The sequence below is a fragment of the Heloderma suspectum genome, chromosome 1 (assembly GCF_057233095.1).
Source record: "Heloderma suspectum isolate Gila_16-S chromosome 1, 16-S_ref, whole genome shotgun sequence".
NCBI classification, from domain to species: Eukaryota; Metazoa; Chordata; class Lepidosauria; order Squamata; family Helodermatidae; genus Heloderma; species Heloderma suspectum.
Window position 1 is genome coordinate 362,771,897 of NC_139458.1, and position 144,179 is coordinate 362,916,075.

The 144,179-nt window shown below is 43.4% G+C and overlaps 4 protein-coding genes across 12 annotated transcripts; 3 read left to right on the forward strand and 1 right to left on the reverse strand.

Annotated features, from left to right (window-relative positions):
* Positions 1–4,740: 4,740 nt before the first annotated feature.
* Positions 4,741–13,246, forward strand: FAM89A (family with sequence similarity 89 member A). The gene is made up of 2 exons (XM_084828087.1): positions 4,741–5,138; positions 12,070–13,246. The coding sequence occupies exons 1-2, from the start codon at positions 4,854–4,856 to the stop codon at positions 12,226–12,228; spliced, it is 444 nt and encodes a 147-aa protein (XP_084684213.1). The 5' UTR covers positions 4,741–4,853; the 3' UTR covers positions 12,229–13,246.
* Positions 13,247–25,396: 12,150 nt separating this feature from the next.
* On the reverse strand, positions 25,397–46,725 carry ARV1 (ARV1 fatty acid homeostasis modulator). 2 transcript variants are annotated; one of them, XM_084828086.1, is made up of 6 exons: positions 46,520–46,725; positions 39,260–39,384; positions 32,454–32,573; positions 31,048–31,201; positions 28,449–28,673; positions 25,403–26,445 (listed from the first exon to the last, which is right to left on the reverse strand). In XM_084828086.1, the coding sequence occupies exons 2-6, from the start codon at positions 39,311–39,313 to the stop codon at positions 26,339–26,341; spliced, it is 660 nt and encodes a 219-aa protein (XP_084684212.1). In that variant the 5' UTR covers positions 39,314–39,384; positions 46,520–46,725; the 3' UTR covers positions 25,403–26,338. The 2 variants fall into 2 exon arrangements, with proteins under 2 accessions (XP_084684211.1, XP_084684212.1); XM_084828085.1 differs by lacking the exon at positions 39,260–39,384 and having other exon boundaries at positions 25,397–26,445.
* A 172-nt stretch (positions 46,726–46,897) lies between these two features.
* Positions 46,898–94,844, forward strand: TTC13 (tetratricopeptide repeat domain 13). 8 transcript variants are annotated; one of them, XR_014786763.1, is made up of 24 exons: positions 46,898–47,196; positions 53,035–53,129; positions 55,606–55,681; positions 57,821–57,891; positions 59,786–59,851; positions 61,855–61,947; positions 63,761–63,877; positions 65,114–65,224; positions 66,108–66,190; positions 69,090–69,231; positions 69,941–70,115; positions 71,647–71,803; positions 74,524–74,654; positions 76,389–76,521; positions 77,914–78,006; positions 81,542–81,625; positions 83,411–83,495; positions 85,865–85,924; positions 87,069–87,175; positions 88,400–88,535; positions 90,932–91,011; positions 92,451–92,524; positions 93,863–93,942; positions 94,693–94,844. XR_014786763.1 is itself a non-coding variant. In XM_084828077.1 (24 exons), the coding sequence occupies exons 1-24, from the start codon at positions 46,935–46,937 to the stop codon at positions 94,802–94,804; spliced, it is 2,628 nt and encodes an 875-aa protein (XP_084684203.1). In that variant the 5' UTR covers positions 46,898–46,934; the 3' UTR covers positions 94,805–94,844. The 8 variants fall into 8 exon arrangements, 6 of the variants coding, with proteins under 6 accessions (XP_084684203.1, XP_084684204.1, XP_084684205.1 ...); XM_084828077.1 differs by having other exon boundaries at positions 92,446–92,524; XR_014786764.1 differs by lacking the exon at positions 85,865–85,924.
* Positions 94,845–107,142: 12,298 nt separating this feature from the next.
* Positions 107,143–136,925, forward strand: C1H1orf198 (chromosome 1 C1orf198 homolog). Its single transcript, XM_084828088.1, has 4 exons — positions 107,143–107,659; positions 124,018–124,068; positions 133,845–134,378; positions 136,340–136,925. Exons 1-4 carry the CDS (start codon positions 107,309–107,311, stop codon positions 136,394–136,396), a joined length of 993 nt encoding a protein of 330 aa, XP_084684214.1. The 5' UTR covers positions 107,143–107,308; the 3' UTR covers positions 136,397–136,925.
* The last annotated feature ends 7,254 nt before the right edge of the window (positions 136,926–144,179 follow it).

The window sequence follows — 144,179 nt, forward strand, 5'->3', positions numbered from 1 at the left end:
ATTAAATAAAATAAATAATTTTAAATAAATAAGTGCCAAATCAGACCCATGCAGCACTGGATCACGATGCATACCATACATCCTACCATTCCTTGGAGTGGCAGGACCCACTTGGCCATGGAAGCTCACTGGGTGACTTTGGGCCAGTCACAGACTCTCAGCCCAACCTACCTCACAGGGTTGTTGTTGTGAGGATACAACGGTGAGGAGGAGGATAATGTAAGCCGCCTTGGGTTCCTTGCAAGAGGAAAAAAGGCGGGATATAAATGCAATAATAAATAATAAATAAATAAATACATACAACTACATTCAAATCACAAAACTGTTCTCTGTGTATCAGTACCATTCTTAAGGCAGAACTGCACACTAGAAGAAGCAGGGGGCTGCTGATAAGATGACAGCCCTTTGATGAGTCCTTCCTCTCCCACTCTGTAAACAACTTATTCCATTTCCTGATGCCATTATCTTGATAATTTCCCTGCATCTGCCAGTGACTGCCACTGATGTGGAGCAGGAATGGGAAAATGCACAATGGAATGATGCCTGGACATGAGGTAAACTGTACTACATTTTATGGGGAGAGGAGGGAGAACTCAACTGCTCTGCAGGCAGAACTGTATTTTTTTCTCTCCAGGTGTTCATAACGACTATGTTTGATTTGTAGGAATGAACACCACTCAGAGTAACACCAGAAACAACAAAGATGCCACAAACCACGGGTGGCCAACCTGCAGCTTAGATGCTACAAATAGTGCAAGCAGCAGGAGTTTGTAGCACACTCAGATAGGAGCAGGAGGACCTGTAGTCCTGGCTATGATATACTTATCCAGAGACAGCTCTATATTTGGGGCAAAAAGTCACAGAGTGTCAAAACCGAGCTTACAGTGGAGACTTTGCTGATTTCCTGGCTGTGACATCTGAAGCAAAAAACCTATATCTGTAACCTAGACATGCGTTTGTGATCTTCCTGTCTATATTTTATATTTCATATTTTATTATGCTCTATATTTTTTATTGTAATGCGATGTGAATGTGCCATATGATAGATAGAAAGATAGATAGATAGATAGATAGATAGATAGATAGATGGGTCAGTGAACCTACACATACCTGTTTACTCAGTTTCTGAGTAAACATGCATAGGATTCTCCAAGTCTCACAAAAAGCAAGGTAAACCATAAAGTGACCATAAGTAAAATTTCAAAACCCATATTAGTGTAGTATCTTTATTAGGCCAACCAAAAGGGCAGATGTTTTATTATCTCTGGTTTGGCCTAATAAAGGTAGTAAACTAATATGGGTTGTGGATTGTACAATATACAGGATTGTACTCGTATCATGCAGGTTGAGTTGAAAATATGGTTGTGATGAAACTGTCACGCAATTCCTTTACCATGTGCCAGGTTACCCCAAGGAACATCTCCACCTATACTAACTTCCCAGGTTACTATGATCTTCAGGGGAGCTCCTGTTGTCCATTCTGTGGCCTGTGGATTTCCGTTTTGTGGTGACACAGAGATGGGCCTTCTCTGCAGTGACGCCCACCCTGTGGAATGATGTCCCCTCTGAGGTACGTCAGGACCTAGATGCTGGCAGGTTTTAGGCATTTATTGAAAACTTAACTGTTTGCTTTGGCTTTCTCCCAACCATGAGTGATCTTTGTACCAACCTCACAATACCATTGTGTGTATGTCTGTGTGAGTTTTGTTTGTTTTTATTCTTTTGTAAACCACTTCAGGATTTGTTTCAAATGAGAACCAGTATGTAAATATTGCTGATAAATAAAATTAGTCCATATTGACCTTGCCAATGCTCAGTCCATAGTTGTCAGCTTTCCAGTGGCATGCTATATGTATGTTGAAATGAGTTGATGAACAAATCACATGAACACTTCAACCATGTGAAATTATGTATGGATCTACTCACATCCTCAACATAACAATTAGATTGTATCAATTGTTCCTTCCAAATCAATATGTTTAAGATGAGAGTACATGTTTTTTGAACCTGGTGACATGGCAGAGAAAAGAGTCAATAGTAAAGTTACTATTCATAATGGTAAAAATGTGTCCTTTAAGGCTGCATTTCAGCGGACAGCAATACCTACTCTGGATGCCCATCATGGCTGCTTAACTCTGCATTGGAAGATGGGATTATAAAAAACAACCCACCTGCTCCCATCATCTCATATGTCCTTAAACTATGACCAGTGAGGTACCATGGGGCAGGGGTGGGGGGAGAGCACAGAGATGGCCAAAGACATTTTTATGCCTGAGGCACAAAATCTAATTGATCTTCCATGATGGTAAACAAATATAATAATACACAATATAATTGATAATTATTGTTGCCTTTTAAAGGTGCCCTAACATTTGCCGCTTGAGGCAGACTTACCTCATAGTTGGGATAAATTTAAGAGAGGTAGATTTGGGGTCATGCCTTTATCCTGGGGCTCTCTATATCTCTGCTCCCACCCACCACCAGTTCTGGGAAACTCTAGTAGTGCTGATCATCTCTTAAGCAATGCCCACACAATACAGAAACATTACATGCCTGCTGAAGGGCATCCTCTGTCCTGTATCTCCCTTTGTGCAGGTGGGGAAGGCAAGGAAGTGAGCCCTGTTTCTGCACACATATCACCCTTGGTAGGCCAGCTGATTCATTTATGGATCCATAAAAATAAATCATGAGTTCATATTTCTTTGCTTACATCCCTTCTTTCATCAAATTCACACCAGTATCACTCACTCTTTTCTAGAGTTTTACATATTCTTTCCATTGTTTTCACAATGAGGGTGAAATCTAGCTGCTCACTTAGGTGCACTGAAATGCCCGTTTCTGAGAGACCTATGTAGCGGCATATGTATTTTTCTTCAGCCTAGGAAATAAGTTTCCTGAACTTTTATCTATTTCCTGCTATAAGACATCCGGGTCTCTTATGTGTCACTGAAGTCCTGTTTCCTTTATTTCCTGTGACTGAACATTGACACTGCTGTCTCTGAGATGCCTTTTGGTGACTCAATCCAAAATTATTTCTTGTAAAATAAAGTAAAACATAATTTTGAATTAAATCAGGCTATTTTCGTTTTACTATAGATTGACTGCACTATCAATAAGAACAGGTGAAAACAATCCTCAATAAAACAATAATTAGTAAACAGCAGATTTAAAAGTAGAACAGCAGATAGAAATAATTTCTGCTAATGTTTTTAAAAGGTCTTTTCAGTGATGCTGCCAAAACTGAGGAAAGCCCTTACAGAGATTTATCAGGCTCCCTTTTTGTTTTTAGACAATTACTTGAGACCTTTTTATTTCAGCAAGCTTTTATATATTTAATAATCTTTTAATGGATTTAATGGTCTGCTGTTTTTAACCTGTTGTGGTTTTTAGTGCTGCGATTTTACATTTGTGTGCTGTTTCTAACAGTATTTTGATTTTATATATAATTTTAGATAGAGTTTTACATAGAGGATGGGAGTTTTAGTTTTGTACAAGCAAAATAAGGACAGCAGATGCAGGAGACTTTCTTCTAGTATCTTCAAGATCACAGATCACCAGAAGAAGGCAAGTAGGAATTTAGAAGCAATGAAGGCCCTGTCTGCTCCTCTCATAAAGATGGCAGCACCATGCAGAAATGCATCTTAGATTTAAGTGTTGTATACATTTACATGTATATATTCCTGTGTACACAAGAATTATCATTATCTAATGCTGTAGATTGTCTTACATGTTTACAAAGTATTCATCTTACCCAGTTTGAATAAGCAAACCCTTATCTTAAAAAGCATTTCACTCATTCCAAAAGAGAAAATATTTCACAGGCATTTTTTTTCAGTGATCACCAACATTTCCTATTTTTCTGTTGGAAAAGAAGTCCTTCGGAAGAAAAAGCAGGAGGTGAAAGCCTCCCCCCCCCCCCCAATTTCCCTCCTGGGCCTTCGCTACTCTACCTTTAGGTACACTTGATTTTTTTAAAAATAAACCAAATAAATATAAATATTTCACTTTTAAAAAAAACCCCTAAACAAAGATAGCCATGGTGGTCCATGAGGGGAAAAAAAATCCAAATTCCACAGTTGGGCAATACTTTTATTAGGACCAAGCAAAACTCCACAAAAGTGTGCATGATTTGGAGTTCTCCAGAACCTGAGGAAGGGTTTTGGAGAACTTGGAAGTTTGCACATTTTGCACATTTTGTGGGGTTTTGCTTGGTCCTAACAGACATATTTCAAATTCCCCTTCACTTCTCCTCCTCTTTTACCTCAAGCCCCTTTAGCTGAAGAAAAGGAACTCCCTTTCTCTCCCAAGAAGGAAGAGCCTCGTGTAACTCAAGGCTGTCCACCCAGGCACCATTCGACGGGTATCCCATTGCTGCCTTTCAGCCCCGACCCGCTGGTTTTACCTCAGCTCGCCCGAGCCCCTCCTCAGTGGAGGCTGGTGGCTCCGATTTCGGTGGGGCTGTGCATCCATTCTGGGTTTCCGTCAGATCCAGCCAGAACGCTAAAGGAACTGTCCGAGGTGATGAATCCTACCCCCAACATAGCGTCAGCACCTTGGACAGCTCCTTAGAGCTCTGGCTGGTTCTGGCTGAAACCCAGAATGGACACACAGCCCCACCGAAATCGGAGCCACCAGCCTCCCCTCTCGGGGCCGGTTCCCGCGGTGGGCGGGGCCAGGCCGGCTGAGCGGGGCGGGGCGGGCCGCGAGCGGAGCCGGACAGTCTTTTTCTGGGCGGGCCGCGAGGAGGAGGCGGCGCTGCCGCCGCGGCGGCGGCGACGACGACGACGACTCCTATTTTCTCGCCCCAGATTCGCCCAGCCGCGCCGAGGCGAGCGGCTGGCCGCCTGAGCAGCATGAGCGCGTCAGGGCTGCCCGGGAGCAGCGGCGGGTCGGGCTTGCCGCCGCTGCCCAAGAGCCTGAGCGGCTTGCTGAATTCTTCCTCCAGCGGAGGCGGCCCGGGCGGAGGCGGGGGGCGCTGGCGGGACCTGGAGCGGCTCTACGCGCAGAAATCTCGCATCCAGGACGAACTGAGCCGGAGCAGCGGCGGCGGCGGCGGCGGCGGGGGCCGAGGAGGATCCCCTCGGCCGCCGAAGCCTCCCAACCTAGACGCCGCCTTGGCCCTGCTCCGAAAAGAGATGGTGAGTGAGCAGCAGGAGCAGCCAGCCGGGAGCCGCTCAGGCGCGGCCAGAAGGGGCGACTTCCTTGGCTGGGAGACCCGTGCATGCGTATAGCTGCCTAATAAGTTTTGTTCGTTCGTTTTAGTCCTCTCTTTTTTCTTTGTGCCGTCTGTGTGCCGCGATTTTGTTAAGCTGCTTAATTGGAGCCGGAACTTAAGCCTCAGGCCCTGATTGCAAGTCCAGCACTGGCTTCGAGGAAGTGGGACGAAATGCCTCTGAACATGTGAAAAGTGCAGTTCCTTTACTCTTCACAATTTCCAGAGGGTACGTGCAGCAAAAACCAGGAAGAGCCACCTTAAAAGATGAACAGATTTATTCCGGCATAGATGTTCGTGGATTACATGGCCCACTTTGCATCTGATGAAGTGGGCTAATGTCCACAAAACTTATGCCTGAATAAATTTCTTCCTCCATAAGGTGTTTTTACTGTAGACGTTTTGGCAGCCAGGCAACTCTTGGCAATTTTGGCTTTGTACTATGCATGCCAGGATGATGCACGTACGATTGAAAACCCTTGTTTGTTGTATGCCTGGATATTTCATTTTTAAAATGTATTCATGAAATGAACACCTGATAGTAAAAAGTGTCAAGCGGTCTCAAGTAAGCATAATGAAAGGGTGCCTAGCTAAAGAGGTACGTTATATCCAGGCCAGATGGTAGTTGCTCCTAGTGTGGGGGACTGGGAAATTTTTGGCATTTACAGGCAACAAATTCCCTGAATATGATATGTTTGGGCACTTTTTGGCCAGACACTGAAAACTAGGCCCTAACTGTTGTTCTTGTGCCATCTTCATGTACAGAAGTCTCAGGTTCAAATCTCACATTGGTCACAAACTCAATAGGTGGCCATAGGCAAGCTGCTGCCGTTCTCTCTGCTTCAAGCCCACGTTTGCCCTATGGGGATAGTTCTGCTGTGCTACATTACAGGGCTGTTTTTGATTTTGACAAAGTAGTAGGCAAAGTGCTTTGGATACTTGAAATGTGCTACATAAATGCTAAGCTGGATTCAGGAAATATAAGAAAATGCTAGTTTGCCACATTGTCATGCCCCTGAAGCTCCTATTTTCTATTGAGCCAGTAATACTGTAATAAGAGGTGGCAGCCTGATTGCTGAATTCCCTCCCAAGCAAGGTTAGATTACCATCTTCTTTGTTGACTTTTAGATAGGTGACTAAACAGTTCTGTTCTACGAAGCTTTTTCTGTATTTTAATATTGCCTGTTGTGCACTGTTCTGTAGCTGTTTTTATATTGTCTTGTTTGAATGCTCTGTTTTTTAAATATAAGATTTTAAATTGTAAATTGCTGTGGGATTCTTTCTTAGGACCGAAAGGTGATATATAAATGTTTTTATAAATAAATGAAAACAAAAAGAGGAACCTGGAAGCGATTTTGCTTAGCTCAGTGCGTTTTTTTTTTTTTTTTACTTTGAACAGCAGACACCAATGCCACATCACAACTGTTTTAAAAACTCCTGGCAATTTCAAAAAGAGGTTTGCAGAGGTGGGGGTGTGTGTGTGCTGCCATTCTAGAAACACAAGCCCAAAGTCTCCTTGGGTATGTGGAACTAGTTGTGCTGTTCTCTGGACCTAGGCCTATGGTGGTTTCCTAAGTAGCTATTATGGGATTTAAGACCAATCTAGGGATTGTGACTGCAACATTCCTCATGTGGGAGAAAGAGAAAATGGAACTACAATGAAAGGAGCTCAGGAAGCCAGAAAATCTTAGATTCCTGATAACATCTGAAGTACTTTTTGAAAAGGCCCTCTTAAGTCTCTTCCGTCTCTTCCCAGTTAAACTTCTCATTCTCTGCCCTTCTCCCTTTATTTCCTGCTAAAAACCTTCAGTTAAAGCTATTTTCCTCCTAAAATGAAGGGATGTAGTTTAATCTTTCAGTTCTATAAAAATTCTGTTCTAGCTAGAACACATTTTTCATCCTGTCTTCCTTTAATAGTGTTAGTTGCATATTGTGCATGCATACAATGTATCTTCAGCATTTGGATTAGAAGTGTTTTGTTCAGTTTCAGAAAGTGGAATGTCAGTTGTATCAGACATTGCTTCTTTCCCACCTTTGATTTAACTTCTCCTTCTTCTGAAATGTGGGTCAATTGGCTTAATAGGCTTTTGCATCGCACAGGATTGCTTCTTGGGTTGCTGGACTGCTTACAGTAGTGGATTGACATCAGTTTGTAAACTTGACTGAGAACAGAACTACTAGAAATACTGCCACACATGGAAACCATGTAAGCAAATAAAGAGTAGGCTAAACTCATTTTGAATATCCAGCATGACTTTTCATTTGTCTTAATGTACATCTAGTTGACAAAGAGTTCTCTCATTGTCAAACAAAAGCTTTTTAAAATTCCACAGTCTAAAAGGTTTGAACGTGTGTCTTTAACAAGAGAGGAGCTTCAAGGTAAACAAGCTGTTTTGTCCACAGTGAAGCAAGGTTTAATTATTAGGTATATAAAACTTTTTGCCTTGGATAAAAGAGCTATTCTTGCATGGGAAATTGGGGGTGGGGGGAGAGACAGCAGAACAATGAAGCCACAACTACATTTTCACAGGGCACAAAAAGAGACAGGGAGTGGGGAGAGGATACAGGGCTAGAACTCATGCGTCACATTCCACAGAGTGGCTCTGTGACACAGACCCAGATCAAAGAAAGACAAATCATGGGACATTTCTAATCCCTTGGGGCCCAGGCTACAGAGCCAGCCATTTACCCAGGGCTGAGGGTGGGCTGTAGATGAAGTTGTAACTCTATGGAATAGCACAGTGTAGCACACATGAGGTCCCAGGTTCACACCCTGGGTACGCTGTGGTAGGTATGGCTTCACCGATCACATACATGTCTTGTCAAGTAGCTTACAGAATACAACAGCCCTCCTAGAACAAAAGGCAGCACTCTCATAGAGGAATAGCTGGATTTACTCCGATCACTGTTGCTGTTGTTCTGGCTATAGGCTCTTTTGTAGTTGATGGTGCCCTGGGAGTGGCAAGCATCCAATGCCTGGAAAGAGCAAAGAGTCATGGGGACAGTACAATGTAGGGATGGGGAACCTCTGGATGTTCAGGTGTTGTTGAACTACAACTCCCATCCTTCCTGACCATGCTGACTGAGGTGAATGGAAGGTTGAGTCCAACATCATCTGGAGGGCCAGAGGTTCTCCATCCCTGGTATAATGAATACTGGTCAGCAGCTGCCACAGAGTGCCTGTGCTAATTGTCAGCCACTTTGGGTGTTGCAACCTGAAACAGGTGGGATATATGCTATTAAAGTGATTCAAGATTTGCTGCTGGGTGTGTTCTTTTGTTAATCATACTCTGGAACTGCAAAAAGGCTAGTCATTTTTGTTACAGTTTTTACCTTGCACCTAAGGATCACCTGAGTAGGTGCCAGATGAATGGATATAGGGAGGGAGTTCCACAGATAGGGTGCTACCTCTGAGATTCCTGTTAGCCACCCACCTTGCCTCCAGAGGTGGGAGATTTATTTAGGTAGCCCCCCTGATATCCATGTTTGGAGATTCATCTGCTGGGGAAGCTACTCTCATCACTGAAACAATACTCGCCCATTCCCTGCTGGGAGTTGCAGTGAAACTCTGTGCTGTTTCATGTGGTTTTGATTCCACAAGGCAAACAAGATCATGGCCAGCCAGTAGTTTGAACAGAATTCTTCAGGTTCACCAACAGAGGGGTGTGTGTGTGTATGTCTGTGCATACTCCCTGTTGCCTTCGTCAGTGTATGGTGGGAACTTACTTACAAGGGGATGTATGTGTCCATGGTCAACAAGCCCCCCCCTCTATATAGTGCATACATGCCCTATACCCTTTGTATAGGACACTTCTAAAAGACATCTGCAGCAGTCTTCACCCCTTGTGAGGTGGCATGAAAGACATCTGCCGCAATCCTACTTTGAGGCATAGAATTCCCCTCCTCCCCCTGCTTACCTGCATGACATGTCCTGCCCTTGTTTTCCTGGGTAAAGAGTGGAGTTGAGGTCCTGTTAGATGTTTGTTTCTGGAGTCCTAAGGCAAAGTATCTCTAAGGTAGCACCCCCCCAAACCCCAGCACCTTCCAGACGTGTTGGATTACACCTTCCACTATCCCCAGCAAGCACAGCCATAGTGGCTGAGGATGATGGGAGGTGTAGTTGAACACATCTGGAGAGCACCAGGTTCGGAGAGGCTGTTGTAGGGGTGTTAGCAATGTGTCGTTCCAACACTTGCTGGTCTGGACTGTTCATTGGGCAGAATGCCTTTTTTTTTGCACCAAGTGTCCTTTCACAGGAGTACTCACCACCTAAATTCTGTAGATGTACGTATAAATAGATGTAGGATGTCTCAGAATGATACAGCTCCGTGCCACCCACTTAAGAGATCAGTCTCCTGACCAGGTTTAGATACTGCTGGTAGGGTTGCCTTGACTGGCTGCAGAGTTAGAGCCAAACTATACAGTATATTAAATGTGTACATGTGTTTGGGGGTTGTTGTTTTTTTAAAGCAGCAACAGGGATCACCAAAATGGCTATTTACCCTGGAGGGACTATGCTCCCAGCATAAATAGTGTGTGGGATGGGAAGACTTTTATGGGGAGGAAGAGTTCACCTTCCCTCCACTCGTACAACTATCCACATTTGGGGAGCAGGGGTGGGGGGGCACTCCATGGCTGCCATTTTAAAATGCATGCACACACACAAATGCAAATACACTTAACGTAACTTATCACTCCACCCTTTGTCAGAATCCTTTGCTCCAGGGTCAATATGTAGACAGAGTGAGAGGAAGCGTAGCTAGTCTAGACTTCAACAACACTGTTCCTAATCATAAAGGTAGTGAAGATGTATGTATGGGGGCTGGAGCCTAGTTGTGTGGTTTCTGTTTAATCTTGAGATTATATCTCAGTGGTAAGAAATTAGACAGGGTTACACCCTATGCCTTCAATCTTCCTTGTATCTTTCAGATAGAAAATGAAGTTATATATTTTCCTGAGATTTGCTAACCTTATTGTCGAGTTTGCTTGCCTAATATCTAGCCTATATATTTGACTTGCTTGTCCTGCACCCACCTCTTGTTCTAATCCTTGAGTTTGCCACCCCCTCAGCTACCTGTATTTGTTGTTCTCCTCTGACACAACGCTTCCTATCTGCCTTATCTTACGTATACCTAGATGTTCTAGCTGTACTATGACAAGGCAAGCCACCTTTGAAAGTTTGTTTTGCCCATTAGCTGGAAGTGAGTGATTGGTTTTGATGGGCAAATGAGGTCATCATCACTAGATTTAATGGGGGGGGGAGTAGACTTAATGTCTGGTGGTAATTTATCACCTTTTGCAAAGCAGAATAAAATAACGTGCTGTGACCTTGGATGCTGCAGTATATAGGGATTTAACTTTCAGGAGAAGTGGCTTCAGCCCTTTGCAGAGAGGATGCTCTGGAAAAGCATGGTTTTGTAAGAGTTGCATAAGAGATGGGAGAAAATGTGATGGTGTGCTTGATCATCTTCGTACTCCAATTCATTCCAGTCCCATCTTCATATTGTTTCTTGTACATATTCTGGACAATCTGGTGCTCTCCAGAAGTTTTGGGCTTCAGGTCCCATAATCCCTGACAATTGGCCATGCTGGCTGGAGCTGATGGGAATTGTGGTCTAGAACATCTAGAGGTCACCAGGTTGCCTTCCCTTGCCTTAAATAAAAGTGCCCGTGTGAGGTGAAGGTTGTTGCATATGGCTAAGAAATGGAGTTCAGCAGAAGACCCACTGACAACTAGCTTATAAGATCTGTGGAACAATAGGTTACTGGAGGCAAAAAGAAAATTCAAGCCATAGTACAACCCATCCAAGATACACCCCTACCCTCCATATGCATACAACCCTTCATGGAAGGATCTCTGTGCAGGAAGAAAGGAACCATGTAACAAGTGAAACAGTATCATAAAATACTGATAGGCTTTAGTTATACCTGGGGCCGTTCTGTGTTTAATTTGCTTCAAGAATAGCAGTGTTTAGAACATCTTTGATTTACTTCCTACCAGCCTTTTTTTTAAGCTAACCACATTCAGACACAGCAGAACGCTTTCCCTTAAAACGCCTATGGGGAAAGGTGGAATGACTAGGACAAACTTGCTGTGATAGCTGGCTGGCATCCAGAGACAATATGGGAAGTAAGTGTATCGATCGGAGTGCTCTTTAGGGGACAAACTAGATGTGATGGGCATGCCAGTTTGCCAGTATCAAGTTGTGCTGATTTCTTATAATGAGGTGGGGTGGAATTTAAAACACAGCACGGGTGGGAAGAGAGCGCTGAATGCTTTCTCTGCTCATGCTTTCCCTCCCATGAAGCTGTTTTTCTCTCCAGCTGCATCTCTCCAAGTAGGGCTCTGTGATTGGGACCCACAGCAGGAGAAAAATGGCTAGGGAGTAAAAGCAACCAACCAGGTTCAGTGCCTCCTCTCCTGGCACCCCTCCTTGCACATTAAATTGTACCCACGTGCTGGCTTTATAGGGAAATGGGCAGCGACCCAATTCTGACACAGCTCTGTTTTGATCACACCTAGTTTCCCATTATCGCAGTATATCTGCCTAAGATTATATGGATCTTCTGTTATTAAAGAGGGCCTGGTACCATGACTTAAGCATCAGGAATGCTTTGCCACACTGCACCCTGTGTTCTGCAGCATATTCCCCACAGCTGTTTCTTCATGTCATGTTCAGTGGGGTGGAATCTCCTAAGTAATTTAATCATCCTACTATATTGTGTAATTGTCAGGTACAACACTGATCTTTTGGGTTAAGTCACTGTGGGTAGAAAAAATGTGCAAGGGTCAGCATTTTAGAAGTAAAATTAAGCCATAAATACTAACATGTGTGTGTATGTTTTCTCTCCTAAAGGTTGGCCTCCGGCAGCTAGATATGTCATTATTGTGTCAACTCTACTCCCTTTATGAGTCAATTCAAGAATATAAAGGTGCCTGCCAAGCTGTATCAAGCGCAGACTGTGCGTATGCTTTGGAAAATGGCTTTTTTGATGAAGAAGAGGAATATTTCTAAGAACATGGAGCTGTTCCAGAGAGTTTAGCTTGGATGTGGCTGGCAGTTGTGAGATCATCAGTATGTAATTGGAACTCTAAGTGCATTTCTGCCTTGTGCTGAAGAAAAAGAGGCTCTACTACTTTGCAGCCCATTTATTTCTGGCATGCTGTCAACCCAAGTTACAGACCGTGTGAATCCTGCTTTAGGAAAGCAATGTGTGACAAATTTTGAAGCATCCTCAAGCACGTTTGACAGGCCATGTCAGTATAATTTGAGCACTGGGTGTTTTTACCTTGTACATGTTGGCAAATAACTTTCTATAAGCTGTAGCTTTGGATGGCACAAAAAAGCAATGACATCTGGAGTGTTCTGACATGTAAAGCAGTAGCTATAACTATATGGAATTCATGTATTTGTAAACATTATCATCACCTTTTAACCGGTGTTATGGCTTTAAAAAAAAAAAGACTTGTTAAAAACCCAGATCAGTTGGACCAATGTGTATCTGCTCCGGTACCATATTGGATGGACTTTGCAGTGTCAAATATTCTAAAAGCCCATATCGCTTTTTTGTGTCCCAAAGTTTATACATCGATGAGCTTAGCCTTTCCCTCCAGTGATCCACTCCATTTCCCCTTTTGCTACCATGTGTCAGTATGCATTTTAGCTATTTAAACCAATATAATCGAAGTTTGTTTTGTTAACATTTTGTATATTTTTACTCAAATACAGTAAAAGCAAATCAGTCTGCCTCATTGTGTGGCTTTGCACTATCACAAACTTACACAAGTATACTTTAGGTGCTTGTTGTTCAACTGATAGTCACATGAGGAAATTTTATATGAACTGAGAACAGTAGTATATATTTTATACTACTAAAATGCTTGGAAGGCAAGCTGTGAGCTTGGTTTTTCACAAATTACAAGGACCTGCGGAAATAATGTGTAGGCTAATATATGCAGCTTTGTTTTTATAAGTGACTATGATTGAAAATTCAAGCTTAAATTGTAATTTATTAAACTTTTTAACAAACTGTATGTGTGTTTGTGCATGTTTGTAAGTAAATTAGTGCTTCAAAGGACATTAGCCTGCCTTGCAGACTGAAGTGAAGATACCAACCCACAATCCACCTTAAAAGGTAAAGGTGTCCCCAACCAGTCGTGTCTGACTCTAGGGTGTGGTGCTCATCTCCATTTCTAAGCCGAAGAGCCAGCGCTGTCCGAAGACGCTTCCATGGCCATGTGGCCGGCATGACTGAACACCAAGGTGCACGGAACACTGTTACCTTTCCCGCCGAAGCGATACCTATTTATCTACTTTTTCTTGCTTTTGAACTGCTAGGTTGGCAGGAGCTGGGACTGAAGACGGGAGCTCACTCTGTCACGTGGCACTCTGGTCTCGAACTGCTGTCCTGCTGACCTTCCGGTCTGCAGTTCAGCGTCTTAACCACTAAGACCAAATTTCTACAAATTTCCATTTAGAAATTGAGATAAAAACTGTACCCAGGATGTGTTACCAGGTAACCTGTGAGATGATCTTTCTATGTGTAGTTGTGGGATGCTTCTCTCTCTGAACATGCTCCCAACATGCAGTAGGGGTTGTAGGGTGGGTACGAAGCCCATGCCAGGTTTAGACAACATGCCAACTCACGCTGCAGTGCAGGTAATTATGTAAACAACTGGCTTAGGCGCGGTGGCAGGGGGGAAGCCACAATAGCTTTTTTTTACCCCCACGACCATGCAAACCCAGTCAAAGTTTATGTGCGGCAAGAATGTGTTTTTCCACGTAGGAATATGATAAGGTGTGAATAACTAGTGTAATATGAACTAGAAGAACATTTGTTTTGGAATCTGGAGGCAAGTTCTGTTCTTGTAAAACCTGGACAGTTTTAGCAGATAAGGCTGCTTTCTAACTAACAGAAACAATCCAAACAAGATTTAACAAAGCAATCCTATATACACCAATTATGCTGGGGAAGTTAATGACAGCAGAATGGCCACCATATCCTATATGTGTTCAGGCTGGAAGAGGAAGAGAGAAAAAACACTGGTTTGGGATTTTCTGTATAAGAAAGCATCCCTGGAAACACCGCCAAAGCGACACCCACATACGGAGGGAAACCAATGAGCTCAAATTATGATTGACTTGGGTTAGGAGAAGAATGCTGGGGATGATTTCAACTGTTCAGATAACATGGAAGACAATAGATTCTTTGGGAGTTTCTTAGTCATCTCCTTAAAAAATATGTGCAATTGAAGCTTTAGAGGAGATGGGAATATTTTATATTGCATGGTTTAGAACTGGCAACGTAGCAATATTCTCTAGTAACTGCTTGTTCTGTCATGACCAAGCTCAAACTGACAATTACATCAAGCTGTAACTATTACAAACTGTGGGGGAGAACCATACCATCTTAAGTCATTGATGCATGCCCATAATACAGTCACGAAAGTTGACCTTGTTCTAGTGCTATTCAATCCAGAAGTTGTTAATCTCTAACCGCACTATGGTATGTCTGTGTATAAAATCCATGTTGCTGTAATATCTTTACTAGGCCAACCAAATATAATGCAGTTGAAGTCTTCTGGCCTCTTCCCAATCTGAAGTTTCATTCTAATAAATGAAGACATCAGACACAGAACTTCAAAGGATTGTGGAAAAGTTATAAGGTTATTGTAACCTGTGGACTTAAAGGCAAAGGAGAAAAAGACCATTCCTGAACTCTTTTCTGTTAGCATGATTCTCTAAAAATATTGATGTAGGACGCTGACACAGGGGATTTAAATCCAGACCTCATTCTTTGAACTTTGTGGAAAGTTCATTGTATGTCAGATGCAAGCCTTGGCAGCCCACTTGCATTTAACTCTTCAAGTGTCCACATCTCTCACGCACAAAGGCAGCTGCAGCTTTTCTACAGACGCCAGCTGCAATACATAACTACCCTACAGCTCAATGATGTAGGGGATACTGAGAGTTAATCCAGCACATCTGGAGGGCACCAGGTTGAGGAAGGCAGGCCTAGGCCACAGGCTTTGCAAATATTTCACAAGTTAGCCTGCACTGTGGCTTTTACCTTGTCAGCTACACCTTTAAAACAGTGATGCCCAGGCCCATTTTTATTTAATGTTATGTCTTTCAAATTATTTTTAAGCTGCCTTTAAGGGTGGAACACTCCCAAGGTGGCATATATAATAAAACAATACAATAAAACAGTAAAGAAAAAACCCACCTCACAGGGTTGTTGTTGTGAGGATAAAATGGAGAGGATGATGATAATGTAAGCCGCCTTGGGTTTCTTGCAAGAGGAAAAAAGGCGGGGTATAAATGCAATAAATAAATAAATAAAAATAAAAACAAGAAATGCCAACAATAAAACCAAATTACAACCCAGGCATAAAAATGGACAACTAAAGCAATCAGTCCAAAAATCCAACTCAAGGGGAAGCCCAGGAAAACGTGGATGATCAGCGTTTTCCTGTAGGTCTGCAAAGAAGTGGCCTGAGGACAACCTCCCAATGGAAGCTCATTCCAGTAGTAGGTTGGCTGGTTCATTTTATTGCATGTTGGGGGAAAAAGAATTAAGGGCTATATAGGAAAGGATGATCAGGCTTGACCTCGACTATTCCAGTTGCGCAGTCAGCATCGTGAACAGAACATCTCTAGTAATCACGTGTAGTTCCCAAATAAACTATACCAAATTTACACCAAATCATAAGCGACTACAACCAACTCTTGACAGTGACCTTACTCCTGGGGCGGGGGGAGAATCTCCAGCCAGTAGGCCTAATCCAGCCTATGGAGGGTTGAACACCTTCCATGGATCCTGCCCTGACTTTCCCAAACCCCACCCCCTGGGGAAGAGGAATCTCCATGCTACCTCTGATCAGAGATTGGAGATATGCTGGGGATTCCCCCACACCACTGAGAAGCTGAGTCACTTTCCACCCTGATCGCATCCAGTTTGGAATGCAAGTGGGGTGGCAGGGAGGCACTCGGCCACTGCTTGCAGGAACCAGCTCCTGCAAGTGCTGGCTGAGTTGTTTTCTGCGCAGAGAGAGGCACGGAGCTCCCTGTCTCTCTCTGCATGGGGAAAAAAAGTGGGTGATGTGGCGCTGATGATGTCGGTGGAGCCCCCCTCCCCCCGGGATGTCATCTTAAGTTTCGTCTGGGAGGCAATCTGGCAGATTGCCAACATTTGGCAATCCTGGACCAAAAGAGGTTGCCCCTACCTGCTTGAAGGATGCCATTGGAAGGAAACCTATGTTTGCATATAGGCAACTCCATGACCTTAACAACTACTCCTTATGGAACAAGACCCCCACTTGATTCATAGTTGATTCAGAGACCTTGCAACAGACCCAAATGTGAACAGTGCCCCTTAATCAACAGCAACCATGTAAATCAGAGAAAGACCAAAAACATTCAGAAGCCTGTTGGTAAACATTTTAACTTCCCTGGACACAAAGTCACAGACCTTAGCGTAACTGTTCTAAAGAAAATCAGTTGAGGGGAAGAATGGAACTCATATTAAAATGTGTTGTTTCAGTGTCACTTTGAACAGAGATTACAGGTTTTATGCGTGCTATAGAGACACTCAGTTTGTAGTTATCCTCCATTTTTGCAGGATGTGTTTAACACCACTCATATTTTGTAAAGGTATCTTTAAACCTATGGAATCCTGGTAAATTTGTTTAGCTTTTATTTTTTACTGTTTGAGTTTTTATGCTGCATTGTTTTATTGTTTTACAGCAGGGGTGTAGCCCGCCAGATGTTTTGGCTTACAACTCCCATCATCCCTCACCATTGGCTATGCTGGCTAAGGCTGATGGGAGTTGTAGACCAAAGCATCTGGAGGAGGAGAAGTTGTTCACCTGTATTACAGCAATGGTTGTTATAGTTTTATCTTTTTATTTTTTATGTTTTCAGTCACCCAGAGAACGTTTTTTAATGGTGCAGTGTAAATAAGTAACATCACTGCATGGCAGGAGTTTGGAGCCAATCTGGCTAAGCTTTCTGGATGTTCAAATGACATCTGGGTAGTTAAATTATATTTACAGGAATTTATACCCCAGATGTGCGGATTCAACAAACCTACAGGGAGATATAAGCAGGATAGTCTTCTTACCCAGATCAAGGGTGCAATCCTATGCATGTTTAAACAGAAAAAAGTCCTGTAACTTCCAGCATTCTCCAGCCAGCCATTCCTCCATGGCTGGGGAATACAGGAAGCTATAGGACTTTTTCCTGTCTAAACATGCATAGGATTGCATTCCAAATGTTTTAGGGCTAAGTTACACACTTGTTTACTCAGTAAAGTCTTGAACTACCCAGTAGCTTATGTATTGCCAAAGAAAGCAAGAGAATTATTCTCCTTAATGACACACCATCTTATCTGTAAAATGTAAATCCTGCTGCTGAGACACATTCCTATGAAACTACACAAGGTTCAGATTGCTCAACTCATTTTGGGCCATTTCCACACTCATCTGGCATTCTTTGGAGATTCACCAGGACAGCAGGAACTCAGGGAAGCAAAGGAAATGGCTTCCTGCTGTGGATTTCCCTCTGTTGTTCAAAAACGTCAATATCTCTTATGTCAATATTTAAAGAGACAAGTCTCCATTTCTTTTGGTCAAGCTACAGCGAATTGGGGGTAAGCTACATTTTATTGTGTTCTGCAGCAAATTTAAACAGTTTGAAAGATTAAGATGTTTTCAGTTTAAACATAAGCAAGGAAAATGTTCAGTTTCCCACATGAAAGCAAAAATACTGCAGGGAAAAGTGTATCATTCAGTGCCAGTTTAATTTTCAAGATCAGCCAGGGGTCTACCCCTCCCACCCAAAAAATGCTTTAGGCTGGGATCCTATGCACAGTTTCCTGGGAGTAAGCACCCCTTAAATACAGTGGGGCTTACTTCTGAGTAACATGCACAGGATTGCACTGTTAAACGAGTAGCAGAGCAGCAAGAGAGGAAGAATCAGTCATGGCTGGTGTCAAAGGGCAGACAAATGTCAGGGCCTGAAGGCCAGTGGACAGCCCACTGAGCTGGCTGGACTGCCATTTTAATTTTGCATAGGACTCCTGGTAAAGTCTTACTGCCCTGATTTTCTCAGGAGCCTGGTTCAGAGAGAAAGACCTGACCTCTCTCATTTCTATTTCTGCAGTGCATACAGGAGTCAAAGGAGGAGGTGGGATCTCTCATGTCAAGTTAGGCTCATGGGAATGAGATGGTGAATGTGGACTGGAGAGGCTATCTGACTAGGACATGCATACAAGCATGTCATTGGTTCACATGCCTTGCTCATTAGGAGAACTCACTGACTGGTTTTGCCAGCAGGCTCCCAAGATTCTGCAGCTGGCCCCCCAAATAGGTCCTGTATGGTAGCTTCTTAATGGTTTGGCCAGAGACAAGGAATCTCCCAAAAGACAGGTTGCTTACCTGTAACTGTACTTCTTTGAGTGGTCATCTGTGTATTCATACAGGCATGCAGAGCTGATGTGTGTGATGCACAGAGAACATGAAGAAGTGTATCTTTTCTAACACTTAGATTACACTTGCAAAACAGTTTACAAGCAGACACCATGCTTCATCGACAATGAGGTTTCTTAATGTTTCTGAAGGTTGTATTTCTAATACTTATATCCCACACCTTCGCTACTTTAAATACTCCCAGGGCAGTAGTTACAGCATAGTGCAAACAGTAATAACAACCATCTTCAAAGGCACTCCAGTAGTAAAGCCTGGATATAACTAGTGCACAAGTAACTGAAGTTAGGTCCAACTGTTATCCACTGGGGCATAGCTGCCGAATCAACCTAAGTTGGTAAAAAAGTATTCCTATTACTCTCATCATTCCTCACCATTGGCTATGCTGACTAGGGCTGATGGGAGTTGTAGGCCAAAACATTCTGAGGGCCACAGGTTGTCCACCCCTGTTGTAGATGTTATATAGCACTGGGGACAAGATGGAACTCTGAGACACCTCACAAGCCAAAGGCCACAGAAGGGAACAGAATTCCCGCTGCCCTTTTCTGGGACTGACCCTCCAACAAGGACTGGAAACACTACAACACAGTGCCTCCTAAGCCCCAACCAGCCAGTCAGTCCAGAAGAAAGCCACTAAGAAATCCAGTAGAATCAATAAAGTTTCATTCCCCTCACTTGTTCCCTTGCATAAGTTGCCCCACCAGGACGACCAAGTCCGTTTCTACCTCAAACCAGGTCAAAATCTGGATTGGAATGGATCCAAATAATCAGTTTCCAGCATATGCACCTGAAGTTGAGATGCCACTATCTTCTCCAGAACTTTGCCCCAAAAGAGGAAGTTAGAGACTGGACAGTAGTTCCCTCAGATCATCAGATCTAGGCTTGGTTTCTCTAGCAGCGGCCTCCCTCCCTCAGGAAAGCATTCACTACCTCAGAGATCCAAGTCCTCAGACCCACCTTGGCAGCATTTAATATCCATGATGGGCAAGTGTCCAAATAAGTAGCTGGCCTCAAACCTCCAAGCAGCCTGTCCACAGCCTAAGGTTGCACAAGCTGAAAAGTGTCCATTAAAACATGATTACACAGGGGTTTCACTAAATCCATTGCGGACTGTGTTAAAACAGTGGCATCCAATTTGGTAAAAATACCAGCAATTTTATTTGCAATTTGCTGTGCGCTTTGCAAATTGGTCACAGTGTGGTTTCAAGGGCTTCACTGCCTGCACCCTGGGCCTCTATGGAAGAGGCCTTTCACCAGCACAAAGCTCTGCTGGATGACATTATACAGATGCATTGGTGGTAGAGAAATTATTTTTTAGCTGCAGTCCCTGCCACAAAGTATTGTACTTGGTTATACTCACAGCAAGTCTTCCGCCATCTAGGCTCTAGTCATCAGCCCAGTCTTTTAATCACCCTCAGCTCCTCAGAGTACCAAGAAGCTGATACAGCTCTACAATCTGGTCGATATTTGGAAGCGTTTGTGCTGATGTCCTGACTCATTGCCCCATTCCGGACAGAGACCAGGATCTTGACAGGACCGCTGATTAAGTCTTAAGAAAAATCTCTCAAAGACGTTGTTAAACCTTCTGGATTCATTAGATTCTGGGCACGGACCATTCAAGTTGGCCCTCCACCCTTGTGGAGGCTACAGGTAACCTGCAGGTTCAGCTTGATTGGATAATGAGCCATCCATGAAAATAGCACCATTTCTGATTCCCCTAGCCACAGATCCTCCTCCTCTAAATCCAGGCAGAACACCAGATCTAGACATGTGTTGGACTTGTTATTAGTAGAGACAAGCCCATCGTTGTCATCGTCAGCAATGAAATCATGAGCCACTACAGACAAGGCAGCCCTGGCACGGATTTTGAAATCCCCAAGAGTATCAGCCTTGGGGTTCTCAATGCCACCCTTGCAGCTACCTCCATCAACCTGGGCAGCCAGACTGTTGAGCAGTGGGGTGAATGGTACACCAACAGAAACCCAATCTGTCTTGAGTTCCCAATATTAGGTATAGACACTCAAACTAGCAGACTGGAACAGGGTACCTGAGCAGAGAGGTGGACTTTTTATAGATCAAGACTACTCTCCACCCTCAAGTTGTAGTTAATGTTGTACTGATAACCTGGTGGACACATCTGGGAGAGATTAACAGCCCTGTCCAACCAGGTCTTGGTCACACAAGCCAGGTTGGCGTTTTCTTGCAGGATGTCATCGTTGATGGTAAAAGCTCTTCCCATTAACTGACTTAGCATTCATTAACGGCACCTTCAGACTCAAGGGGACAGCAGCCAACTTACTAGCGTTATCAAGGTTGGAAGGCAGGCTGGAAGGGCAGGAGATACGTAGACTCGATGCTTTTATAGGCCCCTTACAACCCTACTATTCTATGATTCTATGTCTAACTTAGGTTATCTGAAGGATAACCAGTTATCTGAAGGGCCAGGTTGTCTGAAGGATCACCTCCTCCCATGTGCCTGCCCAGACCTTAAGACCATCCTCAGCAGTCCTTCTCCATGAGCCCCTGCCAAAGGAAGTGAGGCGGGTGGCTACTAGGAGGGCCTTTTCTGCTGTGGCACCCTGGCTGTGGAATGAGCTCCCTAGTGAGGTTCACCTGGCACCTACATTGTATTCCTCCCAGCGCCAGGTGAAGACCTTTTTATTCTCCTAGGCATTTTAGCATTTTAACTTCCTGGTCTTTTAGCTTTGCTATTTTAAATCTGTATATTAAATCTCTGCATTGCTGCTAGGTTTTATTTTGGTTGTATTGTTATATAGTGGTTTTAATGCTTTTATAGTTTATTTTGTTTTACTGTGTGCTTTTTGGTTTTAATTTTTGTGAACCACCCAGAGGGCTTCGGCTATTGGGCAATATAGAAATGAAATAAATAAATAAAACAAAACTTGCCTTCTCCTAACTTGGTACCTCAGCCCTCCACCACCACAATATCTCTGCCCTCTATCACTCTTATGACTGTCATACCTCTCTCCTGGGCCTCTGTTTCTCCCTTCCACATCCCCAAGTACATATGGGTCTCTCCAAGCTTTCTTAGGCCTAAATCAATGTTGCCCTTAAACCGAAAGGTCTGCAGCTTTTAAATAGTTGAACTCACACACAGTAACATTAACTCTAATCTCTCATGTTCCACCTGAGGGCAGAAACAGGAACAAATTCTATTCCTCAACCCCACCCAACCCCTGATCAACAAACACAACCCACATCACCAGTACAGGTCCTGACTCCACCTCATGAACTATCCTCTTCACAATAACTGGGCCCTTGGCCCTTGGTTCTCCCCAAAAGCAATACCCGCAAAGGGATGATTCCCTTAATATAATTCAGTTAAAATGGCATCATGCATAAAAATGTTTGTTCTTAAGTCTGTGAGGTTTTATTTAGGTTAAGAATTCATTTTCCCCTCACAAAAATGTTTACTTTATCCCATCAGCCCAGCCACAGAAGTGTTATTCTTCAAGGGTCAAAGACACCATTTATTGGAGTTGGGAGAGTTGGCCCCTGTGTGATATTCCAAGATTTCATTTTAGACTTTCAGAGCCAGACTCTGTCACAAACAATAATTATGCCTGTCTGAATTGTGCCAGCTGCTGCTTAAACTGTTTCGACTGGTTAAACAGAAGCACCGTTTGAACCATTTAGAACTAGGCAAAAGCACAGCGGCAGTATACAGCAGTACAAGAAGATTCCAAGAGTAGCAAAAAATAAGAATTACAAATTCCCTGTCCTTTTTTGTTCAGGTTCATTTCATCTTGCTCACCTATTGCACTTTTGATTTAGGATTTGCTCAATGGAAATTCAGCTTAAGATTTAAAACTCATCCTCCACATTTTAAGACTGCTAATTAGAATTAGCACATTTTAAGATATATTAAAGAATGTATGCTGAATACATTTGAAATTCTAGAACGGTACTGAAAGCTACCCTATTAAAAATCTGAAATACAAAACAAATGATACAGTGCCTTAAATTGGACGAGCTAGTCTATAAAGAAACTGGAAGCGAATGCTTGAGCTCCATATTTTAAAGAAGGCTTAGGTGTCCAAAGAAAGGGGAAGTTAATATGCTATTTTATGCCAATTATGATGTTCTGTCCTTACTGGAGATTAGGTCATACAAATCACCCCCAAGCTGAAGCAGTAAAAAAATGTCAGCAACAAACTCTAGATTGTTAACCATTGTTCTACCTCCTACACAATTTGGTTTAGTCTTCAATCTGTGCACACTTGCTTGAAAGTGAGCAACTGAACTCAGCGTGACTTCTGAGTAAACATAGATTGGGTTGGGATGTAGGGGCCCAGACTATTTATAATTCACTTAGCACACAGATTCGGTAGCAATCCAAACAGCAGGTTGGGCTTACATGACCACATCTCCTGTAAACAAAAATATTTCCTGCGTGTAGAAAATGAGTATGTCAGAGAGAAGGCTACATTACAACCCTTCTCATCACCATCTGCTTTGCTATGTAGAGAGAATTTTTCAAGAATGGGGCTTTCAGTTTGCTTTCCCCAAATAGCGCCCCCTCCCATGCTATTCAGAAACAGCTTTTGAAATGGAATAGAACTTCAGAACAGTTTGTGATATGGTATGACAATGTGCTGTTCCAAGTAAAGAATTAAACTGGGTCATCACAAGCTCCTTGGGCAAGACTGAAACAGCTCTTAAATACTAGCCAAAGTTTCCACAGGTAACTGTTGAGGACGGCCCCATCTGGTTTTTATCCTTCTGTTGGGTAGTATCCAACTGCGTCCCAGTGCTAGCGCTACTGATGCTGCACTAGCATTAAGCAACACTTGTGCAATGTAACTAGCACTTGAAATTCAACAGCAAATGGCTGATTTTCCGCATTGCCCGAGCAAGCGCTAGTTACGTTACACAAGTATTGGTTTGCACTAGCACAATATCATTAGTGCTAGAGCTGGGCACAGCTGAATACTACCCAGTGTTTTCTTTTATGTAGGTTTATTGCTTTGTTTAATTTGTGTATTTTTAAAATTTTAGTTCTCTGCACTATTTTATGTATTTTTTTTAGTTGAAAAGCAGTATAGAAATGGTACAAATAAGTATCAGTAAGTAAGGATGAATACTAGTCCTCAGCATAGATGCTGAACAAATTCCTATCATATTTGGCAACCCAATTCAAATTATCTCAATTGCTTAATCAGTCATCAGGTGCAATTCTATATTAAACAAAGATATGAGAAGGCATTTGGATGATTGGCTAGTTATTAATTACTAAGGTTCATCTTGACCACCTTTATATCCTGCATCTAAACCATCTCTGATGAAACCTTGCAAAACCACACTTACTATTATCTAAGTATTAGTAAAAGGTCCTTTGATTCAACTGTTTATACCACTATAACGAAGTATAAAAATCGAGATGCCTTAATGTCTATGAACACTTCCTGGAATACAATTGCAAACCCCAAAGTGCCTTTTATTCTGGGCTCCAAGTAGCATCCTACCCAATGTGCATGGTTTAGGGAGAAAATAAAAAAAAATATGGCTTTCTAAGTAGCAGCTAAGTTACCCAAAGTTAGTTGTAATCATCTCTGTTCCAGCCACCTTCTTTCCTATTGCCCTAGCAAGTATGATATTGGCCAAAAGGAGAGGAAGAATGGATCTGGCAATGGTCCTGCACATCAAAATATGCTTAACTTTAATTTTCATTAGGAATCAGAGAGTTAATACAGCCCCTGATTCTCCCAGTTCGGCTAATTTGATGCCCGTTTTGAGATATATGAAAGTATCTATAGCTCAAATTTGTAATAAGTCTCTTCTGCAGCCACTTTGCTAGTTTTCTGTAATCTTAAGTTCAACAGCGTCATAAGACTGAAAACAATCATCAAGATGATCAGATGACCATCAAGTTCCTCACTTTGGCCTGGAGAGCATTCTCCACACACTAGCTGCCTCAGTTATTTTGGAATGCAATACCTAAAGCAACACAGACCAGCTACCCTATATCCCAAGTTGTAATGGTTTCGACAAACTGGAAGGGCTGAAAGATTTCATCATGAATGGTTCTTTAAATGATGCTGCTTTGATCTTGGGCTTATCTTCCTAACTTAACATGGAAGCAGAAACGAAAGAAAAGAGATGGTTTTAGACTACAATGTGTTCAATACTTGAAGCTCCATAGAGAATCTTTGTTCTATACATGAGGCTGGATCTAGTTTAAAACTTCAGTTGAACATTAGATGGCTTGCAAAAAAGTTAGTTACCCAAGTGAAGCTCTGAATGAAATTGCACTTGGGCCACAATCTTATACCTACTTACCTGGGAGAAAGCTGAACAGAGTGGGACTTATTTCTGAGTAAATATGTATAGGATTGTGCTGCCAAGTTCACTTTCAGTGAAACACACACAGCCCTAATAGTGCCATCTTCTACATGTCTATTCAGAAGTAAATTCCACTGAGCACAATGGGGCTTACTCCCAAGTAAGTGGGTATAGGATTAGAGCCTAAGGGTTGGATTCAGACTTAGCCGTACTTAGAGGAGACACACTGAAATCAATGGAACTTAAGTCAGTCATGACTAACTTGACTAATTTAAGTCCCATTAATTTCAATGGGTCTAATCCCAAGTATGACCAAATCTGGACCCAACTCTTTTAAAAACAGAACATTAAATTTGACTTTTATATCAAGAACATGCTTTAAACACTGCAAAAGTAGAGATTTAAAACAAGCCCCCAAAGCATCTTTATTATTTGGAGTATCTGTAAATATCAAATTAAAAACACTATTACCCCTTAGGTAAAAAGTGGCACGGTTCCCAGCAATATCAAAATGATATCCCTGTAATGCAGGCTTATATGCAAACCCGGCAAGGGTGGGTGGCTGGGGTGATTAACAAACCACCCAGTGACCACAGAACAGGCCATTGGTTCTGGGTGGTTTATTAACCACTGCAGCCACCCATCCTCATTGGGTTTGCATGTAATGACAAGCTGTGCCCAGTGAGAGTAATTAGGGAAATGGGACAGCACGTACCTTGCACATGCGGGGAGGGTTAATAAGCCACTTATTATTAATCACCCATGTGCATGTGAACCTGGTCATTGTGTGTTATGCTGTTGCAGTCTGTATGTCCCATCCTAAGCATTGGTTTGCTGCCAGAACAAGGCTTAGAATTACATTTCTCCTCTTCTTTCTCCTGTTTTGTTTTAGCTTTAAAAGGTAGTCTAATTGACACTTCTTCATGGGACACCATTTTGTCTTCCTTTCTCAGTATGCTCATATCTTTTTCTTCATAATAAAACAAGCCGTTCTTTCTTTCTTTCTTTCTTTCTTTCTTTCTTTCTTTCTTTTTAAATACAAAATACAAAGTGGTGCAGTAAGAAATACGCAACTGCATCCTTTTTGAGAAACCAAAAGTATCAAAGCATGTTATAAAAATTAAATATCAGTGCATCATACCTAAATTTCCTGGTTTGATTTCAGAATCTGTTCACATTACTGTCTTCAGTACATAAAATTTTATTTACATTCAGCATTTCTTTACCACTGTATTTATAACAGGTAGTAAACTGTGGCTAAGTGAATGACTCCAAAGGCAGTCTTTTCTTTATGTCTTCAAATATTTCCACTGTTAACATAATGAAACAAGATTGTCTCAAATGTTCCATCCTATCTGCTGGAACAAATAGATGATTCCATTTTCCAAAATTAATCCATTCAAAATGGCCACCAGACAAAGCTTTCGGCTTGTGTTCAAAGTAACTGCAAAAGAAAGGAAATATGGGATGGGCGGTGTTCCTAGCAGGTTTCCTACAGTGATAGTAAATGAATTAGTTTAGACAAGTCATATTTTGCTTAATAAATGATGGCTATGAATAAAGTCTACAGGACTGGGAAAAAGGTGTGATGTTAAAACAGAGCTGCTAACTTAAATCACTATATTAATCAATTAAAGCATTGTTTAATTGGTGTGGCCCTAATCCTAATCAGCAAGGCAAAACATTATGGGCATCATGTTTATTTTTCAAAGTTATTTTGCTTCTGGTCCGTTACTGTGACAGAAAACTACAATGTTCAAGATTCTTTCTTTCTAACCATTAGGAGTGTTTGTTTATTAAATTAATTTACGGAGCAACCCTACACTCCTTCAGATGGAGACCGAGGAGGCACTGGAAGTGCTGCTCCACTGGTGGAGGGGGAGGCCCACCAGTGGGACAGCACATCCACCAGTGGAGGTTCCCCCAGAGTGGTGGTGGAAAGCTCCGCTCCTAGTATTCTGCCAGTGGGTGGGTGAGGGCAAAATGCAGAGTTCTGGGGGAGGCTGCGGATCTGCAGGCTCCTAAGCCTGTTAAACAGGCTCCAAAAATATACCAGCCCTGAAGCTGGCATAGTTAATTCCCTCCTATTGTGGTTAATGAGGGTGGGGGGTGGGAGAGAAACATGGAACTGCGGGGAAAAAGTAGAAAACGCTGCTGCTGCCCTGCTCCCACTGTGACTGGGCAAAGCTTTGGATGTTTCGGTTGCTCTGCCCTAGAATCTCCTACCACCACCACAAGATTGGCTGTTAAATTTTCTTGTTTTCCCAAAAAGGCACCCATATTAAGTTTTGTCTTACAAAAAGTTGCATTTAACCAATTCATCAATGAAAAGATAAGATCAGCTTCAAATCCTATAACTGGTTGACAGCCCTAATAATAAAATCAGAGGAGTGCTGTGTAATAAACCTTTCTTCATTCCGCACAGCATAAATTGTTCATTAGTATTCTTATTTGTTCAGGTTGGGGATGGTTGTGGTTTGTTATACCTTTTTAAGACAATGTTTTAATAAAAGTAGCGATTCACCTATATTCAAATAAATATTACATTGGGACATGTGCAAAAAATATTAACAAGTTCTTATTAGAAAGGAAGAAGGTGAAAAAACTTGAAATTGGAAAAGGGGTCTGAATTTAATAACTTTCTACTAATGAAGAATGATCAGTTGCAGGACACAGCATAACTCTCAGTGTTGAATGTAAATACCTTCTTTAAAATATGGCATCAGTGGTACACCACCTCTCTATGCTTGCTAGAGCAAGGCTACATACAAATCATTATTTTCTGAATGTATGCTGGTTATGCAATGCAAACCTCACAAACATGCGAAAAGGTATTAGGAACAAATAATTGAAAATATACAGCAAATAAGTGGATACAGAATCCCTCTTGAACCTGAAGTGATTTTGCTTGAACCTTCTTAAAGACTCACTAAATAGAGAACATCAAGAACAGATCTGGAATGTATTAACATTCCACTGGCAAAGAACCGGAAAAATAAACAGGGTAGAGTGGTTCATAGAAGTATGGAACACAACCTATATGAATAAACTGCCTTATTAATTTTGCCTTGGTGTGTCAACAAAATTCTAGAAGGAGAAACTGGTATTCCTTTGGGCCAATGTATAACTGTTGTTATAATATCAGCACTTCTAGAGCCAAAGATTACATTTTCAGACTTGCTATCTTTTGTATACTGTATAAATTTCACTTCCCAGGTCTGCTGTCAGGTATTTCAATCTCTCTCCATTAGAGTTTCCACTCTCTGAATAAAGTTGCCTTCTCTAATTTTTTATACCTTAATGTTGGAAGTCAGTTTTGGTTTCATGCAGCTGAAACCCTGAAACTTGAGTTGGCAGCTGTATACCTGGACTGAACAAATGTGCCCAATCCTGACCTACTTTACATATTTATTTTACAAGTAGAGTGAAATTAAAAGAAAAGAATACCTCTAATTGCTTGAGAGTTTGATGTCAAGACAAACACTTTAATGAGCTTGACGCACAAATGAGTATAGTCATGTTCCCAAATAACAGCTGGAATCAGTAGTAGTTTTCCATAGCTGGATAGTAGCAACGCTTTCAGAAGAAAGGTGAAATCTGCTTTGGTTTTCAGGACTACAGGTTTTGCTAACCACAGAGCAGTGAAGATGCCAATCAAGAAAGCAGTTTGTTCTGAATGAAAGATAGGGATAAGAGAAAACAAGTCATTCTGAGAAATGACTAAGATTATAAAGTGTTCCTTAAACAATCAGTCATAAACAAGATGTCTGTACAGCATGGCTAGATAGCATCACCGATGCAATGAATATGAACTTGAGCACGCTCCGGGAGACAGCAGAGGACAGGAAGGCCTGGCATGCTATGGTCCATGGGGTCACGAAGAGTCGGACGCGACTGAACGACTGAACAACAACAACAACAATAACATCAACAACAAGGTGTCTTTAAGTAGTACATCTTCGATTGGATTAAATGTGGAAATTAGTATTTATTACCTCAGACAGCGAATTAGTTTATATAGGCGGGAGGCATTTTAGGGATCATGGTTCTAAGCCATTTAAGAATTTAAAAGGCACCAGCACCCTGAACTGTACCTGAAAATGGACTGGCATACATGACCATGGCGAGGTCTGACCTCTCCAGAAACAGGCACAGCTGGTACACCAGCCAAAGCTGAGCAAAATCACTCCCAGACAGAGTTGCCACCTAAACATGCAGGAACAAAGCCGGGTTGAGGAGCACACCCAAACTGCCGCCTTGAGCTTTCAAAGAAAGTGCACCCCATCCAGGGCAGGCTGGTTCTTAGGTTGGCCTTCTGATGACTAGCAGTTCTGTTTTGTCTGGATGCTATATCTCCCTCTGCCCAAAAGATTGGCAAGAACGTCTTTGATTTGCAATCGTTTAACAAGAGCAGCAAGTAAATGATCTGCCATAGCTTGCCCTGTGCTAACTGCTTATTTCTCAGTGTAACTCCTGTAAAATATCAGTTGGTTGTCTTTGTGCAGCTCTGCTGGCTTGTGTGAGAGTTTTATGTTAATCTGTACTAACTCAGATAACTTTTGTACTTTTATGTGCAGATCTTCCCAGTTTACTGGACACAGTATGTAATTTGCTCCGCCAAAATGGTGAGCCACCATTGTATCTGGCTCTGGTTGGTAGGTCTCAGGGTTAAAGATAAGAGTAAAACCCACAAACTTGAGGTCTGCTCACCTCTTATGTAGGTCATTATTTTCCAATTTTAAGGAGTCTAAGAGTGCAATCCTATGCATGTTTAGTAGGGATGTACAAAAGTCACTTACCTTATGACGAAATTGATTCGCGGTGGGGGGAGGCGCTCCGTCCCTCCCCCCGAAATTCTGGCCGGGGGGGAGGCGCTCCATCCCACCCCCGCCAAATTCTGGCCGGGGGGGAGGCGCCCCGTCCCTCCCGCCGCGAATCCTGGCCGGCTGGGTCTGCAAATGGCGGTAGCCATAGCCGCCGTCGCTTGCGTCCCTGCAGTCAGCCGAGATAGGCTACGTAAATGTTTACGTAGCCTATCACGGCTGAGTAAAAAAACAACAACAACCGCGCGTATGCAAATGGCGGCACCCATGGGCGCAGCCATTCACGTTCCTTATTTTGGCACGTCTAGTCTACGTAAACATTTACGTAGACTACGGCGAAAATAAGGGGAACGCAAATAGCGTAGCGTCTACGCTATTTGCATTCCCCTTATTTTCGCCGTAGTCTATGTAAACGTTTACGTAGACTAGACATGCCAAAATAAGGAACGCAAATGGCTGCGCCCATGGGCGCCGCCATTTGCGTACGCGCGGTTGTTGTTGTTTTTTTACTCAGCCGTGATAGGCTACGTAAACATTTACGTAGCCTATCACGGTATTTTTTTAAAATCATTTTTTTTTTTTTTACTGGAAATGGCGGTGGCAGCAGCCGGTCAGAAGTCTGGCCGCCACCGCTGCCGAACCACCGCCGGAGCCACCACCACCAGGGAGATTCGCCCAAGGTAAGTCCCATCCCGGGGGGGGGCAGGGGGCAGACCGTCTCGCCACTGATTTCGGGGGGCCGTATGCGCTGGCATTCGGCCTCCCCGAGATTCGTGGCGAAATTCTCTGACATCCCTAATGTTTAGACAGAAAAAAAGTCCTGAAATTTCCATCACACCCCAGCCAGCTCACTGGGAGTTGTCTAAACAGGATTGCACCCTAAGAAATTAGTAATTTTTGCTAGGCCGATCATGGGGTTCATGGTAGAGCGGGGATTTGGACTTGAGTCTCCCAGGCTCAAGTTCAACATGGGAAAGTTTTGCTCTCAGAATTGTCCTACAATACTATTTTCATACACGACTGCCCATTCAGATTGATGGAATGCTGTGATCTTTTGATTATTGGGCATCCTCCAAGCAAGTTCAGTGAAGTCATGAGAGAAATAATGGACAAATGAGTTAAGAACACAATGCATCTATTCTGCACTGATAATTATAATGCATTCAAAACAGTTAAAATGTTTAATGCTTTTAAAAGGACTAAAAAAGAATATTTGCTCTCACCCAGAGATGCTATTCCAAACATTCGATAAAAATCCCATTCTTTGGCATATCTAATGAAATCATCAGGATCAGGACTTTGGCTTGAATCCTGTAGCTGCAACCACCTGAGATAAGCTTCACAAAGCAAACAGAATATGCAGAGCTTCCCATGAATCTACAATATGAAAGAACTTCAGCATCAGAAACGGGCACCATTCAAAACCTTTTATCAGCTGTAGGCCTACGTGCATCATAACCTTATCACTGTTGTTTACAAGTACAATCCATACTGAAACCCAAATAGGGTGAAGGATGGGATATACATTTTAAAAAATAAACAAACAAACAAATTTTGGTTTGGCTAATTTTTTATCAAATTTTATAGATGCATATCTCATCAGTTCTCTCATGCTGGGAGATGAAAATGGACAGAAATGAGATCTGAAGGTGAGAGCATGATTCTGTGTGCACAATACACAGATCTACCTACTTTTCCCTGCTGCAAGTGGAGAAGAGCTGTTCCAATAAGGCAGCTGTGTTTGCTAAGCAATTGTGTTTGGGTTCCAATATATTACAGAAATGGAACTGTAAGGCCCAGTTAAGATGTAAGAAACAATAGTTAATTGCTATGAGCATGAGCTTTAGGTCTGCATGTTTCCCCTCCCCTTCGCCTCTTCTATGCATGTGGAGAAGCAAAAGAATTTTGTATTTATTTAAAACTTTTATATCCCACTATTCCTCCAGAGAGCTCAAAATGATGTACAACAAAGATAAAGCCAACAGTTAAAAAAAGCCTCTCTCAATTTAACCCTACAACACTGAAAGAGCAGCAGGGAATAACTAAAAGCTTCCACTTGTGAATAAACCAGTTTGCCATTACATCCAAACTTAGGGTAACTCTAGTTAGTTAACAAATCAGGATAACAAACTGTGGTTTGCCATTTTGTCTGAACCAGGCCTGAGGGCTGCTCTATCACTAGTTTTTGCAGAGATACAATGGTGCATACCTCTCTTCCTAATCTGTGTACATGCAGCATATACACAGAAATGCTTTGCTTGCAGTAACAATCAATGTTACTAGCTCCTTGTCAGACCTTTTAAATAACAGAAGTTATTTAAATAGTTAGATAACAGAACTATTTCCATAGCACTGCTGCTCATTGTCCTGTCCAAGGGCTCAACTAAGATTCATTCAGTTAATACGTTATATGGGCACTAGAATGACTTTTAATACTCATACATTTTTGGAAACATACAACAAGACACAACCTTAAGATCAGGAAGCCAACTGAAGTTAATATTGTTACTACATGGAAAGGAAGAAGAAAAATCTATTCCAGACCAAATCTTTCCATCATGTCTCTCATCAACTTGCGACAAGATCTGCATATCTTATATTAAATTAAGGAAAAAAACAGGGAACTTACATTTATCTTTGTATTGAACAGAATATGTCTGTAAGCTTGTGCTTTGCATAAGATAGCATTAATTAAGATGATAACAGGATCATATTCTATATATTTGTCTACTGGTTTCTGACAGGATTTCTGAAAGTAAGAGAGCAAAAGCACATTAAAGAAACTCACATTAATATTACAATGATAAAAATGCTTATTAATGTTCTTGAGAATTCTATAAAGCTACATTATATATATATTATATATAAAGCTATATATTCTATATATAAAGCTATATATTCTATATTTTGAATAGAAGATGATCCAAAGTGTTGTTCTACATCTTCACAATGCTGTTTTCATTTGAAATTTTTGCATCAGTAGCAAAAGATAATTAGTTTTACATTCATCCAACATTAAAATTCAGCCACAGTGAGAGTTTAAACTGTTTGTGCACACCACAATGCACAACTTATGTAACGAACTGCCAGGCATAAAGGAATGCACCAGAAGCTCATAAAGACTTATAGCTATGATTGTAATTTTTTTATCCACATGAAGAACTGGAATTTAAGTTTCAATGTTTTATTATACACTAACCAGAGATAGTTATTTTAGGATTAACTCTATACTTCTTATTAAATAAAAACAGAGCCATGTGGTTTACGAGATAATCTTTGAGGACCATAAAACTCTGTGCTCAACCACTGAGCTATGGTCCCTCCATAGGTTATTTCTCTGGCTTGCTGGGGGAAGAGACAAGCCAGAGATCTGGGTTCGGATGCAACACAGAACAACCCAGGCATGGAGTGACCCTTGGCAATTGGGCAGCATGCAGCAACACACTGCCTCATTCACAACAATCCACATTTTTTAAAAAATACGATGGGTTCCCATGACATGTGAACTGTGCTACCATATTCCTTGGCCCAGATCTTAAGCTATATTCAGCAGTCTCCAAAATAGAGGCAGAATTGGTCATGTCTTCTAAGTTGACAATGAAAACTGCATGAACATGAATCAAAGAGAAGAACGAGCAGTCATATCCTGGCATACATGCTTATGCAAAATGTATTCAAACTGCCAAATATTTTTGACGTAACTAAATATTAACTGGAGAAGACTCTTACGAGTCCCCTGGACTGCAAGGAGGTCAAATCAGTCAATCCTAAAGGAAACCAACCCTGACTGCTCATTGGAAGGACAGATACTGAAGCTGAAGCTCAAATATTTTGGCCACCTAATGCGAAGAGAAAACTCTCTGGAAAAGACCCTGATGCTAGGAAAGACTGAAGGCAAAAGGAGATGGGGACGACAGAGGATGAGATGGCTAGATAGCATCACCGATGCAATGAATATAAACTTGAGCACACTCCAGGAGAGAGCGCAGGACAGGAAGGCCTGGCGTGCTATGGTCCATGGGGTCATGAAGAGTCGGACACGACTGAACGACAACAACAACAACAAATATTAACTGCAGTGTCTGAGTGCATTCTTGCTGAAGGAATTACTTTCGTCCAGATGACAGATAATATATAGTGAAGACCATAAAAATTCAACTCCATTTTAGTTTTTATACTAAAGAAGCTTTAGTGGCTAGAAGTTAATAAACTGCTGCTGAAGGGCAGTTTGACATTGGAGAGATATGACGGTAGTTAAAACTCATTTTATTCCCTCTGCTCACTGCAGCTCCTGGCTAGTTCTCTCATCAACTACCCCGGCTGCAACTTACCATCCATAAAAAAGCTACCTTTTCCTCATGTTTTAAGAGAGCAATCCTACAGCCCCTCAACAGCATCTGGAATGCCATAGGATGCTGTGGATCACCTCCTCCATGCCCACAGACAGAGCTGTGAGCATGCAGGAGATCTAATTGTGGATTTCTCCTCCCCCTGCCCCCTCCCAGCTGCCATGGAAAGCTACTCTAGCTGTGACCTTGTAAGAAAAGTTGGAGAGGGAGGAAAGGGGGCATGCTTGTGGGCAGGCATGGGAGGGGAGAAAAGAGGCTGGGATAAGCACTATCCTATGGCCTCTACAGTCCCCTCCCCACCCACTAAAAGTTAAGTCAGCTACACGGGATCAGAGGTCCATCTAGCTGCTTTCTACATTTTAAGTGGAAGAACGGAGTTGAAACTGCCTCTGTCCTCCTCTTGCCTTGCCTGGCTCTTGCTTGCAGGGCAAAGGATAGGTGGAGGAATCTGAACTCAGACCCTCTGACTGTCAGGAGGACAACTCATATAATTGCTCCCTAAGAGCATTTGAGGTTATATCCAATGGCTGTGCAAGCAGAAGGCAGCTCGTGCCACTGGCTGTTTTCTCCTCCACCTTCACTGTGCACCCCCTCCAAACTGCACAGAAGGTCAGGGTTGTGCAGCACAAGAAGGGAAATGCCTGAATTTGGGCAGCAGGATTTTGTGCCTGGAGGAGCTCCACAAGCACAAGATGCATCTGGCTGATTTCAGGGATTCCCCTGCCCCCCCCCACCCCGCCCTGCCCTGCCCTAGCCCACACTGTTCAGGAGGACCTTCTAGAGTGGTATTTTTTTTCCGGGGGGGGGGGTGTTACAGGGAGCTACAGCAGGAGGAGAAGGGAAGAGAAAGATTGGTGGTGTGAGCTGCTTTCCCCACACACAAACCCTATACAACTGTATTACAGTATGTACTGGATAGGAAACACATCCACAAAGACCACAGCCAGCCAGCTTCCTTCTCATCCAATCTGTGCATAGAGGTATCTACTTGGTTCTGCAGAGTCTCCATCTTCCAGCTCAGCATGACTGGATGGGTGCTGGGTGACAATTAAAATCAGTGGTGTTCAAACTGTGCTCTGGGGAAACTTCAACGGACTGAGCAGCAATGGCAATTAGCTGCTCCATCATTGCACACACATAATTGCAGAGAAGTAATGAAGTAGAACAAGTGGAGATTCAGTCAATAGGAGGTCACGTGAAAAAAAGGGAGAGTCAAGGGAAAGAAACATATGTTGCAATCTTACGCATACCTACTTGAGAGTAAGCCCCCCCGCAACTCAGTAAGTGTGACTTCTGAGTAAACATGGACAGGTATGCTGTTAATGAATCCACTGACACCAAGTAATGATGCACTAAATTATGCTGGGAAGCAAATGCATAAGTGCAACATTACATTTCAACAAATACACCTCCTCTACCTTAAGAACATAAGAAGAGCCATGCTGGATCAGACCGAGGGTCCAACTAGTTCAGCATTCTGTTCACAAAGTGGCCAACCAGCCGTCGACCAGGAACCCACAAGCAGGACATGAGCGCAACAGCACCCTCCCACCCATGTTCCCCAGCAACTGGTGTATATAGGCTCATTGCCTCTGATACTGGAGGTAGCACATAGCCATCAAGACTTGTAGCTATTGATTGCCTTTTCCTCCAGGAATTTATCTAACCCCCTTTTAAAGCCATCCAAATTGGTGGCCATCACTACATCCTGTGGTAGCGAATTCCATAGTTTAACTAGGCACTGTGTGAAGAAGTACTTCCTTTTATCTGTCCTGAATCTCCCACCAATCAGCTTCATAGGATGACCCCGGGGTTCTAATATTTTGAGAGAGGGAGAAAAATGTCTCCCTATCCACATTCTCCACACCATGCATAATTTTGTAGACCTCATGTCTCCCCTTACCCTCCTTTTTTCCAAGCTAAACAATCCCAGCTATTGTAACCTTCTCTCATAAGGGAGATGCTCCAGCCCCTTCATCGTTCTAGTTGTCCTTTTTGCACTTTTTCCAGCTCTCTGATATCATTTTTAGGTGTGGTGACCAAAACTGTACACAGCATTCCAAGTGTGGTCGCACCATAGATTTGTATAAGGCCAGTATGATATTGGCAGTTTTACTGTCAATTCCATTTCTAATTATGCCTAACATGGAATTTGCTTTTTTTACAGGAGCCGCATACTGGGTTGACATCGTCATTGAACTGGCCACCAGAGTCCCAAGATCTCTTTCCTGGTCAGTCACCACTAGCTCAGATCCCATCAGGTTATACTTGAAGTTGGGATTTTTTGCCCCAACGTGCATCACTTTACACTATTTACACTGAACCATTTGCCATTTAAAAGCCCGTTCTCCCAATTTGGGGAGATCCTTTTGGAGCTCTTCATAATTCCTTTTTGTTTTAACCATCCTAAATCATTTGGTGTCATCAGCAAACTTGGCCACTTCACTGCTCACTCCTGATTCCAGATCATTTATGAACAGGTTGAGAAGCATTGAACGTATCTGCATTGTACTGGCAACAGATATACAACAGTGAACTACATATATAAAAATGTAAATACAATGTACTAGAACCTTTATTTCAGATAACTAAACATTACCTAAACATCAGTTATCAAAATTAATTATCACTTTCTCTCTGCTTCTACTAAGCCACATGTCAGCTTAATCTTATGCAAATAGAACTCCCGTTACCGAAATGGTTTAGGAATAGCCAGGCCATATTTATAAAGCTGACCCAAATAAATACATATACTTTGACAAGGGTTCCCCCCCTCCCAATAAATTGAAGCAACCCACCCCCACCCCAGCCTTTAAACACACAATGAAACATCTAGGTTATCAATCAGACTGAGAACATGTTAAAGTATATTCCACATGATATTCAAAGATAGAAAAATTGACACTTGAGTCCCAGTTTAGCATGTGGAATCATCAAAGCAAAATTCATGCTGGCAGAGATATACTGTCAGCATGACACCTGAATGTTGAGAAAGGACTGCTTGCAAATAATTGTGCAAATAATGTCATGAGCAACCAACACTCCAATTTCTTTCATTAAAACTGCAACTGTGCGGATTAAACACAGCTTAAGTACTGATTCTATCAGTAAGGGATTTCCTAGAAGATACAGGACAAAAAGATTCTATTATTTCGTTAAAATAGCACCAGCCAATCCAGTGCTAGTGGATCCAATCCAGTCCTTACCTCAGCATAGTGGAAGGTCAGAGCTAGCCTTGTTGCCAGTGAATTATCTTTATATTTCTAGAGTGCTTAACTTGTACTGAGAACTTCACACTATATAAAGATCCCAAACAGTTCCTGCTCACAGGTTTACAATCTAATAAGGTAAAAAAGAATACAGAGCAAGAGAGGAAATACATAGTAATATATGGTTGTTCTTTTTTCTATATATTGCAAAGTAAGGTTCAGGTGTCCAAAAATCCATTTTTCAATTCATTTGGCAACTGTCCGTGGCACAGTGGCAAGCAGGATTTCCAACAATTCACAGTTCTCCTCCCTGCAGCTCTGATTCGTGCTGCAAAGAAACAGCAGGAGTCTCTTTCAAGCTGTACCCCAGAGCAAATGAGAGAAGATCCCAGAGATCTGAGGGAAGGACAGGAAGTTGGTAGTGACCACTAAGTATGTCTAGTAAGCCAATCCAACCACTATTATCACAAAGATTCACCACATGGGCATCTTTACATAATGTTGAAGTCACTCAGTCACCATCTCACTGATATGCTGCAAATGTTAAGGATCTTAGCTTTTAAAAAACACAAATAATATCCAATAGCACGGTGCAAAGTAAACTACTGAGGGAATGTCAATATAGGCAGAACATGAGATGTGGAAGGCAATGGGAAACCTTCCTTGACTAAGCAGAGAGAAAAGAGAAGGGGATTGGGTAAGTGTTCACAGACCTCCAATTCCCTGTAACAGCCTGATGTACTGACTGAATACAATGGATGCCAAAGTAAGGAACAATAACAACAAAAGGGCTCTGTTATGCCTTCTGGGGATGGTCCTGTTCTCACACAGGGAAGGATCATGCCCAATGTATACAAAAACCTGGAAGCTATCAGTAGAATAAAGTTACTGAACAAAGAACCAGAATTTGTGGAGGGGCCTGTCATTGTCCCCATTGTTTAATATGTTTAGAGAGGATGCAGTCAGTAAAACAAAACAAGGAGTGGAGTTGATCATTAAATAGGAAGAAAATAAATACATTTGCTACACTTTCCTGATGATTTTACTGTAAATGCATATATAGAAGGAAAGCTGTAGATCATATTAAACACAATGAATCCATTCAGAAATATGGCATAAAAATAAGTGAGAATAAAATGAAACTATTAGTGGCAAGCAAACCCAACCCCCCTCGTTACAAACCCTAGAAGTAAGGGGATAGAAGATCTGAATCAAAAAATTAAAATTTGAATAGGCATGGTGATACAGAAATGTCATATGAACGAACACCTAATTGACCCAAACAGCAAGTTTATCTTTGAAAAAGAAATGTATAAGAAGATACATATGGAGTACGGCTCTATATAGATGCGAAGGATAGAAAAGAGGTAAAATGGAAGAAAAAATGGAAGCATTTGAAGGTGCTGCTAGAGAAAACGGTTTGTTGTTTATTCGCTCAGTTGCTTCTAACTCTTCGTGACTTCATGGACCAGCCCACGCCAGAGATTCCTGTCAGCCGTCGCCACCCCCAGCTCCCCCAAGGTCGAGTCAGTCACTTCCAGAATATCATCCATCCATCTTGCCCTTGGTCGGCCCCTCTTCCTTTTGCCTTCCACTTTCCCTAGCATCAGCATCTTCTCCAGGGTATCCTGCCTTCTCATTATGTGGCCAGAGGACTTCAGTTTTGCCTTTAATATCCTTCCCTCAAGTGAGCAGTCTGGCTTTATTTCCCGGAGGATGGACTGGTGTGATCATCTTGCAGTCCAAGGCACTCTCAGAATTTTCCTCCAGCACCATAGTTCAAAAGCATCTATCTTCCTTCGCTCAGCCTTCCTTATGGTCCAGCTCTCGCAGCCATAGGTTATTACGGGGAATACCATTGCTTGAACTATGCGGACCTTTGTTGTCAGTGTGATGTCTCTGCTCTTCACTATTTGATCAAGATTTGTCATTGCTGTCCTCCCAAGAAGTAAACGTCTTCTGATTTCCTGGCTGCAGTCAGTGTCTGCAGCAATCTTTGCGCCTAGAAAGACAAAGTCTGTCACTGCCTCCACGTTTTCTCCCTCTATTTGCCAGTTATCAGTCAAGCTAGTTGCCATAACCTTGGTTTTGAGGAAAAAAATGAATCAAGAAATATTAAATAGGACTGGAGAAGGACAAGGACTGATGCAAACTATGAAGAGGTGGCATTAAGTATGAAGCTAGCCCAAACTACTTACTACTATGCTGTGAGGGCAGAAGTGAAGAGGCTCAGGCCAGGGAACTTCTGCCATCAGTTCCTGAAGGGACTGAACTGGTTTGGACAACACAACAACCTACTGTGGGTTAATTATCTCTCGAGGTGCCATGGCATGTGCCATGCATATGCAAGCTTCTGCTGGGGAGGTGGGTGTCCCGTGGCTTATTGTGTCATCCGAAACCACTTAGTGGGGGTATTTGAGGGTTAAATAACCCTTGCATAACCCACAGTCTGTTTTAGGGTTATATGAGGGTTATTTAACCCTCAAAGAACCCCTACTGCCCAGGTTTGGATGACACAAGCCACAACAACCCCAAGCCAGGCCTCGCATATTCATAATGGCAGCTGACACACACTGCAGTGCCTCGTGGGTAAATTAACTCACAATGGGCTGCCGTGTCATATGAACTGATCCAATGATTATTGGATTATTAGCCTGAGAGAACTCTATTGGTCTATATTTTGTAGCATTTGGTTACATAGCTTAAAACTGAAAACCACGTTGGGTGCTGTGGCAGAAAGGCACTGTATATACATGCATTAAATAAAGAAATAAGCTACTTACGACTTTTTGTGTTCACCATCAACTCTCTCCTCCCCCCAAAGCCCCTGGCATATGCACAGGGCTGAAGGGAGAGGCAAAGATTTCTCTCATTTGCACTGGGGTCTGGAGAACATAAGAGACAACAGAGAGACTATCTTACCTTCTCCAAACTGCAGTGCACTGCAAACTGCAAGTGAGAACCTGGAGGAGAGATGTATGCTGCTGGACATCCTGCTCTCAGAGGGACAGGGACACTCAGCCCATAAGCAGATTTGTTTATTTGTGGTCCAAGTTATGCAAAGTAGAAGGAGGAAGAGCAAAAGGAAGAACTAGATTCAATTAAATAAAGCAAATTAAAGAAGAAAAATTATGGAAACACATTTGTGGCCCCTCCCTCTTCACACGGGTCCCACAGCAACTTCATGAAGGACAGACCAAAAGGTGCAGCCCGCTCCACCAGCTTCAGTAACAAGCAACTGTCTAAAAGAGGACTGTAAAGCCGGCAATTATAATGGTGAAACCAGGGGTCCCCAACCTTTTCGGACCTCTGAGCACATTTGGATTTTTGAGAAAGTGTTGTGGGCACAACCACAAAATGACTGCCATGGGGCAGGGGCCAGTCACAAAATGTACTGTAAACTATGAGTGGATTGGGCCCTCCACCTAACCTACAATGAGGGTGCAATTGTATGCATGTTTAGATAGAAAAAAGTCCTACAGCACCCAGCATTCTCCAGCCAGCAATGCTAGCTGGGGAATGCTAGAAATTGCGGGACTTTTTCTGTCTAAATATGCATAGGATCTCAGCCTAAATGTATTAGTCTTTAAGGTGCCATATGCTTCCTGGGCTCCTTTTTAGTTTCATAAGGGCCCTCCTGGCACATTCCCCTCATCTCTTTTCCAGGAGTAGTTGCCAAAGTCTGTGCTGTTAGGGGTGGAATGCAGTCTTTCCACAACTTGGAATTGGAAGAATACAAAAACCTTCTTGTTTACAAAAACCTGGCACCACATCCACTATCTCTCTAAGCATGTGCAAAGTGCATTTTCTTGTCAGAATAAAACAGAAACACATATAGCTAAAGTAGTTCCCCTTTAATTACCTCCCAAATCACATGTTATACTTGAGTTCTTGGTTCTAAAGGAAGCAAAAGCTGAGTGTAGCATACCCTGGATTTTAGGAAAGCCAGTTTTAATAAACTCAGAACAACGATCAGTAAGGTCCCATGGCAAGCAACTCTAATGATTAAAGGAGTCCAAGATGGGTGGGAGCTTTTAAAAAAGGAAATTCTCAAGGCACAATCACAAACAATTCCAACAAGAAGAAAAGGTGGAAGACAACAGAAGAAGCCAATGTGGCTTCACAAAAAGCTTAGAGATGACCTGAAAACAAAAAAGGACACATATAGGAAGTGGAAAGAAGGCCAAGCAACAAAGGAAGAGTACAGGCAGGTAGCACAGAATTGTAGGGATGGCTTCAGGAAGGCTAAAGCTGAGAACGAGCTGAGGTTAGCGAGGGATGCTAAAAGCAACAAAAAGGCTTTCTTCAGCTACGTGCATAGTAAAAGACAGAGGAAAGAAATGGTGGTTCAGCTATTAAATAAGGATGGCAAAATGATAACAGCTGACAAAGAAAAGGCAGAGGTGTTCAATTCCTACTTTGGCTCAGTCTTCTCCCAAAAGAGGGTCTATGACCCCCCTGGCAAAGGCGAAGTACAGGCTGAAGGGGCAGGATTGCAGCTTGAGATCGATAGGCATATGGTCAAGGAACACCTCATTACTTTGAATGAGTTCAAATCTCCAGGGCCAGATGAACTGCACCCTAGAGTAATAAAGGAACTGGCAGAAGAACTCTCAGAACAGCTGTCTATTCTCTTTGAGAAATCATGGAGGACGGGTGAAGTGCCAGCTGACTGGAGGAGGGCTAAAGTGGTCCCTATCTTCAAAAAGGGTAAAAAGGAGGAACCTGGGAACTACAGGCCAGTCAGTCCAACATCAATCCCTGGGAAAATTCTGGAGAAGATGATAAAGCAATCAGTCTGTAAGCACCTTGAAAACAATGCAGTGATTCCTCAAAGCCAACATGGATTTGTCAAGAACAAATCCTGCTAGATGAATCTGATCTCCTTTTTTGATCAGGTAACCTCCCTTGTGGACTGTGGGAATGCTGTGGACATAAAATACCTCGACTTCAGCAAAGCTTTCAACAAAGTGCCCCATGATATACTGATGAGCAAACTAGCTCAAAGTGGGCTAGATGAAACAATGATCAGGTGGGTCCACAGTTGGCTACAGAATCAGACTCAAAGAGTGCTTATCAATGGGACCTTCTCAAACTGGGGAGAGGTAATCTGCGGGGTACCGCAGGGCTCGCAATGAATATGAACTTGAGCACACTCCGGGAGAGAGCGCAGGACAGGAAGGCCTGGCGTGCTATGGTCCATGGGGTCACGAAGAGTCGGACACGACTGAACAACTGAACAACAACAACGACCGCAGGGCTCAGTCCTGGGCCCAGTGCTCTTCAACATTTGTATTAATGACTTGGAGGAGGAGATGCAGGGAACGCTGATCAAATTTGCAGATGACACAAAATTGGGCGGGACAGCGAATACTTTGGAAGACAGAAACAGAATTCAAAGTGATCTTGACAGACTGGAGCGCTGGGCAGAAAACAACAGAACGACATTTAATAGGGATAGATGACAAGTTCTGCACCTAGGAAAAAGAAACCAAATGCACAGTTACAAGATGGGCGATACTTGGCTCAACAACACTACAAGCGAGAAGGATCTTGGAATTGTTGTAGATCACAAGCTGAATATGAGCCAACAATGTGATGTGGCTGCAAAAAAGGCCAATGCTCTTTTGGGCTGCATTCATAGAAGCATAGCTTCCAAATCCCGGGAAGTACTAGTTCCCCTCTACTCAGCACTGGTTAGGCCTCACCTGGAGCACTGTGTCCAGTTCTGGGCACCGCACTTTAAGAAGGATGCAGACAAGCTAGAGAGGGTTCAGAGGAGGGCAACAAAGCACTCTTCAAGTACTTCAAAGGCTGTCATAGGGAAGAAGGCCAGGATCTCTTCTTGATCATCCCAGAATGCAGGACACAGAATAATGGGCTCAAGTTACAGGAAGCCAGATTCTGGATGGACATCAGGAAAAACTTCCTGACTGTTAGAGCAATACGACAATGGAACCAATTCCCTAGGGAGGTGGTGGGCTCTCCCATGCTGGAGGCATTCAAGATGAGGCTGGACAGCCATCTGTCAGGGATGGTCTGACTTGGATTCCTGCATCGAGCAGGTGGTTGGACTCGATGGTCTTATAGGCCCCTTCCAACCCTACTATTCTATGATTCAATGAAATTCCTTTTAAATTAATTTCTCCCCCATATTAATAGTCTGTCTATGGTCTGACCCCCTTTCTTTTTAGTCACTTTAAAACCCAGCCTCTGTGCCGTTCCCATTACTTACAACATGCACAGCCTTAGAGCTTGCAATCCTAATTGCCCTTACTAGGGAATAACCTTCATTGAACTCTGCCACATTTTCTCTTGAGTAAGCATGCATGGGATCAGAGTGCAAATCCCCTGCAAAAGCAAAACAAAGAACAGAGAAGCCCAGCAACAGAGGCTGGGGGAAAAGGTAGGATGGCTAACAACCTACATCAAACACAATACAACACATACCACCATTAAAGTCATAACTCTAAAATCACAAATATATAATAAGAGACAATAAAACCAAAAACAAATAAGAATATTTGCCTATACCCACAAAGCTTATACAAATAAATTTGTCTTTAACTGGCACCTAAATGACAGCACTATAAACATGGCATAAGGGTGACAGCCCTCATGGCTGTGGAGAAAACGTTCGAAAAGCATAAGGTATATGTGTTGAAATCTCACAGAATGATTCTTATGGCTACTTCACACATTCATATTGAAAATATGGGTTCAGTGGATCCATACAGATTTTGTTGCCAGAATATCACCCTGCAAATTTCTCAAGTTACCTAGGTCAATCTTAACAAGTATGATGACCACCTCTAATAAGCAACTCAACTACAGTTGTTTCAAGTGGACCAGGAGGGCACAATTTGGTGAAAACGTGCAAGGAATCATGAAGACATACTGCAGAGAACTCTGAGTTATCATGTAATGACTTCACAAAACTTGATTCTCATTCTGAGGGAAAAGTAAAACATTCCTGCTTTTTAAAAGCTCACAAATAAGTTTCCTACAGAAATACTCAGCATTGGTCATTGTTACTCACGTTAGGGCAATGCAGCTTCAGCTATGCCTAGGGTTCCCAAGCACCCCTTATTTTAAAGAAACTGCTGTCTTTTCAGAACATCAAAGATGACTTCAAAAATGGAGACCTGACTAAATAATTCTTCAAATCCTCAACCTGCATAACAAGACCTCAGTCAGTTGATTGTTTAGGAACACAGGAAGCTGCTTTATACTGAGTAAAACCATTGGCCCATTTAGCCAAGTATTGTCAATACCGGCACTGACAACTGTTCTCCAGTGTTTCAGTCAGGAATTTGTCCAGCCCTGCCTGGAGAACCTGGGGATTGAACCCAGGACCTTCTACATACAAAGCAGGTGTGCTACCGCTGACCTACAGTCCTTATTATTTAATAAGTGAAGCTGGCGACATTACCAACCTGGAGTCCTAGGGTAATATATAACTACATCTTTAAAATTGTTACTGAGACTTTAGAAGTGTGTATGGCAGGGCTTCAGAACCTCAGTCCTGGGAACCAAATCCAGTCTGCCTATGATCTCAATCCAGCCCTCCAAGGTTCCCCAGATAACCATATGCCTTTTCTTCAGCCATTGATTGTTTTCCAGTTTTTGTGCAGTTTTCCCCCATTCTAAAAGTTTGAAATGCCTCTCCTAAAGCTTAGTTACTAGCACTTAGAGCTTTAAGCTACAACATGCTAGTATTTTCATCCCAACTTTTTCACATTCTTCCCTGCTCATCACTGGAATGTGGCCCCCAAGAGCTTGTCTGAAAAGGAATTTGGCCTTTGGGCTGAAAGAGGTTCAACACGCCTGGTGTATAGGGATGCATTTAGACTTCAGCGCAGCCCAGCTTAGATGTCAACAGTTTAAATTACATGCCAATTAGAGCTGTCACCCATACAGATCTGGAACAATTTAGGAATTATGCATGGTTGTTCAGAAAACATTGGAACTTCAAATGCCCAATGGCCAGGATGTATATCACAGGTCCAGGAAATATGTTTTTGCCTTTATTATAAAAGAAGATCATGACAGGATAATCTTTGGGAAACAACAACTATCAATGGCTACTAATCACAAAGTCTATATATTAACTGCAGTATCAGAGGAAATATGCCTCTCAATAGGAACACCAGCAGGAGGGGGCTACCACACTCAAGTCCTACTTGTGGGCTTCCTATAGGCATTTGGTTGACCACTATGCGAACAGCATGCTGGACTAGACAGGCCTTTGGTCTGATCTAGCAGGTCTCCTCTTGTATTCTTATGTTGTCTCTTCAACAACTGGAAAACACAGTCTGGAAGGGCATAGGGCAAGCCACCAGGTGAGATTAAACAGTCAAGAGTACAGAGGGACGAGACGAAGGGGAAACCTCGCCACCCCAAGCTTGCACGACCCATTATATGAATAGAAAACCATTTTGTGATAGCAGCGTCCTCTAGGAGCAAAGCAACCTACCTAAGTACTTTCTATGGCGTAAGGCCCCCCCCCCCCCGAACTCAATTAATCTTACTTCAGGGAAAACAAGCACAGAACTGTAGCACATAACACGAAGCCAGGGAGGCCTTATCCCATTTTAATCTCACCTGGGGGCTTGCTCTCTGCCCTTACAGATTTAAGCGAGCACTTCAGGTTGCACACCAGTGGCATGTACACCAAGAACCAACCTGGCACGACCCCCACTGCTTTTATTTTTCAGTCCAGGATTTTTTACTTGCAGCATTGGCAATCTAATACCAAGCAAAATAAAAAAATAAAAGATAGAGATAGGTGGCCCATAATCAAGCGGGGAAATGTATTTTCATATTCTTGTTCTCATTTATTCTAGGGTTTGAGATGATATTTGTATACATCGGGGTGGGGTAACTCCCATCATTCCTCATTTCATCAGCTATACCTGATGGGAGTTGTTGCTTTCCAGATGTTTTGGCCCACAACTCCCTTGTATGCAATAGCTGGCATACAAGGCAGGTTAACTCCCTCTCTTCCATGGGCAATTCTTCCTCGCCCTCACTCATCCCTTTGGTGAGCCCGCCTGTTCCCTCGCTCGATTCCCCACCCTCCATAATTCTTGCCTGACCCACCCCGGCCGAGATTCCTTTCTCCTCACACAACTCACGCAGATAGAGATGCGCAACACGCCACGCTGGTAGTCCTTGTACAGCTCCGTAGCCTTCCGATTGCACTCAATGCACCTATAAACGCCGGGCTCTTCCATTTCCTGCAATGGAACCGACCCGCCAAACTCCGTTACCACAGAAACCGCCGTCTCCTCTTTTGGAGAGAGGTTTTTGTTTTTTGCCTCGTTCGCTTCCGGGTTCCTCTAGCAGAGCGGGGAGGGGGGGAATGAAGGAGAAACCGCAGAGCATCTTGGGCTTCGTAGTTTTACGCGCCCCACATTGCTCAGCAGAGGCCCAGGGATGGGAACTACCGTTCCCAGGAAACAACCCGTTCACCCACTCCCCGCCGGGGCCTAGCGGGAGGGAAACGCTAGAAAAAAAAAAGGGGGGGGTATTATTCTGCGCAGGCGCGCTATGAAGATGGCGCCTGCCGAAGGCTCGTGGCGCCTTTGGCCGAATATCGCTGCGCCGCCGGGGCCGCTTTTGACGCTGCTGCTGTGGTTGGTGGCGGCAGCAAGGCCGCCGCCGGTGCGCGCCCTGACAGAGCAGTACCCGCCGTTCTCCCTGCTCAGGCAGGAGCTGCACCAGCAGCAGCAGGGCCAGGGGAGCAGAGGCTGCCCGGAGCTCCTGGCGGCTGACTGGGGCGGGGAGCAGTATGCGGCCGCTGGCGAGTGTGGTGAGTGATGGGCGGAAGGAAGGAGGCCGGCGGATCAGCTTCTGGCGGGAAAGCCGCGCCGCTTCCTTCCCCGAGTCCTGGCTGCGGAGGGAGCGGTGCTGAGGAGGTGGAATCCTGAGGTGGAGGTGGAATGGGCGGTGCCGTTCTGGACGGCAGGTGAGGCAGCCGCATTTCCGAATATGCTCCCTCAGCGTAAGAAGCTCCCTGCGAGTTAGACGAACCTAGCACAGCACACAGAGGGATGGACTAGCCCAGCCGTTCTCCAACTTGGTGGCCCTCCAGATGTATTGGATGCTCCAGATCTGTTGGCCCTTCCAGATGTTTTGGATTCCCAGACAGCATGCTGGCTGGGAGTGATGGGAGATCATAGAATCATAGAATAGTAGGGTTGGAAGGGGTCTACAAGGCCATCGAGTCCAACCCCCTGCTCAATGCAGGAGTTGCAGTCGAGCACATCTGGAAGGCACCAGGTTGGTGAAGACTGGACTAATCACTAGACTCAGTTCATCCTCTTTGCTATTTTTTCCTTGGGCAGGGAGCTTTTAACACAGAAGTGGTTTTCCTCACCTGCAGTCTGAAGTGGTACAGTCAGTATTGTAGTGGAGCCAGGGCTCGCAGGGTCAAAGCACTGGGACTTTTTGATTAGCAGGGATAATGATGTCACCTGCCACCCTCCTCAGGCTTCCCTGTTCCCTCTGAGCTTAGCTGCAATCCACAAAGTAGCTGGGCAGAAATCATTTTTCCCAGCAATAATATATTATTCCTTGTTGTAATGCAAAGTATTTGGGGATGGCTTGGTCTTGAATGGGCAATCAAAATCCTTAGCTTTACAAATGATCTGCTCCTGGTGGAGATGAAAGCTGCTAGATCTGGGTTGTTGACTTGGATGTACAATGTTTCTCGCTGGTGCTGGGAAAATAAAGTCATGGTTGATCTAGGGCTGATAGTCTTCTGCTGCTTGGGAACATGTTTTGTCCCTCTCTGTCCCTTTCTCATGCAATTTCCAGTCTCTCCAGCCAAAGCCCATCATGCTAACCACTACACTGCCCTTCACTAGTTCACTATATTATGACTGTCACCTGATCCTTATAAATTGGATAGTGTGTGTGTATACACACACACGCACATATATAATACACGCAAACATGTATAGATATGGATCAACACAGCTACTTGCTTCTTTGAATCTCCTTGGGGGCATGGTTATAGGGACTGTCATGATGAACGCTTGTACTTCAGAATTTACTACTACACCACTGGGTACCATTCCCTTTGCCTCCTGAGGACTTGACACAGGTTTGATGTGGTATAATGTGTGAAATAACCTCTGAGGCAACCTTCTCCAACCTGGTGCCTTCCAGGTGTGTTGGACTACAACTCCCAGCATGCTTCCCAAGAGGTTATTTATTTATTTATAGCATTTTTACCCCACTCTTCAGCTGAAAAGCCTCCCAGATGAATATGACCAATAAAAACAAGAACAAGCCTACAGGCTAACGATTTACATGATGACTGTGGCTCATTGTGGTTTATTTAATCCGGAGTGGGTTGTAGTGCATGCTGGTGGCCATTTTGAATATTCAAGCTGTGACCACAGCTTGTCATGTCATCAGAACTCAGTGGGGCTGGGTTGTACATCGGTTAAACAACGCTCGCAGAACCCATGGCCTGTTTCAGGGTTATGCAACGGTTGTTTGACCCTTGCACAACCTACATCTAAACCAGGTTTAGATGATGCAACAGTTGTGGCTTTAATTTTCAGTTAGTGCCACCGCTCATTGTGGAATTCAGAAATCATACAGTTCTCCATTATCCCATTACAAAAGATCACAACTCTGTTGCCAGTGTTACCAACTTGCATTGCCATCCTAGTCTCTCAGGTTTTGATTAGTCACAACACTCTTGATCATACACTCTTGTTTATACACTCTTCTATAAATGATATATACAGTTTAATATATAGCATATCTCAGGTATTCAGAATGTTTCACTTACATCCTTGGTAATCAAACTCAAGTCCTTGGTACTGTAGGAAACAGAAGATAGTTAGAAATAAAGAGAAATTAGTTAGAAATTAGAGGTCTTGATAGTGTTCCTTAAAGAAGAGGAACTCCAGCAGCACCAGATAGGCCGCTTAACAAGATCAGCCTCGGATAGCCTTCTCTCTGTCCCATCAGCCAGGACAGCTAGACTGATGGGGACAAGGGACAAGGCCTTTTCTGTGGTGGCCCCCACTCTGTGGAACTCCCTCCCTAGGGAACTCCGTCATGCCCCCTCTTTAATGAGCTTCCGTCGTGCATTAAAAACGTGGTTGTTCAGGCAGGCATTTGGGGTGGGTTAGGGTATTTTAGAAAATGTTTTTATTGTAGAATTTTATTGTTTTAAACTGTTTTATTGTATGTTGTACATCGCCCAGAGTGGCTGGGTGACCAGCCAGATGGGCGATTAATAAATTTAATAATAAATAAATAAATAAAGAGTGGGCTGGTATTCTAATCATGTGGGTAAAGAGCATGTGATTCTTTGTCATAATTGTGTCTGCTCAATATCATCCAGTTGAGCGCTTTTGAGTAGTTAAAAGTTTCCTTGCTGTAAGCTCTGGGTTACAACAGCTTGAACCCTTGAAGGCCCGCTGACCAATTTTGGGGACATTTTGCAGACTGGTCTCTTGTATTTGTGCTGATCTGGATGCTGTTGTTTATGAATGGGACTAATGTACCAATCTAGTTGCTTTGTTATGGATATCTTTCAGCATGTGCATGCTGTGGATAAACTGCTTGGAGGACTGCGTCCTTTTACTTGAGAACTGTTGCCCATCCTGGCTAATGAAATTATCCAGGACTGGGCTGAGTATTTAGACCTTGAAAGTGGTTAAGCCTTCCTTGAGGGATGGTGTAGTCCCTGCTGCTTTGAAGGAAGCAGTAGTGAGGCCCTTGTTAAAGAAAAAAGTTTAGATCCTATGGTTTGGGATAGCTACAGTCTAGTGTCTAATCTGCCATTCTTGGGCAAGGTGGTGGGTGATGGCTTCTCAGCTCCAGGCAGTGTTGGGTGATACCGATGACTTCAATCCCTTCCTATATGGTTTCAGATCTGGTTATGGGACAGACGCAGCTTTCATCGCCCCAGTGGTGTCTTACTCTGGGAATGCCTGGTGGAGGGCATGGACGGGGAGTGCAAATCTGTTAATTTTCCTGGACCCTCAGTGGACCATCTGTCTGGGTTGGGCTTAGGAGGCATGGTGTTACGGTGGTTCTGGTCATTTCTGGAGGACTGGTCTCAGAAGATGGTTTTATGGGACTTTTGCTTCCCCCTATGGCCAATGACCTAAGATATGTAGGGATGGACAAAAGGGACTTACCTGGTCCCGCAGCTTGCTTCACGGTGGGGGGGGAGGCGCTTCAGTTCTCCCCCCCGAAGTTCAGGTGAGGGGGGGGAGGTGCCCCGCCTCACCCGGCCAAAATTCAGGCCGGGGGGGAGGCGCCCCATCCCTCGCCGCCGAAATTCAGGCCAGGGAGGAACGCCCCGTCTACCCGGCCGCGAAAAAAAAGAAGTAAAGTAAAAAAACACACACATACCCCCGTGATAGGCTACGTAATGATTTACGTAGCCTATTACGGCTAGATTTCCAAAGTCAGCCGTGATAGGCTATGTAAATCGTCACATAGCCTATCACGGGTGACTTTGGGGAAAAAAAAGTGCGTATGCAAATGGCAGCGCCCATGGGGCGACGCCATTTGCGTTCCTTAGTTTGGCACGTCTAGTCTACGTAAAGATTTACGTAGACTACGGCGAAAATAAGGGAACGCTATTTGCGTTGCCCTTATTTTCGCCGTAGTCTACGTAAATCTTTACTTAGACTAGATGTGTCAAACTAAGGAACTAAGTGCGTACGCACTTTTTTTTTTTTAAAGTCACCCGTGATAGGCTACGTGACGATTTACATAGCCTATTACGGCTGACCTTGGAAATCTAGCCGTGAAAGGCTATGTAAATCGTTACGTAGCCTATCACGGGTGTGGTGTTTTTTTTTTACTTTCTTTTTTTATTTTGCAATGGCAGCGGCGGCAGCTGGTCAGAAGACCGGCCGCCGCCCCCACCGAAACGCCGCCGGGACCCGCTGCCGAGAGGGACATTTGCACGAGGTAAGTCCCATCCCGGGGGGGGGGCGGGGGGCCAGCGGAGAATTTCACCAACAATTTCGGGGGGCCGAATGCGTTGGCATTCGGCCTCCCGGAGATTCGTGGAGAAATTCTCCGCCATCCCTATTGCTACAAAGTTCTGCCTTGTCCTCCGTTCTTTTTAATATCTACATGAAATCACTGGGGGGAAGTCATCTGGAGGTTTGTGCTGAAGTGTCACCACCAGTGTGTGGATGATATTGAGCTCTACCTCTTGTTTCCAGCTATCTCTCCCAAGGAGGCTGTGGAACTCATGAACCAGTGTCTCAAGGTGGTTTGGGGGTGAATGAGGGCTAACAAGCTGAAAACCTAGACAAGACAAAGGTGCTGTGTGTAGGGAAACGGACTACTGTGGATAAAGGTTTACAGCTAGTCTCAGATGGGATGGAACTTCCCCTGAAGGGCCAAGTATGTAGTTTGGGAGTTCTGGACTCTGTCACCTGGATGCCAGCTTTCTGTTCACATTTAAAATTTTGACTGCGGAATCCAAAACTCATAGCCAGACTGCAACAGCAACCCAGAAATAACACATCTCTGTACTTCCCCACTTACTTAAAAGTAAAATGTTGATGACTGTAATGATAGTGTTCAAGCTTTTATAGCCTGGAACATATTGTTAAAATGAGAAACTGATCAAGATCCCACAAATATTAATCCCTGTGTATTCATTATGATGGGGGCCGCGGTGGCTTAGTGGTTAAGGCACTGAATTGCAGACCGGAAAGGTCAGCAGGACAGCAGTTCGAGACCCGAGTGCTGCATGACGGAGTGAGCTCCCGTCTTCAGTCCCAGCTCCTGCCAACCTAGCAGTTCGAAAGCAAGAAATTGCAAGTAGATAAATAGGTACCGCCTCGGCGGGAAAGGTAACAGCGTTCCGTGCACCTCGGTGTTCAGTCATGCCGGCCACATGACCACGGAAGCGTCATCGGACAGCGCTGGCTCTTCGGCTTAGAAACAGGGATGAGCACCGCACCCTAGAGTCGGACACGACTGGTTGGGGACACCTTTACCTTTACCTTTCTTATTCATTATGATACATTTTCAGTATATAAACTTTCAGACTACTTCTACCACTTGGTTTCTAATTTATGGCTTTTCAGTGCCAGACTAAGACCTTTTTAATTATCCCACAGGCTCTGAAAAATCTGTTACTTTTAGCACTGCGTTATGTTTTAATATGGATGTTTTACATTCTGGTATTTTTAGGTTTCTGTTATCTGCTATGGTATGATCCTTTAGCTTCCCTCTGTTTTATAATAATTATTTTAGTCCTGCTTTATGGAATTATCTTTTGTTGATTTTGTGATTTTATGTTTTTATATTTTGTAAAAACACCCAGAGAACAACAGTTATTGAGTGAATGATAGTAATTAATGTTGATGTACAAACTGTGTGCTAGGCACTATACAGAACAAAAGTACACACTCTCCATTCCCAGCAGGTATATGGTCTTCAAAAATACAACACCTTTAGTGCTAGTTTCCACTTGGAACCAATCCACTCTTGTAATGTTGTTTTTAAGGAGGTGATAAATGTTTGAACAATTTCCATGTAATCTGTTGTATAACTGGCACTGTTTTCTTCTGCATTTAAATTCTGCTTGATTGTAGCTATTTTAAGATGAGCATGCCAATTAACAATGAAAATCTTTCCATTTCAGACTCTTCTTTTTTGCATTTTCGTGAGTCAGACTGTGAACTACGAGGGTCTCCATCTTGTGAATCCCTGCTTTCTCTCAATACAGAAAAACTTCTGGTATGTCTATCTGTCCACTGTGTATGGAAAGAAGAATGCTGAAGGGTCTTTGTTAAAATAGCTATTTTGCTATTTCACTTGGGATATTATTTATTTATTTAGGGCGCAATCCTAGTGGCCATAGGATTGCTCCCTTATTTATTTAAAACATTTGTATCCCACCCTATATCATTAAGATCTCAGGGTAGCATACAGATAAAATCAATTTAAACGGTATAAAAGAATAAATTAAACACTTAAAAACATATTAAACCATTAAACAAGCTAATACCAATTAAAATCTAAAACAATAAAACAGTTAAAACAGTGCGCTGCTTGAGGGAATGCATTTAGCCCTCAAAGGCTTTGGTAAAAAGCCATGTTTTTACTTGGCACCAGAATTAAACCAATGTCTGCGCCAATTCGGTCTCCAAGGGGAGGGCATTCCACAACCAGGGTGCCACAGCAGAGAAGGCCTTCTTCCACGTTCCACCATAGTGTATGTCTCGCACTGGCGCGATGCAGAGGAGGGCCCCTCCAACACATTTCAGTCCTTGGGCAGGCATATATAGGGAGAGGCGCTCCCTCAAATACTAAGGTCCCAAGCCGCTTAAGGCTTTAAATGTCATCACCACACCCCTGAATTCTGACCGGAAGTGTATTGGCAGCCAGTGCAATTCCTTTAAGACCGGTGTTATGTGATCTTTGTGAGATGTTCCAGTCAGCAGTCTAGCTGCTGCATTTTGCACTAGCTGCAACTTCCAACTCGTCTTCAAGGGCAGCCCCATGTAAAGTACATTGCAGTAGTCTAATCAGGAAGTTACCAGCCCATGTACTACTGTGGCTGGTTACCCCTGTCCAGGAAAGGCCATAGCTGGCAGATCAGCTGAAGCTGGCCCCAAGTACTCTGGGCCACGGAGTCCACCTTGGGCTCCAGTGACAGGGATGGATCTAGGAGTATTCCCACGCTATGCACCTGCTCCTTCAGAGGGAGTGCAACCCCATCCAGGACAAGTCGCTTACCCAATTCCTGGACTCGGGAACCACCAATCCACAGAGCTTCCATCTTGTCAGGATTTAGCTTCAGTTTATTGGCCCTCATCCAGCCCATTATAGCTGGATGCTATAGCCCATCCAGGCACTGTTCCAGCACCGTCACCACCTAAGTCGATGACAAGGAGAAATAGAGCTGAGTATCATCAGCATACTGGTGACACCCCACCCCAAAACTCCTAATGTCCGCACCCAACGGCTTCATATAGATGTTGAACAGCATAGATGGAATAGAGCCCTGTGGTACCCCACAGCTTAATAGTCATGAGGTAGAACAGGAATACCCCAATACCACTGTCTGGAATTGGCCCTGCAGGTAGGAGTGGAAGCACTGTAGCACAGTGCCCCCAACTCCCATCCTGCAGAGCCGATCCAGTAAGACACCATGTTCAATGGTGTCAAAAGCTGCTGAGAGATCCAGGAAGATCAACACGGTAGCACTGGAGTAGGTCGTCAGTTGGAGCAACCAAGGCTGTTTCAGTGCCGGATCCTGGCCTGAAACCAGACTGAAATGGGTCCAGATAATCAATTTCCTCCAAGAACGACTGAAGCTGCCCAGCCGCCACACACTCAAGCACCTTGCCCCAAAAGGGGATATTAGCAATGGGGTGATAATTCTCACATACCTCTGGGTCCAGGGAGGTCCTCTTCAGGAGAGGGTGCGCTACAGTGTCTTTCAAGGCGGCAGGCACCATCCCCTGACAGAGTGAGGCATTTACCACCCCCTGGACCCACCCAATCAATCCACCCCTGGATCGTATTAACCAAGATGTGCAAGGGTCAAGCTTACATATGGTGGGACAGACTGATTCAAGTGTCTTGTCCATGTCATCAGGCTGCAACAACAAACTGATCCCAGGAAACACAACCAGGTGGAAGACTGGACACTTCCCCAGACTCTGCAATAACTGTGGTGTCAGGTTCTGAGTGAATACAAGCGACTTCCTCCACAAAGTGCCTAGCAATTTTATTACACCAAATGACTGAGGGTCATTAGTTTTATTGACGATGATGAAATTTGTCTAATTACATTGTTTATACCTAAATCTTGATTCTTGACATATGTATTATCGATGGAAAGGAAATCTAAATTATTTGATTACTTGCACTGTTTGTATTTAGCACTATGGATGTCATTGAAACTATATAAACAATGTTTTAACTGATTTTCTAAAAATACGCATTATTTTACAGATACTTTAGAATCCAAATATCCTGAGGATTCAAGCTTTAGATTGTCTGATTCTAAACAGCGATAGTAAAAAAAAAAATGGACACAATCCTGCCAAAGTTAAACTTTAAGTCACATTGATTTCAGTGGTACAGTTAAGCCCATTGTTAACTTGCTTGCATTGATATCAGCAGTTTAACTTTTGATCACCCCTTAATTTTTATCAGTTTTATGTCAGTGTTGTCAGTTTGATGTATTAAATGTTTTTCGCAGAGCCAAGCAAAATCACTGGCAGGACAGAAACGGTTTCCATTTGCCACAGATGATGATAATGCAAATGAGGAATTAGGTAAGTTATGTTACGTGTGATCTGTGTCTCTGTGTAGAGTGGTGACTATAGGATTGATTCATATTTGCAGTTTTGGCTGCGGTAACCAAAATGGTACAATTACCCATTTGGACTTGATGGTAGAGAGAACTACATAGACAGAAGATCCATGCATTCTTGCACTTATGAATCCAGTTTCACTTCTGTCTTCTCACCCTTCCTGTCCCTGATGTTGCTCATTGTGCACTGCTGCTCACTGCAGCGGCACTTCCCTGCCCTCCCCTAGTCCCTATCCCTTGAACAGTTTTCTTTCCACATGCTCTAGATATTTCTGCTTTCAGTGGCATTTTTGCAGTCCAATCCTAAGCATGTCTACATGCCACTGTTTTTAATGGGACTTTCTCCCAGGTAACTGGTTATAGGATTGAAGCCTTTAAAAACTGTGCTTTAAGATGGACGGAAGCATATGTGTGTGAAACATGTGTGTGTTTCAAAGAAGAACCCTTTTCTTCTAGAATGTTGCTGGGTATGTGCAACTTCTCTGTTATTAGACCAGTGCGTGTTACTTTTGCTATATTATGCTGCTCGCACACATCTTAAAGTAGGAGTGGGGAACTGTTTTCAGCCTGAAAGCCATATTCCTTCATGGGTAACCTTCCAGTGGCTGCATGCCAGTGGTGTGTGGAACCTAAGCCAAGAGTGGGCAGGGCCAAAGCCAAACATATACCACGCACAACACCATTCACATCCATCCACACACTCCCCCCCACCTCATATAAATCCATACATTCACTCACACATACACACACATGCACACACACCATCATTTCTCCTGTAGTTTCCAGTGGGTGGATGGTCATTGCACCTACCTGATGCCGTGTGCAGAATTGATGGGAAGTACTGAGACTGTTCAGATATTTCCAATAAAATGTGGCTGTTATGACTTGATCCTGGTTTTACATGAAAAGTGGGAACTGTTTCTGCTTCTTAGGAGTTCTTACAGAGGGCTTTTTACCCACCCCCTATTCAGTTTTATTCCAGACCCTCCCTGTATCTCATTTGAAATATGTTTCTGTCCCCCCTGTTTGGACTGCTTTCTTTGTTTCTCTGTTGTGAGCTCAATTCCCAAGGGAACAAACTCCAGAGAGTCAAGAATGGGGAAATGGAGAGAGAAATGAAACCATAAAGGAGGAAGGGAAGACGAAGGAAGGAAAGAAGAGCCTATTTACCCTCTGGGAAGGGAGCCTATTTATTAGCTTAGAAGAGGGGAAAAATAGCTCTATCTGAATATTTGAGAAAGAGAAGAGCTCCAGTGACTGCTGGAAAACTACACACTATGTTAAATGCCATAGCGTGTAGGTGACCTTAACTTTTTATTTTACTTTCTTGTAAGCATGCTATACCATGCATAAGTTTATACCGGGGTGGGGAGCATGTTGCAGGTGGGGGGCTGAATTGATCCCCACCGGACCCTCCACAGGCCAGATGGTGTCAGTGGGTATGATTCCATCCCCCACTGACACCATCCTGCATGCCCACCATTTTTCCTTTCTCGGTGCTGCCACCCACATCACCTAAATGCTATTCCAGAGTGTCCCCCATCCTTCTGGGGCATATTTTTTTTATGGGGGAAGGGGGAATTGATAAAAATCGCCTCTGTCCCTTTCTGTGCACAAGAGCTTCTGTTGGATCATAGGAAGAACATAGGACTCTGCCTTATATCAAGTCAGACCATTGGTTCACCTAGTTCAGTATTGTCTGCATTAACTGGCAGCAGCTTTCCAAAGTTTCAGGCAGGAGTCTTTCCCAGCTGTAGCTGGATATGCCAGGATTTGAACGTGAGACTTTTTGTGTGAGTAGGGATGTTTTTATTGCCTACTCTGTCCACAAGTCAGTGCAAGTTAAAAATTATCTTTGAACTGTACAGTGATTTCTGAAGCTACTCTTTACAGCAGTGCACATTGCATATATTAAATTTTGATACTAAACTACTTGCTGATGATTGTGTTTGACAGGTTAGGAAATTGGGTTTTCTTGAAACTTGGTTTTCCGGATTCACGCTCCCTTTTTGGAGGATATTCAACAAATCTTACATGTATGGCAAATATGGAATTTATGGAAGCTTGCTTGACTCAATAACCCATTATGCTATTTTTACAGCTATCGCTTATGTATTGATTGGAAGTGGCCTTTATGATGAAGCTATACGATACTTCTCAACAATGCTCCAGGTAACAATTCACTCATTTTACCACTGTAATGCTATACTTCTGTAATGGGGCTTCCCAAAGCAGGACACCTGTCTTCTTAGAGAAGAGTGACACAAGGGAAAAACTGCTTAGCTTAGCCTGCTTGCATTCCCTAAAACATAGTTGAAAATGTATGGATGGAACGTTAAAATATAAAAGGGAAGCAGGGGACTGAGGTAGAACTCTTTGAAGATAACAACAGTGTATTCTCTTCCTTGAGCATAAAAGGTTGTGTGATAGAAAAGGAGCTGCTGACATGCAGCCAGAGCAAAAGTAGCCCTGAGAAAAAGGTTGGAAAAGGGACCTCCTTTTATAAAGAATTATAGGAAATAATTTTATATTGTGCAAGGTAGTAACACTTTCTTTAAGCAGTACAGCACCTTATCACAAGTAGTTTCTAAATATTTGGTCTCGTCTGTGTGATGGTCTCAGGGATTTAAATGACATATTAATTAAGTTCAGCCTGGTTGCTTTTGGCAGGTAAGAGTTGCTTCCAGGCAACTGAGCAGGGAATGCGTTTGTAAACTTGGAAGAGTTTGTCATTTTCTTTCAGGCCTGTTGATGTGCCACAAAATGGTTAATTGAGGCATACTTGGACTGGCAGTCTAGTAAAAAAAATTCTGTGGGCTGAAGACTTTTGCGGACTTGCAAGTAAAGTTGGGTGGATTGGCCAAACAGAATTCACATATTTATTCATCATTAAAGTGGTGCGAAACTGAAACCTATTCAGATGTGAATCGACTCAGGCTATCTCCAGCTTTTCAACTGAACATGTAAACATATTAGTAAACATATTATTTTTCAGCTGAAAAAATATTGATTTACCAATAGTATGTTCGTCTTTGCTATTAAATCAATAACTCTTCAGTAGAAAAGTTCAGAAGTTCAAAAAACAAACAGAAGAATATAGACTGAGGCAAAGGTGGATATGGATGTTGAAAGTTTGTGGTCAAAACTTGGCAGAATCTAACATGCAGCTTCTTGGGGAAGCAGTTGACTGGAAGCTTTAGAAAATATAATTGGGTACGCACATCTACTGTGAAACTCAGGCCAAAATGATAGAACTACAATTGTCTGTAGGCTGTAGCAAGTTTTGGTTGGTGTTAAATTCCTTGGTCCAAAACCTGTTGCAAAGCCCATGTGAGATGTGGTATATAGAGCAGTATCCAATTGATCCCTGCTGCTGATGGAAAGGCTTTCGTCAGCAGAACTTGGAAAGCTGCAGATTTGAGTTAACGGAACATCTGAGGAAGGGTGGACTGCTTAACTCCCCCACCCACCCATTTTTCTGCACAAAATTCTCCAGCTGTTTTTTGCCCTGTAGGAGAAAATATATAGGTACTTATATCTCCACACACACACACACACACACACACACCTGTGTATGTGTCATGTGATGGAGAAATGGCTGGTGGAGAGTTGAGTCCTGTCATTCCCCTACTTAAACACCCAACCTCCTGAAGGTACTTTTAGTGCATATGTGTGTTTTGTGGGGGGTGGGGAGAATGTCAGAAAGATACATGCACCTCCATGTCACATGTAGTTTGGTCCTGAAGGGCCTGAAATTAATCTGTCTTTGAAAAGCAGCTGTGCTGTCACCTGAACACTGGCTATTTCTCCTGCTACATGATGGGAATTCTGTGTAATTGTGTTTTAAGCATTAATTATTAAGGTATATTAGAATGTATTTCAAATACATGAATATATTTTAAGTATATGGGGTGAGATATGCAACTAAAGCATAGCAAAGAAGTGGACTGAAATAAGCAAAGACCTTCATAGTAAGAAATATGCTGAGGCTAATAAGCAGTTGGAAGATATATTAAGACTAGTGCACTGGAATCTTCCAAAGATAATTCTATTTTTCTCTGAATAGGAACAACCAGAGCTCGTTAGTGCAATTTATGGGCGAGGGATAGCCTATGGAAAGAAAGGGCTGCATGTGAGTATCTAACATTTTGAAGCTGCACATAGTTATATTCATAGCTGCAACTTATATGCTTTAGCAGATTCATGATGGGCCCAGGTCAACTGGATCACTTAGCTACTTAGCACTGTTTTTCTGGTGTTGCATGTACATGGCTGAGGCTAGTATCTAAATGTCAGATATCCCATGGTCTTTGATGTTGTGCTATCTCAAGTCTATGCAGAACCTGACCAGTTACAATTATTTGGCGTTTTCCAGTTGACATTCAGCTAATTAATATGCAAGCTTTCCATAGGATGAATTAACGAAAGGAAAGGAGACAAGATATCCAGCAATATTTGCATTGCTGGCCTGATAGGCCTCCAAAGGGAAATTTAAAATGCTATCAACATATAGCTCTGGAGAGCTTTGTGTGGAAAGCGTAGTCTTTTGCCTTGATGCAAATTCATATCGCTGCATCACCCTGTATTCAAATCTATGGTGCGATTTCACTTGGAATACTGTTCTGTGTGCATTTTTGGTCCCTGCTCCCCAAAAAGGATGTTGTAGAGCCGGAGAAAGTGCAGAAGAGGGCAACCAAGGGGCTGAAGCAACCTTCCTATAAAGAAAGGTTTCAATATTTGGGGCTTTTCAGTTTAGAAAAAAAGATGAGTAAGGGGAAATATGATCGAAGTGTATAAATTATGCATGGTGTGGAGAAAATGGATAGATACATTTTTCTCCCTCTCAGTACGAGAAAATGGGGTCATTCAATGAAGCTAGATGATGGGAGACTCAGGACAGATAAAAGGAAGTACTTCTTCACACAGCAACATCGTTAAACTCTGGAATTCACTGCCACAAGATGCAGCAATGGCCAAAATAGATGCCATTAAAGGGGCTTAGACAACTTCATGTAGGCTATCAGTGGGTACTAGTCATGATGGCTATATACTGCCCCTTGGAGCAGAGGCATCATCCATCTGAATACCAGTTGCTGGGGATGACAAGCAGGCAGGTCATGTCCGGTTTATGGGCTTCCCATAGACATCTGTTCGGCCACTGTATGACCAGAATGCTGGACTAGCTAGGCTTTTGGTCTGATCCAGGAGGGCACGTCTTACCTCTGCTGCATACATATGTGTCTTCCTTTCAGCAAAAAACCCATTTTCCCCCCTCAGTTCAGTTTTCAAACTGGTCACTGGAATTCTGCCCGAAACTGCATAGTGAGACTAGAAGCACTTGGTCAAAAGTGTTCCTGTAACCAGGTGTATCTTTCTAAGGGTTTAAATAGAAGTTACAAGTGACTGAGCTGCTGCTGCTCCATGTCTCTTTGCTCCATCTCCCTTGTAACATCGAGGCAAATACAACACATGGCATCATTGTGTGGTGCATTGCTGCACCTCCACAGCCAACAACCAATAGTAATTAAAACAAACCTCAGCTGAAGGGAACAAGCTGGTTCACACGTAATGAGATGCCACCATGGGTGAATTTCCCCATGGGGCTTCTCGTTGCAGTGCTGGCCACCATTTTGAAAATTGAAGCCTCAGAGGGGGCACGCTGCAGCTTGTTATGTGCAAACCCGGTGAGGGTGGGTTGTTGGGGTAGTTAACAAGCAACCCTAAAACAGGCCATGGATTGGGGGTGGCTTGTTCACCACCCCAACAACCCACTATCTCCAGGTTCTCACATAATGACAAGCTGCAGTGCAGCCCCACTGCGGCTTGGATTTTTAAAATGCAAAAAGCTGCGGGGAAATTCACCCAGAATGGCTTGCTGTTATGGGCAAACCAGCTCCCAGCTCCAAAATAGTGCTGAGGATAAACACTGAAAAAAGAGCTGTTTCAGTTTCTCCATTGTTATGCAAATAGGTTGTTTGTAGTTTCAAAAGCTCATTTCTCTTAGCACAAGTCGAAGTATTCCATGATGAAAGCAACTGGTTTGATTCATTTGGCATTGTGTCTTCTAAACATTGTCAACCTAACCTCATTCTAAACATGTTCTGCTGCTTACATGCTCTATTTTCCATTTTTAAGGATATAAAAAATGCAGAGCTTGCTTTGTTTGAGCTAAGCAGAGTAATTAGTCTGGCACCAGATCACCCTGAAGTGTTTGAACAGCGAGCAGAGGTAATTTTTTTCCTTTTAAAAAAACCTTTTGATGTCTGTACGTCATCAAAGTACAGTTTTTACTGCATGTTTATTGTTGGGAGTTCTTGTCTTAAAATGTGCCTGTGCTTTCTTATGTCATGTATGTGATAGAAGGGAGGGTATACTTGGTTATATTCCTGTAAATCAGGGGTAGGCAACATGTAGTCCATGTGCTTCATGCAGCCGCCCTGCCTTTTTTGCAGGCCCTACAACTCCATCACAGCTGAATTTCCTGCAGTGGCAGCAAAACCTCTTGTAATTTTGCTTCACAGCGAGGTGCATGGGGAGCGTGTGCCTTGTTTGGAAGCAGAATCATGGCTCCCAGAAGCCTCTCACTGGCAAATTCAGAGGCACAGCTGTGGGGTGTGTGTGTGTGAGGGCAATTCCTTCACCCCCCCAAATCCCTGGAACTTGCCCACCCCTGCTGTAAATGTATAATTTGAATTAAGCTTTGATGTACTGTTAGCTGTATATCAGTGTACATTAAGGAACAACATTTTTATCCATAGACCCGGTTCTCCTGTAACGATTAATTGTGGGTTAAACAACCCATAGTTAGTCTGGGGTTCACAGGGGCAAGCCTGGTGCTTCCCACGCTGTCACCCCTTCAGCCTTGCGAAACAACCCAAGTTGTTGTTTGCTGGGGTGTTCGTTGTGACGTGTGAACCCAGAACTCTGGGTTGTCAAGGGAGAAACAATCCAGAGTTTTAACCCAACAACAAACCATGGGTTAAAACTCTGGATTCTTTGTCCCTCAACAACTCAGAGTGCTAAATTTGCACCTTCTGATGAGTAACCCAAGAACAGGATGTTCCTGGGTTGTTTATGAAAGCAGATGCAAAGCATAAGCAGCAACCACCCAGGAAGCAGCATGCTTGTGCATTCTGGTGCAGCCCTGACTAACTGGGTTGTTTAACCCATAGTTAGTCATTACGTGTAAACCAGGTCATAGAATGCTTTGATATACCAAAATTGTACTCACAAAACCTGTTTAGGAATATTGTGTAAACAAACTGAACAGCATAATTACACTTATGGTTGTAGCTACAAACCTTCAAAGGGTGTGTGAATGTTTTGGGGTGTCTCTTAATATAGAAAGATGCTTGCAATTATAGGCACAACAAGAAATGTATACATTCTACAGATGGGCTTCAAATAGGCCAGCAGTGCATAGGAAGCATCGTACTGGCGCTTCCGTAGCTCCCTCCCCTCTCTACCCCTAGGAACGCCCACTTTTTGGCCGCTTGGTGCTGCCCTTACGAGCATGGAGCTGGGGACAAACCGTGCCTCCTATGAGTCAGCAGGAGAGGGGGAGGGGAGTCGGATTTCTAGGAACCGACCTCAGAGTGGTTGCTCCGAGTTCGGGTTTCAGAAACTGAAAAATCCTATGGCCGTCTAGACGCTCTCTAGTGTCCATAGGATTGCACTGTTAATGTACAATTTCTTCTCTGTACAATAATGCATTTAGTTAATTACTTAAGTGCTCAACACAAATGTAATAGTTTGGGCAGTATCCAACACTGCTGCTCTGCTTATGCAATTGATGTAGCATTAGCATAAGCAACCTCTAGTGCTGTGCCAATAGTGTAAGCTGGTGTGTCGGGATTTCCGTTATTAGTGTAGCGCTAGAGGCCGCTTATGCTAGCACTACGTCAATTTCATAAGAGAAGCAGCAGTATTGGGTACTGCCTTTTGTATATTAAGATGACATACTGTAAGCTAACACTATTTTGAAAAATGAAGGATTACTTGTATGCTCTTGCTAGGCTAAAGTGTTACCTTGGAATTATAGATATTATCACCTCTGGGTCGAATTAGTGAAGCACTGGCTGACCTCACTAAAGCTATTCAGCTAAAACCCTCAGCAAGACTTTACCGGCACAGAGGTACTCTTTACTTCATATCCGAGGTTAGTTTTCAATGAGACACTTCTAGTGAATGAGTTAGAACAGATGTTCAGTCTCAAGGAAAGGGAAGAATGGGAACCTCTAGGTGCACAGGAAAAGATTGGTTTAGGTCCAACGTGTTTCAGAATAAATCCTCCTGCAGGGGCACTCTTGAAGGACACTTCTCAACCTTGTATAAAACCACCGTTGCAACTTCAGTCTAGACACAAAACCTTTCCCAGAGTGCCTGGAGGTTTTCTCCCTTCTTTTTTCCTGTGATTGGTGCCTTCCTATTTTTTTCCACCTTGCATCAATCTCAGGGGCTACATTTGAAGCCCTTCATAACCTGTAAGGTAATGCATGTATCCTTTTAGACAACACAGTTTGGAAGTCAGGGCAGATCTTCCATTCCTTCCGCCCCGTTCCCCATAACTTGCAATGAGGCTAGCTCACAGGAGTTACAGAAGAGACTGCTTGAGGAAACGGGGTCAGGTGTTTTAGACTGGGAGGTACTATCTGCTAAATACCTATTTTTTCAGGAAGGGTGTACAAAAGTAATTTTCATTAGTTAAGCAAAAATAAATTTGCAAAAAAATATCTATATGTATTCGGCTATTTAAGTCATTTATACCCTGCCTCTACACTAAAATGTTCACAGCAGTCTGCAAAACGTGTGGTCACACAAATAAAAAGGATACATTTTGCATTCTCCTGGGACATGAAACTCAGTTATATAGTTCCAAGTATTACTTCAAATGTAAAAGGAATAGTAGGTATCTCTAGGGATTGTGGCAACAGCTTATTTCAAGATACTTTCCTTGACTTGTTATCAGTCCAGTTTCTTCAGTTGCTGTAACTGTAGGCCACTATGTTTTTTTTTCTCTCTGGTACTACTTATAGACAGAAAAGATTCTTTTGCAATTCAGTCCCATGCATTTATTCATAAGCAAGTCCCACTGAATTTAAAGAAGCTCCAAAGTAATTATGTCTATGATTGCAGTGTAACAGTGTAGTCCTACATGTGTCTACTCACAAGTAACTCATTGAGTTCAATGGGAATTACTCCCAGGTAAATGTGTGTAAGATTGTAGCTTAGGTATGTCAAATCAGTGTGCAGTTGACTATCCTTTTTTGTTTTAAGAATTACTAATTTTATAGAAAGCATATAGTATTACGTAACTGCAACATGATTTGTGCTGCCTTTATTAATTAGATCTAGCTGTTTTCTCTGCCTGATGGAAGTTGTTTTTGTGCAACAGGACTATGCAACAGCCCATGAAGACTTTCAGAATTCCCTTGAACTAAACAGAAACCAGCCTATAGCTATGCTTTACAAAGGTTTAACATATTTTCACAGAGGGCTTCTAAAGGTAATTATTTTGAATGCAGAATTTCCACCATATATGTTCCTATAAATGAATAATGTTGTGATTTAGCAGAGTCTGCTTTATGAATCTCCCTTGCAGTGCCAGAACAGTGGCCCATTTAGCCCAGTGCTCTCCACTGTGACAGTCAGTGTCTTTCCAAGGATCTAGGCAAGATCTTTTCCAAGCTGTGCTGCTTGAGTTCAGTTTAACTGGAGATACCAGGGATTGAACCTGGGGTCTTCTGTATGCAAAGCATGTGCTCTGTCCTTGAACTATGACCCCTGTCCACTGGTTAACACCAGCACACTATCTATACAACCCATCCTCATGAGTTGACCAGCTGAGGCCAAGTGTACATTTCTACTTTCTAAATTGCTCTCTAAGAAAAGGACTACTATATGCTATATGCTGTTTTACTTTTACTACTTATCTGGCCCAGGGCTCCTTTTTCAATTTTCATTTCACTGTTGCCATAGCACTTGTTTGGATTTTAAGTCCTTCGTTGGTTTACTCATCAGTGTTCTTTCCCTTTACAAATCACTGTAGTTTCGCTGATTTCTGCAGGAAATGTTTAAAGACATGGTTAATTCTCTCCATTACAGTTTAAGGAGACTGAAAAGTGCTTCACGTGCCTAGATTGCGCTGATTCTGTTAGTTGTAACATAGTTGTGGAATGAGGATTGAAAACCTCTGAAGTTTCTAAGAAAATCTTCTTTGCAGATGCCATTATAAATCTTTTTCCACTGTGTGCTGCTTTGTATTTGTCTATGCAAGCCATTGTGCAGGTCTTCCATAAAGTATTTATATGAACATTCTAAAATCCCAGTAAGAGTAATTAATCTCAGTAGAAATAAGGAACAATAGTTGACTACTGTACTTTATACAGGAAGCTGTTGAATCATTCAAAGAAGCCCTGAAGCAGAAAGCAGATTTCATAGATGCATATAAAAGTCTGGGGCAGGCCTATCGGTAAGCAATTTCAATTGTTTTTAATTTCAGTGTTTGGCCCTCAAATGTGAATTCTGCAAAGAACGTATTCTAAAACATTCGCAAGCCAGACTGCATAATACGAGCCTGCTAAATCTCTCATGTCACAACAGCTTTTGCATCAAACCTTGTGTTGCAACTTACCTTCAATGATTTAATGGGGTGAAAAGTTATTTTAAGATGATTGTGAAGTAAAAATAATCTCTTTGGCTAAAATAATTTGTATTTTTAAAGTCATTCTTCAGATAGGTTTTAACATTTTAATATCCTAAGCATATTAGATTTACAGTACAATCCAATGCGGTCTACTTAAGAAGTAAGCCTCATTGACCCAGTTCACATGATGTGGCCAGCTCATTGTGGGTTATATAACCCACAATGAGCTGCGGTGTGTGCCGTGGCCGTTTTGATTGTGCAACCCTCAATTGGGGGTTGCGGTGTGTCGTCCGAACTTGGTCATTGTGAATTATTTGAGGGTTAAACAACCCTTGCTTAACCCACAATGTGCAGTTAAGTGGGAACATTGTGTTAAGAGGGACTTACTCAGATCATGAGCTTCTTGTTGCAAAATTTCGGCTTAAATTGAAGAACGTAGGGAAAACCACTAAACCATTCAGGTATGACCTAAATCATATCCCTTATGAATACACAGTGGAGGTGAGGAATAGATTTCAGGGATTAGACCTGATAGACAGAGTGCCTGAGGAACTATGGACGGAGGTCTGTAACATTGTTCAGGAGGCAGCAACGAAATCTATCCCAAAGAAAAAGAAATGCAAGAAAGCCAAGTGGCTGTCTGATGAGGCTTTACAAGTAGCTCACGAAAGAAGGGAAGCGAAAAGCAAGGGAGAAAGGGGAAGATATATCCAACTGAATGCAGATTTCCAGAGAATAGCAAGGAGAGACAAGAAGGCCTTCTTAAATGAACAATGCAAACAAACCGAGGAAAACAACAGAATGGGAAAGACTAGAGATCTCTTCAAGAAAATCGGAGATCTCAAGGGAACTTTTTGTGCAAAGACGGGCATGATAAAGGACATAGAAGGCAGGGACCTAACAGAAGCAGATGAGATTCAGAAGAGGTGGAAAGAATACACAGAAGAACTATACAGGAAACATCTGAATGTCCTTGATAGCCATGATAGTGCGGTCACTGAACTTGAGCCGGACATCCTCGAGAGTGAAGTCAAGTGGGCCTTAGGAAGCATTACTAACAACAAAGCTAGTGGAGATGACAGTATTCCAGCTGAGCTATTTAAAATCCTAAAAGATGATGCTGTTAAAGTGCTGCATTCAATATGCCAACAAATTTGGAACACTCAACAATGGCTGCAAGACAGGAAAAGGTCAGTTTACATTCCAATTCCAAAGAAGGGCAACGCCAAAGAGTGTTCAAACTACCGCACAATTGCGCTCATTTCACATGCCAGCAAGGTTATGCTCAAAATCCTACAAGCTAGGCTTCAGCAGTATGCGAACCAAGAACTACCGGAAGTACAAGCTGGGTTTCGAAGAGGCAGAGGAACTAGAGATCAAATCACCAACATTCGCTGCATCATGGAGAAAGCAAGAGAATTCCAGAAAAACGTCTATTTCTGCTTCATTGACTACGCTAACGCCTTTGATTGTGTGGATCACAACAAACTGTGGCAAATTCTTAAAGTGATGGGAGTACCAGACCACCTTACCTGTCTCCTGAGAAACCTGTACGAGGGTCAAGAAGCAACAGTAAGAACCAGACATGGAACAACCGATTGGTTCAAAATTGGGAAAGGAGTACCACAAGGCTGCATATTGTCACCCTGCTTATTTAACTTATATGCAGAGTACATCATGAGAAATGCCAGGTTGGATGAATCACAGGTCGGAATTAAGATTGCTGGGAGAATTATCAACAACCTCCGATATGCAGACGATACCACCCTAATGGCAGAAAGTGAAGAGGATCTCAAGAGCCTCTTGTTGAGGGTGAAAGAGGAGAGTGCAAAAGCTGGTTTGAAACTCAACATTAAAAAAACGAAGATCATGGCATCTGGCCCTATCACTTCCTGGCATATAGAAGGGGAAGAAATGGAAGCAGTGACAGATTTTACTTTCTTGGGCTCCAAGATCACCGCAGACGGTGACTGTAGCCATGAAATTAAAAGACGCTTGCTCCTTGGGAGGAAAGCTATGGCCAACCTAGACAGCATAGTAAGAAGCAGAGACATCACCTTGCCGACAAAGGTCCGTCTAATCAAAGCTATGGTTTTCCCAGTAGTAAAGTATGGCTGTGAGAGCTGGACTATAAGGAAGGCTGAGCGCCGAAGAATTGATGCTTTCGAACTGTGGTGCTGGAGAAGACTCTAACGAGTCCCCTGGACTGCAAGGAGGTCCAATCAGTCAATCCTAAAGGAAATCCACCCTGAGTGCTCATTGGAAGGACAGATACTGAAGCTGAAGCTCAAATATTTTGGCCACCTAATGCGAAGAGAAAACTCTCTGGAAAAGACCCTGATGCTGGGAAAGACTGAAGGCAAAAGGAGAAGGGGACAGCAGAGGATGAGATGGCTAGATAGCATCACCGATGCCATGAATATGAACTTGAGCACACTCCGGGAGAGAGCGCAGGACAGGAAGGCCTGGCGTGCTATGGTCCATGGGGTCACGAAGAGTCGGACACGACTGAACGACTGAACAACAACAACAACTCCCAGATAAGTCTGTATAGGATTGCAGCCAGAATGAATGACAAATCTCCTGTTGAACTTACCTCTGATATGATACTGGTTTTTAGTGCCTGTGTTAGGTAATCTCATTAAAGAATGGCATTATTAAATGAAAATGTTTAGTGCATTTGTTGCTTTTTGCTTTTCATTTATCATTTTATGGAATACATTAGAGAACTTGGTAACTTCGAAGCCGCTACAGAAAACTTTCAGAAGGCATTGATGCTAAATCAAAATCATGTTCAGACTATTCAGCTTGGGGGAATGATGCTTTATCATCATGGAAGCCTGGATGAAGCTCTAAAGAACTTTAAGGTAAGCACTGGTGCAGCTGGAGTACCAGCCACAGTTCCATCATATATGCTAGCAACATCTGTGTGTAAAAAGTTACTGTATAAGCAAACAGTGGCATGCATATGGTGATTTTACAAGGGGATCAGACAAATTCATGATGGGATAGGATTATTAATGCCTATAAGCCCTCCAGAAGTCCTTTACCACAACTCCCACAATTCCCAGCCAGCATGGCCATTGTGGTCGAACACATCTGGGCACAAAACTGGGAAAGGTTACTGTAAACCATGATTGCTAAATGGAATGTCCATGTTCAGAAGCAGTGTGCCTCTGAATACCAAGTGCTGGGGATAAACAACAGAGCTGGGCCATTGCTTTCATGTCCTGTTTGTGGCCTTCCAACAGCCATTTGCCTGCCCACTGCTTGAAACAGGGTGGCGGACTAGATGGAACCTTGATCTGATCAGGGGGGCTGTTCTGTCTTACTAGGATGAAAACTCCCTGTGAACAGGCCTGTGTTTGACTCACAGAAAGCATAATCATGGATTATTTAATGAAGATTAATAAAAGCTCCCTTTTATAAGTGAAAAAGGGGATCATTTGAAATAAGAGCTTCAGTCTCTTTAACTGAAAGCACGCATATGAATAAAGAGTAAATAAATGTCTGTGATTGATTTATCTGAAACCTCTTACACATCTTGGATTTATTATTTCCTTTTCAATTTTCTAGAGATGTCTGCAACTAGAGCCATATAATGAAGTGTGCCAGTATATGAAAGGTCTCAGTCATGTCGCCATGGGCCAGTTTTATGAAGGAATCAAAGCTCAAACTAAAGCTATGCTAAATGATCCTTTGCCTGGTCAGAAAGCTAGTACAGAATATCTGAAAGTGAAATACCTCAGAGGTAAGTTGCAAGTAAGGAAATATTCTTTGTTTTATACTTGAATTTACATACACTTAAGCATTATATTTGTGGACATTATTAAAGATACACTTGTACACAAATTCTCTACTGTACAGTGTACAGGGAAGGATCCAACAGTGTCACAGTGCTAGTGTAGCAGCCATATCGGGGGTCAGACTAAGTAGCCTCATGCAGTCTCATGCTTCATGTTCTTGCTGAGCTCTTGCTCTCTGAACTATATGTTTGTAAGCTGACGAGACACAGGAATTTCTTATCTTGTCAACAAAGGCTAAGGTCATAGAATTGTATATCATGTTCTCTGCTGTTCTCTGCTTATCATGGCTACCCTATAACCCATTTCTTGTATTATAAACAATGGTGCTAGGAGAAGAAATGTTGAGGACTGCATCCCCACACGGGAGGGAGAGGAGAAGCCGTTTTCTATGTGTCACAATGTCTATAAAAACAATCTGCTGATGTAAATCGGGGCTTTTGGCTCTTTGGAAATGATTCCAGCCTTAAGCCCGCGCGTTAAATAAAGAAACTCTTTTTTCTTCACTCCGTGGTCTCTCTGACTCTGAGTTCTGCAACACTAGTGCTATGGATGTTTGCGCTAGTATAAGCCAATGTTAATGCAAAGTCAGTAGCACTCGCTAGTGCAAACGCACGTTGTGCTGGCATCAATTTACGCTAGAGCAACATCAGAAGTGCTGTGCCCTGACATCATTCCTATAGTCTTTATAATTAATTTGGCTCTTACCTCAAAGAAGTGCAGTAGAAAGATAACTTGAAGCTTGCATATAATTGTTTACCAAAAAATGTACATGCACTTGTTTAGACTTCTGTATAATTCCTACTTACCTGTGGAATTAATTGCTGACATATAATTGGCACCCCAGTTATGTTATGGTTATGCTTTAGGTGTAAATAGATAGTCATGCATAAGGCTTCTTAAAGCAGTGGACTGTGATCTAGGTTTTAGGATTAGGATCCAACCAGACTGGCACTCTTCTGATACTTCATTTCACATTTATCCCTTGCTGTACCAATGTGCAATCTTTGTGCATTTTCTGTGCATACACACTTACTCCTGAATCACAGGTTATTTTTCCTTAACAAAGGCTGAATTTGTGCAATTCTACATACACAACCTGACAGATTTGATGTTTGCCAAGGGGAAAAGTATGTAAGGTGGTCTTGTGAAATAGCAAAGCTTAACGGTTGCAGTGGTGCAGATTCCTTGCTAAACTGATGCAACAAATCGGCAAAATATTGGAAAAGTGCTCAGGAAGATGCGTATCATGAGATTTGCGCTTGACAGTTGCCCAAAGGTTTGTGCTGCCTTAAAGAAGTGCAGTCCTTTTGCTTGGGGTGGGGGATACCTAGAAATGACACATGAACAGTAACAGGATATAGTGTGGATTATACTCATGTGATTTTCTGTAGCAGATCACATGAAAAATGTTTGACCTAGAGGTCCTTCAAGATCACTTACAGGAAGAAAGCCTTAATTATCTTTCTTTTTTCCCAGAATATTCTCGCTATCTCCATGCACATCTTGATACCCCACTTACAGAATACAATATAGATATGGATCTTCCTGGAAAATTTAAAGATCACTGGGCCAAAAATCTTCCTTTTCTCATAGAAGACTATGAAGAACAGCCAGGACTACAGCCGCATATAAAGTGAGTGACTGAAAAAACCAGTGCTTTAGTGAGTGACTGGAACTGTACTGGAAGTGTTTAAAATCTTAAGTAGAGTATGTGAAGGCCCAGAAAAGAATGGACAAAATGGGGGGGGGGGGACTGTTCCCCCCTCCCCCTGTTTTTCCCCAAGTGCCATTTTTATTTTTTTCTGAAAAACTGAACAGTTTTGGATTATGAAATATTTCTATTTAGAATGATGAATAAAATATTTAAGACAAGGGTTGATATATTGCTACCCGGCCTTTACTCCCCCCTAATGATTTCTAAAAACTATGTAATAAAACTTTTATAGAAAAACTAGAGATGTAAAATTTCTGGAAATAATGAAGCCATGGGGGGATTTAAAACAAAAAACAAAAAACCTATCTGTAACACTCCCAACATAGTTATTTCTTCCATTCCTTATTAAAATTACTAATCTAATGTATCTTTTACTGATAGACCTTTAGGGTTGCTCCAAGTCATGCTCAGTTAGTTTCCCAATATGTGAGTAGAGTCACCATATAATACTACAGAAGAAAGTATAAATTCTTGACAGTTTTGAGTTTTGTTCTATAGAGTCCTGTGTTTCTGGGCTTGTTCTGGTTAGATGCTGGAGTAGTCAATTAATGTAGTTCTAATCTAAAACCCACATGTGAAAGAAACACCATAGGTTATCCTGCCATTGCCACCAGGTGCAACAGAACAGAGTGTAGGTGTGCACTAATGTTTCTTTTTTTTAATTAACTTTGAGGTGTGGGGCTATGGAACTCACTGCCACAGTTTTTAATAAAGTTCCCAATTAGACCTCATTGTTAGGGAATACTGCCTCAGCTATAAAACCTTTAACTGCTGCCAGTAGAACAAACCCCCTTCATCTAAAAGAAACTCAGTGGGTTAGTTACTATGGTGTAGGCAGCAGTGGGATCTCGTACATTAAATATGGCTGCTTAACATTCCTAATAGGTGAGAGAGTCTTTCCCAGCTAAATAAAATCTCAGTAGTTTTTCCTTCAGACCAGATTTCTCTAAACTCTACCCCACAAACAAGTTTAGGAATTTCCCTAAACTTCCTTACCAACAGGAATAGATGCTGTACCCCAGTCTTCCTCCCCCTCCAGTTCTTCGTGCTTTCTCTGGGTTCTAGGATGATTCAGATGTTTCAGGGACTACTGGCTGAAATTCTCTCTGGTCAGACGTAAAATTGGAACCTAACATTTATTATGTATAACTTGCTTTGCTCAAAATTATCCTGTTTGACATAATAACTTTAAAAGTATAGCTTATTCAGAAAATAATTACAAATTTAGAAACTGAGTATACTTTTAATTTTAATGATAACTTTATGAACAAACCAAGTTATACATAATATAATTTTATGTTCCTAAATCAGCCTTCCCCAACCTGGTTCCCTACAGATGATTTGGGCTACAACTCCCAGTATTCCTGACTATTGCCCATGCTGCTGGGAGCTGAAGTCCAAATCATCTGGAGGGTACCAGGCTAGGGAAAACTGTCCTAAAACAACGAAGTGACTTTAGATCTATAAGGAGCACTAAAAAATAAGTATTGCTTATCTTTCCATTTTCCCCCAAATTTTCATTTTTTTCTGGAACAAAAAGTGGTTTTTTCCATGGCATCAAAACTTTCAGAAATTTTACATCTCTAATCTTGAGCAATCTGCATATGGTTACCCATGTAAAATATGCCTTTATAGTATTTATAACAGGTGCAAATTCATGTTTTTTCACCTAAAATGTGGGGGAAAGGAATTCAAATGTTACTTATTCAGCCCTGCTCAATTTTTGACACAACTCTAAACAATGGCTGTGACAGTGTCTCCTTTATGGTATATTTTGTTGTTGAAACTGAAGTGGACCCATAACGATCTTAGAGGTCCAAAGTAATGAAAAGTTAGTATAGAAAGAGGTTTTACTGGTTTGGGCTTTACTCTGCATTATAAAGTTTCTGCAAATACCTTAGTATTTCATCTTTAACAATAGGCAGTATCCAGTTCTGCTATTGTGCTCCCACTATTTGTGTTGCACCAGTGGGGACCCACCACAACGCTCGTTTCCGGAATGGGAGAGGTCAGTGGAGCTTCCTTCTGCAAGCTCCGTTGACCTACCCTGTTCCAGAAACTAGTGTTTCAGCTCATTTCTTTTGGCTTCACGATCCACTAGCTTCCTGTTACGCTGGCTGTGCTGAGAGTTCTGTTTTATGTAAGCAGGGCTGAATGTGAAGACACTGTATGTAGTTCACTGCACTCCTGCTAGTGAAAGAATCTTTGCAAGCAAATGGATATTCTTTGAAACATAATTTTTTAGGTTGTTTTTCAGTAGCTTCTTATCAGTTGGCTACCCTGTGGGCACTTGGAAGTTGTGATCTTGGCATTATTGCCGGAAGGAGCTGAGCAGTTGTTGAACCTCCTTTAGATGGGTAGGGACAGTCAGTCCTTCTGTTGTAGCTGTCAGACCTCATCAGTAAAGAAATAGCCACAGGACACAGTAGTGGATTGCCCAAATAGAGTTATTTAATGCATTCAAGAAGCACAAATGCTGCTATTGCGGTATACCGGGAAGCAATCAGTACTCTTAAAGTGTATTTCTAATGTGTGTCTGTGTTGCAGACTGCTACGTATAGTTTTAAATAGATTCTAAATACAGAATCTGTTAAAATTTCATTTTGATATTTAATATCAGCTTTGTTCATGATTTTAAGGGATGTGCTGCTTCAGAAATTTGGAAACTATAAGCCCGAAGTACAAGAGATGATATGTATAGCTGATCATTTGGGTTCACTAATGCAGTATGAGACTGCTGGATTTCTTCCAAACAAGAGAATACACAGAGGTATGTTGGGAAAACATGATCTGAATATGCAAATAAAATTGTGGGGTTGCTTGCTATGATAACACTTGGATATTTTAAATATAGCTGTAAAACATGCTTTCTGCTGATTGTAGTTTAGTTCATTCATGCATTAAACAAACATGCTAAAGTTTTACAAGCTGTCATTTTCCATAATGTATAAAAACCTAATGAGGCAGCAACCCCGCCCCCGTTATATTAAATACTAAGCCTTGTGCTATCATTCACTTCAGTGCTTCTCTTAGTCTGCAATCCTTTGTACACTTACCTGGGAGTAAGTGTACAAAGGGGAGAGATCTCCTCGACCTCTCAGCGGCTTTTGATACCGTTGACCACGGTATCCTCCTGGACCACCTGGAGGGGTTGGGCATTGGAGACACCGCATTGTGGTGGTTCCAGTCCTTCATCTCCGGCAGGTACCAGAGGGTAGCACTGGGAGAGGAGGTTTCGGACCCATGGCCACTCACTTGTGGGGTGCCACAGGGTTCCATCCTCTCCCCAATGCTATTTAACATCTATGTGAAGCCGCTGGGGGCTATCATCAGGAGGTTTGGGGTGTGGTGTCATCAGTATGCGGATGACACGCAGCTCTACCTCTCGTTCAAATCTTCACCAAGGTTGGCTGTAGAATCCCTGTCCAAATGTCTGGAGACGGTGAGTGGCTGGATGGGGAGGAATAAGCTGAAGCTGAACCCTGACAAGACCGAGGTACTTTTGGTGGGAGACAAGAGGAGGCTGGGGGATGTTGACCTAGTGCTGAATGGGGTACGGCTACCCTTGAAAGACCAGGTCCGCAGCCTGGGGGGTCGTTTTGGACTCCCAGCTGTCCATGGAGGCTCAGGTGTCAGCTGTGAGCTGGACAGTGCTATATCAACTCCATCTGATACGGCAGCTGCACCCCTTCCTTCCTGACCATCTGCTCCCATCAGTAGTACATGCCCTGGTCTCTTCTCGTTTAGACTACTGTAATGCACTCTACGTGGGGTTACCCTTGAAGACAGTTCGGAAGCTGCAGCTGGTACAGAACGCGGCGGCTCGCCTGATTAAAGGCAGCTGCCGGCAAGATCACATCACTCTAGGGCTGAAGGAGTTGCACTGGTTACCAGTTGTTTTCCGGGCCAAATTCAAGGTGTTGGTTTTGACCTTTAAAACCCTATATGGTTCCAGCCCAGCCTATCTTAAGGAGTGCCTCCAGATCTTAAGGAGTGCCTCCAGCAACACCAGACTGGCCGCTTAACGAGATCAGCCTCAGATGGCCTTCTCTCTGTCCCATCAGCCAGGACAGCTAGACTGGTGGGGACGAGGGAGAGGGCCTTTTCTGTGGTGGCCCCCACTCTGTGGAACTCCCTCCCTAAGGAACTCCATCATGCCCCCTCTTTAATGAGCTTCCCCTGTGCATTAAAAACGTGATTGTTCAGGCAGGCATTTGGGGTGGGTTAGGGTATTTTAGAAAATGTTTTTATTGTAGACTTTTATTGTTTTAAACTGTTTTATTATATGCTGTACATCGCCCAGAGTGGCTGGGTGACCAGCCAGATGGGCGATTAATAAATTTAATTAATAAATAAAATAAACTGAACACAGTGGCAGTTAATTTTGAGTAAAAGTGACCAGGATTGCACTGTTAGTTTAGTTGCCTCACTTTCCCCCAAGATTTATACATGAAGTATAAATGTGAATGGGCTTAACTGGTAACCTACTTCATTTGTTGTACAGCAATGGGGCTAGCTGTGCTAGAAGTAATGCAAGCTGTACAGAGAACATGGGTGAACTCAAAAGTGCGGATGAATGGGAAAACCAGGCTGATGCAGTGGAGAGATATGTTTGACATTGCTGTGAAATGGCGAAGGTAATAAAGCAGGAGTTCTATTGAACTCTTACTTTGTGAATTTTGTTCATTATCGCTGTCGAAAGTGCTGAACAGTTATAGGCATAATAAAAACAGAGGCACAATGGACTGAGGAAAGTTTATAGTTCTCGATAGTTCCTACCTCACAGGTTCTGGTTGCTGCATCTCAAAAATCATATTGTAGAGCTGGGAAAGTTGCAGAAAAGGACAACCAAAATGATCAGGGGGTGGGAGCAGCTTCCCTGTAAGGAAACCTTACAGTGTTTGGGACTTTTTTGTTTAGAAAAAAGACAAGGGAGGATATGATAGAGGTTTATAAAATTACATGGTGTGGAGAAGGTGGATAGGGAGAAGTTTTTCTCCCTTTCTCATAATACGAGACTCTTGGATCACCCAAAGAAGCTGAATGATGGGAGATTCATAATGGACAAACATATTTCTTCACATAGTTAAACTATGAAATTTGCTACCAGAAGATGTGGTGATGGCCACCAACTTAGATGCCTTTCAAAAGGGATTAGATAAATTCACAGAGGATAATAAGGGTATCCCAGGCTACCAGCCATGATGGCTATCTGGGATCAGAGGCAGCATGCCTCTGAATAATTGTCTCTTCCCACGTCCTTCTTGTGGGCTTCCTGAAGGTATCTGGTTAGCCACTGTAGGAAACCGGATTCTGGATTAACGCCTGAACCAGCAGGACTGTCCTTACGTTGCTGTTGATTATAACTTCTATGGCCCAATCTATGGCACTGTTCAGTGGTAATGGCAGCAAGTCATCGGTTAATTAACCCTCGATTTGCTGGGTTGCGTGTGAAACATGAGCCGCTGCCACTGCATAAACAACCTCCAGTTGGCTTGATGGTAGGTTGCTGTGTGACGTGCAAAACCAGATGCTATGGGTTATTCATGGGTTAAACAACCCAACTAATTATAGGTTAACTTTGGGTTGTTTAACGAATGAATAACTTATAGTGTCTGGATTCTCACATCATGCAACAACCTCCATTCGAGCAGATTGGAGGTTGATTGCAGTGGCTCATGCAGGGCATGCAACCCAGCAAATTTGCCACTGTTACATGTGAACCAGGTCTGTGAGTTCTTCACCCTAAACATCTCAATACTTCAGATTTCCAGTTTAATCTCATCCAGGCACTCCTAGAAGTTAGCACAATATTATAGTTAGAAGCAATACAAAAGTTTTCTTTAAAAATGGCATTAAGGATGCAATCCTATGCATGTTTAGGCAGAAAAAGGTCCTACAATGCTGGCTGGAGAATGCTGGGAGTTGCAGGACTTTTCTCTGTTTAAACATGCATAGGATTGCATCCTAGATCTGAATCTATACAACCGATGAACCTGTAACGGTGTTGATGCAGTGTCTCTTTACAGGATAGCTGACCCAGACCAGCCAGTACTATGGTTAGACCAAATGCCAGCTCGAAGTCTTAGCAGAGGCTTTAATAATCACATTAATCTAATCAGGTATGACACTTCTGTGAAATCTGTTTGCCTCAGAAGTTGTGCCAGAATCGTTTATTCTGCTTCATGAAATTCATGTCATGATATGCGTTTTTATGTGTTGGGATTTTTGACTTTGCCTTATAACACTTTTTTCTTCCCATGAAAACTTAATGTTTCATATGTTTTTCTGTCCTGTGAACAAATTATAGTCCCTCTCAAGAGATTTCTCTTTCTCCCCCGGACTTGTACATCTATGTTACTTTGGGGTCAAATAAATCTTCCAAAACTTTCAAGATAAAGAAGCTGAAAATCTTTCAGCATTTTCCTGTGCAGAAACCTGTAGTGGCTCCTAAAATACTAGCAGGTTTGTCTAGAAGTAATACATGCAACACGGATAATCCAGTATTGTTATGTGCTCCATCACAAGAAAGTTCATCTTTCTTCAAAGAGTAGTTCAGCCATTGTTGTATGTCCCTCTTCTCCTATACTACAAAACAGGATTCCATGCATCTCAGCATCCAAAAAAGGAGTGAAGGTAGAGAACATAGCATAAATATTGTCAATCACAGGGGTTTGGGCTGGGGGGGGATATGCATAAGTTGCCGAATGTTTTGTTTTTCCTGGTAAGAACCGCTGAATCCTTGCTGTGACCTCATTTCTGTATTTTATTTAAGTGTAGGGAGGGATACTGTATAGTCATTGTAAGTGCAGTCTATCAAATACAAAACCTGCATGACATCTCAGTGGCTTCAGTTGGGCTGTGTGAGAGTATTGCTCATGGATGATTCCCATACTGACTGGCTGCAGAATAACATAAAAAACTCTTCCATTTTGATAACCTACTATAGTTTTGTGGTGCTTTTAAAAGCTATTTAACCTACACTTCATTTTAAAAGTACCTTTGGGGATTGTTGTTTTTCTCTGCCTATTATTTAGCAAAAGCATCAACCTTTCAAAGTACAGGATAGTATTTTCGCTTACATTTCTGCTCAATTTAAGTCCATTGGAATATTAATCCCCTTGCCTTTATTCCTTATATAGAGCCATGCACAAATCTAAAACTGTAGATCCATACACAAATTCTAAATTATGCAGATCCATACACAAGTTCTAAAAGTCTAAATTCAGGATCTAAAAACTGTTGTGTATAAATGGATATAGGCTGTCGGTGTCCCTTCAACAACATCGCCTAATACAGGCAGTGCAGCGCAGCAAAGAGCTGCCTCTTCAGAAGGTGATGTTGCTTCAGCTAGATCTGTACTGAATCATTGGGTGAAATCCAACTAGTGTCCCTTGCAGAAGGCTTCTATCAGCAGAATGGAGAGGGGGCTCACGCAACATTGGATGTAGCCCATTGAATTCTTGTTAGATATATAGCAGCATTAATTCTGGAATTCTGGAAATTAAAATAGAAAAAATCAGTTGCCCCTTTTTTGTAACTTGAAACATCTTGTTGTCAGTACAGAAGGTGAATGATATGCCGCAGTGAGATGTGACACAAATGGAAGGTATGAATAATTAAATTGTCCTCATGCTTTCCCTTCTCCTTTTCTCTGCTAATTCTATCCTCGAATTTTGGCACTCTGCATTGATGAATCTGCTTTAAACTGGACTGTTTTCAAGCTACTTCTCATAGTCATTCTTTACGCAAATCCTCTTTACGCACAGCAGTTCAACCACCCCTATGGGTTTTGATAAATGTAATTAAGAACAGCAGGCTCAGATAAATGGAATTTGAGATGGGTTACATACAATTAGTACCTCCCATCACTGGAACAGCTTCTGTCAGTGGAATGAGGTGGGGGCAATTCCACCTGCAGCCCCCTGTGCCCGCCCCCCCGGATCAGATTTGGGAGGACTGCTGGGAGAGGAAGGGAAGTTCATTCATATATATATATATATATATATATATATAAAAAACTACTTGCACAGTGTTGGATCTCCCCCATTATTAACCCCTGTGATTGACAAGTAGATTTGTCACCTGATATTTGCAACTATAAAGTTTGCTCTATAAAATCTTGTTTTGTAGACTGGGAAACGAGAAAGGACTTCAGCAAATGCAATAATGGTACGTAGTTTTCCCTTTGAGTATATGTGTGTCTGGCAACAGTCTAGCCTTTTTTTCTTCTTCTTTTCTTATTTCTACCGTTCATGCATTTTTGAGTATTTACAGGCACATCCATAGCATTCTAGGGGCAAAACAAAGGTTCTTGATATTTGTTTGCAAACATTGCCTAAAATAGATACTATATTGAAGCTGAAGAGTGGCGTTTAAATGAGTATGAGCAAGTGTAATTCCACTGCCCATGTCTCTTGAAACGAATGAGTTGTAGATGACCTTTCATTCTTTTCACTGGAGCTTGTTTGGGGAAAAAATCTTGATGGATTATGGGCAGTCTATGTAACCACAAGGCTGAAAAGCAGTAATAACTCATATTTTCATACTTAAATGTTTGCGCCTTTGCCATGCATGCACAATGTTGAGTAGCTTAATGTGTTCACATGGCTTAAAATCAAGAGACTGCAATCTTATAAATGTAAAACGTAAGAGCAATTACCCCCAAGTTTTCCTTAAGGCTGTAGAAATATTCTCTGTATTGAAATATATTCCTAAATTACTTTAGCTTCTGCCCCAAAAGGCAGCCATGAAATATTTGAAATAACTAAATAAGAGTTGTTTTTCACATTTTTATATACATTTGCTTCTAAACAGGAGCAACAGTTGCTGACAATTTTTATTGTATGTATAAAACTGCATGAATTATTGAAGATAAGACCTGTGCAATACTTGTAAGAAGCCTGCTGTTACCCATGAATATCAACTGAAAATTGTTAAAAATCCTCTGCATATTTGCTCAGAAGTACATTCCATTGTTCCCAATGCAGCGTACTCGATTTAAGATTTCATTCTTACAGAGAAACCCTAAAGGTGTGTGTGGGGGGGGTAACGTGGTGAGAGATCCACCACTTCCCAAGTCCGCCAGCTTACTATAGCCAGAGTGGGAGATGTGAGGGCTTTTCCCCAGGTTTTAACCTTTTTGTTTTTTGAGAGCAAGCAAGCAAACAAAAATGCTTCCCATTGAAGCCAGCTATGTCAGCTTTAGGGTGGCATAGTTAAGAGGCCCGATTCCGGCGGCGGTGGGGGGAGGCTGTCAGGGAAGCAAGAGGACTTTGGATTGAGCAGATCCAAGGCCACCCCAGAACACCCCGTTTTGGCCCCCGCCACAGGCTGGACTAGTCCCACAGAGCTTTCCACAGGCATGCAAAGGGCCTTCAGGATGGATGTGTCGCCCCACTGGCAAAACTCCTCTGCCGGCAGTGCAGCGCTTCCCTCCCACACAAACCCCTCAGCCAGCCTTCAGCATGGTTTAGGATTGCTCTGCTAGTTATTATACTTCATTCAGGCAGGTAGATCATTGCTGAAAGAGTTTCTTGAGCAAGGTTTATACTCCAGTGTTTTGCTGCACAGGAATCATGTGTGTACTTTTATTAACAGTGTGTAAATGCTAGCTAACTGTTCAATATCTCATTTTTTAAATGTTTGTATCTACAGGGGACAGGTTATTAACATGAGATACGTCGAATATTTTGAAAAGATGCTTCATTTTATCAAAGACAGGATCTTTGTTTATCATAGGTAAATAAATTCTTCTCGTTTGTTAATAATATAGTATTTTTTTATTTATAAAGCAACTGAAGCACTAAGTGCTGTACACCTAGTGTTTGTACAGTAGTTAAAAAACTAAACTGCAGGCTTACAGTCTAAACAAGATGAAACTTTAATGACAGAAAGGAGGAGAGGAAGCGATAGAGGTCAAAGACCTGGACATGTTTTCAAACACTCAAGGACAGTGATGTAGATATCAGGAGTCAGCGAGTTTCGGAGAAAAGGGACAGTGAAAGAAAAAGCACAGAGGCATGAAACGGAAGAAGTAACCAGAGGTTTAGCCAAGAGAAAAGTACTGGATGAGCAAAGACTGCGAGAAGGAGAGAACAAAATAAATCAATTAGGAGGAAACAGAGAGTGAAAAGTTTTAAAAACAAAAATAGTAACAAACTCTTTCTGATAAGGAAATGGAAGGAAATGAAAGGTTCCAGAAATATGAGCAAAATGAAATGGGTGGCGGGGGCGGGGAGAGACGCGGGCAGCAGAGTTAAGAACAGAGTGGAGACAGTGAAGCTGAGAAAGAGGCAAATCAGAAAGGAGAGAATCATGGTAGTCAAGCTGGGAATGAATGAGAATGCCTTTGCAACAGAAGGAGACAAACAGTTTTTAAAAGCAAGACTTAAAAGTTGGAAATTGCATGTTTTTGCAGTTCTTTTCTGCCAGATTGACTGAAGAGAAAAAAGAGGAGTCTCAAAGAAATAGGCATCATAAATGAAGAAAAAGATGATTTAGGAAAATCAACCAGGAAAGTGACGGGAGGTAGAAAAGGATGAAGAGTAGCATTAGTAGTAGAAACATTAAAATGAGTAAGATCAGAAAGAGCACAGGACTTACGCTCTGTGTTCTTAGAAGCTTGAGAAAACAATAGAAGATAAAGAAGGAGGTGCTAACCACAGATAAGGAACAAGAGACAGATGAGAAACGGTTCTAGTTTTGTTGGTAATGTAGAATAGAACAGAGCAGCAGCAGAATTGGGGAAAGAAGACAAAATAAGAGCTAATAGAGGAATAATTGGAGAAGAAAATAATCCATATTTATTGACATAATTACAAAACATGGTCTCAACAGGAGGAAAGGAAAATGAAGTCAAATCCTTACCTGTGAATAATATGCTTTTTAAAATCATTAGAATTATTCATGCACAATTTTAAAAGAAATGGAAGTGGAAATGTGTAAAGAGAAAATGTTGCACAACAGATGGAGTGTCAAGTTGAAGATGGAATACTTCCCTAAGTCTTAAACGGGACAAACTGCTGTTAGTTTTAACTATGATTTGAAGTTGGCTTGTTCAGATAAACCATAGTTAAAACTAAGTGCAGTTTACATAGGAAGCTGCCTTATACTGAATGAGACCATTGGTCGATATAGCCTAGTGTTGTCAACACTGACTGACAACAGCTCTCTGGGGTTTCAGGCAGGAGTTTTTCCTGCCCTACCTGGAGATGCCAGGGATTGAACCTGAGACCGTCTGCCTGCAAAGCAGGGGCTCTACCACTGAGTCACAGCCCCTCCCTTATAACGAATTGTCCCCGTTCAGAAATAATGGCAAACTGTGGTTTGTGGAAAACAGGCAAATACCTTTATCTCCTCACTTTAGCTTGGCATCTGAATGAAGCCATCTCAATAATATAAGCTAGGTAGGCTAAAGGATATATGTTATGAGTTAGCTTGGTGCCATACTTGTGCCTTCATATAAAAACCAAAGCCAGGTTATGAAATATTTAAATAAAACTGTGTGTTGTCTAACTTTTTTAGTGCTAATAACCACAAAGAACTACTAGAAGTTCAGGAAGCACTGGAACAGGTCCATAAAGTGGAAGACCTTCTCCCAATAATGAAGGTACCCTTCGCTCTCTGTCCCCCACAACATCCTTTAACTTGTTTTTTGTAACATTAGGGGTAAGATCATGCAAACTCAATAGTAAGTGAAGAACTGAAAACTTAAAAGCCCTCTATATTAATAGACTGATTAATTAATTGCCTTAGTATAGATGTTTATGAAACGTAATACCCCGCTGTCCCTTTCCACTAGTGTAACACAGACACCTATATTGACTTGTCTTTTGGACTTTAAGGATGCGACTCACAGCATTCTCCAGCCAGCCATGCTAGCTGGAGAATGTTGGGAGTTGTAGGACTTTTTCTATCTAATTGTGTAGGATTGCACCCTAATTTGTTTTGCAAGAGGAAAGGGAGAGAAAGAGAGCACAAGTGGCTCAGCTACGCCCCTATCTGGACAGGGATATCCTGGCTTCAGTTGTCTATGCTCTTGAAACCTCCAGGTTAGATTATGGCTTTGTGCTCTACATGGGGCTGCCTTTGAAGACAGTTCAGAAACCGCAGCTTGTGCAAAATGTGGTAGCCAGATTGACAACAAGGACCAGAAAGTCCAAACATATAACACTGATTCTGGCCCACTTGCACTGGCTGACTGTATGTTTCCAAGCCAGATTCAAGATGCTAGTTTTGATCTGTAAAGCCTTACACAGCTAGTGACTGGAATGCCTGAAGGAGCGTCTCTCCTGGCATGAATCTGTCTGTATACTATTCTCGTCTAAGACCCTCCTCTGGGTGCCTCCTCCACGGGAAGCTCGGAAGGTGGCAACAAGAGTGAGGGCCTTCTCAGTGTTGGCCCCCCGATTAACGACCTCCCCAATGAGACCTGCCTGGCATCAACATTGTTATCTTTTTAACACCACATTAGGACCTTCCTCTACTTTCAGGCATTTGGCAGCATATGATATGGTTTTTAATTGGGTCCTGGGATTTCTTGTTGTTGATTGTTAAATTGTTTATATATGTGTGTGTATTGTATGTTTATATGCCAATGGTTCTAACAATATTGTACTTTTAAGGTTTTTAATTTTTGTAAACTGTCCAGTTAGTTTTGGCTATTGGGCAGTATAGAAATGTAAGAAATGAAATGAAATGAAAGGTGCTGCTATTCACATTTCCTGTGTAATGCCTGAAGTGAGATGTATCATCTTTCAGCAGAGAAATGGGAAGATGCCAGATGTGGGGGCAGGAGCTTGCACCTCTCTGCATGGAGAGCTGGCCAGTGCCACTCAGTGCTTCTGAGGTTATACAGAAAGCACAAGTAGAAGCGCTTGTGCTTCTTCAGATATGTCCACCAGGAATGTCTTTTCATTTGGGCGATGGGGTGGGTGCGCTGTGCAGTTCTTATTTGCCATGAGACTGCTCAGTCACAAGATGGGAAGGAAGACATAAAAAGCTGCTTTGTATATTGCTGAATGAATGTCTTATGTGGTGACACTTTAGCAGCGACTACATCTGCATGACAGTCGAAATGGTATGTGGATTGGCATTCAAATGCATGAAATGGTATGTGGATTGGCATTCAAATATCATGTGAAGGGGAAAATGGACTTAAAAGTTGCCTTTTAAAACTGGGCTATGATTCTGCTGCCCATTAGACTGCAAGCTAGTTTCTATATGTTATAGTCTCTTTTATCAGAATTAGCAAGATATTTTCCTGGGCTTTATAAACTGGCCTAGTGTGGCTACTGTGTGCTTTTAATAGTATCTATTACTATCTTGGTATGAACTACCTTGGTTACTAAGATCAGCAGGAGAGGCTCTTTTGAAGGCACCCTTGCTTACAGAGGCCTGCCTGTTGGGCATGTGGGAAAGGGCTTTCTCCCTTGTTGCTCCCAGACTCAGGAACACATTCCCTCTTGAATTATGACTGGTCCCCACTCTCTCTGCGTTTAGGAAGGGGGTTAAGGCACACCATTTTAATTTGGCTTTTTAAATTGTTATTTTTTTAAAAAAAGATTTTATTTATTTATTTATTTACAACATGTATACACCACTCCACATCTAAACAGATTCCAGAGCGTTGAGCAATAAAAGATACAAAAGATAAGATAAAAGAATAAAACTCCATGTAAAAGATTAAAAAAAAAAAGTAATAAAAACCATGGCTTGTCAGTCAAGGAAGGCTTCCTGCTATATAGATGTTTTCAGGAGGCACCAGAAACAACACAAGATTGGTGCCTGCATAACCTCCAGAGGCAGGGAGTCCCATAGAAAGGGGACCACCACACTAAAGGCTGTTCTCTGGGTGGACTCCAGTCCACCCAGAGAACAGTGAGCATTCCCCCTGATGACCTCAGTGACCTCATTTAACATTTCTTTGTTTAGCATGTCTTTGTTTATGATTTTTGTTTTCTGTTTTTTTGTAAACAGCTTTGGTTACAGAAAGATGGTATAGAAATGCAACAAACACACATCTCAAACTGGAATGGTGTATGTTAATATAACTTCAATTTCTTAATGCAAAATAACCGTAGTGAAGAAAATAAACTCATTGTGTTATGTACCCATTATAAGGAGCATTTTCTTTAACAAATGCTGAATAAATAAGTAGATACAATTCGCATGGAATCAAAAAGGTTAATAATTTTTTGTGCAGAAGCCTGACACTTCATTTTGCTAGAATGGCTAATGTGTTTCTTATTAGTAGGGTTAAGCTGTGGTAGAATTTCAAAATTTATAAATAATTTTAGCTGGAAAATAATCCCCCCTCCCCCCCAAGGTTCGCTATGTAGCATTTACGGAGTACTGTTTCTATGGTAAAAGGCAGTTAGCTAAAGAACTCAATAATTTATAATGGCTGACGACAAGATGTTTTTCCTATGCAGATATTGATTTCCATGTAGGAAGCAGCATGTTGACATGCAATTGATATCTGAGTAGGAAAATATGAGGTAGCCCAAGTACAAACACCCAGGGGAAGCTATTAGCTCTTCTGTGTTTCCAGCATCTCTCTGTAGTGTAATATATCTAAAAAAAATTGTATTATACTGCAGCTGTTCAGTCTACCAAGTGAACCATAGTTTTCTCCAGTTAGGGTACTTACCTATTTAGAGCTGGGGAGGGGGGGATCTTTTTTTTCTCTTGAGGGCCACATTCCTTTAAAGGTAGTCTGTCAGGAACTGCATGCTAATGGTGGGCAGGGGAGAAGCCAGGGGGTGGAGTCACATGTGGGTAGGGCCACCCGTTTATTTCTCTCTCTCCCTCCTTGCCCAGGGGGTTGCCAGGGGAGGGATACGTCACTTTTGCCAGAGGTTGCTTGCAGGGGGCTTTTGAAATTAAGGTGAGGGCCATAGGTTTAAGTTGCCCACGGTCCAGTAGTGGCCAACTTTCTGTCCTTTTAAGAGCCCCCCCCAGGGGGGGTGAGAAATGAAACTCTCCTTTAATAAGAGGAAGAATTCACCTGTTGGATTTTACCCTGATGCAGCGCTCTTAAAGGGAAAGAAGCCTTTCCCTTTTGGGATTATTGTCACCTTTGTTGTGGGGTATAGGGAATCTGAAACTCTCTTCAATATGTGTGGAATATAAACTAAAGGTCAACATTGTTTTCCATTTTTTGGTGTCTATTTGGAAGCAGCTTAACAGTAAAACAAGAGATGGATTCACTGTCAACACCAAAGTCCCAAGCCTCAAAGATCCAGGAAAAGAATATGATGGGCTTACTATTACCATAACAGGAGATAAGTATGTTAAGTTTTTAGTCTGTCATGTAACTATAGGCAAAATAAGCTTACTAGCCTTTGTTTTAATCAATGTTATTGCAGCCAGTGGCTAAGAATGTTACAAAGACTCTAGTCCGCCCCGCCCCCCTGCTACACCCCACCTCTAGTCAAGATTGTCTGCAAAACTGTATTTTCTGTGCTTTTAATTTACTACCTCATTAATAATCTCTTTACAACCATGTAAGTGCCCTAACGTTTTATGCAAGTCTGATGTCATTAACAGCTAATAGATTGTATTCACTACTATAGTTTTAGCTTATCCATGCAAAAAGCTGCGCTGGTATGCACAAAGTTTGGACAGCACATGTTACCTATCATTCTTCTTCTTAATGCTCCTGCTTACCAAGGAATATGTTATACTAGATACATAACATCCCTACATAACAGAAATCCACAATAGATTACAGAAGAGTAGTTATACTATTGTGGATTTCTGTTATGTAGGGGAAAAAATCAAAGTGATAAGCAGTGTTCGCATATAATGCTATTTTAGTGCTACATGCATGAGCAGTGAGCCCATGTACTCTCCCTTCCCCTTTCCTCCTTCCACATGACTGAGAGGAGGAGTAAGCTTGCTGTTACGTGGAAAGCAGGAATTGTGGTTTAAAATAAACTCTGGTTCGTTAAACAGACGAGCAAAATAATGGAGGGTTTGTCATTGATTTGTTTAACAATTGACTAGTTTCCACAGTTCCTGGTTTGCACATAAGGGCAAGCCAGGAATTTACTATGAAACTTAACTCTGGTTTATTCCTTCTCCTGGGCAAATGGAAGGAGAAGAGGGGAGGGGGAAGTGTGTGAGCCCGAGGCTTTCTGCTTGTGCACATAATGCTAACCTGCTTGCACACATAATGTGCAAACACTTCTGTGCACTCTTTTGAATGATATGTGCTAATTTTTATATGGATACTGTAATATCTAAGGCTACAGTCAATCATTCTGTCCATTCCTTATGGTCTATACAGTATAAGCATTTTTGGAAATACTTGTTTAAATGTATTTTAGCACAGTAAAAAAAAATCTGCAAAGTTGTCTCTGATATTGCTTCTTTAATTTTGGTGTTTGAAGTTGGTTACTTTGCCAGCTGAATATAAAAACGAAGGCAATTGTTGGAACGATTTGTTGAGGGACTAATCTGTATTTTCATATTTATTTATTTATATGCACTCTCACACATACTTTTCAGGATTGGAAACATACTATTTTCAGTTGAAACACAGACAACAGAAGAAAGAACACAACTGTATCATGCAGAAATAGATTCTCTCTATAAAGACTTAACTACCAAAGGAAAAATACTTGTTTTATCTGCAGAACTTGGGGTAATGTCTTCCATTGTTTTAAAAACCAGAATAAAGAGAATGTGGTTTTTCTCCAAGAATAGGCAGAATGCTGCCTATTCTTATTCCTTATAAGGAATAGGCAGAATGCTGCCTATTCTGCATGGCAAACCATGTTTGAAACGGGAATTTCAGAAGCACTTTGTGATGTAGCATGGGGGTCAGCTGATAAAATATTGCCACTGGGCTGGCACAAGCCCTCTGCATGACCATAAACAACATTTTGGATTCTGGTCATAATCTGCATACCCATTAAATACATTCATTATGAGTAAAAACACATTCCAACCTTATCATGCTATTTACGAGATTATTCATAATTATTCATATATTCTATTTTTAAAACACTGCTCCTATTACTTTTATTGGGTTGCATCAAGAATGTCCCTTTTGTGAATGGAAGAACTCCTTCCATTCTCAGAAAGGACTAAGATCCAGTGAAGGCTTTTCCAATCCTCTGGTTCAGCTTTTCCAGGGACTTCAGCGGGAAAGAGAAATTGGCTAAATTTGCATCCCCCACCACAGCAGGAGCATCCCATAAGCAAAGTTTCGGTCACAGGAATTCTGGATCAAAAACATTGATCCTGTCTTTCTGTGAACTTTTAGGGTGGCTCACAATGTCACAGAAAATAAAAGCAATATTAAAACAGCAGATCAGTTCCAGATTTTTTTTAAAAATGATCACACCTCAACAGGCATTGGATATGAAACTGAAAGGCCTGGGCAAATGAAAAGGTCTTTATATGGCTTACAGTAAGCCATGTAACGTAATGCTTGTTTAATCTATGGGATCGCCCTGTGGGATGACATCTGCCGGGAGAGGGACAGGGGGAGTGCGACCCTGTTGATTCTCCTGGATCTCTCAGCGGCTTTCGATACCATCCACCATGGTATCCTTCTGATAGGTTGTCTGGGTTGGGAGTTGGAGGCACTGCACTGCAGTGGTTCCGCTCCTGTTTGGATAGCCAATTCCAGAAGGTGGTGCTGGGGGATTATTGCTCTGTGCCTTGGCAATTATGCCGTTGGGTTCCACAAGGCTCTATTTTATCCCCCATGCTGTTTAACATCTACATGGAACCGCTGGGGGAGGTTATCCAGAGGTGTGGGATGATGTGCCATCAATATGCGGATGACACCCAGCTCTACCTCTCTTTCTCATCAAACCCAGTTGAGGCAGTGGCTGTTCTGAATCAGTTCCTGGGCATGGTAATGGACTGGATGAAGGCCAGTAGACTAAAACTCAATCCCGACAAGATGGAGGTACTGTTAGTGGGTGGTTCGTCTGCCCAGCTAGGTGATATTCAACCTGATCTGGAGGGGGTTGCACTCCCCCTAAAGGATCACGTTCATAGTTTGGGGGTGCTCTTGGATCCAGAACTGTCACTTGAGGCATAGGTGAACTCAGTGGCACGGAGCACTTTTTATCAGCTTAGGCTGGTATACCAACTGCACCCTTATTTGGACAGAGATAGCCTAGCTACAGTGATCCATGCTCTGATAACTTCTCATCTGGATTACTGCAATGTGTTATATGTGGGGCTGCCCTTGAAAATGGTCTGGAAACTTCCGCTAGTCCAAAATAGGGCAGCAAGATTGCTAACAGGGACTGGCCAACAAGTTCATATTACACTGGTACTTTTCCAGCTGCACTGGCTGCCAGTCCATTTCTGGGCCCGATTCAAAGTGCTGGTATTAACATTCAAAGCCCTTAACAGCTTGGGGCCAGGTTATCTGAAAGATTGCCTCCTCCCATATGTGCCTGCGCAGACCTTAAGATCATTTTCAGCGGCCCTTCTCCATAAGCCCCTGCCAAAGGAAGTGAGGTGGGTGGCTACTAGGAAGAGGGCCTTTTCTTTGGTGGCACCCTGGCTGTGGAATGAGCTTCCTAGTGAGGTTCACCTGGCACCTACATTGTATTCCTTCTGGCGCCAGGTGAAGACCTTTTTATTTTCTCAGGCATTTTAGTGTTTTAGCTTTCTAGTCTTTTAGCTTTGCTGTTTTAAATCTGTATTTTAAATCTCTGCATTGCTGCTAGATAGTATTCTGGTTGTATTGTTATAGTGTGGTTTTAATGCTTTTATATTTTATATTGTTTTATCCTGCTCTTTTTGGTTTTAATTTTTGTGAACCTCCCAGAGAGCTTCGGCTATTGGGCGGTATAGAAATGAATAAATAAATAACCATTAATGCTGTTCCTTTCCGTGATAGAACTACTTACTTTTTAATAAAGAATGGTGCAAGAAATAATATATTGTATAATGAAAATGCTGTAAATATTTCCATAAATTCCATCCATCATAATTCAGTAGCCTGATGCATACCCTTCTATATGAATATCTCCATTTTTCATGCTACATACTTTATTTTATTTTATTTAGGAGTCGGATGCTGTATGCAATTTAATACTGTCTCTTGTATACTACTTCTATAACTTAATGCCTCTGTCCAGAGGTTCCAGGTCAGTATTTTTCTTTGTAATAACTGTATCCATGGCTGCTCACATTCTGCTTGTAGGGTGATATAAGATATTACCAGTAACATAAGAAACCATGAGTCTCTTCACCACCACCACCCCTCCCCAATTGCTTAACGTTTTTTGCAGCGGTGCTGGTAATCCTATTGTTTCTCGGGCCTCTCACGAGAAAACAATTCCTCCATTTTTATAGTACAGGTAAAAGAATACATTTTGTATTTGAGATGGTAAAATGTGTCTTGGGGGCAATCTTATGCACTAGGTTGCTGAACCTTTTTCCTCTGAAGGGCTTCATTGGCTCACGTGTAAACGTCTTGGGGCTGCATGCCAGCAGTGGGCATTGCCAAAGCCAAAAGTCAGCAAGGAATAATTGGAATAATTAGTGACTTGCAGGAAAAAAGCAAGAAAGACCTGAATGGTATATAGTAACGACAATTCTGCCAAAGCACCACTTACTGTTATAAGTGGAGCTTATTAGTGTCAAATTGTTCTGATAGGAAGCGGCTTCTGCTGGTAAAAGAATGACTGTGTCTCCTTTTGTTCCACCTGCTTGAGACTCCTCAGGAGTAGAAGCCAGTGTGCCACGCTCTTTCTTTCTTTCTCTCTCTCTCTCTCTCTCTCTCTCTTATTTCCTCCCTCTCTCTCTCCCTCCACTCTCCCCGCCCCCACTTACTAGGGCTGCAGAGGGGGTGGGTTGGGCTGTTGATGCCAGAAGAAATTATTTTCCTGCATTGCCAGCTCACTGCATTCCTATGCTATGCACTGAGAAAGGGGCTTCTTGTTCTCAGTGTTCAGCATGGAAATATAGCAACCTGCTCATGGAGGAAGAATGCAATCGCTTCTTCCATGGGGATGTCCCTTGGCTTCTGTGCTGAGCACTAAGAAAAGGGTTTCCCTTTCTCAGCATTGGCATGGAAGTCAAGCAACGTGTCCATGGAGGAAGAGAGTGATCCATTCACCGTGGACAGCCACAGCCACACTCCATCTTCCTTACTTCTTAGCTTTTTACTGCTTATCAGCTGAGCAGGAAGTAAGGGTGGGAAGAGATTGTGATGAGGGGAGTCGGGACTTGGGAGGAGAGGCTTGAGGTCTAATGAGGAGTCCCAGCGGGCTGCAACCAGTCCCTGTCTGCCCGTTTCCCACCCCGTTATACATACTTGAAAGTCGTATTGAACTCAGTGGAACTTACTTATGAGTAGACATTGATAGTATGGCACTGTTGTGTGATATGAGTTAACAATACTGAAATTGGTAGAGTAAGGTCATAACAAGTCCATTGCACAGATGTAAAATGTTTATTAAAATACAGAATCTCTTAAAAGATTTCTGTTGACCTTAACCTTTGAAACTGCAAAACATGTTCTGAAGTTTCAAAAATGCTTTGTGTCCCCTTTTATTTTGTTTTTGTTTTGTTTTTAGTGTAGTGGCTTATTCAGTAATCATGGGAGCGCTGATGGCAAGTGGAAAAGAAGTATCAGGAAAGATTCCGAAAGGAAAGGTATGCTCTACATAAAATATGTTGAAATTTAGATAAAAGAAGCTTCTGACATTACATTTGTGACACCCAAGTGTTCCTGCATCTCACTTCCATATCCAAAGTGCTCCTCAAAGTGTAATGTGGGACTAGTTATGATGCAGGTAATGCAAAGATCCTTGAAGCTGCTTGGGAATACACACATCTCAAAGGTAGACACATTTTTCTGAAACAGAAGTGAGTTCTGGGAGAATTCCTGTTTCAGTGGGAGAAGCAGCCCTAGGGAACTACAATTGTTGATGAAGCAAAATAATTAAATAAATCTGCAGTCCTATACCCATTTGCCTGGGAGTAAGCACAACTGAATATGGTGAGACTTACTTCCAGGTAAATATGCATAGGATTATGCTGTGAACTTCTAAACTCTATTATTCTATTTATTAACATTTGAATTCCACCTTATTTGCTAAAAAAAAAAAAAAAAGCCAACAGGGCAATACTTTTTAGTCCAGCTGTCAGTAGTTCAGAGGTATTTGCTAACTTTGACCATTATGCCCTGAGCTCTTAGGGAATGTTCCTATTTCAGCTAATGAAGTGATGGAGTGTGTGAAACTGGCTTTTCCTCCTTATCCCTCCCTCTAAACAGGCATAGAAAGCTCTTGTGAGAATACAATAATATTTCCTGTTTGTTATCAGATGGCATTGTCCACAACTTCAGTGCTTCAGATAGTCCAGAACTCAGTTATATGGGGTTGGATAGAGCAGATGCCTCCTGCGGACAGAACGGCTACTGGTCCGGTGGAGCTTTTCCCCAGCAGAATGGGGGAGGAAGCAATTTTTTTCCGATTCCCCCCCTCCCCCTGCAGTCACATATGTTTCCCGAAAATCTGTTCCAGAGGGTTAAGGGATCCTCTGGAACAGTGCAGGAGGTGGCATTGGGGTGCAGGGGGAAGTTAGTGGAGATTCCCTCCCTGCCTTCCACTTATAAGGAATGTTCTGAGTGGAACTCTGCTCAGGAAAGCTCCCACCAGCAGAAAAGAAACTAGATCCAACTCATGGTCAATGATCACTCTTTGGTGCCTTACAAGAGCAGTCATATAATTAGTCTGGTGGTGGTGGCCTTAAATTTAAAATCCATTTTCTTCTGACGTTATTCTAGCAGCTTGAGCTTTCCACTTTGTACTACAACTGCTACTGGTGGCACCCTGTGCAAGGCAAAGAAAAGTGTACAGCTCAGCCACACTGGTCTTCCACCCCACATTACTGCACCTTTTTAATAGTGCTAAATGTGTGTGTATGCTCTGGCTGGTCTGGGAGTTATTTTTATATCCCTATTTTTAAATTTGGTTGTTTGTTTTCTAGTTGGTTGATTTTGAAGCCATGACAGCACCTGGTTCAGAGGCCTTCAGTAAAGTAGCAAAAGACTGGCTGAATCTGAAAAGGTAAAAATATTAATGTTGACATTTATTATGCACAAGCTATTGTGTGTCCTAGAAAAGTCCTTATGTCTTCTATCCAATAAGTTGTCCATCAGATAATTCCAACACATGACAGCTATCATTGATTCATTCTCTGCATACCTATGTCTGCAGATTGTGAGACCAATGAGATGTAGTGTGTTAACACAAAGTAGTTATTGTTAAACTAAAATCAGCACAACATAGCCCTGTTTTCTATTTTGATTAATATAATTCAGTGCTGAGGTTAAATGATGCTATGGATCGACCTGAAAGGCGGTATTTCCTATTTATGCAGGAAGATTGAAGTTTGAATTTGGGCACAACATAGAGGTGTGGAATTTAATTCACTAAGAGAAAGAAAGGGTAACGTAAATTGAGTTTCTTTATAGTACTCTGGATTAGAACCATTTATATAATTAGCTTCCTTGATGTTCATGATAGCAGCGCATTTAACACCATACATTGTACAAGAAATGATTAAAATCTGAAATAATGGATTATAGTCTTGTGAGTCTTAATATCTTAAGGATGGAAGATGTCCATTATCTTATTCTGAAGACAAAGTCCTTTTGTGGTCAGTTGACCAAAAACTTAGGTAGTGAAATTCCAGGTGAATACTGGTGTATCGAATTAGCATTCTTGGAGCGTTGAACCCAAAATACATAATATTGGGTCTATTCAAACAAATCTATGAACTGTGGTTCTATTAATCTGCACATTTTCCTTTTTCAGCATTTCACCTTCTTATAAGAGTCTTCCATTGGTATCGGAATCCTTCCCAACATTACGAACCATGATTGAAGCATTAAGTACAGATTCACCTCACTGCCTTAAAAGGCTTTAGTTGCTGTGTAACTTATCTCAATAAAAAGCAGTGACCTCTTCCTTTGTATATTGTTGTTTTTTCAAACATTGTGGTGAAACAGAGTCTTTTATTTTGATTTTTTTTGTTGGAAACCAAATACTTGAATTCCTTTATTTTGTAATGAATACTCCATTACAAAATGGAAGCTTTTTCAATAATTGAGAATTATTAGAGAGAAGATAATGATCTGATTTTTTTCTATTCATAATTCAGTGTCACTACTTCCTAATAATTGGTGTACTTAAAATAATAACAGCCTGACCCAATTGAGTGTTGCTAAGCCCATTAAAATCAACATGCACATAACTCTGCATAAGATCAAGCTCTGAGGCTGCAGTCCTGTGCACACACTATTGCTTCTCAGTGGGTCTTCTGAGTAAAGAGTGAAGATCAAAAGGATTGGGATGCAAATCTGAGAGCATCATTGAAATAGGAACTACTCTCCAATAGCCACAGATCCTTGTTTTCAGACAATGTGTTCCTCTGAAAATGTAATATGTCCTTCATCAGGATCTTAAAAGCTAGCTGGCTGGTTCACAAAAATTATTACATCATTTTGAATTATGTAAAAATTAATTACATAATTTTTGTGAACCACCCAGAGAGCTCTGGCTATTGGGCAGTATAGAAATGAAATGAATGAATGCATACTTTGAAAATATTGTGAAGTATACACATGAATTAAAGGCACATATGTTCATAGGATGTTGTTCTCAAAAGAAAATTAGCATTGATTTCCTTGGCTTCAGAAAAATAAAAAAAATATTTTTAATAGGCATTACAGTATTTAAAAGAATGCAGAGTTGAAGTGGGGGCGGGGCAGGGGGAGGACATTTCATAAAGTTTTTCTCCCTCCTGCAAAGCATGTTCTGTGTTTTAAGCAGTTTTTTGCACCCCTAGGCAGAACGCTTTAAAACTCTTTACAAGAGTGTGAGTGTTAGGGGTAAGAGGGAATACATCCTTGTAGCTTAGGCAAGTGTCTGACTCCCCCTTACCCTGATCCCAATTGGATTACTTGGGTCAGGATGGGGATGGATGTTGAATAACATATCCAATATGTCAAACATAACTATGCTGACCATACGTACCGTTTTAAACAGGACAGTACTGTTTTTTCGTATTTCTCGACTGTCCCATCGTTTTACTATAAATGTCAATTTTGTCCCATTTTTAATTTTTTGTAAAAAAAAAACTGAACGGACTTATCATAAGGCTCTATGCTAATCAACGCGTGCAGTAAAACTGCTAGTGTGACGGAAGAGGAAGCTCCGTTTCCTTTATCCAGCCAGGGCCAGGCTTCTTGAGACGCCGCCCCCTGGCTTGTCTGCAGTGGCGGGGAATTCGAGAGGCGGTCGCTAAGCCCCGTTCAGCGTGTGGGAGCCAGGAGGGTGAGTCTTGCTGTTATTTCCGCCCATAGAGATTCTTTCTGCCCTACATTCAGTTTGATTCGGACCTTTCAGACTCATATTTCAGTTCAACAGGCTGTTAGCTATTTTTTTATTACAGCTGAACTCTCTGGTGGGACATTAGCATATATCGGCTTGTGATAGCAGTTGGGGTGTTCGTTCCTTTTTTTTTTCTTTTTGGTGTATGTTTATGATTTTTTGCAGTCTGGCCACTGCAGTCCTGCATTAGAGTGTTCAGTGTGGTATGCCATACAGATTTGTTTACTGCTCATGTGATATTTTATAAGTATTTTATATATGTATAAAATGAGTGTGTTTTTTGTGTATATGCAATAAATTAGTGTTATTCATTTGCGCCCCTTTCCATGTTCTTTTGCAGTGAGTTTAGGTTGTTTTTCATGAATATGGAATATTACATAACCCTGTCCCGTTTTTGTCATCCCAATATCCCATTTTTGTCTCAAGAAAATATGGTCATCCTAAACATAACTATGTACAGCTACAGCTGGACTGGGGTGGGTAGGGGGACCATCTTGCCACACAGCACTGGTGGGCAACAAAACTTGCCAGCACAGCATGGCAAAATGGGAAGCCCTGATCTGGTTATGCAGTCCCTCTCTTCTGCCTCCCACCATTTGCACTTCATTTGCCTGTAATGATAACACCAAGTAGCCCAAACTGCAATCAGTGGTGCTATGAAATTATGTACACTACATGATCCCTGATCGGCTGGGATCACACAGAAAGCCCTTTCAAGTAATAAGATAATAGGTGCTGAAGCAACAGCAGATTGGGGAAACAGTGGTTGCAAAGAGGCATGGAACAATGCAAGACAGACTGGAAGGTAAGGGTGGTTTGGCAAACTTTTAATTTTTCTCCAGAAATAGAAGCTTTTGCTGTGAAAAACAAATATCATGAAAATTTGGTACTGTGCTAACTTAACATTAGTAATTTTGGCTGCACTGGTGTGTACTGATAGAAGGTTATCAGCTAACTTCCGGTTTTACTTTGTTTTGGTTTTTTCATGTATCTGTTTTTAAAATTGCAGCTGATTTACTTTTCAAGTAGAATTACATTGCCACCTAGCATTAGGGGGGGCGCTGTTTGGCATTGTTGGGTTTTGTGTTTATTTTTTCCATTTGTCTGTATATAGTTGGTTTTAATATTGACTTCCCCAATTTTTTTTTTAATTGGTGTGAGATTTGGCTGGCCTATAAAAATTAGTGTCTATATTTCGGTATAATATAAACCAGCTAACCTGAAATGAATGTAGGAAACTGAAAACATATTTGTACTTAACTATATTTAGCAGCATGCTGGTATCTCTTCATTTGATCTGCATTCAGTGATAGCTGCAGTTTTGCCCAGACGCAATTATTATTAATAGTTTTTATCATTTTCCCCATTCGTTCATTGTTGTTATTTTAATTAGATTTTATATCCTGCCTTTTTCCTCTAAGGAGCTCAAGCATCATGTCATGGTTTACCTGCCCATTGTTATTCTCACAACAATCCTGTGAGGTAGGTGAGGCTGACTTGCCAAAACCATGGTATATGAAGCCGTGGACCAATATCTAAACAAGGTCTTCACCTCTCCCTCCAGAGCAGATTTCTAAATAATACAAAAATGTTTTTGGTCCTGCTTGTTTTGTGTTATATTAACCTTCTAAAACAAGTGCCTAAGAGAACCATCCTATGCTCCTTAGACGGCGTCTGTGGGGACATAGAATTGTTCCATTCCTGGGATCCAAGGTCAGAACCAAGGCTCCGACCTCAGAGCCCAGCAACCACGCTCCCTGTCCCCTTGGAGTTGGCGTGGTTCTCTGCATGCTGGCTACACATCCACCCTCGGAAACAGAGTGGTTCTCTCTGTGCTGGCTACGTCTCCACACTCAGAAACAAAGTGCAGAGCACAGGAAAAGGGGGCGGTCCTGGGGGCAGGGAGGGGAGGAGACTGTGGAAATTACTTTACGCAGTAACTCCAGGGTATCCAGGCTCCTTCCCTCCTGCTACCTGAGGCCACGACTACTGCCTGTCTAGCCAAAATACAGGGTGGCTGAAGCACAGAGAAGAGGATCCCCTCCGTGCTCCAGCCTCCCTGCATAGGCTAGTCAGCAGCTTCCAATTTCGGAGGCTGGCAATTATCCAGATAAGGTTGCACCATAATATAATAAGATCTTGTTCCTAGAAATATGTGCTGCATGTCCCAGCATAACAGTATGCTAAAGGTTCTATGACTAATGGGCAGAGAGAACCAGACCAACTGGTCTAACAAACCAAACAGGGTATATTGTAATGACTGAGATAGTGACTTGGAGAGAATCCTACTTACCTGGGCGAAGAACATTCCACAGCCTATCCCTGAAACTGATGCTCTACATCCATATCAGTCACATTTCAGGTTTGGTTTTTGGAACGAACTGCCTTGGTCACCCTGAGGGGATGTCCTTTGCTGAGAGAAAGACAGGGTCAGAGGCTTCCAGTAATATCAACCATGTTTTCCTTCTGGACTGGCTGTTCAAGTTGGCTATTGGAGGTATTGTAATTCCTCTCCTACTTTGATGGCCATTTCCAGAAGGTGGTGCTGGGGGCTTACTGCATAACCCTCGGCAGTTATGTCAAATGAGGTCATCTAGAGATTTAGTCACTAATATGTGGATGACACCCACCTCTATTTCTCTTTTATCATCAAACTCAGATAAGTCAGTGGATGTCCTGAATCAGTTCCTGGATGTGCTAACAGATGGGATAAGGGCTGATAAACTGAAGTTTAATCTGGCCAAGATGGAGGTAAAGTTAATGGGTTATTGTTGTGCTAGGGGGTCTTTCCATGGTCATTCTCACGGTCATTCCATGGTACAGAAGCACACTTGATTGACATCTCATTTCCTAAGAACTCAAAACACAATCCTTGTACCATGTGATTCTTTTTTCATATGCTGTGGCAATTGTCATTTTGATGTGGAGCATAGTTGTATTTCATGAAGATCTGTTGGAATTGGCCCAAGGGGATGATTTTGTTTTATATCAACTGGCTTTGAAAGCGCCAAGTTTTTAAAATAAATGAACAGCAGCACAAACAGTTCTGTTGAGCACTGGAATGTACATCTAACCATTTTAAAAGAGGCAGTCATAAGGCTATCTCCCCTAATGCATTACATGCGGACAAAATATGTTCTAATTTGCTTGGACTGGCACTTGACTAACCATTGCCCAAGAGATACTCTAATTTGGGCACACCTTTACTCACTCTTTGGCTAAGCCATCAGTTTGCAGTCTGTATCTGTCATCTATGATTTTTAGACCCAGGTAACGAAATGGGCTTTTATGCTGACCTATTTCCTTACATCATTCTTTGTGGAATTTAAACCAGTGCATGGGACAGAGGGTAAAATTACGCTTCGGTGCATACAATCTGCAGCAGAAGGGTGCCCTTCTTTTCTGAAATGAGCTGTATTTCTTCCTGGTTATCTGCATTATTAAAGGTGTTTGGTGCAATATTTTGCAGCCACGGGGTGACTTTTTGAGCAATTCCAGCAACCACGCATGCCTTAACCTTAATGCTGTTAACCAGTTGAAGACGAGTCTGACAGAAATTTTAAATGATTATTGGAATCATTGATGAAGTCTACATTCATGTCAAAGGTGCCATCTTGAGCTATCTCAAGGAAGTGGATAGTTTCTCTGAAATGCTGACTAGCTATGTGCTATTAGGACAGTTTTGTAAGTAGGTTGATTTGTTTAGAATGGGATGGGGATCCTCTTTCAGGTCAAGGGCCGAGTTAATTTTCAGAGAAGCTCTCGAGGGCTGCGTTCCAGTGGTGGATGGGGGCCAAAAGCAATGGGGGAAGTGCCAAAGACAATACCAGCTGTTACTGCCAATAACTGAGCCTTAGGAGAGCCTTTTAGAATGGGTGAAAAACTGCACAAAAGCCAGGAAGGGGTTTTAGCCCCACCCTTGGGGGAATGGTGGTGTAGCCATCCACCCAGAGGATTGGATTTGGCCCCTGGCCTGAGGTTCCCCCATCCCTGGTTAAGATCATAAGTCAAGCACATTCAATTGTCCATAAAGCAGTCTGTGACATATGTTAAATAGTTAGACCAAACATGTTCAAGCACAAAGGCAATAAAGCTAGCTTCCTGGTAATGTTTTGTGTGCATGAGCTGATAAGAATCCAACTTTTTGTTGAATTGACCAGTGGTTCATATTTAATATTAGGCACACCAACTATTTAAGCCTCATCTCTCCTTATAGAGGGAGAAATTCCCTGCTACACCCTTCCCACAAATATGAAATGGAAATTCATCCATCATATTCCTAAAGTTACTATCCAAAACACCCAACAGCACCTGATGCCAACCTGAAAGGGTCAGTGCTCTTCTGCTAGGGAACCTCCTGTTTTATACCATCAAGAATTTGCAAAGGGCTTCTTATAAAGTAGCTGGCAGCTTACTGTGTTTTGACCTGCCAAGTATTATATTGCATTTATTTTAAACGATAGTGAGGCTTTTACAGAACTCATGCCAATAAACCATTTTTTTAACCTGGAAGAAGAAAAGGGGAAATATAAAAGAATAATAGAAGCAGCAGTGAAAGAATGTAATTACTAGTTTTAGATTTTTGTGCTTAATTGCAGCCCTTGCTGGATTGCTTCCTCGCCCCCCCCCCTCGCCCACTTTCTGTAATTATTTTTAAGCAGTTAGCGGCCCTGTGCTTTAGAAGGGCATGATATTGTTGAGTGCGTTAAAATGTTTTGCATGTAAATGGTTTTTATATTATGTTTTATATTATATTTTAAATAATTTAATCTTTTGTAAACTGCCCAGAGAGCTTTGGCTATTGGGCAGTATAGAAATGTAATAACATTTTTAGGATTTATTTAACTGAGATAAATAGACCAACAAACAAAATGATGAATACAGAGAAGAGAATGTTGAAGTAATTGATTCAAAGGAATCAAACAGGCACTCCCAGAAGGCAGTAGATCTCAAGGGGAGCCCCTGCACTCCCAAGGTGTCATCAGCCAACTCCCGTCTCTCTTTCTGTCTCTTGTACTTGCACACATAACATCAGTTTGGAAGCAAAATGAGACAACTCCAAAACAAGGTAGTGACTTCTACATACTTGTATTTATGCATATCTAGGAAGTCCCACATCTCTGTATATAAATAAAAGGGAAACACATTTTTAAAAGCCCCCCAAATGGTCCTCTATGCCTCCTGGACCTATGGAATGTTAAGGGCAAAGATAAGAACATTTTAGAGTAACTCATCTGGAGAAGGAATTTCTGGGTTCACACTGGACATCAAAGAAAGGAACTCCTGTGTTTGCTGCTACCTTGTGGTGGTGGTGAATTTCCACTTAGTTTTGCAGAACTTATGTCTGGATGAACATCATGGCCGGATCTACATCGCAACGAATGTGAAGCGCTTTCATGTTTAATGTGGATTTTCATGAAATCGGCTTTGATCCATCAAGAGCACATGAAGCAAAAAATGTGGCGTAAACACAGCCTTGAAACCCACTTTTCACAGCTCAAACTACATTGTAATCTGCCCTACTTTGTGGTTGAATGGGCAGAGTCCTGCTAGTGGGAGTAAATGTCATCAATCCCATAGATTCTGCTCAGCCAGTGAGAGGGGCTTGCTCCCCACTCTTCTTCACGCTCCCCTGCTCAGGAAAGTTTCAACTGTAAACCAGCAATATCGAAGCCCAGGGGCATACGGGTGGGCAGACAGGAGGCACCTAGGTCCTGCATGGAGGGAAAGGGCTAGAATTGCCTCCCTCTGCTAGCGCTCTGGTGTCAGCAGTGGCGGCAGCAGCTGCTGCCGCCTCTACTTCCCCGACTGGAACTAAGCCTCCTCCACACAAGCATGCAGGAAAGTCACACAGGGGACTATTTTGAAGGGGACACATGAATGAAACAGGCTGCTATTTGTGAATGGAAAAAGCAAACTGCTGCATTACTCTGAAGGAGCAACCGAGCACGATTCCATGATTGGTGAGTCTGGTTCCCAGCCCTGTCCGTATGCTCCCTTGCTGTACTGGCCGCCCTTTCTCCTTCCGTCAGCGTATTCCTTTGCTGTAGGTGTATTGTGCGACTGCAGAGTTGCAGGTATATCGCCACTGTGAAATGGTGGCTGGCCGCCCTTTCTCCTTCTGTTCTGTGTATTCTTTATTGTGCACTACATATAAACTGGTTTCTCCACTATTGTGAATGAAACAGGTTATTATGAGTGGGAAAAGGAGGCTACTTACTGTGAAAGCAGCCCTACTGCAAATGGGAAAAAGAGGGAAGGGGGGAGTGGCCCCTCCCCTTGACCACCTCATTTCCAGGTCACAGTCACGTCACAGAGGCGCACCCAGGATTTAATGTGGAGCAACAGGGCATACTGTAGGGGAACTACCCGGGAGCCGCTTTAACCAAAGAATATGGAGTAAAGGGACTTCCAGAAAATGCAGCTTTTCAAGAGGGATGCAGCTGGTTGGCTGTGGATTGGCCATGACATCATGTGTCCCTAATGACTTTAAGTTACAGCAGCAGCAGAGAAAACCTCCCATGTAGATGGGCCCCAGGTTGGCAGTCATTCCACATTAGGGATGTGCGAAAGTCACTTACCTTTTCAAATGGGGTGATTTGCGGTGGGGGGGAGGCGCTCCGCACCTCCCCCCGAAATCCTAACCTGGCTAGCTCTGCTCTGCGGCAATTCTGCGGAGCCGCCGGCCAGGTGCATTCGCAGGCGTGTGGAGCCTGCGGCCGCCATTTGGATTCCTGTTTTTTTGCTGTGATAGGCTACGTAAATATTTACGTAGCCTATCACGGCAAAAAAATGGGTGCAAATGGCGGTGGCTGCGGCAGCCGCCATTTGCGTTCCCATTTTTTGCCGTGATAGGCTACGTAAATATTTATGTAGCCTATCACAGCCTCCGCAGGGACTCAGATGGCGTCCCTGCATTAGCCACAATAGGCTACGTAAGTATTTATGTAGCCTATCGCGGCTAACTCAGGGACGCCATTTACACAATACATAAGTATTTACGTAGCCTATCACGGCAAAAATGGGGAAGCGAATGGCAGCCGCAGACATGGCCACCATTCGCAAAGCAGCGCAAACGGCACCAGGTAAGTGCTCTGTTTCCCGCGCCTTTCGGGGTGGGGTGGGGCAGGGGGCTTTGTTCCACCACGGATTTCGTGGGCCGAATGCACTGGGATTCAGCCTCACTGAGATCCGTGGCGGAATTCTCTGACACCCCTATTCCACATGAGCATTAGATGAAGAAAAGACAAGGCAGTATTAAACCGACAGCCTGCCCGGTAATGTTTTCCTCTTCTATTTTGTCAGAGCTTGATACCATTATAGAGGGTTGTATCCAACGTTAGTCTAACTTAAGTCCTATTCATTTCATTGTGTTTACTGTAAGTAGGACTAACTTTGGATACAACCCTAGGCTCTTCTTTTACCCTGCAGTCCTTCTCTTGGCTTTTCTGACCTGGTAAAGGTGGCCGCTACCTCCGATTTCTAGAAATGGTCTGAAGCAGGAATGGGCAACTAGTAGGCCAAAACATCTGGAGGGCTGCAACTCCCATGAGCCTAGCCAGCATAGCCAATGGGAAGATATCATGGGAGTTGTAGGCCAAAATATCTGGAAGGTCACAAATTGCCCACCCCTGGCCTAAAGCATTTTCTTGATTCCAAGCAACAAGTTCAGATGTGGAGGTGAGTGCTGAGAGGAAATATCAGTAGTTTTGCCACTGTTGTGCTATTCCTACCCTAAGTTATTTGAAAGCTCTTTAAGGGGATAGCCATGTTGCTGTGATGGGTGCTGCTGCGATGATGTATGAGGCAGTCAGGTTGGGATGGGGGCAGAAGGAGATGATAGGGGACAACATGGATGGAGGAGGGGCTTGAGGCAAAATAGTGAAGGGTTTGGCCCTGATTTTTATTTATTTTTATTTCATTTCTATACCGCCCAATAGCCACAGTTCTCTGGGCAGTTCACAATCCGATTGGTTCAGCTTGCCTACATATGGTGGTCCATCCCCATCTTTCTTTGTATGGGCTTGTACCCTGGGTAAAGCTCATACCTGGGAGTTCAATGGGACTTATTTCTGGGTTGGCAAAGAAGAATTGAAGAGAAGCCCTGCTGGATCAGACCAAACGCCTATCTAGTCCCGGATTCTGTTCCCACAGTTGCTAACCAGCTGCCTTTGGTAGGATGTGAGTGCAATACCACCCTCCTTCCACTAGTGTTCCTCAGCAAGTGGTATTCAGAGGCATGTTGCCTATAGCCATCATGAATAACACCTGCTGATTGCTTTATCCTCCATGAGGATCTAATCCTCTTTCAAAGCTATCCAAGTTGGTGGCCATCACCACATCTTCACAGAATCATAGAGTTGGAAGGGGCCTACAAGACCATCTTGTGGAAGCAAATCCCATATGTTAAGTTTGTTGTTTATTCAGTCAGTCGCTTCCGACTCTTCATGACTTCATGGACCAGCCCACACCAGAGCTTCCTGTCGGCCGTCGCCACCCCCAGCTCCGTCATCTCCAGAATATCATCCATCCATCTTGCCCTTGGTTGGCCCCTCTTCCTTCTGCCTTCCACTTTCCCTAGCATCAGCATCTTCTCCAGGGTATCCTGTCTTCTCATTATGTGGCCAAAGTACTGCAGTTTTGCCTTTAATATCCTTCCCTCAAGTGAGCAGTCTGGCTTTATTTCCTGGAGTATGGACTGGTTTGATCTTCTTGCAGTCCAAGGCACTCTCAGAATTTTCCTCCAGCACCACAGTTCAAAAGTATCTATCTTCCTTCGCTCAGCCTTCCTTATGGTCCAGCTCTCGCAGCCATAGGTTACTACGGGGAATACCATTGCTTGAACTATGCGGATCTTTGTTGTCAGTGTGATGTCTCTGCTCTTCACTATTTGATCAAGATTTGTCATTGCTGTCCTCCCAAGAAGTAAACGTCTTCTGATTTCCTGGCTGCAGTCAGCATCTGCAGTAATCTTTGCACCTAGAAAGACAAAGTCTGTCACTGCCTCCACGTTTTCTCCCTATATTTGCCAGGTATCAATCAAGCTGGTTGCCATAATCTTGGTTTTTGTGAGGTTGAACTGCAACCCAGCTTTTGCACTTTCTTCTTTCACCTTCGTCATGAGGTTCCTCAGCTCCTCCTTGCTTTCAGCCATCAAAGTGGTATCATCTACATATCGGAGATTGTTAATGTTTCTTCCAGTGATTTTAACTCCAGCCTTGGCTTCATCAAGCCCAGCATGTTGCATGATGTGTTCTGCATACAGGTTGAATACGTAGGGTGAGAGTATATAACCCTGCCGTACTCCTTTCCAATCTTAAACCAGTCTGTTGTTCCGTGGTCTGTTCTTACCGTTGCTACTTGGTCGTTATACAGATTCCTCAGGAGGCAGACAAGATGACTTGGTATCCCCATACCACCAAGAACTTGCCACAGTTTGTTATGATCCACACAGTCAAAGGCTTTAGAATAGTCAATAAAACAAATAGATGTTTTTCTGAAACTCCCTGGCTTTCTCCATTATCCAGCGGATATTGGCAATTTGGTCTCTAGTTCCTCTGCCTTTTCTAAACCCAGCTTGTACATCTGGCAATTCTTGTTATACACTGGTAAAGAAGTTCTTCCTTTTGTTTGTCCTGAGTCTCCCACCATTCAGCTTCATTAGATGACTCCAGGTTCTAGTATTCTGTGGCAACAAAGATGATCGGGGCAAGTCCTATGAGGAAATATGGAAGGAACTGGGTATGTTTAGTCTTGAGAAGACTGAGGTGATATATGATAGCACTTTTCAAGTACCTGAAGGGTTGTCATACAGAACAGGGCTGCAACCTCTTCTTTGTTAGCCAAGACTATGGGACACGAAATAACTTGCTTAAGATATAGGAAAGCAGATTTTGGTTGAACCTCAGGAAAAACTTCCAGCCATCCAATGAAACCAACTGCCTAGGGAGATGGTGGGATCTCCATTGCTGGAGGTATTCAAGCAGAGACTGGGCAGCCATATGTCAGGGCCCAGGGATGCTTTAAACTGGATTCCTGCACTGAACAGGGGCTGGATGCGACAGCCCAAATGGCCCCTTCAAGCTCTGTGATTCAATGGAAGGAGAGAAACTTCTCCCCCCTCCCCTTTCTCCACACCATGCATAATTTTAGATACCTCTATCATGTCCTGCACTTACCTTTTTTCTAAGCTAAAAAGCCCCAAATGTATCCTTTCCTCCTATGGGAGTCACCCCAGCCTCATTTAGGTTGCCCTTTTCTGAACCTTTTCCAGCTCTACCATTAAGATTGCACTTTTAGTAGACATGGATCTAGTCTAATGGGAGGAGTAAAGGTTTGAGGTACTATTCTACTATTCTATAGGGTATGTGCAGAAGAATCTGTCTACATTCACATGTGCAGCCCATTACATCATCAACATACATCCCCTTCAGAATCGCAAAAAATACACGATTCCACACATCAAGCTTTCAAATCTGTTTCGAAATCATTACAGCTGCACAATGCAACGTTATTATTTTGTATGTTTTAATTCTGTTGTAAGTCGCTTGGAGCCTTTTTTTTGAGAAAAGTATCTAGTATTATTAGATGCCTTTCTCTTATAAAAATTATTATTAGATGTCTTTCTCAAAAAAGACTCCAGGCGACTTGCAACAGAATTAAAACACACACAATTTAGAACAGCTAAAAACAATTGTCCACTAAAATACCATCACCCCATAAAACGACTTAAACATCAGCGGCGGCCATAACCCGTTCAAGCGTGGTTCGCCTCATATATGCGGGAACAGCAGCACTGATTTATTCCAGCCGGCTCGCTTCTTTTAAGGGGAGGAGGAAAAGCCGGGGAGGAAGAAGGGGAGGTGCTTCTTCGCGCAGGAGGAGCCGAAGGCTTCAGGGCGGCGGAGAGGTGGGGTGTGTGGAAGAAGCGACGGGAGGGCGCGGCGGCGGTGTTGCGGGGCCCTTCTCCGGCGCCCCTGCCCCGAGTCCCGGCGCCCCTGCCCCGAGTCCCGGCGCCCGAGCGAGCGCCAGGGCGGCGATGGCTTCCATGGCGGCGGCGATCGCGGCGTCCCGCGCGGCAGTCATGAACGGCAACCGGCCGCTGGACGAGCGGGAGCGCAAGCGCTTCAGCTACTTCTCGTCGCTGAGCCCCATGGCTCGCAAGATCATGGCGGAGAAGGAGCGCATCCGCGAGCGCTACGGGCCCGAGTGGGAGCGGCTGCCGCCCCGCCAGCAGGACGAGATCATCGACAAGAGCCTGGTGGAGCCCCACGTGCAGGCCCGGTACGCGGCGCACCGAGGGGCCGCCCGAAGCGCTGCCCCGCCGCCGGTCTGTTACCCGAACCTGCGCCTCAACAGCGGCCAGAAGGTGGTACACTTCGGAGACGAGGTAAGCCTCCCGCCCGTGGGTCACCCGCCGGGGCAAAATGGCTCTCTGCACATGCTCAGGGGCGCGCTTTCGTACTGGCTCCGCCTGAGCTACGGGGACTGAGTTGAGGAAGGGTGGCATCGAGGGAAATGAGATCTACAGGGGAAAGGAAACCAAGTTTGCGTAGGGAGGTACAGAAGCCCCTTTGTTTACTTCAAGGCAGCGTTTTAAAGAGCTTGTCTCTAGAAATGGCGTTCAGGGTTAGCGCTTCGCCTTGGAACACGTACGGGAGAGAGGTCCTCCAGGCATGTACGAAGTGCTGTTTCTGCATATTAAAAATGAGTTCCCACACCTCCTGTATTCGGGATAAGGGAAGGCTTTCTGAGTAGAGGGCAGGCATGACTCTCGGGAAGGCCGAAGTTTTGGCATCTCTCACTCTACACTAAGGCTGCAATCCTGTATGCACGAACCTGGTAGTAAGTCCCATTGAACTCAGTAGGAATTACTTCCAAGTAGACGTGCATGGGATTGCACTTTAAGCCAGGAGCTGGCTTCTCCTTAGCATGCAATCCAGTGCATGTTTACACGGAAGCAAGTTCAGTTGTGTTCAGTGGGATTTATGCTGAGGAAAGTGTTATTGATTATTGGAGCCTCTATGGTAGTAATACTTTCTGCTCCTACAGGTGCTAAAATTACTTTGGATTTCCCATAGTTAATCAGCACTGTAGCTGAAGAGTGTCGGTGGGTCTAGCTGCTGCCCGCTAGCAGCGTTCCTTTTATTGTTGGGCATATCTGTTTGCTCGTCACAAGATCTCTTTTCTTGTACATCACAGCTGTAGCTGCTAATATGCACTTGTGAAAAGATACTGTTACTCAACTGTAAACACAAAAAGACCGTGTGAAGTCATAACAGGAGCTGTCTTGATTCTGGGCATCATTTGTTCTTTAGGGGTGCATGCACTCTTTCTTCAAACAAGGTATGCATTTAGGGCTGCTGCCTCTCCCTGGCAGGGGAAAGGCCAATTTGCATGTGTTAAGTTTCCCAAAAGGAGCAACTTTAAACCATAGCAGTCTAGACAATACCTTAAACTTTTAAAAGAAAAAGCCATTTAGGGTGCAATCCTATGTATGTTTAGGCAGAAATAAGTCCTACAACTCCCAGCATTCTCCAGCCAGCCATGCTGTCTGGGGAATGCTGGGAGTTGAGGTACTTATTTCTGCTTAAACATGCATAGGATTGCACCCTTAGGGTTGTTTAGCTGGTTCATCATGCTATAAGCTGTCATAGGCGTTTGTCCCTACACTGGAGACCTGAAGTAGACTGAGAAGGTAATAGGTGTATTTACACCACATTTAATATTTGCTCATTGCCTAAGGCAAGGGTACACAACCCCAGGCGCCACATTTGGCCCCTAAGAACTGAAGTGTGACCTCCCAGGGTGCCCTGACTGCACTGCCACCAAATCTCCCCCCCCCCCAATTGCACCACCGTAGCTGTGGTCCTCGTTACTGTTTTTGCTGTCATCAATTGCTAGCCTTCTCTCCAGCTCCTCTTGCGAACCTGATTCTGACAGCTCTTTCCTAGCTGGTAGCAGCAGCGAGGAAAGAGCAGCCTATATTGGGGCAGGGGGGCAGGGTGGAGAGAAGGCTCTCCACTCCCTCCCCCAGCAGTCCTCATACAGATTACTCTTTCCCGGTTGCCCGCTAGCGAGGAAAGAGCCATCGGTATCAGGATCACTGATATGTATGTGTGCGTGTGCGCATGCCTGCCTGTCCATGTGTGTGCATGCCTATTTATGCGTTCATGACATGTGGCCCTTGGGGCCAAAAAACATTCTGCACCCCTGAGCTAAGGGACTGAAGGTGAAATACACGCGCCTGCGCGCACAGGCTTAAGTAGCAAACACAGTTGTTTCAGCGCTGTCAAAGGAGGCTCAGTTGAAGGCGCAAAACTAAGCAGGAGGAATTGCATGAGCCCAACTCGAGTTGACTGAATTCTGGCTCACACAGCGAGGTGCAACGTCCAGGGTTGTGCAGAGGCTCTTTGACACGAACAGGCAGTACTGCGTGCACAGCAGTAGGCACCAGTTCTCATGATTTGTGGGAGCACGTTTTTTTCCCCTGCCCCTGAGCACAGTAGCATACGTAATAGTGTACATGGTTTATGCACAACAATCCTGTATGTTCGACAAGCCTGAGGACCTGAGGGCAAGTTTGCACGAGCCTGAAGAGATTGCATGGCGACCATAACAGACTGTGTGAATGGGCACATACTTCCCTTGCGTTACCTTTGGCTTCCCATTTTGTTAAATTGCTTTTCTTGCCCTCAGCTGTATCTCTACTCATGTGCCTCTATAACTGCCCCCCCCCCTTTATTTAATGCATTGCACAGCCTGTACTGCAATAAATCGGTTTAGCTGTCAAGGTGTAACAGGCTAAAATGACTGTCCTGAGTAAATATATTCTGAGGTGTTAGATTGCTTACCTCGAGTTTAAACTCGGGAGAACTTTATATTCTATATCAATTAGAAATGGATATCCAGCAATTTTTTATTTCTGCAGATCTCCTGGAGGTTGCAGCTGGGTAGCCAAGATGAGTTACACTGCCGTGTCTAGCCATAACTGAAGTTAAGGCACAATCCTACGCATGCTTAGACAGGAAAAAAAAGCCCTACAACTCCCCACATTCCCCAGCTAGCATGGCTGCCTGGGGAATGCTGGGAGTTATAGAATCATAGAATAGTAGTGTTGGAAGGGGCCTACAAGGCCATCAAGTCCAACTTATAGGACTTTTCTGTCTAAACATTTATAGGATTGTACCCTTAATGTCATAAAACAGTAGTACAGTCTTGAATAGTTAAGGACCGGCTAAAATATTTCACCTACAGGGTAGGACAAAACAAAACAAAATTTATACTGTAGAGAGCATCTGTTCAGGATTTCAGAGATTTTATTCCTCCACCCTCCCACCTTAAATTTTCCATGTCTCTTTCCCTCAGCAGTCAGCATTCTGTGCACACTGAGCATGCTCAGTCCTCAGTGGGCCATCCTTGCAGGTTCTCTCCCCTTCCCGAGGGTCACCCCCCCCCCCGCTCAAAGTTCTTTGCAGTTCTGCAAACCATGTAGTTCCTCCAAGTCTGCCGATTCCTCTCCCCCTACCTGACCCCATTTTGGGAATGGCTATTTTATATACCAGCTACCCCAACTTGGCGCCCTCCAGAGATGCTGGACAGCAACTCCCATCATACTGGGGTGATGGGAGTTGTAATCCAGCATACCTGGAGAGTGCCATGTTGAGGAAGGCTAGCAGGTGATATTCAAGTAGTGACACTTTTCCTTTTGATTGTAAGAGTATCTTTCTACCCTTCCTCCCTCATTTATTTTTTTGTACCAAAGAGCTGCGGAGAGAAACATTTTAAAACATTTTAATTTCAAGTATAGCCAAATCTGTCATTTGTGTTGCTAGTCTGTTAGAAGAAGTTCCTAAAGGTTCCTTTAGTGCAGTAGCTTTCAAATGTCACAATCTTTTCCATGATTGCTGTGAAGTCCCACGTTGTGCTGGGCTCTGCAGTATGTTCTGCAGTGCACTCAGCCGATGTGGGGCATTGGTCAGCCTGGGCTTCATGTGTCGCTGAGCATGACTTAGAAACCCTAAGGTTCTCGTGTGGCAGCATGTTGCCAGGGAAAATTAGTTGCTTATCCACCCTTATGGATCTTGTTGCTGAAGATGGAATTCCGAGGCATCCCAGGGTTCCCCGAATCACCATTTTGAAACAACTGCCTCGGTAGGGTGTTCTCCCAACATGTAAAGGTACCCCAGTAAAAAAGAGATCTGTGAATAATGATCCATTAGGACAGTGCCATGGTTAGCTCTTACAGAACTAGAGAACCAGAATTGGAAATCTACCAGCTGGTATGAATTAGGTGGACAACGAGGGGCGGGCGGGGGTACTGAAGGACAAAAGGAAATGCTTCAGTTAGCCTAAAGTTACCTTCCCCAACCTGGTGCCCCCCAAATGTGTCAGACTATAGTTCTCATCATCCCCAGCTGGCATGGCCTTTGGCCACGAGGGGCGTTGTGGTCCAACGCATCTAGGGCGCCAGGTTGGGGAAGGCTAGAGGTTCATCCAGAGAAACTAAGTGAGGGTTTAAGTATGAAAGTATAAAAAGGTGTTTCTGACAGCTAACTTGTTCAGCAACAGGCGGTAGGAAGTAACTCCTAAAATTAGAATTGAGGAAATGTTTACTTTTGACTCAAGGAATCTGGCAATCCATTTCGTGCTTATTCAGGAAGATTTGGTGGTATAATTTGTGGATATTCCAAGTTCTGATGTTTTTAAGGCACCTTTTAAAAATTAAGTCAAGTTTTCCACTGCTACTGTTGAGCCAGGAAAAACAAGGGTGTGGAAAACAAAATGTAATGGCCCTAAGTGTATATATTTTTCGGTTTTCCTATTCTCAACTCTTGATGGTTGATATTTGTGGCAGAGCCATTGGGAAATGGAGCAGATGCCTCTTAATAAAACCTAATAATAATAAAAATTAATAAAAATAAAAATGATCTGGATATACATGCTTATTGTAAACGCACCAGCGTAAGTGCCTGTATATAATAGAGCTGTCGGTATGGCCACGTTTATCCTGAACATTGAACTGGTGTCGTAGCAAGTCTTGTGATTGGCTTGGTTTCCATTAAAATCACAGAGTTGAAGTGGGGGGTGTTGGCCATCTAGTCCAGCCTTTCCCAACCTAGTGCCTTCCAGATGTTTTGCACTATAATTCCCATCAGCCCAAGCCAGCATGGCCAGTGGTCAGGAATCCTGGGAGTTGTAGTCCAAACCAACTTGGGGGCACTGTGTTAAGGAAGGCTGATCTAGTCTAACCTCCTCCTCCATGCAGGGTACAGCAGGGGTGGGCAGAAGGTAGCTCTTCAGATGTTTGGGACTTCAACTCCCAGGAACCCCTGCCAGCATGGCCAATGGTCAGGAATTGTTGTTGTTGTTGTTGTTCAGTCATTCAGTCGTGTCCGACTCTTCATGACCCCATGGACCATAGCACGCCAGGCCTTCCTGTCCTCCGCTCTCTCCTGGAGTGTGCTCAAGTTCATATTCATTGCATCAGTGATGCTATCTAGCCATCTCATCCTCTGCCGTCCCCTTCTCCTTTTGCCTTCAGTCTTTCCCAGCATCAGGGTCTTTTCCAGTGAGTTTTCTCTTCGCATTAGGTGGCCAAAATATTTGAGCTTCAGCTTCAGTCTCTGTCCTTCCAATGAGCAGTCAGGGTTGATTTCCTTTAGGATGGACTGATTTGACCTCCTTGCAGTCCAGGGGACTCGTAAGAGTCTTCTCCAGCACCACAGTTCGAAAGCATCAATTCTTCAGCGCTCAGCCTTCCTTATAGTCCAGCTCTCACAGCCATACATTACTACTGGGAAAACCATAGCTTTGATTAGACGGACCTTTGTCAGCAAGGTGATGTCTCTGCTTCTTACTATGCTGTCGGTTTGCCATAGCTTTCCTCCCAAGGAGCAAGCGTCTTTTAATTTCATGGCTACAGTCACCATCTGCGGTGATCTTGGAGCCCAAGAAAATAAAATCTGTCACTGCTTCCATTTCTTCCCCTTCTATATGCCAGGAAGTGATGGGGAAAGATGCCATGATCTTCGGTTTTTTAATGTTGAGTTTCAAACCAGCTTTGCACTCTCCTCTTTCACCCTCAACAAGAGGCTCTTTAGATCCTCTTTGCTTTCTGCCATTAGGGTGGTATCGTCTGCGTATCTGAGGTTGTTGATAATTCTCCCAGCAATCTTAATTCCGACCTGTGATTCATCCAACCCGGCGTTTCTCATGATGTACTCTGCATATAAGTTAAATAAGCAGGGCGACAATATACAGCCTTGTCGTACTCCTTTCCCAATTTTGAACCACTCGGTTGTTCCATGTCTGGTTCTTACTGTTGCTTCTTGACCCTCGTACAGGTTTCTCAGGAGACAGGTAAGGTGGTCTGGTACTCCCATCACTTTAAGAATTTGCCACAGTTTGTTGTGATCCACACAGTCCAAGGCTTTAGCGTAGTCAATGAAGCAGAAATAGACTTTTTCTGGAATTCTCTTGCTTTCTCCATGATCCAGCGAATGTTGGCGATTTGATCTCTAGTTCTTGTGCCTCTTCGAAGCCCAGCTTGTACTTCGGATAGTTCTCAGTTCACATACTGCTGAAGCCTAGCTTGTAGGATTTTGAGCATCACCTTGCTGGCATGTGAAATGAGCGCAATTGTGCGATAGTTTGAACACTCTTTGGCATTGCCCTTCTTTGGAATTGGAATGTAAACTGACCGTTTCCAGTCTTGTGGCCACTGTTGAGTGATCCAAATTTGTTGGCATATTGAGTGCAGCACTTTTACAGCATCATCTTTTAAGATTTTAAATAGCTCAGCTGGAATACTGGGAGTTTAAATCCAAAACATCTGGAAATCTACTTCCTGTCCACCCCAGGATTAAGGCAGCTGAACTTGTGTCTGTGCTTGGGATGCTTTTCTGCTGAGCTGTGGTCTTTTCTTCAACGGGCCGCCTTGAATTAAATAGACAAGTGTAAGGCAGCTTTGCCATTAAGTGCATCAAAGTTAACTTGCCACACCATTATTGATTAGCCCACCTGACCACATGTCTGTATAAGTAGTGGCCTGAATGGGGAAAATGTAGGAAAGAACTATATTACACACACCTAGGATTTTGAACACACATAAGCTAGTGGGGGTTTCATCCATTTCCCCCCTTTAAACAGAAGACCTCAGGTTGTATCACAGGCGGCTTTGGAAAGCCTTTGGTATTAAAAGTGTTGTGGATTAATACCAAATGCCAAAAGCCTTCCCTGTCACAGCCGAAAACCCCGTCAGCTCTGTGTGTGAAGGCTGGTATAATTAACCGTGTTAATTCTGTGCTGAGATTCGGTGCTTAGTGCAATATGGATCCTAACCTATATGGTAAACAAGCAACGAAAAACCGAATGGCTCTGTGTGTGTGTGTGTGTGTGTATGATATATTACAAAACAGAAAAAGGTAACAATTAAAGTGTGAACCGTGTTACAATATAGGAGTCCAATTAAGTTCCTCACTGAGTCCTGTGGGAGCCAGGGTTTGCAAGGAGTGAATTCGAAATCAATCAATCTCTCTCTCTCTCTCTCTCTCTCTCTCTCTCTCTCTCTCTCTCTTAATTTGGCTTCTAGTTGTATGCTGGATCTGATGATTTTTTCAAGGTTCCAGAATTTCAAGACTTTCTCGCTCTGTCCAGAGTCCACAAAACATTTAACCAGTGGGGCTGTCAGTCTTTTATCTGTAATGCGGCTCCTGTGTTCATATATTCTGCGTTCACATATTTTGACCATTCTTGTGGTCATCCTGACTTAAAAGAGATTGCATGGACATTGTAACATGAAAGCTGTTACCTATGTTATACAATCGAACAAATTTCTCAAGACATATTTTCTGTTACCTATAGGCTGAACAAGCTCCTTTAACTTAACGTAGGTCACTGTAGTGTGTGCAGCAACTGTATAACTGTATATATCGTTAAGGACTATTGGTGCTTTGTTGCCATCACCTTTATATTGTGTTTTATCATGTATTTTAGGGTTTTAGTTTTAATCAACCACCTGGAGAACTTTGGCTATTGGGCAGTATAGAAATGTAATAAAGAAAAGAAAAGAACGTTGTTCTCCTTTAAAAAAGAAGAATTAAACTTAGCAAGGGGTCGGGAAACTTTTGGTGGCCAACTACAAATTTGTAATGGCCAGGATATGCCCCTGCCTTGTTCCTGAGCTCGCACTGCATCTTTGAAGCACAGTGCAAGGTCCTGAGCAACTGGAAATGCCTTCCTCTTTCTGTCCAGTTCAGAGCTGGTGAGAGGTAGTGGAATTGTGCTGGCTTTCTCCGAATTTGTACCTGCTGGGCAGTTGAAGCTCCCCAGAACCCAGCAGGTACAGAATCAAGACAACGTGGCTCTCCTGTCTCCCTCCGGTTCAAAGCCGGTGGGGTGGGAGGGAGCCGGAGAAGGGAGACATTGGTGGTTTGCCCTGGCATTCCACTTACATCCCGCAAGCATGGAGCGAAAGCAAACAGCAGGCTCTGTCCTAGTTCAGGGCTGGGGAGGGGGCAGGGTTCTCACCTCCCTCTCTGCAGCTCCAGCGTTGGAATGAAGCCTAGGGCTTATCTGGCTTGCTGGAGCCTGGTTGACCCCTCACCCTGGAGAAGAGGGCGAGTGAGATGGTCGAACGCGGATTAAAGTATATTTTTAAAGCATCACACTTCTGGGTACGGGCGGGGGCGGCATGATTATCTGCACGTTGCACAGCATCGTTATGATTAGTTTTCACTACTCTAATTCTGTGTGGCAATTCCTGTCGAAACTGTTTTTCTGATTTCCCAGTTACATGGCAAACTAATCTCTGTCTGAATTTGTAAGCACATATGACTTGGCATATTGAGTGCAGCACTTTAACAGCATCATCTTTTAGGATTTTAAATAGCTCAGCTTGTACTTCCGGTAGTTCTCGGTTCACATACTGCTGAAGCCTAGCTTGTAGGATTTTGAGCATCACCTTGCTGGCATGTGAAATGAGCGCAATTGTGCGGTAGTTTGAACACTCTTTGGCGTTGCCCTTCTTTGGAATTGGAATGTAAACTGACCTTTTCCAGTCTTGCGGCCATTGTTGAGTGTTCCAAATTTGTTGGCATATTGAATGCAGCACTTTAACAGCATCATCTTTTAGGATTTTAAATAGCTCAGCTGGAATACTGTCATCTCTGCTAGCTTTGTTGTTAGTAATGCTTCCTAAGGCCCACTTGACTTCACTCTTGAGGATGTCCGGCTCAAGTTTAGTGACCGCACTATCATGGCTATCAGGGACATTAAGATCTTTCCTGTATAGTTCTTCTGTGTATTCTTGCCACCTCTTCTTAATCTCATCTGCATCTGTTAGGTCCCTGCCTTCTTTGTCCTTTATCATGCCCGTCTTTGCACAAAACGTTCCCTTGAGATCTCCGATTTTCTTGAAGAGATCTCTAGTCTTTCCCATTCTGTTGTTTTCCTCGATTTCTTTGCATTGTTCATTTAAGAAGGCCTTCTTGTCTCTCCTTGCTATTCTCTGGAACTCTGCATTCAGTTGGATATAGCTTCCCCTTTCTCCCTTGCTTTTCGCTTCCCTTCTTTCCTCAGCTACTTGTAAAGCCTCATCAGACAGCCACTTGGCTTTCTTGCATTTCTTTTTCTTTGGGATGGATTTCGTTGCTGCCTCCTGAACAATGTTACGGACCTCCGTCCATAGTTCCTCAGGCACTCTGTCTATCAGGTCTAATCCCTGAAATCTATTCCTCACCTCCACTGTATATTCATAAGGGATATGATTTAGGTCATACCTGAACGGTTTAGTGGTTTTCCCTACGTTCTTCAATTTAAGCCGAAATTTTGCAACAAGAAGCTCATGATCTGAGCCACAGTCAGCTCCAGGTCTTGTTTTTACTGACTGTATAGAGCTTCTCCATCTTTGGCTGCAAAGGACATAATCAATCTGATTTCGATACTGACCATCTGGTGATGTCCATGTGTAGAGTTGTCTCTTGTGCTGTTGGAAAAGAGTGTTTGCTATGATCAGCGTGTTCTCTTGGCAAAACTCTATTAGCTTTTGTCCTGCTTCATTTTGTGCACCAAGGCCATGCCTGCCTGTTATCCCAGTGATTTCTTGACTTCCTACTTTAGCATTCCAATCCCCTATGATGAAGAGGACATCTTTTTTTAGTGTTAGTTCTAGAAGGTGTTGTAGGTCTTCATAGAACAGATCAACCTCCGCTTCTTCGGCATCAGTGGTTGGGGCATAGACTTGAATTACTGTGATGTTGACTGGTTTGCCTTGGATTCGTACTGAGATCATTCTATCATTTTTAAGATTGTACCCAGTACTGCTTTTCCCACCCTTTTGTTGACTATGAGTGCTACTCCATTTCTTCTAAGGGATTCTTGCCCACAATAGTAGATATGATGGTCACCTGAATTAAATTCGCCCATGCCTGTCCATTTTAGTTCGCTGATTCCCAAGATGTCGATGTTCAATCTTGCCATCTCATGTTTGACCACCTCCAGCTTACCTTGATTCATTGATCTGACATTCCAGGTTCCTAAACAATATTGTTCTTTACAGCATCGGATTTTCTTTTCACCACCAGACACATCCACAGCTGAGTGTCCTTTCGGCTTTGGCCCAGCCGCTTCACTCTTTCTGGCGCTACTTGGAAATCCCCTCTGCTCTTCCCCAGTAGTATATTGGACACCTTCCGACCTGAGGGGCTCATCTTCCGGCGTCATCTCTTTTAGCCTTGTGATACGTTCCATGGGTTTTTCTTGGCAAGAATACTGGAGTGGGTTGCCATTTCCTTCTCCAGTGGACCACATTTTGTCAGAACTCTCTGCCATGACCTGTCCATCTTGGGTGGCCCTGCACGGCATAGCTTATGGCTTCACTGAGTTACTCAAGCCCCTTCACCACAACAAGGCAGTGATCCATGAAGGGGTGTTATAGACTACAGCTCCCATAATGGGGAGTTATGGGAGTTGTAGTCCAATAGATTTGGGGGGTGCCAAGTTGGGGAAGACTGAGTTAGGACTTTGAAAGTGCAGAACAGCACTTGAATTGCCCCAGAAACTAACTGCCAGGCAGTGCAGCACTTTCGGAACAGATTTATGTTCTCTCCAGTCAACTCCAGTGAATAGTTTGGCTACTGCACTTTGGACCAGCTGACATTTTTGAAGCATCTTCAAAGGGAGCCTCAATTGAAGAGGGCGCCAATAGCCCGATATTGAAGTTACTAGGTCCTGTATCATCCTGGACAGATCATTTTGTCCACTGAGGAATGGTTCTTCTGATTTTGATGGAAATAGCAGGGATTTTGTTGTTGCTGTTTTGTTGTTGCTAAAAAAATGCCAAGTACCTAGCTTTCTGGGCCTTTAAAAAATACGATGCTGGTTTCGAGAAATCTGAAGTAGTTTCTGCTCCTTAGCTGAAAGTCAAAAACAATTGCATTTTGATTTTTTAACAAGTAATTTATCTTCATGACATAAATTATTTTCCCTTCATAAATTATTCATGTTTAAAGGCAAGTTTGAGATAAATGGACATTTTTAGAAAGAGAAGGAAAACAGTTGTTGTTGTTGTTGTTGTTAAATCAAAAGTTTGTCCAGATTACGCACCATTGATACCGGAGAATTTTAACTTTGTCACAACCAAATCGAATTCCATTGCTTTGGGTGGGACTTAACCAAGACTGACATTTGCTGGCTGGTGCCCACTGGAGGTTGGCAAAGAGAATTTGCTACATAGCTCCATATCTGAGTTATAAAGAATCATTCATTAGGTTGGGTTTTTAAGGAGGCTAATAGAGGTAGGTGCACACGTGCCAGTGATTATGTGTAGGATCTGAATGCTTTGTACCATTTGTGGTACTCTTCAAAGTGCTTTTAAAAGTTCTATGACCTCTTCATAGGATGACCCCAGGGTCATCCCATGAAGCTGATTGGTGGGAGATTCAGGTCACATAAAAGGAAGCACTTCTTCACACAGCACATAGTTAAACTATGGAATTCGCAACCACAGGAAGTAGTGATGGCCACCAGTTTGGATGGCTTTAAAAGGGGGTTAGCCAAATTCCTGGAGAAGAAGGCTATCAATGGCTCCTAGCCTTTATAGCTATGTGCTACCTCCAGTACCAGAGGCAGTGAGCCTATGTACACCAGTTGCGCTCATGCCCTGCTTGTGGATTCCTGGTTGACAGCTGGTTGGCCACTGTGCAAACAGAATGTTGGACTAGATGGACCCTTGGTCTGATCCACCATGGCTCTTCTTATGTTCTCTTTGTAATACTCAGTTGAAAAGCATTGTAAACAAAATATATATTCAGTTAGGGAACTATATGAAAGCAGAAAATGAATTTCATTTTTTTTCTGTTTCTACAGAGTTTACTATGTTTTTCTGTTTCTATAGAGATTACTATGCCAGTTAAATATATTGTTCCTTGGTGATTTCCCATTTGAATTCTCGGTAGGTTGAATTAAATAAGAGGTATGCAGTTTCCAAGCAGTGGAAACTGTTGAAATCAGACAGTTTTGGAAGTCATCCTTTGAAGAAACCAGGGATGGGGAGACAGTTGTGTTCTGGCTTTAGCCCGTGCAGTCAGTTATAATAGATTATGCAGCTGTATGCAGTATAATAGATTATGCAGGTGGGAAAATTTCCCCTGGTGAACATGTAGGTCTACACCAACTTTAAAACTATTTGTGTGCAAGTCAGAGTAGTATTTGTTTATGTGTTTAACTATCTGAAAGTTACCAAATTTGGCTAGTGTTATTCTTCTGAATAGCGTGTTGCCAGGGCTTCTCATTATACAGGCTTTTAAAACTGTAACTATGAGTTTACATAAGGTGTGTTTGTGTGTAAGTGTGTATGGGGAACTTTCACATTTCTAGGTGACAGCATCAAATAGGTAGCAAGTACAGTTACTTGAAATTTATTTGGGGAGCAATCCTGTGCCCCCTCGACAGCATCTGAGGGGACACAGGATGTTTCAGAGTTCCAGATCCAAGGTCAGAGACAGGGCTCCAACATCAGAGCGGGGAATAGAAGGTCTGACACACACACACACACACACACACACACCCCTCCTGCGGAAAGAACCGCACCGGCTGCTCTCCGAGGTGGGGAACTCAACCTTGGAGAAGGGGGAATTTTAGTGGGTGGGGAGGGGAGGGGACTGGAGAGGCCAGGATACGAGTTATTCTGAGGCCTCCCCAGCCTCCTTCCCTCCCCCTTCAAAGCACCCCAGCTAGACAGGCAAAAAAGCCCGTCTAGCACAGAATGCAGGGCAGAAGGACAGGGAGGCGACAGTCCCCTCCACCGCTCCTCCTGCTCTGCATAGGATGATCGTAAGCCTCCTGAGTCTGGGGGCTTACAGTCATCAAGGGCGCAGCCCATAGGATTGTGCTGTTAGCTGTCTGGGGACTGCTCAGGACATAAGAGTTACCAAAAAATCTGCCTCCATGGTTAAGTCTAGTTCAGTGGTGGGCAATTTGTAGACCTCCAGATATTTTGACCTACGACTCCCATGATCCCTCACCATTGGCTCTGCTGGCTAGAGCAGATGGGAGTTGTAGACAAAAGCATCTGGAAGGCCACAAGTTACCCACCCCTGGTCTAGTTGGAGGCTTGTCGGCATGAGGGGAGTGCAGGGGCATGCTCACTTACTCCACCCCTTTCTGTTACGTCCCCACCACTATTCCCCATGCTTTGAAGGGCAAATATCTTCAGAATCAGGTTTCTGAGTCTTTTGGGGAGACCACATGTGTAGAACAAGAAGCTCCCCACTGCAGTTGTTTGTGGGGGTTAGCTTTGGGAACGCAACTTAGGGGGTGTAGCTAGGGAATGTGCCACTACATGCGCTAACAGTTCCTTCCCCCGTCACGTTAGTAGTGAAACCTGTGCGCATGCTTGTGAGCCCATGGTAGTAGGAGAAGCTGTTTTGAGGTACAGTGTTTAAAACCACCCCCATCCCTGCTCCCCACGCTCTGTCTATTTTCTTCATGTTTCCTGATGTTATCCCAAAATGCCTATTATGTAGTAGAGCTGCTACTGTAAGGCTTTCTTAGTTGCCAACAGAGAAATCTGTTGTGTTGGTTTGGAAAACAGGGCAGTTATTTGGCTCTTCAGTGGCTGTGATGGATGATCTGATCTTGGTTTATGTCATCCACCATCAGGAAAGAAAGATACCAGTGTCTCCCCCGTCTTTAAATTCTAAGGCCTTTTTTGCAACAAGCTGCCTGGATGTCGCGGTTAGATGCATACTTTCTTGTATCTGATCCTTTGCAGCTGGCCACTGAGGTTAGCACTGTGACCGAATTTTTGTTTGCAATTGGCATTTTTGCAATGAGTTCAAATGTGCAGAAGCCAACACAATGGCCCCAGCTCATTAAATATGCTGCCGGGTAAACAAAAGCCTAATTCCTTGGCATCCGTTTAGGGGAAGCGCTCCATTTCTTGCATGTTGGCAATGAGAAATCCATTTTGATGATTTAAATACCCCAACGGATTTATTCTAAGCTGTTTTTGAACATTAATCAGAGTATTTAGATATTTACCTCCCCCATATTCCAGTGATCTTCCATGTGCCATGTTAAATCTTAGCACACTTCCAGTAAACAAACAGTATGGGCTTAACATACCCCAAAGAGCACCTCTGTGTTCCAGCATGACATCTATCATAACCAGAAACACCCTCTTAAGATGTTCACATTTGTGCCAAGACAGGACACCAAAGGTCTGCAGGGTGGCAGACAGGAGAAGGGTCTCAAACACCCATGTATCTGCAGGTTCCCCATTCATGCCAGCGTGGGCCAACACCCTAGGGGGGTCCCACACACGGCCACCCCACTCCTCTCTCCGCCCCCTTCTTTCCATAATTTTTAATTTCTTCTTTCTGATCTTGCGCAAGATTGGAACAAGGAAATTTTTTAAAATGTTTCACCCAGTTTTTTCTGAAGAAGCGGGGGTGCCAGGTATGGGGAGGGGTGGGAGGAGGTGCAGGCGCTCCCTCCCCGTGCCGGGCACCCCACCTAGTAGAAACAGGGTGCTTTTCCACCTCCACATAGGGATGGTTGTCTCTGCCTTGCTTCTGACAGCTGTGAAAACAGAGAGCTGACAGCAGCAAAGCACAGACAGTGATCACTACAGGGCTGGATACCCTGCATGTTTGGGCAAGCCAGTATCCTTCTGTTTCCTGCCAATGCGCATATATGCAGGAGCAGGAAACCGGGGGGGGGGGATTAAAAGCCCCATTTGCGCACATTCCCTCTTTATGGGGAAGGGCAGTAAAGGTTTCCTGGCCCTGTCCTTGCGCAAAGACGGGACTGGGAAAGTTTGAACAAGGGACCCGACTCCGACTGCAATCACAATCCAATCTGGGAAGGGGGACTTTGTGGCAGACAAGACAGTCTGCTGCCAGGTCCCCTGAGATGAGAGGTGGAGGTCTGAGCGGGAGGGAGGGGAACAGTCAGGCAAGCAACCCACCCACGCTGAATTGTGTAGTGGGTGCGCTAACCAGGGAGGCTGCTTTAGAGCTTCCTGAATTGTCTGCTGTTGTGCTTCACCTCATGATATGCCCCTCTCTACGAACTTGCAGGTTCACGTATTTCTAAAGTGGCATGAGAAACGCCAGCCACAGCATTATGATACAATGCAAGACTGGGTCCTTAAAGTAGGCATGGGGTACCTCTGGCTTGCAGGCCAAATATGGGCCCTGTGGGGTTCCCTGTCCCGCCCACCAGTTTCTTTGCTAGTCCCACCCCCTCTCCTAACAGGGAAAACATGCAGAGGTTTGGTATTTGGGATGCTGCTTGAAAGTACAGCTGAGTAATTTTGTCCTGCTCACTTCTGAATAGATGCGCACAGCTTGTCCTGCTTACTTGTGAGTAGACATGCAGAGCCTTGCTGTTTTGGATGCTATTTGGAAGTGCTGCTGAGTGATTCAGCCCCACTTCTGAGTAGACATGCAGAGGCTTGTCTTGATTACTTCTGAGTTTACCCAGGTTTAAAATGGGTAAGAATAGAATTTTGGCTCTGCCCACGCTGCCTTTGGCCTCAGATGGAATACGGCCCCCGAGATGTTTGCCAGATTGGGATGTAGCCCTCGGACTGAAAAAGGTTCCCTATCTCTGCTACAAGTGCACAGGCCACCCTATGGAAGTCTTCTTCTGCTGTTGTAGTTCCTCACAGATGTACACTGTGGCACTGTGATGACAACTGGAAGACTTCAGCTTAGTAAAGAAAGAAGGAGGAGTACTCTAGATCCAGAGCGTTATAGCATTTCCAAGACTCAAATTCTATGCTGACCCTTACTCCTGTCAGTGCAGCAGAACTAGAGAAGAGGAGAACTCAGTGCTGTTGTTATGAATCTGCAGCAGAAGTTATAAGCTGCTTTTTATTTGGAGCTCGCATGGCGAGTAGCACATGAGGTAGAAATAACTCAGATAACAGCTTTAGAATGAAATAGATATGATGTCATAAAAACATTTGTCATAATTCAGGCTATTCACCGTACATCAAATTCTGGATTTATTCCACAAGACGGTGTACACAGTGAGCCCATCTCTTACAGACTTTGCGTCTCAAGAGTGCCTTGTGCCATAACTCTTGCCTTTCTCCATCAGTTTGCTGATTAAAATCAACCTACGCAGAATGATTCTCTCATCTGTTTTATGTTTAAAACCATTCGATTCTTTGTCTTTGGTCTTTAGAAGTGTGCACTCTTCTTATATGGGCATAATTGTTCTCCAATTTTATTTCAGGATATCACCTGGCAAGATGAACACTCTGCTCCTTTCTCCTGGGAAACCAAGGTAACTTTGCTAAGCGGTTCCACTCCTCCTTTATGTCGGTTTGCCTTGGAGCATTTACCAAATTGACACCAAAGGACTACAGTTGCGATTGTAGTGTTGGGAAGAAGCCCCGCAAAGCTACTGAGTGTGAAAGGCCCTTCCTTACTTTTCTTACCTACGTTTCCATTTGTATGCAGAGAGTTTCTTGTCTTTTTAACTCTTCTACAGAACTCATTGTGTTTCAGAGTGGACATAAGGAGCTCTCATATGTCACATTGCATCCCTTTTGTCGTTCTGTCCCTCTTGTCTTTCATAAGGAGCAATATATATGTGTAGCTCCGTGCCCAGTGCTGTGTCTATTCTTTCTTCTGCTTGACCTGAATGAGTTTTGCTTGAAGAGGAGAGTGACACTACACAGTACATCTCTGAGGTCTAAGCTGAATTGCACGCAGTTGCAGACTTCTTCTCCCAGTGGTTTATTATTACTATTTTTCCTGAGGAGCAGTTGTGGAGGCTGGAATCAGGAACAGAAAAGCAGCGAAGGGGAGGGCCTCCTTAATCTTTTCCCATTCATGTCATTTGCCAGTTTTATCCTTATCTGAACACCCCAGAGTAGCCTCCCAACCTGGTGCCTTTGAGATGTATTGACTTACAACTCCCATCATCCCATTATCATTGGTCATGCTGGCTGGGGATGATAGGAAAACTAGTGTAAAACATCTGGAAGGTACCATGTTGGGGAAGACTGCTCCAGAGTATAACAGTTGTACGTGCCTAAAACACAGGGCTTGGGAAGTAACAAGTCATGATCTCAAAGCCATAATTACTTCTAGCTTTCCATATTTTGGGAGCTTGGCCATGTTGCGGAAGTAACGTTTTTCAAAATAGGGCTGGCCAAAGATACTCTTTTTTATTTCCGAGAAAAATTGCTGTTGGATCTTTGCTTCTTGGCACTTGGTTTTTGTCACCACTGTTCTCAAAACACAGCACAAGGGCCACCTGGTTGTTAGCTGTGGTTATGGTTATGGCTAAATGTGTCCTAGACGATGGACAATGACATTCAGCGGTTTGGGAGGACGGTATGATAGACTGACACTACTGGGCTAATTGGACCAACACTCTGAGTTAGTAGAAGACAGATATGTGTATATCAGGAGTGGGCACTTGTTACAACTCCCATCAGCCCTAGCCAGCACAGCCATTGACAAGGGCTGATGGGAGTTGTAGGCTAAAAAATCTGGAGGGTCCCCCCGTTATATATCAACCTGCTCCCTCTTCCAAGTTTTACATCTGTGAAATTCAGGCTTTTCTCTGATTCTTCGAATCTGTTTGAGAACCATATACAAAGCGACCAAGCATCCGTGAGAAAATTAATTGAAAACGAGGCCCACAGCAGTTCAAATGAGTTTTGCATGTAGCCTTGGAGTCTTCGGGTTTCAGAATGTGCTCGATGCTGAAGTCCCAGCCACGTGGATCAGCCACCACCTCCTAGGTGGCTTGCAGCAATATGGAGACACACAATTCACATATCTGCAGACCCCCCGTCCTGTCCTCGCCTCATCACTTATCCCAGGTTTCCCCGACCCAGTGCCCTCCAGATGTTTTGGACTACAACTCCCACAGTTCTTGTCTATCGACCATGCTGGCTGGAGCTGATGGGAGTTGAAGTACAACACATCTGGAGGGCACCAGTTGGGGAAAGCTGACTTATCCTTTGAGCTTGTATTGGCACAGCGTACCAGAGTTCAGCATGGGGGAGCGGGGCAGAGACTCCCAATACCCAGTTCAGTTTCTGGATCTGAACGCAAACCACATCCGGAGCTTTACCGCAACCAGGATTGCGATTTCAGTCTGGAGTCAAGCAGCTGGATTGTTTGAGTTCCCTAAAGGGCCTGAACCTGCCTGCCTGAAGTGATTGGCTATGGCAGCCTTCCCCAGCCTGGTGCCCTCCAGATGTGTTAGACTACAACTCCCATCAGCCCCAGCCAGCCTGGCCAGGTTGGGGAAGGCTGGGCTAGGGTGTTCTTCGCTGCTGCAACAAATAGAACATGCATCAATATTGCGCTAACCGCCAAGTCGGAAGCTGTTTGTGTACTGTTTCTGTGATGCTCTGTCATCTTGGTTTTGTGCAAAGTTACAAGATACAATGCCACTTTCAGATTTGTGGTTTTTTCTGATTGTTATTATTTTACTAAAGAATTATTCTCTGCCTTAGTGTTTTATTTTCCCTCCCCATATCTCCATGGTTGTCTAATAGATGGCATAATGTACTCTGTCAGTGCAGCCAGCTATAAGCCCTTCTTGTCTCGCTGGAATGAGCTGGAATTTTGCTTGGAATACCAGGTTTTGCTTAAAGTTTAGGGGGTTGTTTTGTTTTGGTAAGCTCTTGTCTTACAGGATTTGTTTCGATATTTGTAGTCCTCCCTCCCCTTTTCTTTTTCTGTTTTGAGGTTACCAAGCCAAACGGCTTGCTTTGGCTGCGGATGCTATCTCTTAACGAAATACTCCACATTCCCAGAGAGTGAATAAGATATAAAAATAACTCCCTGGATTCTTGTGGTCTTCTCTGTTTTTAGTCCAGAGGGAAGTGTTTGTCAGTTCAGATCCAGTTTGATGCAATGTGACGGGGTCAGCCTCGTCATTTAATACTTGCCTGGTTGCATGTGGCCTTTGCCACCTCTTGGCTCTGAGGGCAGAAGTTGGGTGCAGAGCCTGCAAGGGGCACCTCTGGGAGAGCCGTGGCGCAGCTTTCATAATCTTCCTTCTAGCTAGGGATGGGGGATGTGTGACCCTACGGATGTTTTGGCTTCCAACTCCCATCACCCCTCCTCATTGGCTGTGCCGCCTAGCAGTGATGGGAGTTGCGGTTCAACAACATCTAGAAGGCCACACGTTTGTTTGCTTGCTTTTGTGTGTCTGTGGTTGATTTCTGAGCCCGTGTGTCACCTTTTCTGCCATCTTCTGGCCTCACCGGTGAGAGTTTTGGAAGGCAGAGGCATGCCCTGGTGCCGAAGATATGGGATTCCAGGCCCCTGTGGCTGACGGCATGCTGCTGGGAGCTGCTGCAGGGTGCCGTTCTTGTGAACTCTCGGGCTCTGGCCCTGCATCATAGCCTTGCCCAGCCATGGAGTCCCGCGGAGACCTGTGCGCCTTACCAGTGGACCTGCGGAAGTGCGTATGAATACCAGCCCCCAGGCCCCGACCCCAGATCTATGTCAGGCTGACTGCAGTGCCAGGACCTCAGAGGAGAAGATGGTAGCCCTCGAAGACATGCATGACCGTTATGAAACTGTCACTAAGATAGTGATGGACAGGGAGCTGTTTGGCCAGCCCGAAGGTTCAAGGCTCCAAATTGACAAATGAACTGCTGCAAGTAAGAAACGTGTCAGAGGATCTCACCTGTTTAGAGACAGCATCAAAGAAGTTCCCTCAAGTGGTGGGGAAGAGGAGCCAGTACGTGAGCCGGTGCCCCCAGTATACAGAGAAGGGGCTGAAAAGGAGCCCGGCTGTGAGGAAATGGCACCGACAAGTGGAGAAAACCATTACCAAGGGTAAGTATCAGGACGGGGACCTGAGAATAGCGTGTGTCTATATCTGTGTGTGTGAGAGTGTGTGTGTGTGTGTGGCAGGGAGTGAGGGGAGAGAGACTGCTAAGGCCTATGCTAATTTTCTGTTCCTTTGATAGACAAATGCTGAGGAAACTTTGCAAAACTTGCCAAGGAGTGACTGTACGGATCTGAACAAATCAGCCAGGAAGGAGGCCATCTATGAAGAAACGACACCGATATGTGGGGAAAAGCCGATACCCTGGGTAAGTATGGGGACACGGGCCTGGGGATAGCTGCAGTGTATGTTAGTTGGAGAGAGAGGTACTGCTAAGGCCTGTGCTAATTTTTTCCTGTTCCTTTGACAGAGAAACACTGAGGAACTTTTGCAAAAAGCGCCATGGTATTACTCTCTGGATTCATGCTGGTGCGTTACCTATGTCTTGTGTAAATGTGATAAAACCTGAAAGGAGGGCAAGAAGAAGAAGAGGAGAAGGGTGAGGAAGAAAAGGAGACAACAACTGTGTTTAATTTTGAAATATATGATTGCGTCAATAAAACCTTGAGTTGTAACACTGCGTCCTTATTAGTGCATTAGCACCACATCAACATAGTTTCTCAGGATGCTTTATTAAAAAAGAGGATGTATTATTAGTCAGGGGAAATTGAGAGTTTTGGAGAGGTAGAACCCCTCTTTTGAGAAGCTTCTCAGCCAGGGGTGGGCAATTTGGTGGGCAAAACATCTGGAGGCCACAGTTCCCATTTGCCCTAGCCAGCAAAGTCAGTGATAAGGGATGATGGGAGTTGTTTGCCAAAACATCTGGAGGGCCATATGTTTTAAAGGCAGCGAAGCTCTAGCTAGAAACCATGTTAAAGTGTGGCTCATAGACCAGGGTCCACTTTGAAAGAAGTGGATGCAAAACAGCAGGCGAATTTGGTGGATATGCAACATTTATTGAAATGCAACAGGCATAAATCCATTTTAAAAGTGGTGGACATTTTGTCTAAATATGCTTAGGCTGTAGCTTTGAAAGATAAGACTGAAATGGAGGTATTCAAGGCCTTCAAAACTATTTTCAGTAGAGACAGGACACCTCAGAAATTACAACCAAGTTTGTGGGGGGGGGGAGTGGGGAGAAATTTTTAAAATAAAAGTGAGTCAAGACAAGTCATTTTGTTATCCTCATCCAGCTGTCCCTCCATGGTCCCAGAACTGCCCAGGCACAGAGCTGGGGGAGGCGGGGAATTGGCTTTTCCTACTTGCCCATCTCTAAGCACTTCAGATTTCTGTGGCCTTGGCTGGGACATGCAAAAATGCCTTACAGAGCAAACCTATGTCCCAAAGTCAGCACGTGGGGTGCCATAGGATGCTTCAGATCTCCTCTGCACCCGTAGACAGTTACGAGCACAGAGGAGGAGATCTAATCGTGGTTCTTCCCCACTCCTCTCCCAGCTGCCATGGAATGCTCTTTCTGAGGTTGCAACAGCGACCTTGGAAGAAGATGGGGAGGGTGGAAAGGGGTGTGCTGGTGGCAGGGGAGGGGAGGGGAGAGGCCTGGATCTGCCTCTTCACCCCCTGTCCTGTCCTCTCCTGCCCACCAAGAGGTAAGTGAGCTAGTCAAGCTGCATGGCCAGTCTAGCTGTAAATGTTCTGTAAGGTGGAACAGGAGGAATTTTTGCACCTGTTGTCACCCACCCTGCCTGTCTCTTGCTGGCAGGGCTTTAGATGGGCAGAGGACACTGATCCTGGAGCTGTGCGTCTAAAGCGTCACAGTCGCATAGGACTGTGCTCTGAGTGACAGTGACTTGAAAGATGTAAAAGCTGTTTGCGTGACAGGGATGGCAAGGCTGAAATGACTCTTTTACAAGCTGCGCGTGGTCTTTTTGAGCAAGGATGTCTGTGTGACATCGACAGGATTTTTGATAAGGTTGGACATGTTTAAATGTACAGAAAAGTCATCTAAAATCTGAGAGGAAGGGATGAAATTGATAAGGAAATAAATGTTTTCAGTAGGGGATTTTTGAGGAAGAACAGAATAGAAAACTTAAAACGTGTCATTTTGGGCCAAGCTGTGTGGCCTGTCCCTGGTCTGTCAACACCTACCCAGCCTATCCCTGCTTGGCAATGCTCCCATTGATGAGTGAGGCTACTAGAAGAAACTTGGCAGGCTAGGCTATTCATACCACAAGCCTGACATTACCTCCGGCTGCCTGAACATACAGCACAAAACAGGATATGCTAGTCTCTCCTGAGCTGGTGCCCTCCAGATGGTTTGGACTTCAGCTCCCATCAGCCCCAGCCAGCATTGCCAATGGTCAGGAGTGCTGGGGGTTGTAGTCCAAATACCTAAAGGGCACCCAGTTGGGGACGGCTGGACTGCGCCATTTGTGTGAGATGCAAGTGACTTCTCCGTATCCCAAACTGGAAGCTTTTTACCAGGGCAAGAAAATCTCTCACCGCTCATTTGTTCCAGTACACTTTGTTGTGACAGAGTAGACTGAGGGCTTCGTTGCTCTTTTTATCTCGCTGCAGGTGTGTGTTTTCTTTGCCAGAGCCACAGACAAACTCCGTATGGAAGTCACTGGTAGCTGTCTGTCTAAACCAGTTCCCAACATTCTGCCCTACTCTAGCATTACTAAGGCCCAGTTTATGCCTGCAGCAGATTTAAATGGTAATATTCTGCCTGTACTGTGCCCAGGTAGAGCGGGGTGAAATAATGTCTGCACATTCTTCTCCTGTGCGCTGTGCGAAGTACCTTTTCCCTCAGCGCATAGTTAAATTATGGAATTCACTTCCATAGGATGTAGTGACGGCCACCAATAAGGATGGCTTTAAAGGGGGATTGGACAAATTTATGGAGGAGAAGGCTATCAATGGCTGCTAGTCCTGATGACTCTATAGTACCTCTAGTATTAGAGGCAGTATGCCTGTGTACACCAGTTGCTGGGGAACATGGACGGGAGGGTGCTGATGCTCTCGTGTTCTGCTTGTAGGTTCCCAGTCAACAGCTGGTTGGCCACTGTGTGAACAGAATGCTGAACTAGATGGATTCTTGGTCTGAGCCAGCAGGGCTCTTCTTGTGTTCTTAATGCCCAGTATTTTATTTCCAGAGGGGTAGACGTGATAGTCAGTTGCAGCAAAAACAACCAAGTGTCTTGTGGCCATTTAAAGATGAACGAATTTATTTTGGCATAAATGTTCATGGACACTGGTCACTTCATCGGATGCCTGAAGTATTAACCACAAATTGGCAGATTCATATACTACTTACATCTCTCTTCCCTTCAAGCATGTGTGTCTCAGTCTGCCAATTTGCAGTTAACACTTCATCCATTTGATGAAGTGGACGTTGTCCATGAAAGATTATGCCAGAACAAACATGTTAGTCTTCAGGGTATCACAAGACTCTTTGTTATCTACATTATTCTATGTTTCTGCAGAAAATTGTAATATAATGAGTGCATAAAATGCCAGGCAAACTGAGCAGTTTCAAAGTTGTAATTAACTTTTCAGATGACTTTCCGTAGGAAGCACATATTTCGGCATGTCTAAGGAACTATATATTTAGAACTAGTATGTTAAGTTTTCAGGAACATGGTTTTGTCTTTCTTAAACCGTATATGCTATTACGTTGTTCTGACTTCAGATATTTTCCAAGTATTCCATTAAAAATAATTTCCAAGTAAAGCTTTTGAATTTGTTTGAATGTAACATGTACATTTTCTGCCAACCTAGCAGTTCGAAAGCAAGAAATTGCAAGTAGATAAATAGGTACCGCCTCGGCGGGAAAGGTAACAGCGTTCCGTGCACCTCGGTGTTCAGTCATGCCGGCCACATGACCACGGAAGCGTCTTTGGACAGCGCTGGCTCTTCGGCTTAGAAACGGGGATGAGCACCGTTAAACTGAGACTTTAGTTTTGTTTTACTTAAGTAGGAGTCAAACCACCTATATGCCATCCCAATCAAATTGCAAAAAACCCACATCACTGGTTGTATCACTTCAGGCTGAAGATGAGAATTGCAGTGTTTGCATGGTGCCCCATCCCCCCCCCCAAAACATTCTTCCAGGTGGCAAACTAACAGTTTTTGGAGAGAGATTTTGCTTAGCCCTCTCCATGGCATGCCCCCCCCCCCACAATGCACAGAGCTTTTTCATGGAACAGGAACAAAGTATACAAGCTCCTACCAGAGGCCTGAAGTAGTACAATCCAGGTAAACCAGGTGTGTGGAACCTCAGCACCAGGGAGCCAAATCCCCCCCCCCTTTTCCTGGTTTTTTTCCTAGGCCTTCACATTTCTACTGCAGATATGTGAATCTATATCCTAATGTGGGTCTTGAAAAAAAATCTTATTTTGGCATCTGTGCAATGGGGTAAAAAAGCCAGTCGCAAAATGGAAGGCCACTTATTCAAAAGAAAGGAGTTTTTGAACAGTCGCTTGGATCTGGACATACAACATTTTATGCTGCGGCCTTTGCGGTGGACTTGGGGACAGGCGAGATGTTATGTGGGAAACAGGGCTTCCCATTCCATCTTGCCCCTTCTGTTACTAATGTGGAGTTCGGGGGGAGAGATTTTTAGGGGAGAATTATCAGGTGAAGAGGAAGGCTGAAGCTTTTTGCTACCCTGCAAAGGCTCCCCTCTCCCTGAACATTTTTAATTTAAAAAAATGGTGTGTGCTCTCAGCTGGACTTCAGAATCACAAGGGAGCCTGGCTGGAGAGCAGGAGGAAGCTGACTTAAAGTGACAGTGGTTTTGAAGGGGAGCGTTTGCAAGTGCAGGGTGGCTGAAGCACCTGTCTTGTACATTGATGGCTAAACTCCTTGTTATGTTAAATGCTTAGCTGATCCAATCCTTCTCTTTTTTTGCTTTCGGGTAAGCATGCAGGCCCCAATCCAGATTGGAACCACTGCACCTGGGTGGTTGGCGCCAATTGAGTTTTTGTTTCCGTTCTTTAACCTCTGCACGGGGGGGGGGGGGGGCGGAATTTAGGAGAGGGAAGTGGCTGGGCGGGAAGGTTTAACCCCTCTACTCACACACAGTGGTCCCAATCTGGATTGGGACCCCACCCCCAATAAGTTTGGATTGGCTACATGCTACACATTTAACACAGCATGTGTTTTAGCCCTGATTTTCCCTTGAAATTCTATCTATCTATCTATCTATCTATCTATCTATCTATCTATCTATCTATCTATCATTTCTATACCTCTCAATAGCTGAAGCTCTCTGGGCAGTTGACAAAAATTAGAAAGCATCCAGTCTTTGCTTGCCCCCCTCTGCGTTACCTTGACAAAAATCGGATGGGTGTCACATGTTTGCCAAGGTCACATCTCATTTGATTTTAGTGTTATTGGTCGCTGACACGACTTTTCTCAAGTTACGTTAAACCAGCCTCTCCGAACCTGGTGCCTTTCAGATGTTTTGAACCACAACTCCCAGCATGCCTGCCCATTGGCCGTGCTGGCTGGGGCTGATGGGACTTGAAGTCCAACCATTCTGGAGGACGCAAGGTTGGGAAAGTCTGCTTTAAACAGTGACTTCTCTTCCTCCTTGCCTGTGCCCAACCTGGGTTTGGCAGAATGGTGATTTTCCCGTGTTGATGCCCTTCCTTAAAGCATACTGGAGTGTGTCCTGATGTTCAGACTAGACTGCGGCCAGGATTGCACAGTAGGCACGCACCCACCCAAGCATGTGATGGTTACCATGCCATCTGAAAAAAGTGTTCCATGTCTCTGTGTGCTGTGAGCATTCTCATGTTGCCTCATAATTACTCCTAGCGAATTTATGCTCTACGTTTCATTTCATTTTTAATAATTTGGGTCATTCTCCAGAGTAAGCTAAATCTGCAGGATTTGGCACCCCTTCTAGAACAGCACTTTGCCCGGCTCTAGCTCCCCCCCCCAAGACTAGTATGATTAATTTGCAGCATCTATAAGCAAATACTTTGCAAATCTGCCGTATTTGCACTACTTCTTTAGGCTGCAGAAACTACCTCTTCTAGGCAGAAAATGCAGGTGACGCTTGCCCGGCAACCGTCAAAGTTGTGTGCCAAATGCCAAACTGTGCCCAGCGCTGATCTACAGCAGGCACTGAGCACCAAGCAGCCTGGGCACAATCTCCCAAATACACCCCACTCATCAGTGACACCCAAAACACCTACTGCTGCCTCTCTGTTCTTACCCTCTCGGTGCTTTTTGCCCATGCAAAGAGATTTGAAATTCATTGTTGCTTTGTTTTTAATCCCCAACAGAGTCAGATGGAGTTCAGCATTGCTTCTCTGTCCATACAAGAACCAGGTAGTATGGTGTCTCAGAATGAACAGAAACAACCCATCAAAACCGCTCCAGGCCCCCCGGCCCCCAAACCCGCACAGGGTGGGAAGACGCCAAGTTCCGATGGGCTTCTCCCTGCCAGGAAAGAGGAGGAGTCTTCTTTCTGGAAGATCAATGCTGAGCGGTCCAAGTGCGAAGGGGAGCAGTCTCAGTTCCATTCTCTAACCCCGAGCCAGATCAAATCAATGGAGAAAGGGGAGAAGGCCCTCCAGCCTTATTACAGGCAAGAATCTGGCCCCAAAGAGGCACTGAAAGCTGAGAAGCCCAGTGCTCCTAAACCCGAAAAGGTGGCCACCCCAGTCTTTGCCACGACATCAATAGAATGGGAAAAACCTCAGATTGGTCAGCCTCCAGCTCATGCCCTTGACCTTTGTCCTGAACCAGTGGAACAACTGTCCTCCCCTGGGACCAAAAATGAAGACACCGGTGATGACTTGCAGACGTTTGGTCAGGTAAAGGCCAATATTTAATCCCTTGTTTTATCTATTAGAGTGCTTTACAAATAAAGACAAGAATGAACGGAAAAAACCCACAGCCTTCACCAAATGCTGCTTTAGAAGATTAGGGGTTCTGTAGAATGCTAAAGCACTAAGCATGTTTCTTCTCCCCGCTCCCAGCCAGATCAGAGAAATAAGTCTAGCCCTAGCATTGACATTAATGCGCTGCCATTTTCCATAAGGTATGTAGTATTTGCTGCTAATTAAATTTCCTGAAATCCTGCTCCCTGTTGCACAACCATAATTTCAACTCATTGCTGTGGGAGTTGCCCGAATGTGCAGGACTGAAGCAATAGGGTGCAACACGGAAGGCTGGATGTGCAGCTAGCGCCCTGCACATGCAGGGGCTTCACCGTTGTCTCCTGTGAGCAGGGAAGCAGGCCTCTTGACACGCCCATGGGTGCCAACCACTCCTGTCTGTCAGGCAAATCGAGGTGTGAATTGAGCTGTGTTTAATTAGTTCAGGCCATTCGCCTGGTTGCCTGGGGCAAATAACAGTCTCTTGCAGGCGATCACACAGAAAAGTCTTCTGTACATTGGAAATGTGTATGTTGTATTTCTGCCCATCACCGTGGGCCCTTCCAGACAGCTTTCCTTCCTTAACAATATTTTGTAGTAAGAAAAAAATAGATGAAGTGGTGGAAAAACATGGGAAGGGTTACAACTGGAAGACTACTGGACCTCCGCCCCCTGGTAAAATTCTGTGTTCGAAGCAGGGTGGCTGCGCATGAAAAGCCTCATCTTTAAGCACTGTCTGCCTCTCTTGTGGAAAATCAGTTTTGTGGTCACCAGGGCAAAGAGCTGATTAGTATGCCCCTGTTATTTTCTTCCATATAAATGAATAGCTACCTTTGGGGGGGGTGGAACTGAATGTGATGTATTTGAGGGCAACATTTAAATGTTTATTTATCATTACATTTATATCCTGCCTTTTTCCCTCTTGCAACAAACTCAAGGCTGAATAAATGGTCCTCCTCCCAAGAACCCTGTGAGGTGGGCTGGGCTGAGAGTCAGTGACTGGCCCAAAGTCACCCAGTGAGCTTCATGGCCTGATGGGGACTAGAACCTGGATCTCCTGAGCCCCAGTCCAACACTCTCACCACTACACCACAGAGGCAGAACTTGTGTTCAGCCCTCGACTCTGGCCGACTCAGCCTCTGCTTCCATTGATACTCCTGTGCAACACCCATTAATTTTAGTGGAACTTGTTTTTGGCACATTGAGCCTTCTGGGAGCAAATCAGGGTGCAGAGCTAATAAACTGATCACGCTTACTGTAGCAGTAGAAGTGGCATATTCTGTTACAGGCAAACACGTTAAGAATGGATCCTGTGTGACCTTTGATGTGAAGTTAGAATTCCATAGCCCCTGTTGGAAAAGGAACCTTGTAGTGGTTCTGGTGTATATACAGATGTGTAATTTTATTGGGTTAGATCCAGAGTTTGCTCCCACCAGCAGGAGCACTCCCTGAGTAGAGTTCTGCTTAGGATGTTCTGGCTGGTGGGAAGGGGAGGGAGGCAATTTTTACCAATTCTCTCCAAATGTCTGGAGCAGATTTTACAGGGCTGTAGGACAGGGGTGGGCAGAAGGTAGATCTCCAGATGTTTTGGACGTCAACTCTAGAAGCTCCTGCCATCATGGCCAATGGTCAGGAATGCTGGGAGTTAAAGTCCAAAACATCCAGAGGTCTACTTTCTGCCCACCCTGCTGTAGGACAAGGATGGAAATCAGCAAAAATCACTTCGCCCTCTATTCCACCAGCGGAAATGCAAAAGCCTTCCATGGAGGGAAGGAGCTCTTCGGATCTGGATCCAAGGCATTGTATTGCTTTGTGTCTCACTTTAGTTAGTATTAATTTTGGCCCTTCTTCCTTTTGAGTATTCACCTTGTCAAAATTCTCTCTCTCTCTCTCTTCAGAGTAATACAAGTAATGTTATCTTGAAGACGGGATTTGATTTTCTAGACAACTGGTAAAGGAAAACTAAAACAACGTCAGCCCAGTTTTGGAGAAGGAAAAGGAACATCTCTCTCCCTCTCTCCTTTTTTGTGTTTTGTTTTGTTTTGTTATTGGCTTCTATGTCTTTAAAAATTATGTTTTTTTCCCAGCTCTTTTTAAATGTTGCCTTTGTACTAACACTTTTTGTAAAACCAGATGGGTATTTGTATTTTGGAATGGTCCAGTATTAGACGTGTATTCCTTTTTAAAAAATTATTCTAACGGTTGAATAGACTTGTTGAGGATGGACACAGTGCAGTTCCTAATAATTGCGTGCGTGCGTGTGTGTGTGTGTGTATATATATATATATATATATATATATAGGACAAGGTAAAGAATCTGGCCAGAGAGAGAGGTTGAAGCCACCTAATGGAGACACCCACTTAAATTTTGTACACTAATGAAAGCAGCTAATGGTCTACAAGATGAATTATTACAAAGAAGAGAACCATTTATATATAGAGAAAGTTAGACTAGATTCTGTGGAAGCACAAAGCTCAAATACCAAAATTTATCATGTCTCTTCCAAATAAATTTTGCAGACAATAAGGCTGCAGATACTTTACGTTTTTTGTCTGTAGGTATATTTAGTACGACCTGGCTTATTTTCTGTTGTTGCTTACCAGTTTGTAAACTTTTGAGCAGCATTCCTATGAGGTGAGATATTTTTTGAAATGGACCAGTTTGCCAAAGGGGGATGCCCAAAGCAGAGGGGCTGTGGCTCAGTGGCAGAGCCCCTGCTTTGCATGCAGAGGGTCCCTGGTTCAATCCTGGCATCTCCATGGAGGGCTGGAAAAACTGCTGCCTGAAAAAAAAGCTGGAGAGCTGCTGCCAGTCAGTGTCAACAATACTGGGCTAGACGGACCAAGGGTCTGACTCCGTATAAGGCAGCTTCCTGTGTTCCGGAGGGCATAGCTGTACTTGGGATAGTAATTCTCTAAAAGTAAAGCAACTGGAAGATTGGGGCAGGCAGAGAGAAGCACATGGAAGAATATGAAACATATGGGACAAAGCTGCTCCTTAATTTTTATAGATTAAAAATCACTAGATAACAAGACCTTTGGGTGACTAGAACTCCAAAACGTGACTGATTCTCTTGATGCCTCTTGGCATTCCTTATAACCGTGGCATTGGAGCAATGCACTACAATCTCTAGGGGTGTCAGTCCCCTTCCCCCCCTCGCCCCGCTCAAGAATGTGATGGTAATCCACTGTGTTCAGTGAAAAGCATTGTGAGAATATTTTGGGTTTTTTAAAAACCAGTTTTAATAAAAACTGCATCTCTTGAAGGCATGACTTAATTTCTGGTGCTACTTCCCTTAGTGGGACTTTGTCACATACTCCCTGATGTGCCCAACTTTTGTAGTTGTTGTGGAATTTACTTACAGGGAGTTCTTTACATGGGGGAATATTCCGAAATGGCATCCCCCACCTGTAACTTGAAATGATGCAGTCCAATCTACCACCTCAGGATTCTACCACCTCCTTCTGCTCTGTGTGTGTAGACCAGGCCTCATCCTTGTCTAGTGTTTAAAATAGTCGTGAATAGAACTGGCATGTCAGTTGAGTTGCCATCTTGAAAGTGCATTGTGGTTTTCCGGCCTGCCTCAACTCATTCCCCGACACCTTCAAGCCTTAATTTCTCCTCTACGCACAAAAGGGTGGTCTGTCCAATCCAGTGCCAAAGGTGACTGACCTTTTTAACCTCAAGAACTGGATTTCTAGAGTATTAACCCAGTACAGGGGCTCATTGTGCATATTGACCTCTGATGCCATGTGGAGCTTTCACACAGTTGCATTGGGTTGGATATCTGTAGGACAAAAAGCAAAACACGCACCTTCTCTCTGGGCCAGTTCACATGATCACTGCAGCCCACCATGGCTTATTTAAGCCACAGCAGGTTGCAGCGCGTGCTGGTGTCCATTTTGAATATTCAGCCCCCAGCAGGGTGTTGCCATGGTTTGCCGTGTCGTACGAACCCTGGCGGCATGGCTTGTTGGAGAGAGAAACAACCCTCCAATAACCCTGCAACAGTCCATGGTCTCTGTATTTAATGCTATTTCTAAGGTCAGTTACTAGTAGCCTCCTGCATAGGGACTCTAAGATAATGTCATAGCAACCGTAAAGACTTCTGTTGTCCAGACCTGTGACTAGTGTGAACTAAAGCCCGAAAGTTCAGGTTACATCTACAATACACTTTGTGTCACTCTGTTGTACTTCAGTCCACTTCCTGTTCATCCAATCTGCTGCTGTCTTATTTGCAGGCAGACAATTTATATCTGAAAATCGAAGGTAGTTGTGTTGACCAAAAGAAAAGTTCCAAAATGTGTATCGCTGCAGTAGGTCAATTCCAAAGTCACAAAATACTGTGCAAGCTTTCAGGGTCTCCAGACCTTTTCATCAGGGGAGATGGTAAACAAAGCAAAAGGTACTGAGATGGTTTGAAAGGCTGTAACTAAATGCATACTCCACTGCCTGCCCCTCCTGCCCCTCCTTTGGCTTTGTTTACCATCCTGCCTGATGAAGGGTTCTGGAGGACTTGAAAGCTTGCACAGTGTTTTGTGCCCGTTGAATAGGCCTAATGAAGGTATTACAGTGATACAGACTTTGGAAATTTGCTTTTGGAAGATGTATATAAGTTACCTTACTCAAACAAAGAGGCTAGTTGCAAGTCTTTGTTCCAAAGAAGTGTCCATCTTTTGTAACAGAAAAGAATAAAATACGGGAATTGCAGAAAAGTGAACTCTAGAAAAAATGCTGCTTTTGAGGGCTGATGAACACTTTTATGCACTTTCACATACACATGGGTGTTTTGAGGTAAAGACTGAAGGGGAGATGTGTGTATCTCCAAATATTCAGGGATGTGGTAGACACTTGCTGAGGAACTCTGGTAGATTTGTTGTTCCTTGTTGCATATTTGGAGATGCTCTCCCCCACACAATGGCTGCGTTTGCACATATCACTAAACCATGGTTTATCGGTTTAGCCGTGAATTGTTTTGCAGGTGAGCAAACTGTGGCTTATTTTCCCTGTTTCTGGTTTGTTTTTCTCCATTTTGCCAGCCTTCAGAGCAGTTTTGTTTTCAGGCTGCTCTTGCTAGGCACTGCCTCTGTTTCAGGGCAGACAGCAATGCAAACAAGCCAGGGATAAACCACATTTCTGGGTTTAGACATCACAACAAGCCAAGCTTTAAACAAAGTTTAAACTTGTAAGCTAGCAACAAACCATGGCTTCTGTTTGTGGTTTGTAGCTGGTTAACAGACCATGGTTTGTGAGAAGGGGTAAAGACAAGCGAGATTTCAGCAAGCCACATCATGGCTTAGCATTATGTGCAAACTGCACCACTGTGTTTACCATAGTAACACCTGCAATGACCTGGGAGTGTGGTGCCATGGAAGTGTGAATTGAGGCTTGGATAGCAAATGCTGAATGACACTTCTGAAGTCATTTGTCTTACTGTTTGTAGCCTTCAGTAATGCAAAAGTCTGAAGAGTTTTTAGCACAAGAAAGCCTCTGATGTTCTGGTGGCAGTTGGCGAATGTCCTTTTTTGTTGTTGCTGTGTTTACATTTTATCCCAAGTCACTTTAATATTTGCAAAAGATATTTGAAAAGAATTTTTAAAAACTATTTGCTGTATAAAAGCAACAAATCTTTTAAAAAGAACTAAAGTTGAGCACAAGTTCTCCATCATAAGGCATTTCTGATTTGCACTTTTGGAGTTTGAAAGGGAATCTTTTTACAATCTTATTAAAGCTGAACAATGTAAAGTATGAATTTTCCAGCTCAGGTCCTTCTCAAAGTTGACAGATTCAAGAATCAAGTACTTTCAGTTTAATAGACAAAACACTGTAACTTTCCAACTTTGTTGGCTCAGTGGAGAGAATGTCCTAAGGCCAGGAGGAGCATCTTCTAAAGATACTTGTTTTACACATAGAAAACTGATAGGATATGTGTTCTTTCTCTCTGTGTTTCATCTTATACACTAAAGGCATAAACCTGTTGTTATTGATGTGTTTGTATGCAACTCCTATTCATTACAGTGAGGCTTGTGCAGGAGAACATGGATCGTACCCACTGGAATAAACCAGCAATATATGCTGCAGAACCTGTATTCACCCTTTCACTTACTGTTCCTTGATGGCTAACACCTGATGCTTTCTTCCTTTCTTAGACATGTTTTTAATGAAATTCTTACTCATAATTGTATTTGGTCACATTTTATATACAAATCCTTCTTAAATAAAGTCACCTGACATACACCAGTTTCACTGCCTCTCTTGTTTTGATGTCCTCGCCTTCAGTTATGGAATGGGAAAGGGAGTGTCTTCTTCCTGGTGGACCTCTTCTTTACAAGGGGGAAAAGTTACCGATAGGGTGCCACCAGTCTGGATGAAAGCCCTGACACACCCTAGTCTGTCCAGCTGCTTGGGGAGTTTGTGAGCCCTCCCTTCAGCCCCAGACCTAGGAGGAAATAAAAAGAAAGGTGTTCTGGTTTTTCTTGCCCAAAGCCTAGAAACACAGAACTTAACAAAACCTTGTGAAAATCTTAAGAATATAACCATGCACTCCTTCATGTGGAGAAGAGTTTAGTGAGAATTCCCTTTTAAAATAATGCAGCCAAATGTCCAAATATAAAAAGAAGTTTATTTGAGGGGGAAGAGGAAAAGGGGGGGGGAACAAGGGAAGACAACAATTGCACCCCCACCACACAGAATTCCAAATAAAATCAATCTAATCTACTTACACGTTACCTACTTGAGGCGAATCTTGGGTTCAAGAGCATATGCAGAATTCATTGCAGAGAGGATGGTCTGAGAGAGAGCATCTTGGCCTCCAGCTGGATGGTACGTGGAACGACCTCAAAGAAGTGAGCTAACTTGTACTTCTGTGGTAATCTGAGTTCAGTAAAAGCTGGCCCCTTAGCAGAGACTGATTGCTGTTTTGTCCAATAATGTGATAGCCTCCATCTGGGATGTCAGTGGTCTAGGCAGCAAATCAGAGAATTATTTAGTGACCAGACTTGTCTTCCTAACGATTGTAACTTCCAACTCGAAGGGATCAGACAGTTTGAGCCAGTTAACCTGTTAAAAAAAAAAGACAGGGGAGGGGCTTAAGGTTTTGGTTGCATTTTTTAAGACAAGAAAGTGAGAGAAGATGAGATAAACTTACTCCGATTGTCTGCAAGGATGGTACCATCACAGTACAGGTGCTCTGCTGTGTGTGGGAGGATTGTTCTCATGGTGTGAAAAGATATTTCCATAGCACACTTGCCTAACCCCAGCCGATACAAGCTGTTCCCCTTCTCCCCAAAAAAGGATTTCAGTACTATTGGCTTGGGCTGATCAGTCCCCAAATTCTACAGCTGTGGGGCAGTCACTGAACATAGCTCTTATTTATATGTTGTATTATTAGCATTATTCATCCTGCCTACCCTCCCAGGAGCTCATAATGGTATACATGGGGTTCTCAGATGGCCAGACCTCAGCTTCAGAAATGGAAGTGAAGAGGTTGTTGTCCTGTAGTCTGGGCTTGGTTCATGGATGGTAAAGTCATGAGGGTGCTTTTATTGATCCTAAGGATGGTGAGGAAAGATACGAGAGGAGGCCGTCTCTGCCGAGTGCTAGCTCCAAGGCATGTGGAGCATTGCGAGTCAAAAAGTGTTCATGACTGAGTTGTACCCAGAAGGTAACAGGGAGCCAGTACAGATGCTGAAGCAAACCATATTAGGAGATGGGATCCAGTTGAAGGTTCTGCATCAGATTCTATGGCCAAAGCATGCTCTCTTCAACAGAGGGGGCCATCCTTTGAATTAATAAGGAAACAGGCCTAGGAGTGCAGTCGGCAAGGCGAATTTAAAAGCAAGCAGGACCCTCTTTTACTGGGTATAAATAGAACTGGCTAATTCTGTTCGTAGACTGTTGTACAAACAACCATCCATTAATCCATCTCTTTGCAATCCAATGAAAATAACTTTCCTGGTCAAACTGATCAAATCACTCTATAAACTTCAACGAAGAAAACCCAGAGAGCGCTCTGCATGCATCAGGGGATGGAGCAGAATTTGATTTGTCAGATTACATTTGTTGCCATTTTATAGTGTAGCAATTGTAAAGACAGAATCTTCAACCCCTTTAGATTTGAGCCATTTGTGTTAGGTAACTGCAGTGCAATTCTGTTACGGCTTTGTATAAGGGTCTTGTGCAAGGAAGTAGAATGGGCCTGGACCATAGCTCAGTGGTAGAACACCTGCTTTGCACGCAAAAGGTCCCAGGTTTGGCATCTTCACTTAAAAGGATCAGTTAGCAGATGAAGAGATGCCACTTAAAAAGCAAGTATTCTGACCTGGTATAAGCAGTGGAGGCTGGTGGCTCCGATGTCAGTGGGGCAGTGAAGCCATTCCAGGTTTCAGTCAGAAACCAAGGTGCTCCGTTATCCAAGGTGCTCCGTTAGAGTTCTGACTGGAACCCAGAGTGGATTCAACGCCCCATTGACATCGGAGCCACCAGCCTCCACTAGGCATAAGGCTGCTTCCTGTGTTCCTTCCTAGAGTCTGAGTTTATTTAATTAAGGGGATTAAGATGGGATTATTTAATTAAGGTCTATTGAGCCTTTGGCAGCTCCTCAGGAATCTATAGCAGTTCGGGCCTTGGATGCAGACAAACTAGACTGTTGGATGCCACAAGATGAGGTGCGTAGGAAGGCCTCATCTCTATATGAGTTGCAGCGTAGCAATGGCATCCTCCCCACTGGAGCAACACCGTCGTCGTGTACTGCTTCTTTAAGGGGCAAGTCCAGAAGCCCTCAGTGTTAGCAGGCCAGGTGAGGGGTTTAGCAGGGAATGCTTTCTCTTTCGGGCAGAAGTCATTGGGAGTGGTTTTGGCCTGCATAATCTCCGGAGAGGCTAGGACAGGGGCCCCCAATGCAGTGACAGGAGCCCTTCGATGGCGCCCGCAAAGCTCTCCACTCCCTGCACCCTTCAAAAAATTGTTTTTATTTTAAAAAACTTGAAAAACGTTAGGGCACCAGGTTCTTTTGTTCCTGAGCCTGCTACTGATCAGTGGTTAAGAAGAGAAGGAAAAAGGTGCTTTCTGGCCCAACCCAATGTTCTTCTGTCCACACAGATCTTTTCCCTTCGCATGCGCTCTCTCCACTCCCAGCTTCTAGCCTTGCTATTTCTCTCCACCTAAAACCTTTCCTTGCTATTTCTCTCCCTTCCTCGTCCCTAGCCTGCTTTCTCTCCCTCATCCCTAGCCTTGCTCTTTTTCTCCCACTCACTCCTTGATCTTGCTGTTTCTCTCCACTCCCAGCTTGTGGACTCGCTATTTCTCTCTCTCCCGCCTCTTTACCTCACTGTTTCTCCCGCTCCTAGCCCTAGCCTCACTCTCTCCCTCTTTGCCTTGCTATTTCCTCCTCCCGCCCAGCCTCGAGTCTCACTATTTCTCTCCCCATTCCCACCATCTCTTTTGATTAGCCACATCCCTACGGCAGCCATTATTTGACTAGCCCCATCATCTATGGGAGCCATTTTGTGGTGGTGCCCACAGCAGTTTCTCAAATTCCCAAATGTGCCCACGGGTCCAAAAAGGTTGGAACCTGGGCTTATATGATGGTACCAGTACCAAGGAAATAGTGAAGTTCTTTATGCTCCTCTTATGAGTCAACGTAGGTTGCTCTCTATGTTTCTGTAAGTTACAATAGATAGCTGTTGAGTCTGAAGACATGTGGTGTGTGTTGTTGTTTCCCATATACAAAAACTGTG

Coding starts and splice junctions, on each gene's coding strand:
- TTC13 (XM_084828077.1), top strand. CDS start 46,935: ATGAAGATGGCGCCTGCCGAAGGCTCGTGGCGCCTTTGGCCGAATATC. Junction 85,925..87,068: donor ACATCTCAAACTGGAATGGT/GTATGTTAATAT, acceptor ATTTGGAAGCAG/CTTAACAGTAAAACAAGAGA. Junction 93,943..94,692: donor GACTGGCTGAATCTGAAAAG/GTAAAAATATTA, acceptor TTCCTTTTTCAG/CATTTCACCTTCTTATAAGA.
- FAM89A (XM_084828087.1), top strand. CDS start 4,854: ATGAGCGCGTCAGGGCTGCCCGGGAGCAGCGGCGGGTCGGGCTTGCCG. Junction 5,139..12,069: donor CCCTGCTCCGAAAAGAGATG/GTGAGTGAGCAG, acceptor TCTCTCCTAAAG/GTTGGCCTCCGGCAGCTAGA.
- C1H1orf198 (XM_084828088.1), top strand. CDS start 107,309: ATGGCTTCCATGGCGGCGGCGATCGCGGCGTCCCGCGCGGCAGTCATG. Junction 107,660..124,017: donor TGGTACACTTCGGAGACGAG/GTAAGCCTCCCG, acceptor ATTTTATTTCAG/GATATCACCTGGCAAGATGA. Junction 124,069..133,844: donor CTTTCTCCTGGGAAACCAAG/GTAACTTTGCTA, acceptor AATCCCCAACAG/AGTCAGATGGAGTTCAGCAT.
- ARV1 (XM_084828085.1), bottom strand. CDS start 46,618: ATGGAAGAGCCCGGCGTTTATAGGTGCATTGAGTGCAATCGGAAGGCT. Junction 32,574..46,519: donor TGTTGCGCATCTCTATCTGC/GTGAGTTGTGTG, acceptor TCTTACTTTCAG/AAATCCTGTCAGAAACCAGT. Junction 28,674..31,047: donor GTTTGGAATAGCATCTCTGG/GTGAGAGCAAAT, acceptor TCTTTCATTCAG/AACAAACTGCTTTCTTGATT.